Raw genomic sequence first — 144,179 nt, 5'->3', positions numbered from 1 at the left:
AGACCCAACCTATGTGGCACCAACTTCCTTTCGAGTGCTGACTGCCATTTGGGGTACGGACTTAGCTGGAACTAGCCAAGAGAACTCTACGGCTGATAAGGTTCTCACTGAGGAGGAGCTACATGTTGCCAGTAGACTCGGACAAGGTGCCATGCTACTCGATGTTGCAAAATATCTATCGTTATTGAGTAAGCTGCCACGAGTATTGGATGTGTGTGCCACACTCCAGTACAATCCGGAGTTCTACAATTGGCTTTTATCCTCGTGAAGTGACATGGATTCTCAAATATGTATATAACTAAACAATGACTTTTGTGACCCTGTATAGACAATATCAACACACACAAGCAATGATAGTCAAGCACAGGGAGAAGAGTTGGGTTTGATAGGCTAGGCTCCTCAGGTCCTCCTCTCACCACACATTTAGAATTCGTGTGACCATTCCTGCCTCCAGGAGGAGGGCATGCAACCCTCATTACCGCCATAGGAAGCCATGAGCAACATCTCTGATGGTGTAGATGGGGTACCATCCCTTTATACACCATTCCCCCTTTCCGATCTATCCTTCCGAGGATGAGCCTTGCCCCACTCCATGACAACCAGTCCATACAACTTAGCATAAGCCAAGATCTACTAATGGCTGGAGGCAAAATGAACATCATCATGGGGGCCATCCCTCTACAACAAACACTGCATGCCTCATCTCTCCCCTCCTCATCGTATAAGCTTGATAACCCATTGTATAATCCCTTCATGTGTTGGCATGCAAGGAAGATCTCCGCCGTCGGAAAGAGCATAAGGCACTAGCATCCCCACTAGAATGCTATGTGCCTACTCTAAAGAGGTACACGCCAAAAAGAGGCCCCAAATGACACCACCCAGGACGCAGGCCGAAAACCCCCCAAGCCAAGAGGACGAGAACTCAAGGGAGGGGAGCACATGGGGTGTGGCAACACCAACCGTGTAGGCTCCCACTAGACGCTTGGGCACCAGGTGCTCAAAAGAGGAGAGGGCAGCTTGAGACAAGCAGGAATTTGATGCACTGTTTAAAAGCTTCTGGAAATAATTGTGGCCAGGGACTACACCATTCAGGTCTTGGCCGACATTTTCCCCGCCCAGCCTCACAGGAGCCCCTTACCAGCACAGTCTCAGTCGCCCGACCACCCAGACTCGCTCGCCCCATACAAATAGAGTAGCCCCATGTTGTATAAAAGACTTATCAAATGCTACGTGGCCATGACTTTTTGTCTCTAAATGGTTAAGTGTTGACATGTTCCCCAATTGTACAAACTTTTCATATTTGCATTTAATATATTCCACGTCTTTAGCAAAAGAAAAAGCTAATCAAGCGCAGGTGATAAGTATCTAAGCCAACACCATGGAATTTAGATAAGTGATGTCTCCTTGCATTGCACTGGTTTATTATAGTTGCGGCATATGCCGTGCATGTACTCTCATGAAGTGACAAGTGGATGCAGGATGACACAGGTCTTTGTGTGAAAGTATTCAATGCCTAAGTCACCGCAAGACCACCGACCCCACAAAGAGCCGTGACAAGCTACGTTGCCGAAAGAAAAAATCACCCGTGTGAGTGCCCACGTCGCATGGCCCAAAGCATGATCTTAACCACTTCCTCTTTCTGGGTTACACTCTGCGCCGGGCATTCACGGCAGCTGTTACCCCAATTGTACCAACATTGCACATTCCAAAGAGGGTTGTAGTATCTCAAGTGTATCTCCCCATCTCAACGACTACTTCTCTAACAACGAGGCTAGGGCACAATCATCACTGTAATATCCATTTCCTGAGCCTTCAAAGCTTGACATTTCCCAACCCATTGAAAGGCTGATAGCCTCAACATATTGCAATGGTTGTACGCAGGCAAGTCCAAAAAAAAAAAGAACAAGAAAAGGAAACGAAAAAGAAAACTGAAAAGGAAAAAAGAAAAGAAAAGAAAAGAAAAAACGAAAAGATACGAAGCATCCACGATCATAACACAGCACCTAGGGGTCCTCAAATTAGGTACGTCCAGTGACCTTGGTCGGCTGGCTCCGTCCTTAGTCCCCTAGCCCTTTAGCATCACCCACAATTATTCAGGGCACATCAAGGGCAGGACATACCTAGGGAGCTTGTCTCGCCTATGGTTAGACATGTCATCCTGACCCATTCGCACGATTCCCTCTTGCACTCTGCCTTAATACCATTGCAATCAATTGTGGTAAGCACCACACAAATGGCCATGAAAAGTATACCGTCCTCATCAAGCAAATCACGTAGCTCCCAGCTACCGAAAGTGCGGTGTCCATGTGTTCAATTATGCTACATCGTGCAGTCACAATGCAAAGGATGTCTCATACACCTTCACGTGTACTTCTTCTCAACATGGACAACTTTGCTTCATCCACACATTGTTACGAGAAACCAGCCCGTGGTCTTCTAACTATGCAATATCTAAGTATGCACGAGCACTCACATAATATCTACACCAAAATATATACATAGTTTGGGTCCTCAAGTGCAAGATAATACTCTTAGCTTGCTTAGAGTTCGACCTGTCTCCCAAACTAATTGAACCATGTCTTGTGCACAATAGAGAAGACTAGCACTACCCCTAGGGAGAGACCACCTATTAGAGGTTTTCAATTGCAGGTATTGAAGACTCCAACGAAAGTGTCATTCGCTCTTCATCGACACCCAACTTTGAATTCTTATCCTTTATCATCTTACAAGCCCGCCAAGAATCGTCATGTGCAGAATCCCCAACAAATCAACACTTGTTTGCTGGCCATCAGTGCAATCCCCAACAAAGAACAGTTCTACCACCAACTCCAACAACCCTACCACCAGCCACCTACGCCACCAACATGCCCCCAACGACCTTCCTCCACACCACAACCAACACTCCTCCACGGCAACCATCGATGTCCCTTCCAGCCATGTCTTCAGTGCATGCCAAAGCCTACTATCTACGACGGTGAGTGCCATGGGACTGGCACTCGTCTAGGAGGGGGTAATGTTAACCGTCAAACGAACAAGGTGGAAAATCTGGAAAAGCTAAAGCAGAAGACAAAGCCCAAGGCAAAGTGAAATGGAAGACGAAGGCATGCCAAGAAAAATCTAGAAACATAAGAAGCGCAGAAAAGTCCTAAATAAGGGAAAAAAGGTGCACAAGGAAAAGCACAAGTCAATACTTTTGTAAAAGAGTGCGAGCGCATCATGATTTAATTTAAAGAGCGCCGAGCTCTCACCCGTGCAATTTGTAAATGTAGACGGGCGGTGGAAAGGAAGCTAGGAAGATAAAAGGACAATGGGAAAAAGGACCTAGGCCACGGCCGTCCATGTAAAAAAGGGGATAAGGGGATGACCACCCAAAAGGGATTTAGGGTTTTGTATATAAAGTTGAAAAGTGAATGAGAATCTCATTCTTGTGTGTGGCCAAAAGTGGCTCTCCTCCTCCTCTTCTTCTTCTTCTTCTTCTTCTTGCTTGCTTGCTTGAGCTTATGCTTGAGAGGAGGGAGTGTAAGTGTGTGAGGGTGAGGGACCGGGGAGGAGAAGCTCTCCATCTTCTCCTATCTTTTTCTCTTCTCTTCTCTTCTCTTCTCTTCTCTTCTCTTGCTCATGGCTATGGAGCTTGGAGCGTGGAGCTTGAGGATGGAGTGAAGCTTACACTTGGATCGTGGAGCTACCGGAGTGCGCGGGAGAGGAGGTAACTCGACCGGCATGGAGGTAAGCTCACTACACCTGTAGACATGGATGGAATGTTGGCTATGTGAGAGGTAGCCATTAGTGCTCGGCTTGGAACGCTTGAAACAATAAGCGGTCCGTGGGTCTTGGCGGTTGAGCGTGAGCTCCCACAACATCTAACTTGCTGGACTTTTCCTGTCATAGAGATTCTTGATTTTATCCCAAAGCTACCAAGCACTTTGTGCTTCCTTAACCACATTGTAATACACTTGTTCAATAAGAGACAAGATGAGGGTGGACTTGCATAACTCATCAAGCTCATCCCATTCGTTATCAGTCATAGTTTCAGGCTGCTCGGCATGCATCCTTAGTGGCTTTATCTGCGATTTATGCACCAATACCTGCCAAACTTGGCTCTTCCAATAAGCATAATTCATACCATCAAGCTTAGTGATGTTGAAGATAGCACTGTCAGTGGAAGAAAATGCCATACTGCAAGCTGAAACAATGCAAACAGTTCAAAACTGCTTGCTGTAAATTGTAGAAAATGATAAAAAAACCACCAAAACCAAGGTAAAATGGCGAGAAATGAGTATTTAATGATGCTTTCCATTAAGTACCATCAAAAGTACATAAAACTAGGATGATTGAGCATGAAAAATACATCACAATCCGGGGATATATGCTTGTAATTTATGACAACAGTGTACAATGAGAGCTAACAGTAGGCCCAAGATAATTGTGAAATAGTTCACCCATGAAACATTTCACCCCTAAAACCTTGTGTTTCACCTTGAAACATTTCACAAAGTGAAATGCCAAGTGAAACAGTTAAATAATACATATGTGATGGTTTTCTATATAAACCATGAGCTGCAACTTACACATTTATACCATGTGAATTCTTTCATATCAACAAATGATGTGTATCCTACATACAAAGTGTCCAAAAACCTCAAAAAAGTAAGAAATTTTTATTTTCGTCAATTTAAAAATCATGTTTCAATTAGCCATTTCACTTAGGTAGTTTCACGTTTCAATGAAATGTTTCAGGCATTTTAGGTGTTTTGCATTTCAGTGTGCCAGTGAAATGTATTTCCCAGCTATCATGCAATGAACTATAAAAAGCTCCCCATTTGGAAGGCCATGTACTAGTTCCAAGATTTACACAAGCAAAGCCCCCCAGACTAGACTAGTGACGCAACAAATGATTAAGAGAATATTGTTTGGTCTTTCATGTTTAAGGCTTCCTATCTAACAATAATGAGACCTTCCTTTAAGCATTAGCATATAATACTTGTAGAACATTTGTGCATATTTCAAGACCCTCCCTTTCTTATGCAACTATGACTTCATCCTTTTGTACAAGGGTGACACATACTTGTAGGGAAATTGCATTTTTAATTGAATTGGACTCACTCCTTCCTACATGAACTATCTATAAAATTGTAAAGCCATGTCTTTTTGGCCCTACTCCACATATCTCAAGAGCATTGAGCTCCGTATAATACCATCATGGTGAGATAATACATGAAATTTGCTCTTATATTTCTCCATGCATCCAAACTTTCCATAGAAATTGATGAGAGTGCTCTCAAAAAAAACATTGGAGCTAAAGTTGTTTGTTAAACCATCAACGCATGTAATGCCTAACCAATTTCGAAAGACATCAATTGTTGAATAAGCTCATCTTCTGTCCCAAACATCTCTTCGATCTTCACCTTCATATGGTAGCCACCAAAATGCATTGGTTAAGATTAACACCTTCCTCATGCATTTGCATGTAAAGCTGCAAAGCATCATAGAATTGGAACACTATGCAACAAGGACAGCCCTATCAAGAATGGAAAGGAAAAAAGTGCCATGTCACGATATCCTTGTTGCATAGTGTCCCAATTTCTTATGCAAGGTGTGAGATTGGAGCTCGCATCAAATGCAAACATGAGGTGACATGATGTTGTAGAGGTAACTTTCCTATGTGATTATGGATGATGTTGTTGCTATGGCTACGGTTGTTGAAATAGCATCAGAGAGGGAAGCAGGCCTTGAACGAGAATGGGACGGAACTCGTATTAGTGAGGATCATCAAGGCAATCTACTTGCATTGCTAATTGCATAAACACTGCATAAAAATAACATAAGGGTGAACTATTGCAAGCAAGAGCATTATGAGAGAGAAAGAGAGAGAGCACCCTTTTTCTTTACTTTCTAAATTGAAATATTTTTTCTTGAAACACAATATATCCACACATTCCAAGGCTAAGTGGATCAGTTAATTGAAGTTAATAGTGGATAATTTTTTTTGGGACTCGCACCACTTGTCACCACACCATTGTATAAGCATACACCCTAAAGAGCAATGCTAATAAAGGGCATTTTACAAATAGGGAAGCATAGTTGAAGTCATGTACTTGCCTTCATCCAAATTTTCTTCATCAGCACACTAGTAGAATCACTTTCAAAGATAACATGTCTAGAATTACTTGATCTTGATGCATTTTTGGGAAAATATGCAAAACAATGGCCAACATCGCATTATGCCCACATGGGACATCTTCCTTTCAATCATCTAGCATGGCGTGTTACACAAAATCCAAACATGAGAAATATCCTCCTCTAACAATTCTTGACAATGTCTTTTAGCTTTGCATATATATGTATCTCTTATCCTTCAATCAAAGAATAAAAAAGGCATGTGCCTCAAAGGGAGAAAGGTCAAGTTGGGGACCATGAATTGGGAGCACCATGTATTAATAAGATCACGTGCAATGGCCAACCTCTCATTATGCCCAATAGAGCATCTTCCTTTCCATAATCTAACATAGTATTCATTGTTGGCTAGAGGCATTGCCATATGTGACCTACACCAAATTTTCCCCACTTCCCTTGATGCATGTGCAAAGAAGTTACATCCTTGGCTAAGGCTCTGTGTCAATGCTCTTGAAACTATGGTGACTTCTATGCCTCAACCCAAACCATAATGAGGACACAACCATGGAACTTGGATCTATAGAGTTTGACCATCATGTGTCGTTTTAGCGACTATATTTTCTTGAAATTGACTCTAGCGAAATTCCAACCAACTCAACTCCATTAATTTGATGTTTAAATGGTAATGTTGAAATAATGAAACAAAACCTTAAATTTTTTTACTATGCAATGGAGCATCACCATTTCTTTGCTTGTTGCCAAGTTTTGCATCTATATACTACAAAGATAGAGCATAGTACAAATCATTTTCAACTACATACAATTGGCCAATGAGCCAATGATTCTAAAGAGAAAACTCTTATTACCACAAATAAAAGATCCATAAGGTTGAGATGGAGCTTCTACATAAGCTATTTGACAAGCCTTATTTTTATTTTTCCTATATCAATCTCTATTTCTTCTTCATGGATAGAATACCTTCAAATGAGGAATTCTCAAAGTGGTTTGTGGGCACTCATCAAGCCTACTATAGTTTCGTCTGTTATAGATTTGTTGATAGAGGGTTTTATCAAGTATTTGTTGAATCACAAGCTAAAAGAAATGGGCTTTTATCCTACTCTAGAGGCTTCAAGGATAATATTGTTCATAGTATGCCTTGGGAGTCAACCATGTTCTCTTACTTTAAGACAAGATTTCACATTAAAGGCAAGATCTACAAAGGTTACATTTTTTCCATCTAATCACATAGACCTCATCTAACATACAAGTAAGGACCTAATCAATTTTCATGCTCACACATGGCTTCTCCTCCTAATGGGGTCCTTATAGCTTAGAGCACCATGGATCATTTGTAGTACCTTATGAGGCTGGGGCATTGAGCACATCCAACACCCCCCCTCAATGTCTACCTGCAAGTGAACTACATCCACGGCCCAATGTCGAGTCTTTGAAAATGAATTCAAAGGATATCCTTTGTAAGAGCTTTGGTGAAGATATCTACTCCATTCTCCTCCATTGGACAATAGACTAGCTCTACTATCCCATCCTCGATCAAGTCACGCACATAGTGATACTAAATCTCAATATGTTTGGTGCGTGTATGAAAAACTAGCTTTTTGGTAATAGCAATGCAACTTTGATTGTCACATCTCAGCAATATTTGGATCTTCATCCTATACTCCTATATGCCATAGGATTCTCCTTAATCATATTGCTTCACATGTAGCATTTGCTCATCACTATAATCCAAGAAGATACATTTTGTGTTTTTTGGATTTAACTTGTTTTTCTTATCATGTGTATAACATTTACATCCAAAAGTTCTAAAATGTGAGATAATTTGTTTCTTACCAAAATAAGCCTCGTAAGGAGTTTTGCCTATAACTTTAATTGAGAAGGTAGATTACAATATTAATAGCTTTTGCCCAAAGCTAGTTAGGAAATTCCTTGTCCTTAATAAGCATGCACCTTGCCATTTCACAATGGTGCAATTTCGGCATTCAATACCATTCTACTAAGGTGTATGAGTCATTATCAATTGATGCTTAATCCCTTTGTGCTTGCAAAAGCCTTCAAAGTTCTTTGAGTTGAGGTTTCCACCCCATTTTCTCTAAACTTCTTCACACTTTTCTATATTTCACTCTCAAAAAGTTTTAGCCATTCTTTAAACTTACCAAAAGCTTGAGCCTTATCACGTAAGAAATACACCCACATCTTCCTGCTATAGTTATTGACAATCAACATAAAATAAGAAGATCCTCTCATGGCTTCTTGCATAGGCATTTTACTGCACAAGTCATCATAAGCCAACTCTAGAGGAGCCTTTGCTCTATTCTTGCTTTCTTGTGGAAATGCCTTTCTCTATTGCTTATCCATCATACAAGCTTCACATGGTTCCTTCATTTCACTTATTGCAGGTAGTGAGCAACCATACCTTGCTTATACATCTTCTTTAATATTGCAAAATCAATGTGACCGAATCTTTCATGCCAAAGTTTACTTGTGCCTACCCTAGCACTGGTTGTAAGAGCATTTAGCTCATACATGTTGTTTCTTCTTTCTCCTTTGCTAACAACTTTGCCATCACTAGTTATAGAAGCAATTCATAGTAGATTTGTCTTAATCTCTAGAATATACAACACTTTTGAAATATTTTCAAGTTCACCATTTGTGGCAACAAAGAAAATAGTACCCTATGGCCTCAACATGGCATTTTACATCATTCCCAACTATCATACTGATGGATTCTTATAGAGGCTTCATAGAACTATATAGACCTTTCTTGTTGGTCATGTGATGGAAGGTACCACTAGCCAACACCCATGAGTCAATGGTAGATATTTATTGCACTGAGGAACACTTCCTCAATGGTCACCATGAATAGCTCCAATAAGCCTATGGGTTGTCTCCTTCCCTTTAGTCTTCCTGATGCCATTCTTTTCATCAACCTTCTTGACATGACAATCTGTAATTGCATATCCTTTCTTCTTGCAGTAGAAGCACTCTCCTTGAAACTTGTTCTTACCATCCTTCTTCTTTTTGTCACCTTTAGTAAAGGAACCACCTTTGCCTTTCACATTAGCAGAGAATGCATCACTTCCATCATTGCTACCTTCTTGGGCATTAAGACGCAACTCCTTCTTCATTAGTAGTGTGCAAAATTTCTCAAATGTTAAATCTTGGGTTCTCATCTAAGAATTTAGGGCAGTTACCAATCCATCAAACTTTGGTGGAAAAATATAAAGATACCTATGAGTTAGCTCCTCACTAGTCTTTTGTATCCTAGCGTCAACCATATTGTCGCATAGATTCTTGATCTGAGTGATGAATGGTTTAACTATCTCTTCTTCAGCAAACTTCTTTGTTGCTAGTTGATTCTCTAAATTCTAAATACTTATTTGATTTTGTGTTTCATATGGACTCTTCAATATGTTCCAAGCCTCTGATGTCTTGGTTGTATGCTAAATCAAGGTCAAAACACTGTCACAACAACTTGTAACTAAGGCACACAATGCATCAGTGTTCCTTCATTTCCAAGCTTGTAGAAGATCTGCATTTGGAAAATTTGTAACACCCAAATTTGATGTGGATCAGGGATAGGTTGTGGTTTTGGGTTAGTCTCCAACACTGTCTCTAAAAACTCATAAGAATCAAGGATAGTTGTGCTTCCACGAAGTGTAGTTTATATAATCTAACTTGCCTTGCTCGAAGGTTGGTGGACAAATCCTCAGTGTTTGAATTGTTTATATGGTAGCACCACCACTTGATGCACCAACACTGCTACTTGACGCAACAGATGACATTTCTCCTCTTCATTGTTGAAGCCCTTGCCTCTTGCATACTCTTCACTCCTCAAATCCCCCTCAGCTCTAATATCATGTAGAAATTACATAGCATAACAGATAGGATCTGAGCGAGTAGAGAACTCACAACAAATATGAGAAGAATAAAAACTTCTTTAATTTCAAAAAATTTGATACAAAGATGGCTCTGTCCACCCGTGCACTTCCACTATGAAGCTTAGATGATGATCTAGATAGATGATAGGCGAAGAGCTTAAGGGTAGCTAAAAGAACTCTGATTGGGTGAAAGATAGATTGACGATAGCTTTGGAGGGGTCTTCCTTTTATAGCTTGGGAAGGCAATCTAGTTTGCATGTCCAACCATATTATGAACCTTCCCTAGTTGGCTAAGGAATATTCCCTTTATTATAATAGGGTCCCTGATAACTCCCACACCCACAACTCAATGCATTGTTCCTTGAGTTGCTACCAGCATAACTACTCTATCTAACCCAAATGCAAGATCCACAAATGTCACCTTTTTTCCATCTGGTTTCTTCAAATAAATAGATGTCTCTATAGCACACAACAATTTACAAGCTAGTTGCTTGCCTTTTGGTTTACCATGATCTTGCTACCCTCTTTGATGTCCTTGGATTCTCATTATCCTACTTTCTCTTTTCCTCTATAAGAAGGTCAATATTTTGGGCTTTGGTGGCAATACAAGCATACATAGAGAAAGAATTAACTAGAGTATTCCACTCAGTCATCTCCTAAATACAATTCCCTACCTTGTTCAACTTATCTCCAAAAAGCTTCCCTTTTTCTGCATTATGCATTACATGTGATCAAGTTTTTGTTTTCTTGCTAAACATAGTCACACGTCTCTAATCCTTCTAGAAATATTCTAAATTTGCAAGTCAAAGGTTTTAGCCTCTACTATAGTATATGTATTGTTAACAACTATTTCATCTACCAATTTTTGCATACCACTCCTTCCAAATTTTAGATTGAGTGGCAATCTAGTTTCATGTAGATGAATCTTTTTATTTTTGAAGAAAATTTGATTTTTGTCCAAAGCATCTTACATGTTTCACAATCTCTACATTTATGCTCCCCATTATTGCATCAAATACATCTATGCACAAAGCCTTCATGAGTCCAAAGCTCTGATCTTGTAGACCACCTTTTTTCTTCCAATTTTATAACTTTCAATTGCAATTTGCACATGTCTTTCATCAACTCATCCATTATGTCATCCTTCATCATGGTAGAGACTAACTATTTATCTATTTGCTTAGTTGCTTTATTTTTTAGTGGAGGAATACCACCTACATGCATCTTTCCCCTTCTCCTTTGTTGCTTCAGAATAATGGACACAACATGTTTATATATTTCCAATCTGACTTCAATGATTGCTTTGTGGTTTTATCTCCAAAAGTAGCCCAAGACTCAACTACATTGCAAAGTCTACCGATTGAATAATTAACTCAATCTTTTCAAATTCAATACATTGCTATTTTTTCATCCAACTGAACATATCTTTGCTTAAATTCATAAAGCAACTCTTATAGCCAATCCTTTGTTAGGCTTTGCAACCCACTCCAAGAAAGCTCTCTTTGTGATGATGACCAACCATGTATCTTCAATAAAGTACTTTCTTGAAATCACCCCATGTGATTTTGTGAATTGCATAAATTTCATGTATGCATGACTTGAGTTCATGAACTACACCAACACAAAATACCAACCCATCTAGTGCATAAGAATCCTAAAAAACCTCATTCTTTTTACACATACCTTCAAATACTTTGATACATTCTTGGCATCAAACAATTTTGCTTTAATTTTTGCAACTTGCAATGTTTTTGTCACAATCAATTCAAGCTTAGCAGAGAAACCTACTATTATTGTTGTAAGCATAACTATTTTTGCTACCATTGTTGTTATTGCTGCATGTATATGTTGAAGGTTTGAAGCAATTACCTTATGTCATCTGATTGCACTATTCGTCTTACAGAAGTCTTCCTTTGGCTTTTCACATCACCTTAACCAAAGATGTTAGAAAATTTTATACGTGTGGCCAAAAGTTGTAGGGACTTAGGTAAGAAGAGCTTAAGACAAGGAGAAACAATTTTCAAATTTGTAATAGAAAATAGAAGAAATGATAGATATGAAATATGGGCTCAAGATGTAGGGCTCAAATTCAATCACATTTTATAGAAGCATCCAATATTCAGAAATCTGAGTCTACAAAAGTTGTAAACTTACAAGCACTCAAAGGAGTAGGCATTGAATTGAACAATGGCCTAGAGAAGCATTCCCATGGCAACCGAAATGGTACTATCCTATTCTAAACAATAAGAGGATTGCTTGGGTTGCATACTGCTATACACATGAGGCACAATGAGCTAATCAAACATACTATCCATCCCCTCATATAGGTACAACTCTATTGTAAGAAAGAGCATGGCATGTACAATTTCCCTAAGATTCCTAACATTCGGGCCCATGAGTATGAAAACATGTATCTTTTCCATAGTAGGGACTTGATTCCCTCATTCAGCGAGCTCATTAGAAGATTCAGTAATTGTCTCGATGCATCATTCATCACTACTTGTACTTACCTTCAACTATTGGTCACACTGCTGCAACAACCATAGGTCCCCTATGACAATGGACTTCCACCTCTCCTCTTTGATGTCAATGCAAGGATTGACAAAGTGTCCATGGTATGTATGCACCTTCATATGCTACTCATACCTTCTTACTACATAAGTAGTTTGGAAAATATGGTGGATAGCCAGTTTTCCAAATGCACTCGTTCATTCTACGTGGAGTCTTTACTCAGCTTGAGACTCTTAATAAAGACCTACCTACTCAACAAGTGTTTCTTAATGAGAGAAAGCTAGCCACTTCCTAAGGAATGAAAATTAGCCCCTCCACCAAGAAGATCACCACAAAAAAAAGAAAAAAAAAGAGAGAAGAAGAGTTTAATTTGTGTAGGCATACTTTACTATCACTACATCTAGGGGTCCTCAAGTTGGATCACTTGACAAGCTCAAACCCCTAGCCCTATCCCCATAACACACACTTAGGGCTCCTCAAGGGAAGGACATCTTAGGTCACTCGATAGACCTATCTCCCTAAGTATTACACTCCACATTCGTTTGTACCAACTAGGTCCTCAAGTGTCAGACAACATTCTGGGTTGAACGAACTCCTAGTTGCACAAGCATGAGCACTGGCCACAACACTCATGAGGTAGACACACCTCTTACGAGAAAGCACTCATTAGGCGAGATTTGGGCTTTCACCTTAGCATAGAGATGTAATTCAAAAATCCTTGAAAATAGCACACATTTTAATTTTATTAAAGTTTTCTCTTTTCTTCAAACTACATAAATTAGCATGAAGCTTTTAAGTTGTCAATAATAATTGATTAAGAGTCTAAAGATCAATAGACGCAAAATAGACTAGTCAGTGCTCAGAATTTGATGGTTTGTATCTAGATTGATTTGAAATAATGGCACAAATTCTTCTCATCAAAACTTGAGCAAAAATACTGTGGCAAGACTCGAGCTATCTTTTGACATATTACATTTGGCACATTCTTATTTGAGGTATTCTCATTTCTTCAAAGCAAATCCAAATAATATTGAGAAGCTTGTGAGGATGGCTTTGTCTGAATCAACGTTGCAGAGAGAGATGGACGGCCCCTAATCATCATCAAAGAGGTACAAGAGAGATTTATATCACCTTCACAACAAGGCTGATATAGACAAATGTTCGAGGAGATAGTTGAATGTATATTAGAGAGGCACAAGTGAGATGTACATTATGTTCATAATGATCTTGATCATGAGTATGCATCCTTAAGGAAAATAGATATTATCTTTTGTCTTCTACTTCTAAAGAAATATTAGGATTCTATAATGTAAAAAAATTCTTTGAGATATGCAAAATATGAAGCTGCAATAGGGCAGCATAAAGAGAAGAATACATGTAACGAAGTAATATATTTTCTAAACATCTTTTGATGTTTATTATTTCTACATCTCAATTTTTCTTTGCTTCACTGAAATTGACCATGGATTTTGAGATCAAGTCTATCTGTTCAATCAAAAAACATCCATGTGCATATATCAAAGTGTTATTGAGTCTATCAAAGTAACAAATCCTTTGAGACAAAAGTCTTATCTATTGGAGTTTTTCTTGTACAAAAGATTTAGTTGTATTAAACAAAGTGTGTCATATACTTAACTAGTTTAACCTTGGGTTTCAAAGTGATTTACTAATTTAAAATGTATTGAATTCTTTGACAACACAATAGATACAATCATATCCATCGACTTTCAAAAGAATATGATAGTATATCAATTCAGCCAACTCAAGGGATGGATAAACCATGGTATTAAGCTCATTTATATTCCTCAACCATAGGAGATGCAATGAAGTGTAGAAAGCTAATGTTTTAGATGAAGTATATTAATAAACATATAGAAAGATTGATCCAAAAAGCCAATCCAAAATAAAGTAATGTACCACTTAAAGAGACAAGTAATGAGGAAATCATGGCACAAATCCAATGTGGTAATAAAACATTATTAATATTAGTAATTCTTAATATATTGTGAGAACGGAATATTTGTACTTAAACCTCTTTTCTATTTGGAAATTCTATATCCAATAAAGGTATCATCATATACCATAAGATGCAAAATCTCTCGATACAATTAATTGTACCATAAACTCTTCTAAAGTTCTCATAAGCTTCATGGATACTAAAATGTTTACAAATAATTATATAATGGATGCCAAAATCACAATACAATTCATCATATCAAAACATTTTAATTCTTCTCAAGTACAAACAAAATATCACTCCATATTGGAATACTTTGTTCCTTAACCTTAATGGATAAAGAGCTCAAAGGATCTTGTGATCTCTTGACTCTCTTCCCATATGAGAAATATTCAATTTACACTAGATCATTTCAAACTTTATTTTAGTGTGAAAAGGTTGATCTCATAATAGGATACACTATAACAGTTCTATGAGAAATATTCAATTTACACTAGATAATTTCAAACTCTATTTCAGTGTGAAAAGGTTGATCTCATAATAGGATACACCAAAATATTTCTATGTTAAGGCCCACATAGTTTTCTCTATCTCAATAAGATTCATCTACAAATACACATGGACAATCATATATTAATCATCCCCCCTCATTTTTTGATACTTGTTAAAAGAAATAAGGGACATATCCATGATACAAAGAAACACGCAAAGATATGAAGAAATAAGGAAGGTATCAACGAGGAACAACACAATGTGAGGGCAAACTTGGGCTCGCATAATGTAAGAAGGGGTCCTCAAGACTAATGGGGGGGAGGGGCTAGGACCATACAATACGAGGGTGGGACCTTGATATTTTCAAGTCACCTTCTTGCATTGGAACCTCACATTGTGCGAGTTCAACATGGGTTTGTGGTGGGTGGGTGGGTGGGGGGGGGAGGGGGTGTTGAGATTTTCAAGTCACCTCTTCTTGCATTTTATGAGTCCAATTGTTGCGAGCATGGACCCACATAATGCAAGAGGGGCCCCTAGGACCACACAACTTTGGGGGAGTGAGGGGAGGGGGGTGTTCAGATTTTTTGTCTTCTAGTGTTTATTTTGACCAATTTTGAATGGTCCATGGGGGTTTTGGAACATTCTGGATATACCTAAATTTGGGATTTAAAAATGCTCAAAATAAATAAATTTGGAATAATACAACATGGGAGGGGAGGGGAGGCCCACCAAAACCCCTCGCATTGTGCTAGTCCTCCTAGGCTGACATTTTGGGTGGAGATTTTGGCAAAATGGATGGTGCCCTTGTGTCTCGTATTGCCCAAAACCCCCATATTAAGTCCAAAAATACTCAAAATGGACACATAGAGACTAAGATAAGAAAATATAGAAGTGTAACTGAGAGAACCCACACAACGCGAGGGGTTCCTAAACCAAAATTGGTGGGAAGACCCCCTCACCTTGTGCTAGTCCTCCTAAGTTGACATTTTAGGTGAAGTTTCTAGCAAAACTGATGGTGTCATTACGTCTGAAACTGCTCAAAACCCTCGTCTAGGACACTCAAAACCGACAATAGGAAGCCAAAATATGAAGAAGAAAAAAATGTCACTCAGAAAAAGCCCAGAAAACGTGAGGGTTTGAAATGATAAAATTTCATTTTCTTTTCTGTATTGTAGTGGGGAGAGCAATTCGCAACCTACGTATGAAACTCCTCCCACATGATAGGGTCAACTTAAGTCCTACATATAGGACTTTCACCATCGCTTTGAATTTGGATGGGCCCTCCTCACACCGTGCAAGTCCTCCTTGAGTGAAATTTATTTTCCTTTCATATATTGGCCTCTCGATGTCAGTTTTGAGTGTTTTTCGACCTAAACATGGAGTTTTTGGGCAGTTCAGAAAACAATGGCACCATCAGTATTGCCAAATTTTCCACCCAAAATGTCAACTCTTGGCCCAATGCAAGGGGTCTTCAATCAATTTTGGTTGGAGTCCCCCTCGTGTTGTGTGAACCCTCTCGAGTGACACTTTATTTCTTCATATCTTGGCCTCCCCATGTCCATTTTGAGCATTTTTGGACCCGAAACAAGGATTTTGGGCCGTTTTAGATGCAATAGCAGCATTCATTTTATCAATTTCTTTACTCAAAATGTTAACACAGAAGAACCACCATAATGCAAGGGGGAGATCCATCTATTATTTATGGGGATTCCCCTAGCATCGTGTCGATTCTCTCTGGTATCTTTTTCATTTCCTCATATCTTAGCCTCATACTATCCATTTTGAGCATTTTTAAATCCCAAATGTGTGTTTTGAGCCAATACGAATGCAATAATGTTATTGATTTTTCTTAATTTTACATCTAAAATGATAAATTTGTACCATCAATCGATTTGTGCATCTAGTATGACAAAATGTGATAAGACCTTTTCAAACAAGTTGTGATAAGACATTTTCAAACAAGCAAATGAAAATATTAAATGAAAAGTAGGAGTGAGAAGATCGAATCACATGTAACATTTTGGGACGAGTCATAGTTCATGTAATATTCAAGAGTTTCAAGAAAAAGATAGGAGTACTAGAATGAAAGAGAGAGCATCTTGATGTAATATTCGAGAATTACAAGAAAAAAAATAGGAAGAATGAAAGGGTGTACAAGATTGACAAAAAATGTCACTATGTAGTCTCTTAAATTGTTTGGGAGCCTCTTTGTTATTGTGACTCAACGAATTTGTCCCCAAAAATGTTTTATATTTAAAAAATTTAAGAATGAGATAAGGCATTTAAAAAATAAACATTTCCATTTGTAGCGTAACAAAATTGAAAGGCTTTCTCTCTCTTAAAGTAAAAGTCCCAAACATGAGTCCAAATCTCCTCTAATGGCCATTTTTGCAAATACATAAAAAATCCTAAAGGATCAAGGATGGTGTAGAAGACATCAAACTAGGAAGATGGCAGCTAAGTCAAAAGAACCATGGTCATATCCTTTGAAGAAATCGTCCTACTAAGGGATGCAAGCTCATCCCTCATATCCTCCAACCTATTAGTATGATCCTTCAGGAAGGAGAGTCATCAATAGCAAGCATCCTAATTTCTTCTCGAGAGTAATCCGATGGGAAAATGTATTTTGATGGTACAAGGAAGCAAGTTTTGCCCACATCTCCACTGCTTTTTGCAACTTGCACACATGTACTAGGGTAGAATCCTATAAGCTCATAAAGAGGAAAGATAGAGCTCTAGAATTGACTTGATCCCAGAGGGTTGCATGATTCATCGATGATTCAACAATGGGATCCTCTACTGGATGGGGAATGAGGTGGGTAACAAACTCTGTTGTACTGTCTTTTTCTTTTTTCTTTCACTCCTCACTAGGGTAGATTCACCTTTAAGTGGGAGGTTGTTGGGGGTAAAGGTATCAAGGATACACTCCACCTTACACAACCAAAGCAAGTAGTTTGAACCATCAAGCCAATCTTCTTTGCCCAAAGAAGGGAGGACATGCATTTGTATAGAGGGTGCTATAGAAAACATTTTGAGGCCAGTAGAAAGAGCCTTCTGTGAAACATGGAGAGAGCGGGGTAGAGAGGGATCTCATGCAAACGAGCTAGGTGACCTCCATTCATCTCAATATGGGCACTAATGTTCAGGATAATCTCATCGTTGTTGGAGGAGTGATGAGAATACTCATGTGGCCATGAAAGTGGTTTAAGACATTTCGATATCCTACAAGACACCCACAAGAAACCTACTTTTTGGCTGAAGACTGCTCCAAAACAAGAGGAAATGGCTATAGGATCACAATGGAGTCAACATAGAAGGTCCATATGGGGAAGAGAGATTGTCTCTTGCACAAGGACTGTTGTATTTGCTCAAGAGAATTGTCACCTGGCCAAGATACATTGTGTTTGCAACAAACAAAGGATCGTTGCCTATCTGAGGAAGCCTATCACCTCTAGCAAAGAGACTGAGTTCATAGCAAGACAATAAGGGAAATAGGTACCTAGCACAAGAAAAACTATCAACTCCAAGCAAAAGGTTGTGTTTGTAGCAAAACACTGATCTGGAAGGGCTGCCTAGTAATCTAGGGTGGTCTCCTCTATGGTGGTAGATCAACTTTGTGTCTCACTTATGCGTGATACCAAGTGAGACAGCACAGTGAAAAAGAAATACAAACACAAAGACAAAGGAACAAAGAGATACTGCAAGAAAAGAAGAAGGAAATCGATATTAAATAAGGAACAAATGCTAAATACGGAAGAAGGATTGATCAATCCCTACATGCAACCCATAGCATCAACGAGGGCACTAGATCATGTTGATGATGATAGCAGTACTAGAGATAGAGGATGGGGACTATATATAGCCAAACACCTAAAAGACTAGCCAACCTGCATCTAAGGGCCCAAAATACGGGCCGACTGTATTAAATGTAGTCACAATGATGACATGGTAGGAAAATTCGCAATAGGGATGGATAAATTTTGGTAGGTGATGGCGAACCGATAAATGCAAAAACTACCTGGAAAATGCACACAAAAAACCCAACTGGTGGAGAAAATGCATAGATAGGAAATGAAATGGCTACTCTAGAATGAGCTATCTCCTCTGTCAAAACAAGTGGCAAACATATCAGAGCTCCTAAAGTCCTCGTCTAACTCAAACTAAGGCTCAGTGGTAAGAGATAACAAGGTATGACAATCATGACTGCTAACAAGACTTTGATAACTACGCTTCTACTTTACACTTACATGTCTCCAAACACTAAAGTTTCTTAATTATTCCTTTACATGATTTTCCATGTATCATCCAATCAAACCTTGTTTTCTTCATATTGGCCTTAGTTTGGTTTCTAGCATGTAGAACTCTAAACATGCTTGGTATTTGTCATTGCTCCACTTTTATTTCTCCATGCCATAAAATTTATGAAAGCTCCTTAAACATGCATGTAATGAAATCTTGTTTCGCAATGCAACTTCATTGTTTCGATTTGTTTTTATACCTCCTCTTGCACTTTGGTTGCCATTTCATTCACTTCATCTTCAATCTCTAAATAGTAGTAGCCACCTCAGCTGCTAGCTTTCCTCAATTTGCACAAGTAGTAAAAACTTTGGCAAGTGAATCCTTCAAAACTACACTCTGTACTTCCAAGTTGCAGGCTCACTAATGTAAGAAGTCATATATGCCTAGCAATATTGTGAAGACCAGTGGGAAAATGTCTAGACACATCTTGATATCAAGATAGAACTTTATGTAAGGGAAGGGGAGGAATATGCTATAAAAAGATAGAGAGATAAAATCGAGGTGTAAACACAAGGATAGGGCTTGCCACTAGAAACCTTCCACTAGAAATGTTTGTGTAAATGTTAGAAATTCAAACCTTGTTAGTGGGGACTATGCTAGATTGTAAGGGGCTATAATGGAGAGAGAGAGAGAGAGAGAGAGAGAGAGAGAGAGAGAGAGAGAGAGAGAGAGAGAGAGAGAGAGAGAGAGAGAGAGAGAGAGAGAGAGAGAGAGAGAGAGAGAGAGAGAGAGAGAGAGAGAGAGAGAGAGAGAGAGAGAGAGAGAGTTATATTAACATCTACAAAAGGCCAAATCGGCCTATGAGACCAAAATGTTACATTTGAGAAATCTAGGTATTTTCCATGTCCCAAAAAAGTTGTCATCTAATACTATGACTAACTAAATGGAGAATAAACATTAAACAATACATAGAGAGAGTGTGTATATTAATGTCTTTGAAAGGCCAATGTGACCCATGAAACCAGACCAATACATACAATGGGATGCATCTCTCATCTAAAAAGGTGAAAGATTGGCCTATGAAACTAGATATTATGAAATATTAAGAAAATGTCCATGGTACAAATGTAAATAGTACTACTAAAAAAGAGAATAAAAGAAAAATGGTAAAATGCTCTTTTCCTCGATGAAGTATCTTTCTCAAGTGGAAATATAGCTTTGTGTGGTTAAGCCTCATTATGGTGCTCAATCTATCTATAGTGGTGTTTGTGTCTCCCCCCAAACAAATGTGGATCTCTTGCTCAAACGAGTGCCACTACTCTTTCCAACAAGATACTGCCTAAAGATGAAGCTCCTCTATGATGTAGCCTTGGTGGTTGTTTGCCAGTAATGATTGAGATCCTGTACTTGATAGTGGAAAAGTCAATGGACTTGGCTATGGAGGGATCCTATGTTATCCAAAAGGACGGTAACCATTTCTTCACATTTCATCTCTCAAGCCACCCTGAGAGCTATCACGATTTCATGGAATTCTGCTTCTTTCATCAAGCTATTAAGAAGTACAACATTTTCATCGTCATCATCTAGACAACTATTGAGAGTGGTCAATTGTTGGTAAAGGAGACTTAAATGATCGAGATACTGCTTAAGAATCTCTAAAAGATTGTAAGAGATACTAAACAATTGCATCTCCAAAATTTTTTGAAATTATTAATATCTCCCTTAAACGTGACTTAAGGGCAATCCCATAGCTCTTTTACTATTCTTATGAGATCAAGGTGATGAAGAAGGTTATCACAAAGATCAAGCCTAATGATGGCGAGTGCACTCTCATTCTTCTCGAGCCATTCCCAATGAAGTTGTGGATTGCCCCGAACGTGCTTTTTCTTCTTCTATAGCAGCTAAAGTATCACCCACATTAAATGGATAGGTAAGGGATCTTGATGTTCTGATACCATTGTTAGGTATGAAGCTTGTGTGTGTGGCCAACAAGTTATGGAGGGTGAAGCTCCATGATGGAGAGAGAGAGAGAGAGAGAGAGAGAGAGAGAGAGAGAGAGAGAGAGAGAGAGAGAGAGAGAGAGAGAGAGAGAGAACTCTTGCAAGTACACAAGTTGAATAGATCGATGCAATAGATGTTGATGAAAGTAAAAGTGATGGCGCTTGAATATATAGGCTAAGCTATGTATTTAACCATTAGACACTTATTTAATGCTACATAATGTAAAAGATACACACCTACAATCACTTTGACACATAATAATGTGTCTTCACACATGAGGATAAAAAAATCTAACAACCTTTACCCCGACAACCAATCAGTTCAAGTTATTAGAAAAAGCATGCATACTAATCCTAAGGATATCCCTAGGATTTGTAGTTTTCTCATGTTGAGATCAAGGGTTTAAATCTCTTGCAAAGTTGCAATCTAATAGCCTTCACCCCAACAATTAATCATGCAAGCTATTAGAAAGAGCACGCATATTAATCCTAAGGATATGCCTAGGATTAGTAGCTTGCTTAAATAAGGTGATGTTCATTTTCACATTGAAGAAATCAAGGGTTTAAATCTCTTGCACTATTGTAGGAATCTCCAAGCCTATTGTTAGGAATCTCCAAATTCCATGTTTTCTTAATTCTAACTCCCATGGAACTCCCACTCCCAAACAACTTGAAGTGCTGAGGCCATCTATGATTTTTCGATTTCCTCGTATGAGAGGAGGGTTCCTCTTACCATTCACCCAACAATCACCCCCTACACATTCCTCATTTCTTTGGCCACATATTCCCATTTCAAGATGGACCTAGCAAGCCCATGAGTGGAAAATTCGTTGAGAACATTCTTGGCACTACCATTAACATCTAATCAAATCCTGCCTTTAAAGATCTCCCTTCTAACTAAAGCTAAAGCTTTTTTTTCCCCAAGCAATGTGCAAGGGGGGTCTTAAAGGCCCATGACCAAAAGACATTGTCTTCCAAAGATAACCTCACGCATGCTTAGTTGATGTCTTTTCTAAAGACCCTTCTTCATGAGGATAGTAGGTCTAAAACAAGGCCTTCTGCACGTACCTCAAAATAGCTTGAGATACAAGAACTTCCTAACTACTAAGACCCCATTTATAACAAAAAATTGTCGTGTTAAGTGAATAAAATTTCCTGGAGTCTCCAACCAGGGAGTATTTCGTCTCCCATCATCTTTTGAGCAATCTCGCTACCATTGCACTGCTTCTACCTCCACATTGATCAACATTAATTATCCCTCTTCTAGACTGCACTTTAGGTGCTCCATACCAATAGGTGTTAAAAACTTTGGCATGCCAAACTTGCCCCATAAGAATTTACCGATGAGAGAATCCCAACCCTTTTACAACTTCTAATTCAAATGCATATGAGGATTTTTTCAAGGCATAACTTTCCTTCAACTTTTTTCCAACGCCTAGAGACAGTTTTACTTGAATTAGCAGTTTGTGCAAATAATGGGAAATCCTAGATACGTGAAGACAAAACCTCTCTTTACCACTTTCCTAGTCCAACCAGATCAAGCAAAGAATCCTCAGTGGGACTGATAAGTCAAGATTTTTGAATGTTGATGCTAAAGCCCACTACCTTATCATAAATTTTGAGGATCTGCATGGCATTTTCTAACTTATTCTTTCGAGCCAAAGCAAGGAGGTTATCAACAAACCCTTCCACAAGCATCTGGTTCCCCCCTATAATGGATACCATCTAATGTGCCTTCTTGCATTATCTCCTCAATCAAGCAAAAGAAAGGATGGGTGGCTAAAACAAACAACAAGGAGCTCAAGGAGCATCCCTATCGAGCTCCTCTCAACATGTCCAAAGGCTCAAAAAGAGATCCATTGATCAAGACAAAGGCTTGGATATTCTTGAAAAGGAGCCATGGAAAGTTGACAATTTGATCAACCAACCCCATCTTGCTCATCATCATTCTTAGATACTCCCAGCTCACCTTGTCAAAGGCCGCCTCTACTTCTATCTACAGCAAGATGGACTTCTATCTAGACATGGAGGCCTAATCTGACACTATATTCACATTAAGAACATTGTCCAAAATGTCCCTTCCCTAAATAAAACGATATCAATGATGTTTGATGTATTTCTACATTAGTGGTGCCAATCTCCTAGCTAAAGATTTGGTAAAATCTTGTATAACACCCCCATTAGAGAAATCGACCTTCATTTTTTAAAGCTAAGTGCAATGGCCCTACTTCGGGATGAGGGAGATTATGCTTCTAGTCCAAAAGCTTGGGAGTATGTCTTTGATCCAGTAATCATTGGTCATGGCCAAGACACAATAGTTGAGCTTGGGCCAAAAATGTGCCATCATTTCCAATGAAAAACCATCAAATTTAGGAGACTTATCACCCATAAGACTTTCCAAAACCTCCTCCAACTCTTCCAAGGTGAACTTCATCAAGGATAAATTTCATGCATCCTTGAATTCATTTTAAACTTGTTTGAGGAATTCCACCGTAGCTAAAGCCTCATAAGTACCTTCTTATTGAAAACAAGGAAGAGAAGTATTGTCTGCAGGGAAAAGCAAATAGTTCTTATCCTCGTATCTACTCAACTCATCAAACCATCTACTCCCTATCTCAATCTCCCAAGCCACATGTGATTTCTAGTTCAGTCAAGCTTGGTTCAAAGCTCGTATTGGAGGTGCTAAGCAAAGGGTGTACTTTTGTTTTTGTTAAACAAAGATAAAAGAGAAAAAAAGAGAGTTTGAGCAACTTGTGTAGCCTCCACAAATCCATCGTCTACTACCAAGAGGACATTCTTACATAAATCAAGTACAATGAATTCATACCGAGATGCAAAAACTTGTACCACCAAGTTCATGCATTTCAGGTCACAAAAAGATTTAAAAGCTTTTCTTTATCTAAGAATTCACATTCTTGTGAAAAGCTACTGTGTGTGGAATGCTCCATTGGTTAAACCTTTATAAACTCTCAATTTTGTTGTAAAAGAATACACTACCCGAGTATACCATAAATTTGCGATAAGACCTCATTATCTAAAAATGACAGATCTTGAGCAAATAGACAAATTTAATGGTGGAGGTTTCCATCCATGGAAAAAGAAAACCATGTATCATCTCATGCACAAAGATCTATGGAATCTATTTGAAGATAATGCAAGAGATGGAGATGGCAGAGATCAAATGATATGTCATTATTGTGGTAAGACTCGCCACATAGCCAATGAATGTTTCCACTACTAACGAGCACAAGAGGTGTAAAATAACATCCATCAAAATTAATTCATGAATGAAGAAGATGAAGAAGATACTTCTGCTACCAACAATAACTTAGACAAGTTGTTTTGAAGAATTTTCCATTGTATCTCCCATAGTGCATATTTGTTTCCCATAGTGGATTTTGCTTTGGCAAAACCCTTGCCAAAGATGTCAAGTTTCAAGCTTTAACTTAACTAAGCTGCTTATGAGCTAGTTTCCGAGCCATTTATTCATGTAGAAGAAAGGGGAACAAGGGCACGAAAAAGCCAACAAGTGTAGGAACTCATCATTTAAGGGGGGTTGTTGAAAGATAGAATAAATGATGTATGCTCTAGAACAAAGGCTCAAAATCTCATAAGTACAATGAGAAAAGTGGAATTACCCAAAGGTTATAAAAACATATACTTGGCTCTCATTTCAATGCAATACATGGTAGTTCTTTTTTGTGTCAACTCAAGACTGTGTTTAAGACTGTGTTTATGAGTCCAAGCTAATCAACTTGGATCCTAATTCACTTGAGTTACAATCTCTCATTCCAATCATGTATTGTGTTTATAACTTGCGTCCTCTCCACCATCTTGGAACCTAATTCACTTGAGTTAGAATCTCTCACTCCAATCATGTATTGTGTTTATGACTTACGTTCACCATACCCAATCTAGCTCTAGATTCATGTTTCTTAACACCTAGGAATAACCACCTTACTCTAGAAGTTTTTAATCTTTGAGGATCAAGCCCATGTACTTTTTGGGATTTCCACCTTTTGGTTACCACATGTGCCTTTGGATTTTGCTCTTACAAACCACTTGCTAGCCTCCTCAATCTCTTTCCCTTTATCCACCTACCTATTGCCATGGCATAGCATCAACAAGATCCAAACCCCGGATAAATTCCGTGTCCTAGGACATGAGAGGCCTCTTTCTTATCAAATACCACTTCAAAGAACCCTCTACCACAACAGTAAATCTGATCCACCACCACCTCCCCTGTCCAATGTGACCTTCCTTGATGAGCCTGCCTTCCTTTCCTCCATCTTGTGCTCCACAAGACGTGAACCAAGATTTCTAAAATAGTTCACAGGTTGGCCTTGATGCAAAAGGAGCACCTTTTCAGAGTTCCATGATTGTTGGGAGCCCTAACCTAAATTGGGACTCGTGCTATAGTGGCTCGATTGATCCAGTGCTGCTTTCATCCAACCCATTAGCAGCGCAGCTCCTAGCCTCATCTGTGATCCAAACGAGCATCACATTTTCATCCATACTCTCCGTGGAGATGTCCTCCACTCCATTCTTCACTTCCTTTTGCTCTCTCTACCTTTGCTCTGCTCTATGCAGGGCCTTGCATGCAAGGTCCCATGCAGAGTTTGCATCGACAAGGCTGCCACATGGACGATGAATGCACATGTTTGATGTGAAAGCCACATTCCCGCGCTATGCCCCTGACAAGCACCAGTTCCTTTACTTTGATTCATACAAAAGTAAACTTTAGAACACGTCAAAAAACTATTAACTTAAAATGCCAGAATGATGGGGATAGATTCCTTAATGACACGCGTTTCACAACACATTTCTCACAACCACAAGAAGAGCGACTATCATGAGCAGTAATCTCAAAATAACAATTTATCAGCAGTTTTTTGCTTTTGTTATCTTTTGTTTTAGACTGTGATGTGCAACTAGTATTCATAACATACATGCTGCTGAGTATACCCTACAAAGTTCTTCTCATGCTGAGTTCTTAGTACGAAATGTGAAGCAACAAATGATCCAAAATACTAATGTATTTTAGGTACTATTTGTGACTGCATAGGCCACACACAGTTGGCTCTATCTGAATAAAAATTAATGTTGTAAGTTCTTACGAACATAATATTTCATAAGCCGAAATGACCAGCAGCATACATTTTACTATGTACAATGTAAAACAGTAGGCATGCTTGGCATATGCATGTTACATAACCTCATTGTTGAAGCACAAATTGTAGAAGATGGGACACCACTTTTTCTAAATCGGATGAATTGCTGTTGACATTCCCTCTCTGTATTCCCAGAGTTTGGAGAGACTAATAAGATCAATTCAAAAATAGTTCTTTTCTGGGGGTCTACCGAGATTGCTTTCATGTTTCTTGGAGCTTCACCCTTAGTTCTCTGCTATACTAATCCATATACACTTAGCCATTTGCACACAAAATAAAAGAATATGAATGCTAGAGACTTAGCTCACTGTACAAAGTAGCCCCTTCAGTTTAGCATTTGTTGGATGAATTCAAACCCCAAATACGAATTGTGTGGTCATCACTTGAAGATGCAAACATGGTGGGGTGGACAGGGCTCCAATTAACACAATTAACTGTACCAGAATGACCAGATAATGCTTCCAACAACTGACCGCTGCTTCGGTGCCATATATACACCTGTAAAGATTGCATGAAAGGCAAGAGATTGGAGTCAACTCACAAATCACAATCCAAAGAAAATCCAAGGTTGCAAAAACCTCTTTCCACAACCTGATGCCCCATCACGCCCCCTTTCTTTTCAACCCCTCTTCCTCACTTTCCCCAAAAACCAGAAAAAGATAGCTCATAGATTTGACTTAGCATCCAACAGGGTAAGCAGAGAAGCAGTTTTGTTCATCATACAGCATTTGATTTAAAATATCATCTGATTTGGCATGGATTGCATGTCAAAACTTGTGGCATAATCCAAACTGAAAGTCACTTCTAATAGTATTTAGTATCACTGGTTTAAATATCAAATATTCTTCTTAGAAAACAGAAACAAAGCACACAAGACAACCTTGGCACTTCACTTCAATCACATCATTCTTTAAAGAAATGCATGGGCTGGAGTACTCCAAGGATTGTGCTGGCAAATGAACCATTATAACTCCGAGCAAGGACACAAGCATCTCAAGGATAGCTGAAGTACCCTTCATACTAACACGACCAATGATTGGATCACAAAAATTCAGTGCTCTGAGGCATGCAAGTTGAGCTAAACCACTCAGCATCAATAACTGGACATGATTTATATCATCAGAACACACCCCCATAAAGAATGTATATAGCATCTTATTTCAGAAAAAGTAAAAAGCATGTTTATGCTTCTATTCCCATTCATCAAAAGAACTTTAAAGAAAGCTAATACAATCAAGTTTACAGATTGACCAAAAATCTGTATGGCATTCATACAGATTGCCAAAGTAAGAGAGAGAAGGAAAGTGAATACCTGTGAATCTTCACTGCCACTTGCAATGAATACTTGATTGAATCCCCCAAAACAGGCTCTGATCGCAAACCGCGATTGCTTATGTCCCCAATACTTAAATGAGAGCATACAACTATCAAAAACTTTCCAAAGGTGGATTTCATCATTCACCAGGTTCACTAGTAAATATTTTCCATCTTTTGATACAGAGAGTGATGTGACATCTGCTTCCTCATTAATGAATCGCTCAACTTTTGTGTGCATACTGAAAACCCTAATGATTTTCCTACAAACACTGATCATATGATTACCATCAGGGGTAATAGTAAGATCACTGATTCCTGATAATTGGGTCTCCTCCCAGCATTCAAGCTCCATCCCATCAACACTCCACAAATAGACACCTTTATCTTCACCACCAGAAACAAAACTCCTGCTGTATGGAAACCAAGCGCACACAGAAAAAAAGATGCCAGGCTTCATAAAAGTGTATATGCACACTCCTGATTTAGCATTCCAGAGTTTCACAACTTCCTCAATGCCACAAGTTAGAATCATCTGATCATCTGGGCTCCAAGTCAACATTGAAACAGGTGCTTGATGCCCTGTCAATCTATGTCTTAATTTAACACAACCATTGTCCAGAACCTGTCCAAAACCACATCATGGGTGCCTTAGTTTTTCCAAAAGATTTAAGGCCCGCAGGACATGACAGCATACAAAAATATTTGCCTTGCACTAATCTACACAAACAAACAGGACCAATAACATGCTAGAAACAAGCATGGTTAAGCAAAAGATAACTGCTAGTAAAGTGTACAGAGGACGAATGAATAATAGTGATGCTTCCATGAATTAGCCTAGCTGTCACTATCTTGGATTACAATCATTAATTCATGGAGCATATGATTAAAATTTCTAAAATTGTAATCTCTTGCAGCACAGTTGCAGGACTTCGTTTAATCGTTGGATTACATATATAGAATCTGAATACCCAAGCAACACTCTCTTTGTTTGTTTTTTGTTTTTTGAGCCGGGTGCCTAAACGGACTCAAAGGCGGAACCCTGTGCCACTAGCTTATGATTTCACTACTTCCTTCAGAACCGAGGTCCTTGGAAGAATCCTCCCAATGAGTGGAGCATGGGTAGGCAACACTCTCACTTTGTTAAGAAAAAGAACATTAAGGCCTGAATCAATGACAATTTTCTGACCTAATTTAAAACCCCAAATTTTTTTTCAAAAGAAAACATTGTTTGATTCCTTTGATACAAAAACTGGCTCAAAACGTTCTATAGAAAGGTCATTATCGCCTAGTTCCTCTTTATCCCTCTATTCCAAATTATCAATCTTCCATCACCCAGCTTTCTCAGCTTATCCACCCTCATGAGTTGCATTCTTCTCCAGCCAACCTGTCCATATCAGTGACATCATCCAGCCCCTGGTGACTGCTTTCTTGCCGGTCTTCATCAACATGCTCCTGATCCAACCTGCCAGCTGCTGTTGGAGACCCTGCATAGCCCTGTTTTGCTGTCGTCAGCCTGCTGCTGCTGTTCAGAGGTGATGCATTGCTGTTTGCTGCAGTTTGCAGGCCCTGGAACCCTCATGTTGCTGAGTTTTCATCCTGGGAGAACTAGTTGATCTTAAAGCCTAACCTTGTGCTTGTTTAAGATGCGTAGTTCACACAAAGGGAACTATCCCACTGGGCCTGCAACCTGGTTGATCTACGTGAGCTTGTAGGGGTAGCAGGAAAATGGGAAACACTTGAGTCCAGCATAACATGTCGATACCACCATCGAATGGTGATAGGCTCATCTTGCTACGAAGGAGAGCAAGTAGTCTCCGGTACCTGTAAAGCACATGTTTGGGATAAAGGCTCCCCCTCACTAGATGAAGCCAAATCCCCCTCATCCACAGAGGAAGGCTCCCCTTCTGATGGCTCAATACCCCCAAAAGAAACCTAGGGGATGGAGATGGAGTAGTTATATTTGAAAATGAAGTAGTAGAAGAAGAAGGAGCTGTCAAAGGAGAAAGGAAAGTAGGTAGAGAGGGAGGAGGGAGGAGGGGGAGGGGGAGGGGGAGGGGGAGGAGTCATTGACAAAGAAGTTCTTGAATAGGTAACCTAGGAGGAAGGGGGGCTGATGGTGGGGGAGGGGATCAATCGAAGATGAAGAACCACCTACCAAAGAACCATCAACAAGATCATCAAAGGCGAAAGCCTCATCAAAGATCACGTCCTAGCTCACCTTGATCTTTTGTTTTGTCACGTCGTGGAGTCGTTAGCCCTTCATGGTCATGCTGTAGCCCATGAAGGTAAGATTTTTCAACTTAGGAGTTGAGTTTGCTCTCTCTTTTCTTCTTGTCCACATGGACAAACGCATTGCACCCAACGATGCAAAAGTGAAAAACGGAAGGCTTCTTTCTAAAGAAAGCCTCATAGGGAGTCATATCTTGTAATGCAAATGTAGGAGACCAATTGCGATGCCTTGTACTACAAAAACAAGGCTACATATAACGGCTGAAGTTGTCACCGATCAGCATCAACTACTTGGACTTCCCAAGGGAGGCCATGCCCATAGGACCACATGTTGAGCTAAAAATGAATTAGCCTAACTTAAAAAGCCCCAAAACACGCCTAATTAATGAAGAAACTATCTTATTTTAAAAAGAAACGCCATCCTAGAGAGTTATTGTGCCCCACATACAAAACCCTAATTTGGGTTTCCCAAACTTTCTATAAATAGGCATGCAACCCAACACTTTCCCTTAATCTCATTTTTCCACGTTTCAAAAGCCGTATCTCTGCTGCCCACAACCTGTTCATGGAGGACATCGTAGTCAAAGCTTTCCCCAACCATCTACTACCATCTAGCACTTGATTCCAACCTTCGCCCACATGCTGAAACTATCGCCTAATACCTTGGAGCTGTCGGCTACTATCAGATTGTTGCATTTGTTGTGCTGACATCATCATCTGGTGTTGTTGCCATCAGCCAGACACTGTCGCCATCTTCAAAATCTGTGTATACTAAGTTTCTCTCTCCTCCAGTTGTCGCCTGCATCTTCTACACAGTCGCCTAATGATTTCAGCTGTCACCTAGTTTTTCTCTCTCCTCATGTACTTGCGTTTTTAGTCTTTCTCTCTCTTAAATTGTTATCTGCATCAGATCTAGCTTTCCTTGCATGCATTTGCTGGTGTTCAACACTCAGAGACTGCCTTGCTAAGTTTCGGGATCCATTCAAAATATGACACTCTCTAGCTCATAACCTCTGCCTTGATCCCAGAGATACGAGAGTTCGAGGTTCAATATTCACTGTGTGGTGTGCGTTTGTTGCGTGAGCATTGTACATTCAGTATTCATTCACTTCATTATTCATTGTGTTCATTGTCATTGAGTTATCCTAACCCTAATTGTGTTCTGTATTTATCAGTCTATGCTTTGTTGTACCATTCATTTTGTGTTTTCTGCGTTTAGAGCATTTCTTCACATGGTATCAAAGCTAGGTTCTCTCTAAGAAACCTTGGCCCTTGATCGAAAAGCTCATCCACAAAAGCCGGAACAACAAAAGGGTCAAATAACTTCGAACATATTAACAACACCGCTCCAATCTCCACAGACAAACATGGACACAAATGATCAATAGTGGGCCTCCAAGCTTGCCTCTCCCGATCTGACATGGACAAGGAGAACTATCCGACTACCATAAAGTCCACAAACCATATCAGATTTCTGCCACTAAGTATAATCTCATCCTTATGCATAGGACTAAGTATAATCTCATCCTTATGTATAGGTACATAGAACTAATGATCTTGCGAGACCTTTGGAATATCCACTATGGACTGGCCATTTGCAAGTGGAACCGACTCCAATTACACATCACTTCCACAATACATCGTTTCTTCAATGCCAAGTACAAGAGATACTATTTCAAATTCTATGCCAACTGACTTTGTATTTTCTATTGGATCAAGAGATGCTTGTTAAGAAGGCAACTCTTTAGAACAACCTTTGATTTCTAAGTAATGAGGAAGACATGTATTTCTTTATGAACTCAAAACTAGGTAAAAACTAAAAGAAAAACTTGTAAGTATTCCATCTCTTTCTTTTTCTTCAAATGATTTTATCTCTCATGGTCAATTTGGAGTAGGTGCAACTTCATCTAATGCATTTAATGGACAAAAGGAACCAACAATGTTTCCCACAACAACATCTATCACAAATCCATTTGGACTACCACCCATCCCTCCCTCATCTTCTGCTACACCTTTCTTTCCACTTCCATTAAGTGCACCACGTTATCCACCACACACCACACCACGGGATTCTACACATTTAGGCACAACCTTTAGGACCTCTGTATACCTATTTTCGAGTGGTGTACCATTGACGAAGGCTCAACCTCCCACACACACACTTTCAAGTTATTCCTCTAGGAGTGCATTCCAAATATACTCAAGTAAGGATCATTTGATATTGAAGTTTCCCTCTATGGCATTACCTAGTGGACCATCTACTCATTATGTTATGCCCCAGCTGACATTTGGACAAGGCTATCGTGTCCCAGTGTCTCCACCTTCACCTATAGTATCGTATGGATCTATGTCCGTTTCGATATCTCCACAACAATCAACACTCATTGGGCATCAATAGCCTATTTCTGCCTATCCACCATTACCCCATCCTCCTTATCCACCACCACCACCATCTTATCAACCACCTTATCCCCCTTATCCACCTTTACAAACACCTCATGGTTCTAGCTCCTCATTCACCAAGCATGGTTTTAATGATAAGACTCATTTCAACAAGTCAAACTACACCACTTGGTCAAATTTGATAAGGCATGTCTTAGACTCTCAATACCTATGGGATTTAGTACACGGGTTGAAACCCCAATCTGATCTCGTACTTCTTCCATATGAGGTCGTCCGTTCATGGAAGGCTCGTAACGGCTCCACTGTTGTCGAGCTTATGCAGGGCTTATTGCCTGAGTTTCACTCTCAACTTCAGCATTTTGACTCAGCATCCAAGCATTAGACACACTTGACTTACCGCTATGCGGCTCGAGATAGGACCCATCGCATCGGTTTGAATCATGAGCTTCAAAACTTTAAAATCCAAGACAAGGATGACTTGAAAGTCAAGTTGGCTAAGTATCAGCATTTTCTCACTAATTTCTCAACCATTAGGCTCCTAAGTTCTCTAACGATCAAGTTACCTTATTCCTTAACAAGCTACTAAGAAAATATTCCCATTTTGTGCATTAAGTGCTTTCATGCTCTCAGATACTCACTTTTATGAGTTTAAGTGTCAATTGTTGCATTACACACAGTTATTCAATTAATTTCATAACATGTATTCGATAGAGGGGGCTTTAGTTGCATCTTCTCAAAGGAGGCAAGAGGCCAAGAGCAAGCAAAACTCAACTCCAAATTAAAATCAAAATCAAAACAAGGAGAGTGAATCCCAAGAAACCACTCGATCTACTCTCAAACCTAGAAGGTAGAATGTAACTAAGGAAAATAGGTATCGTTAACATTGTCAAGAGACTGGCCATTATGATGACAAATCTTAATCTAAGGCAAGAGGCACACAACTAAAATCCAAGAATCAGACCCTTGCACCCAATCAAGTAACCCCCTATGAAGAAATGTTCTAAACACAAAAAGCACAAAATGCACAAACTGATAAACTCAAAACACAGTTAGGATTAGGATTAGGATAACATAGAGACAGTAAACAAAATGAATAATAAAGTGAATGAATAATGAATATACAATGCTCATGCACTAAACACACTATACAGTGAATACTGAATCTCCAACTCTGTATCTCTGGGATTAAGGCAAAGGTTATGAGCTATAGTGTATGTTGTACTCCAACAAATCACACCAAAGGTAGCCTTGGAGTATTCAACACCAGTAAACATAACCAAGGAAGGCTAAATCTAATGCAGATGGCATTGCAAAAGAGAGAGAGAGACTAAAAACACAAGTATTTAAGGAGAGAGAAAAACCGAATAATTGTTAGGTGCAAATGTAGCAAACAATGGTGAGAGAATATCAAGGCGCCAGCCACAAGCTTCAAACGCAGCATTCAAATGAAGAGAAGATCAAGGCTAAACCTACCAACTGATGGTGACAACAACCAATTGTAGGCGACAACATCTAACTATAGGCGACAGCTCCCGGAACCTGGCAACAGCTGCAAACAGGCATGGAAGGCTGAAATTAGACATCGGATAGTAGCAGGTGTCTAGTGGAAACTTTGAGACTGCAATGTTCTCTACGAACCGAGTGTGGGTAGTAGAGATACTACTCCTGAAACCTACAAAAACAAGACTAAGCAAGAGTCGTGAGCTACATGCATATTTATAGAAAGTTTAAGGCACCCAAATTAGAGTTTTGCATGTGAAACACAATAACTCTCTAGGATTGCATTTCTTTTTAAAACAAGAGGTTTTCTTCATTAATTAAGCATGTTTTGGGGTTGTTTTATGCTAATCCATTTTTAACTCAACACCCCCTCTCAAGCCCAAAAGTGAGTCATGAGAAATAAACCCTTGATATGGATTTTTCTTTTACTCCAAGGCGTCCCACCCCAAAGCAACCAAGGCATCGAGCAAAGGGTGCACATAGGTTGCCCAATGACCTACCAAGACTACGGATGCGATGATTATCTTACACAGGAAGCCCAAACGATCACCCCAAAGAAACCAGGGCATCGGACCAAGGGGTGCACATCAACTGCTCAATGATCTACCAAGACTACAAAGGCGATGGTTATCTTGCCAAGGGAGCCCAAGTGATCATCCCAGAGAGGCCAGGGCATCGGGCCAAGGGGTGCAACTTTATGGGATCAACTCAACTCTAGAACTCAATCTTTCCTCTTTATGAGCTTATAGGATTCTATCCTAGTGCATGTACGCAGGTTGTGGAAAGCAGCAGAAGTATGGACAAAGCTTGCTTCTTTGTACCATCAAAAGACATTTGCCCATTGGATTACTCTTGAGAAAAAATTATGGATGCTCGTTGTTGATGATTCTCCTTCCATGAAGGATCGTAACAAGTTGAAGGACATGAGGGATGAGCTTACATCCCTTGGCAAGATGATATCTTTAGAGGATATAGCTATGATTCTTTTGACTCAACTGCTATCTCCCCGATTTTATGTCTTCTGCATTAGCCTTCTTACATCGAGGACATGTGAGAATCTATAGGAGCTTGCCCCGCTTGTTTTGAAGCATAATGAGCATGCCAAAGAGGTAGCCGATGGATCCACCTCCACCAAAGCTTTTGTTACACGTTCGGGAGGAGGGGAAAGAAGAAAGGGAATTCAAAGGCTAAAAGACAGAAGAGTTCTTCAGGCTCTGCCTCCCACTCAGAGAAGCCTAAATGCCTATCCTATGGGAGGGGACATATTCAAAGGAGAAATGTTAAAAAAAATACCCTCACCTTCGTCCAAGAGCAAATGATGGAGCTAAAATGTTCGAGCCTTCTACCTCCACTCCAAAGCTTACCCATGAGTCAGTGTTCCTTCATATTGTTGACTTAAAGGAGCCTTCTTCAATGGTTGCCTCATCTTTTAAGAGGGCTCAGTTGGTTGATAGTGGAGCTTCTATATGACTCCATGAGGTGATTTGTTGCACGATCTATGCCCTTCTGAGGATTCAATCACTATTGGTGACATTGTATCGATACCTATTTGTGGTGTTGGCACTTTGCCTTTGTTTCCTAACCACACATCAAGCTCCCTATCACAGACCCTTTATGTTCCAAACTTGGGCTTTCCACTCCTCTCAGTTTATGGCCTTACTAGGCTTGGTACTCGAGTTGTCTTCACTAAGCAGGCCGTTTGTATTGAGGATTCTACTACATGGGTTGTTATCACAACAAGTTGATAGGAGAGTGGGCTTTACAAGCTCCATTTCCCTTCTCTTGTACAAGGTTCTCCAAGGCCATTGTCTATTGCTACAATCATTCCCACTTGTGCAGCATCTTTTCCACAAGTTCCTTCCCATCCCCCACCCTCTCCTCCGATGGTTCCCTCGTACCCCCCATCCCTTTTAGAGAGGGACAATCTTGGTGATGCTGGCTATGGATTCCCTGGCCCCTAGTGTTTCAGAGGAGCTTTCCCAGGATCGTGAGGAACTTCTTTATCAGTAGTCTTCATCAACGGACTTCATTGTGTTAGTAGATCAGAGACTGGCCGTACAGTCACAGTCGGACTGTACAGTCGGACTGCCACATGGCAGTCCGACCTGTACCAATACAATCAGCTGCATTTTTTATGCGCCCTGATTCTGGCTATTTATAGCCGAGTTTTCAGCCTTCTGCACACATTCTTCTGCTCGCAGGCTGGTGGCTCGCGCAGATTCCGTCTCTGTTCACAGATTTCAGATAGGAGATCGTGCAGACTGCAGCGGACTTGGAGGTGAACAGCAGGTTGCATCGTTGAGGTGGAGACACGCAGTCCAGCGCACTGCGCCTGTGTATATATCTGCATATCTTTGTATACAGCACACTTTATACAGCAGATCTTCATCTTCCATTGTCTCTTTCTCTCTTCTCTCTCTCTCAGTCCTACGCTTCCGCACTGTTGCACTCTGACATGGTATCAGAGCAGTGTTGTAGGGCTGACTGAGTGCAGAACCAACCTAAAGAGGAGTTTCCATCGCGACACAAGGCTGCGTTTTCAGCTTTTGAGGGCAGGCAAGAGGGCTGTGCCTCGGAACAAGATTGAAGCGAGCACGGGCGCGCGGGAAAGGAGTCCAGGTGGTGGATTTGCTACTGTTTACTGTTGTTTGACGAGGAGGAAGTTTGAGTTTTCAACTTTCAAGTGCAGGTTTTGCTTTTTCATCGCCTCCGGCAGGTGAAGAAGTTTCGGGACGTGGAAGAGCCCTAGCAGGCTGGGCTTTCACAGTCAGAGGGGGCTGCTTTTGCGTTTGTGAAAGCATTACAGGTGAAGATGTCTACAGAGATTGACTTGGAGTTCCAGACGATTATGGACGGGAAGGTGCCTGTCTTACCGGCTCTTCCCGCAGATCAGAAGCTCGATGGCGACAATTACCGCATTTGGCGCGTGATGATGTTGGCCATCCTAGAGTCATACGATTTGGTGGAGCTTGTACAGGAGGAGATCGACCGGCCCTCGGTAAGAGATGAGTCCAAACTCTCTTCCGATGCTCGTGCGGAGTTGGCCAAGGCATAGTCTCACTGGGACAAACTGAATGCCAGGATTCGTTCCTTTCTTTTTCTGTCTTATACTATAGCCGTGATAGCCCACATCGAGCACTTGACGATGGCTCGGGAGATATGGCTGGAGCTTGATCAGATGTATAACCGGATGACCCTTATGAAGCGGGTTTCTTTGGAGGTGCAGATGCGAAACCTTGTCCGTGAACGAGTCTTCTTCGTTGCGGGAGCACATCAACAAGCTTAGACAGCTTCAGATGCAGGTTCAGAATGCGGGGAAGCTGATTTCCTCCGAAGACACTCACACTCTTGTCCCAGTTGCCGCCACGATTCGGTGCTTTCTACTCCGCCCTCATTGCTTCGGGGCGTGAGTCCACTCTTCGGTGGGAAGAGTTGGTTCCTATGGTCTTGGACCAAGAGGAACAACTGAAGGGACAAAATGCTTCCAAGACGGAGGCACTAACAGGTCAAGCCTCTCAGAAGAAGGGGAAGGACCAAAAGAAGAAGAAGGGGGATAACAAGTCAAAGAAGGACAAGGACAAGGACAAAGAATCCACATGCCATATTTGTGGCAAGACCGGCCATTGGAAGAAGGATTGCCCTGACAAAGACAAGGACACCAACAAGAAGGACACGAAGGATTCTAGAGCGGTGGCTGCACCCTCATCAGCTGCGTTTCTTCATCTAGCGGTCATTGAGGACTCTTCACCAAATGCTTCTGATGCTGCGATGACAGCTCCCCAGGCTCGAGAGTGGATCATAGACAGTGGTGCCTCCCGGCACATGACTCCTTCATCAGATGGTGTTGCCCAGTTGCGACCTTCACGTGGGCAGATTCTCATTGGAGATAGCTCTTCAGTGTCTATTGCAAGACGGGGTGAGATACAGCTTATTCCAGATGGACGTGGTGGTACCCATACCTCAGAGGTCTTGCATGTACCAGGTTTAGGGTATCATCTTCTGTCAGTTCATAAGATTTGTTCCCTTGGACTTTTGGTGGAGTTTGACAGTGATTCGGTGCGAGTCCTTGATCGTGGGTCAAGGAAGGTTCTCTTATCAAGATATGAGGAGAACGGCATCTACAAATTGAAGTCTTCTACCGCCCTCTCTACTCTTCTTCTTACCTCTCAGACACAGTCAGAGCTATGTCATGCTCGGTTTGGTCACCTCAACTATGATTATCTTCGGAGGTCGTCACGTGGACAGCTTGTTCGAGGGTTGCCGGACATAGTGGTAAGCCAGCAGCCATGCGTCTCCTGCATTCGTGGAAAACAGCATAGGGATGCGATTCCCAACAAAGATTCGCGGCGGTCTACTTCACCGATGGAGCTTGTATCTACGGATCTTTGTGGCCCTATGAGGAACGAGTCCTTGAGAGGAAGCTCGTACTTCATGTTGATCGTAGATGACTACAGCAGGATGACATGGGCCTATTTCTTAGCATTGAAGTCAGAAGCTTTCTCCCACTTCAAGGATTGGCTTCTCTTTGAGAAGAACCGATCAGGCCGGAGATTGAAGACCTTGCGATCCGACAAGGGTGGTGAATTTGTTTCTAATGAGTTTGCTCGTTTTTGTGTAGATAAAGGTATTCACCAGGAGTTTGCTAATACCAACACTCCTCAAGAAAATGGCATTCTTGAACGGAAGAACCGAAGTGTGATCGAGATGGCGCGTACCATGATGGAGCACCGACAGGCACCTCAGTTTCTGTGGGCCGAGGCTGTGGCTACTGCAGTCCACATCCTTAACCGATCCCCCACTTCAGCCGTTGATGGGATGACACCTTTTGAGGCTTACTTTGGGACTAAGCCCGATATTTCTTACTTTAGGGTTTTTGGGTGTGATGCCTATGTTCACATTCCCAAGGCTCATCGTGATAAATTTGAAGTAGCTTCCCGAAGACAGGTGTTTGTTGGCTATAGCTCCCAGTCCCAAGGCTATCGTTTGTATGATCCCGTCAAGCGGGATGTGTACACCAGTCGAGATGTACGGTTCGTGGAGGTTCCGGGCATAGCAGCGGATGAGGAGCATTCCGTTCTTGGAGATCCAGGGGAGAGTTGGGCTCCCGCGACAGTTCCTTTGGAGCCTGCTCCTTTTGATTCCCATTCTGTTTCTGATACAGAGTCTACTGTTCCACCGCTCACCCCCGAGGAGTTACCACCGGTGGATATCCCAGAGTCTTCAGTTGATGGAGAGAGACGAGGAGAGGTCTGGCCTCCTCCTCGTTGGGCCCGTGACACACTCTGTGATTCATGGATCGAGGGGGTCCCTGAGGAATGGGGACCGCAGGATGGTCCGCGGCGGTCACGGCGGCACCAGGCACATTCTTCGGAGCTTGTTTGCTCTAACTATTATTTGATGACCCGTGTTATGCAGGATCGAGAGCCCACCTCCGTGAAGGAGGCTTTACAGTCCGCACCATGGAAGAAAGCTATGGAAGCCGAGTTGGAGGCTATTGAGAGGAATGGCACTTGGTCACTCGTGCCTCGCCCCCCGAATAAGAAGGTGATTGGCGTCAAATGGGTCTTCAAGACCAAGTACCTTAGCGATGGTTCTTTGGACAAGCACAAGGCTCGCCTTGTTGCTAAAGGTTTTGCACAGCGCCCAGGGATTGATTGTCATGATACTTTTGCCCCCACTGCTCGTATGGCGACTATTCGAGTTGTTCTTGCCTTGGCTGGCCATAGGAGATGGCCTGTTTACCAATCGCAGATTTCAGACAGGAGATCGTGCAGACTGCAGCGGACTTTGAGGTGAACAGCAGGTTGCATCGTCGAGGTGGAGACACGCAGTCCAGTGCACTGCGCCGGTGTATATATCTGCATATCTTTGTATACAGCACACTTTATACAGCAGATCTTCATCTTCCACTGTCTCTTTCTCTCCTTTCTCTCTGCGTTCTCTCTCTCTCAGTCCTACGCTTCCGCACCGCCGCACTCTGACACATCGACATTGGTATTCCTCTTGCCTCCCAAAGATCTGTTTCTTCCTTGGTCTTCCACCACATCTCGTGTCATGCCTTGTCATCTGCTACTTGTAAGCCTCAATCTGAGGCTGACAAGGACTTTTGGAGCACTGACAAGTTTGTCCTGTGTGTTTTGATGGGAAAGGATACTCATTCTAGAGTGACCATTTGTATGCAATTTTTGCATTTCCCAAGTTGTCCTTGCCTGTCAGACATTGTCCATGCCTTCCAAGATTATTTCTGCGCTACCTGCATTTTTTTGGCATTTTTGCAGCAAAACCAACATTAAATGCTGATCGACCAGCTTTTCGGCATCCTTTTGGGGCAAGTTGACCAAATTTAGGGATAATTGGCTATTTATAATCTGCCCCTCTCCACATTTCATTATCATCAGGTCATCTTTCTTCTTCTGGCAAGTGCACACTCCGACTCCATCATCTTCCTCCGTCTTCGATGCTGCCATCATCATCAGCTTGATTTAGTGCCCTCACTGACGTTGTGGGGTACGTGCAGGGATTGATCAGTCCTTTCTATATTCAGCATTTGTTCCTTGTTTAGTGCAGGTTTCTTTTCTTCTTCTCTTGCAAATTGTCTCTCTCTTTTCCTTTGTGTTCGAGTTCCTTCTTCCATTGCGCACTCTCATAAGATCCTGACATCCGGCGTTTCCATGGTGGCTACCTTTACACCTTGGGCACGGCACCTATCTCTTGGACTAGCTGTAAGCAGGAAATGGTAGCAACTTCTATAGCCAAGACAAAGTATCAGGCTCTCTTCGATGGTACTACGAAGGCCATCTATCTGAGGAACTTATTGACTACATTACAGTTTCCTTGTGAGTCACCTACAGTTGTCTATTACAACAATCAGAATGCCATACCATTGCCCTTGCGGGATCACCCAATCAGAGACAACACATGGCAGTTCACTTCCACTCATCAGAGAGCAAGTTGAGCTAGGCATTATTCACCTAGAGTTTGTGCCATCTAGTGACAATTTTTTAGATATCTTTACCAAGCTAGTCAACCGGCCAATTCTAAAATATCTTCTACCACAGATCGGCTTGGCTACACCCTCCTCTACTTCATCCAATTGACAGGGAGAGGGTGCTTCCCTCTTATTTCTCCTTCAAGTTTAAGAGGGGCAAATTTTTTCTCTTAATAGTAAGAATGGTGATGCTTACAGTTTTCACTTTCAGATACTTATTTATTTTGTATTGTATAATATGGGCATTTGTAACTTCATTTGCATTGTCAAGATGACATGATTGTAAAAGGGCAATTAGGCAAGTGAACAATTGTCTTGCAAGGGCACTGTCCAAGTGGCATGATTGTATCACATTTTGCATGAGCATGAATACTTGCATCTTCTTTTGCATTATCCCCATACATTGGCATTCCATTCATCTAAATATGCATCTGTGCACATTTATTCCTTTTTCCTCGAAGTGGTCGACTTCGAATCCACTATACTCGTGGCATTGCACATGATAGTCTCCAAAGGCAATATTTTCCCATGCTTGTATGCTAGCTTTGCTTGTCTGGCTTGCTTACCCGTGGTGATACTTTTCTCTCCATATATTCTCCATAAGATTGGCACACATGCATCCCCTTAGGAATCCCTAGGCACTGATGCCAGGAGGCATATTTCACGGTGGATTCCATGAGGTTTTTATTCCACGATGAATTCCGTTAGGTTTTTCGGTGGATTTCATAAAACTATATTTATTTGCTGGAGCTCGTACACTAGGTGGATTCCTTGTGCAAAAAGTTGACAGGGACGCCTGTTCTTTTCGGGTGTCAGGTTAATTTAATGTGCACGTGGGTGATTCTGCAAAATACATATTAAATTAATGGACGTTTATGAGTTTAGAGTGCACTCGAATTAAATTAAGGTTAGGACAAAGTTCCAACCTATTTAATTATTTTGTAGCTAAAGACTGCTAGGTATTCATTTTGTGGGTTTTATCTTATTATTTTCTAACAATTGTAAATGCTTCAATTGATGTGTAGAGCACACAGTGGTGGCGTTGAGAAGCACCGAGTGATGGCATGAATTCAAAATATCTAGAAGAATTATTATTTTTGATCGGCTCGTGCCTAATCACTAAAGGCATGGCATCAATAATTATTTAGGTGCGCTTATCTATTAAAGCACTTGACAAACATTTATTATTTTGTATGCACGTAGATGCTCGGTTTAATATTTCATTATTTGACATCATATTTGGACACAACCCGACTTTTGGGATGCCCAAACGCTTTATTCTTTATTTGGGCAAAAGCAAACACAAAAGCCAAAAGCATGCTAATTGTAAAGTGGGCTATTTTTTAGCTTAGAGATTAATAAATCTATAAATACATGCCTTGTGAAGCACTCACACAAGGCATTTTAATGAAGCTTTTGTAGAGTTTTTTGTTTTTGGGGACCTTCCACCGTTCACTACGCGCATATACAACATCCGATTTGCGCACCAGGCACTTCTCCTAGCAGTGTATGGAACTATTTTGCTTGTTTTATCAAGGTAGTGGAACTATCCATCCTTATTTTCTTGTACTTCAAGACATGGTGACTCGATGGCACGAACAGTGATTTGAAACTCTCATTTAATGCTAGACTTGTGAACACATTAGCCCAACCCTAAAAAAAAACAAACAAACAAACAAACAAAAAAAACAAAAGTCCATTGTTGATTCCATCTGTCTTTGCAAGACTTAGTAGGTCTCTGGATAGCCGACGCGCACCCTTGGTTTAATGCCTTGGCCTCTATAGTCTTGGTAGACCACTGGGCAGCCGATATATATCCTTTGCCTGATGCCCTAGCCACTTTGGGATAGGACATCTTGGGATAAAACAAAAATCAATATGAATGGCTTATTTCTTATGGCTCAATTTTGGGCCTAAGAGAGAGTGTTGAGCTAAAAATGCATTAGTCTAACTTAAATAGCCCCAAAACACAATTAATGAAGAAACTATCTTATTCTAAAAAGAAATGTGATCCTAGAGAGTTACTGTGTCCCACATGCAAAACCTAATTTGGGTGCCTCAATCTTTCTATAAATAGGCATGCAACCCACCACTCTCCTTAATCTCATTTTTACAGGTTTCAAGAGCCGTATCTCTACTGCCCACAACCCATTTGCAGAGAACATTACAGTCACAGGTTCCCCCCACCATCTACTATCATCTAGTGCCTCATTCCAACCTTCGCCCACATCCTACAGCTATCACCTAGTATCCTAGAGCTATCGCCTACTATTAGATTGCTGCGTTTGTTGCTGAGATCATCATTTGATGTTGTTGCCATGATTCAGACACTATCAACATCTTAAAAATCTGTGTTTACTGAGTTTCTCTCTCCTCCAACTATCACCTGCATGTTTTGCATAATCGCCTACTGATTTCAGCTATCGCCCAGATTTTCTCTCTCCTCAAGTACCTACGTTTTTAGTCTTTCTCTCTCTTAAACTCTCATCTGTATCACATCCAATCTTCCCTGGCTACATTTGCTGGTGTTCAGCACTCGGAGGCTACCTTGCTGCATTTCAAAATCTATTCAAAATAAGACACACTCTCTAGCCCATAACCTCTACCTTGATCCTAGGGATACGAGAGTTCAAGGTTCAGTATTCACTACATAGTATGTTTGTTGTGTGAGCATTGTACATTCAGTATTCATTCACTTCATTATTCATTGTGTTCACTGTCTCTGAGTTACCCTAACCCTAATTGTGTTCTGTGTTTATCAATCTGTGCTTTGTCGTACAATTTTTTTTATTTTCTGCGTTTAGAGCATTTCTTCATATTGCATAGGTCAATATGAACTAAGTCTAGTAATGTAGAAGACCTACGAGAGGCAACTTGTAGATAGGGCTGCCTATGTTGCTTGCCCCTCAAGCAACTAGGGCAAAGAGTGAATGGGAGGGAAATCGGAAAGTCCCTCAACTACTATCTTCTTTCGAGAAGCCCGCCTAATAGCATCAAAGTTGAGGTGCCCATAGCAAGTATACTAAAGTAATCCTAGCTGTGGAAAGTCCTCGCCACAACGACTATGATTGTATAAAGCCGACCCTCATGTGTATCTATCCAAAGAATTGCTCCTCTAGAAGCATCCTCCACAATCACTGCATCTTGTGTGAACTCAACACGAGTACCTAGCTATTTAAGACCATGAACGGACAATAGGTTTTAAAGCCCAACTCTAGTACATAAAGAACTTTGATTGAAGAATGTTATCAATCCAACAATAGGGGAATGATCCCCACTTCACGAACAGGTACGGAAAAATTGTCACCAATGGTGACAAATCCCCTCTCGAACTCATATCTTGAAGCCAATCCTATCGATAGGTCATGTCAGAAGAAGCTTGATTGTCCACAAGCAAAGGCTTCTCCGTAGAGGAAGCAAGAGCAGTATCCTCCTCCTTGAACACGTGTATAAAGACGAACTCAATTGAGACATCCCCTTAGGATTCAACTTGTATACAAGATATGACACAAGTCAAAGATGAACTCACTTGAGACATCCCCCTAGGATTCAACTTGTACATGAAACACGACACAAGTCAAACTCACTATGGAAGAGACTAGACATCAAACTCACCAGAGTTGGGGGTAAAGGTGCCTCCGCCTAGCTGCCCGTGTATTACTACACTAACAGTCACCGCCACTGCACACTACAGGTGGCGAGCGCCCGTCACCGTCACTTTATTCTTTATTCTTTTAGTGACAGTTTGAATAAAGGAAGGCCCGGTCACACATTGTGACTGTTGGAGTTCCCATTTCTTGTTTCTCTCTTTCTTGCTCTTGCTCTCTCGCCATAGCTCTCGAGTGCAAGCTTCGATCCTTCTCTTCTTTCAACAGGTATCAGAGCGCGGCTTCCTGACTCTTGAGCTTGGCTCGTGGCATTCTCAGCTTCCCATTGACTCCCTACTTGCATTGGATCTCCTTCCCGGTAGCCATAGCGCATTCTCTTGAGCTCCCGTCACTCCTCGGCTTCCCAAGCTCCTTCCCAGTCTATTGAAGCACCATTAGGGTATTGACATTGAGGTATTGCTTCATTATTTCAGAGCTTTTACTTCAGTCCACAGGTCTAGGCAAATAGGAAAGCCACCATTGAATCTTCCAACCTTCATATCTCTTTGCTACCGGTTGTGGGCTGCTAGAGGCTTGTTCCCAGGCCCCCTTGGCTCATGTTTGAGCCCTCCAACCACTCTAGAGTTGCCACGTGGACCAGCATGACCAGCAACAACTCCATGCAGATTTGCGCATGTTTTGTGGACAGCAACACATCAGTCACTCCAGCCCCAGCTCCAGCTTGGCATTAAGCACTTGTTTGGGGCTCCATTTCAAGCCTTTTGCACATGTATTGATGCTTGGCATTGATCCTTTAGGATTAGGTATTGGTTGGTGGCTGAAAACAGTGTTTCAGGACTATTATAAACAGTCCACAGACATTTGATGCTAGTGCTACATTCATAGTTTATGCCTATGCTTGTTTGGGCATGACTACATAACCGGTTTGATGCCTATTGTATCCCGATTGACTGGGGGATTGAAGCTACATGTAATGCTATGATTTTGGCCTGATTGTAGGGCTGGAAATACTCAGTTTATGATAGTAAATGCATGCTGAATACTCTTGGGCTGAAGCTATCTTTCATGCTTTGACATATGCCTATTGGTTCCGGGTATATGTCTTGGATTATGCTATGATGTATTGATCATTGAGGGATGACTTCGAGCTCGTCATTGGATCCGGATGCTTTTGGAAGCTTGAGCTTATTTCAGCCTGCACTTATTGACATTGGTCTATGCTTGAGAGTGGTCAGTGCTTTGACAGTTATATGCTCCTTGGGTACATGCTTACCCAACACTTACGGCTTGATGCATTTGTCTTGGCACAGTGTATCATGTACTTGTTGAGCTTTAGTGCTCTCTGAAGACTTGGCTTGGATTCTCATTTGCTATTCCGAAATTTTGTATTGGATGTCATTTTGGTTATCAGAGATTTTTTATTGGGATGTATGTCTTGCTCATGGATGCTACCTACAGTTGCTTTGTAGCCGTCATGCTCTTGGGATGCTATTGAGGCATTGTCTTGGTTACCTGTCTTTGGTACTTTGACTTGGTTTGATTGAGCTATTGAGCTCGTTTATCCGCCTTTTGTGCCAGTGGGAGCATCTTGTATGCTTGACCGACATTGAGCGGGAGGTTTAAGCATCTTGTATGCTTGACCGACATTGAGCGGGAGGTTTATGCTATTTGAGCATTTTGCAAATACTTGAGACTTTGGGATCTCTTACACTTAAATGTTGCATGGTTCGTGCACTAATATCTTGGAGTTGCTTTTGACCTGAGCTTGGGCTTTGCACTCTTGTGAGCATACACCTACTGGTGTCAGGTCTTGCCAGTGTTATGTATACTTTGCCCTACTGTCCAGGGGGTATGCCTACTCTCACTGACGGATGCTTTGGTGACATGTTTGGGTGTTTGCTCAGGGTCTTGATGACTGTTTGGTGCTAATTTATGCCCGTTTATGGTTGGTCATGTCTTGACTGTCATTTATTGACTTGGTGCAGTGATTTGGTCAGCAATTGACTCTCACAGTACCTTGCTGTCATTTATTACAGCAAGTATATAACTCCAGACTGACATGGATTTTTCATGCTGAAATATTCTGAAATGATGTACTTTCACTAGTACTTGGTGGGCAGCAACTTGAGTTACACTTTTCTCGCCATTTTCTCTCGATTTTGGTCATTTTTTTGTCATTTTCTGCAGTAAACAACAAGCAGTTTTGAATTGTCTGCAATCTTCCAGCTTGCATTATGGCGAGTTCGTCCACTGATCATGCTATTTTCAACATCACTAAGCTTGATGATACGAATTACTCTTATTGGAAGAGCCAGATTTGGCAGGTGTTGGTGCAGAAATCGCAGATCAAACCATTGAGGTTCAGCAAGCAGCCGCCTGCAACTATGCCAGATAAGGAATGGTTTGAGCTTGATTAGTTATGCAAGTCCACTATTGTATTCTCTCTCACAGAACAGGTTCATTACAATGTATTTGAGGAAGAACAAAGTGCATGGCAGTTGTGGGATAAAATCAAGAATCTCTATTACAAGAAAAGTCCAGCGAGTCAGATGTATTGGCTGAAGCAGCTTATGGATCTGCCCATGAAGGAGAATGTGACCATGTTTGCTCACTTGAGCCAGTTCCATGCTATACTCAAGAACTTGACTTCGCAAGACATCACTTTTGCAGAGGATGCCGCTCCTCTTTTCTTGCTTGGTACTCTTAATGAGTCATGGGATGTATTTCGCACTGCATTATATGCCTCTGCTGCTACCTTGAAATTATTTGATGTTGAGAGTGCTCTTCTGTAGGAAGAGGTTAACCGTAAGAATTTGGATGTCTCTCGTGTGTCGCATGCTATGACAGTTAGAGGCAGGAATGATAGATATGGAAAGCATGGCAGTGGTAGTGGCCGTGGACGAGATTCTCAAAAATCTCGGTCCAAGTCTCGTGGAAAGTCACGCAGCAAATCCCGTGGTAGGAATGCAGATGTTACTTGTCACCATTGTGGGAAAAAGGGCCATATTAGGCCACAATGCCACGAACTGTGCAATGAAAGGCGCAAAGATAAGGGGAAAGACAAAGTGCAGGATAGGTCTTCTGATCGCAGCATAGTGCCTGCAAAGTCCAGTGTTAAAATTAAAGAGATCAATGTTATGCAGCCTGAGGATGTTGATGATTATGATTATATCCTTGCAGCTTATTCTAGTGCTTTGCAGATAACGGAGATACACTCTATGTATGCACAGTGTTGGCTCTTGGACTCAGGTGCATCCTTTCATGTGACACCTTGCCGAGAGTGGTTTCATTCATACCGTACTGTTTCGGGTTCTTTGCGCTTGGGTAATGACAGCTCTCTTGACATTGTGGGCATTGGTGATGTTAAGCTACAGTTTCCTTCTGGCAGCAGTTTTGTTATGTAGGATGTACGTCATGTACCTGCTTTGACACGCAGTCTCATGTCAGCTGGACAGCTTGATGACGCAGGTTATCATGTATCTTTTGGAGACTCTGCATGGAAGATCACTCGTGGCAGACTTATGATTGCGAGAGGTGCCAAGGCTGGCAGCCTCTATCCCTTGATTGTATCCGCTTCTTCCCTTGATCATGTTTTGTTTGTGGGTTCTATCCCACATGTATCTCTTTGGCATGCCCTTTTGGGCCATATGTCTTTGAAGGGAATGAAAATGCTTTCTGATTTGCAGTACTTACCGCCCCTTGCTTATGCATGTTTTGATTCATGTGAGCATTGTCTTTATGGCAGGCAGACTAGGTCTACGCATAAGAAGTCTAGTAAGCCACGCATGAGTGAGCCCTTGGCATTGGTACATTCGGATGTCGGTGGGCCCATGCCTTGTCAGTCTATGGGTGGTGCAAAGTATTTTGTTACTTTCATAGATGATTTTTCACAAAAAGTTTGGGCTTATCCCATTAAGCTGAAATCCGATGTCTTGGCTTTGTTTCAAAGATGGCTTACATTGGTTGAGAACCAGTGTAGGTATAGGCTAAAATGCCTAAGGACAGATAATGGGGGTGAGTATGTCTCACATGCTTTTGAGCAGTTATGTGATGAGAGGGGTATTAAGCGTCAGTTGACCGTCCCCTACACCCCCCCCCCCAAAATGGTTTGGCTGAGCGAATGAATAGATCCAAGAGCGTGTGCGCAGTATGCTTAGCCATGTAGGCCTACCACAGAGCTTTTGGGTTGAGGCAGTTAGTACAGCTGTGCATGTCATAAGCAGATCACCTTCTAGTGGTTTGGATTTCCAGGTTGCAAAGGAGGTATGAACTGGAAAACCTCCCTCTTATGCACATCTCTGTGTCTTTGGATGTGAGGCATTTTGCCATGTACCCAAGGACAAGAGAAGTAAGCTGAATCCTAAGAGTGTCAAATGCATTTTCCTTGGTTATGGGGATGCAGGCGAGATGGGTTACCGTCTCTGGGATCCGCAGGCGCGGAAAGTCATCCGCAGTAATAATGTAGTCTTCCATGAAGACAAGATGCATAGGCAGCCTGAGAGAGTTGTTGAGATCCGCAGGGTCATATTTCAGGAGGAGCTAAGGGCTCCCGCACAGCCAGTTGGACAGCCTATAGCTGCAGCAAATGCTCATGGTCAGAGTGTTGGACTAGCAGCTGGACAAGCCGCAAAGCCTGCCGTGAGATGGTCTACTAGAGACAAACGTCCACCCGATAGATTTTAGCCCTCAATGCATTACGTCTTGGTTACAGATAATGAAAGCCTCTCACATATGATGAGGCTATGCGCAGGGGTGACAATCAATCATGGGAGAGGGCTATGCAGATTGAGATAGACTCCTTGCATAAGAATGAGACATGGCATTTGGTTTCCTTGCCTGAGGGCAAGAAGGCTTTGCCATGCAAGTGGGTGTACAAGCTGAAAAGTACCCTTGGACACCCCAAGCCGGCATACAAGGCTAGACTGGTAGCAAAGGGTTTTAAGCAGGAGCATGCTGTGGACTTTGATGAGGTCTTTTCTCCTGTGGCTAAGATGACCACCCTGCGCTTAGTCTTGGCTTTGGTTGCTTAGCTTGACTTGGTAGCTTGACTTGGATTTATGCTAGATGGATGTCAAGATGGCTTTCTTACATGGGGACTTGCATGATGAGATTTATATGGAGCAGCCTAAGTGTGACATTAATGTGACTGTGACACTAAGGGTTTTGCAGAACCTGGCAGGGAGCACCTAGTGTGCAAATTGAAAAAAAGCCTTTATGGCTTGAAGCAGACACCTAGGAAGTGATATCATAAGTTTGATGCCTTTATGCAGTCACAGGGCTACAACAAGAGTGCTATGGATCCGTGTCTTTACAGAAGAAAGCCCGTGATGGTTCTTTATTGATTTTGGCACTCTATGTGGATGATATGCTGATAGCAGGGAAAGCTCATGATGAGCTAGATGCTCTTAAGGCTCAGCTCAAGAAGAGCTTTGAGATGAAAGATCTGGGACAGGCCTCTCACATACTTGGTATGCGTATTAGATGAGACAGGCATTAAGGACTCCTCTACTTGTCACAGAGGGTGTACATTCATAAAGTCCTTGAGCGCTTCCGCATGCAGGATGTAAAGCCTATTGGCTGTCCATTGCCTTCTTATGTGAAGGTATCACAGACTGATTATCCACAGATAGATGAGTAGAGGGCCGAGATGACTAAGATTCCCTATGCATCCGCAGTGGGCAGTCTTATGTATGCCATGATAACCACTCGTCCAGATATCGACTTTGCAGTTGGTGTTGTAGCACGCTATACGGCTACACCTGGCAAGAAGCATTGGGATGCCGTGAAGGGTATCATGAGGTACCTGAAGGGCACTGTAGATATATGCATATGCTATGGCAACTAGGATACAGGAGTCGTGGGATACACTGACTTTGATTATGCAGGACATGCAGATAGTAGGAAGTCCACTTCTAGCTATGTCTTCACCTATGCTGGAGGTGTTGTTTCTTGGATGTCCAGGGTGCAGAAATGCACGGCCCTTTCTACTACAGAGGCCGAGTATGTTGCAGCCACTGAGGCTTGCAAGGAGGCCATTTGGTTGGGTCGTTTGTTTGCTGACCTTGGTATTGATGCTATCCCTACACTGCATTCAGATTCTATGAGTGCTATTCAATTAGCCAAGAATCCGGTCTTCCATGCGAAGATGAAACACATTGAGGTGAGGTATCACTTCATACGTGAAGTCGTTGAGGACAAGTCTGTTGACCTTGTCAAGATCTCGACTGACCAAAATCCTGCAGATCTGCTCACGAAAAGCCTCTCTACAGAGCGATTTGCCTTCCTCAAGAGGTTGATGGACGTGGGATGAGATGACGTCTTTCCTCATCCTGTTGTACATGTGTACATGTTGTACTGTCTTTTTCTTTTTTCTTTTCACTCCTCACTAGGGCAGATTCGCCTTTAAGTGGGAGGTTGTTGGGGATAAAGGCGCCTTCGCCTAGCCGCCCGTGTATTACTACACTGACAGTCACCGCCACTGCATACTACAGGTGGCAGGCGCCCATCACCGTCAGTTTATTCTTTATTCTTTTAGTGACAGTTTGAATAAAAGAAGGCCCGGTCACACATTGTGACTATTGGAGTTCCCATTTCTTGTCTCTCTCTTTCTTGCTCTTGCTCTCCCGCCATAGCTCTGGAGTGCAAGCTTTAATCCTTTTCTCCTTTCAACCACCCAACCATAGAGCCAAACAGGCTCACCCTCAAGTCTAGGAGCTAGCAACGCTCTGGGTCACGACAGCATCCAATGGGTTGGCGTCCCATACCACCAACCCACAACACCCCGATGTACGGATGTGACAGCCAACAACCCAAGAGTCCAAGAGTGGTGATCACAAAATAAATGTACTCAGTAGGGCCTTGAGTTGTATAAATAAGACTCAACTATCCTAACCCCAAAGCGCCCTTAGTACATTTGCACTAAGCGACTTTATAACAACTATGACCAATGCTATTAGCACCCATCCAAATGTCCAAGGATATAGCACTTCCCCTGTTATGAATGATTGCTATCCTTAGTAATATCCTCAAGGACAAAGTGAGGAAAACGACTCTTCAATGAATGTACCAACTCCCATGTAGCCTCCACCTCAAGGCAGTTTTTCCACTCAACCAAATACTCGGGATAAACAATCCAACAAGGTCATTTAGTCCTAAGGTTAAGAACCAATTTGGGTTCGAGTGGAACATAACAAGCAATATCTTCACGTTGTAGGACTTCCTCAATCAGAACAATCTGCACACCTAGTCCCAATCGTTCTTTCAAACGACTCACCAAGAACACAAGCTGAACTCAATTTCCGAAGGTAAGTCTAGCTCATAGGACGTGCTACTTATGTTCTTGGTAATCTAGAAAGGACCACAATACCTTAAAATTAATTTGTAGCACTTGCTGGTATTCATTGGATCGCGGTCCTTTGGGATATCCCTGGTATACTAACTAATATCGCACTAATATTAGTCAACATAAAACGTGTCACGACCTTGGGCCGTCTTAATACTTTCCCTAGAAATTTTCAAAATCTCTCGCATATCGTGCAAGTAGTTAACTACAGATCGCATTTCACCTTCCTAAGCTCTGTAACAATTAGTGGTTTGGGTCCATAACTATACGTAAGTATAAACAGGCTATAAACAATAGCATAATGCTTAGCAATGTTATAAGAAACTCAATTTGAGGAAGATAGCGCTCTCAATTAGGGAAATAGCCAATCTAAGATGGCAACTGCTCCAATATGCTCCGAATGGGCAATAGCAGCTCCTTTGTGATTGCATCGACCAGGCACTTTTGCAGGATGAAGGGGGCAGCACTCCAAGAAGAGGGAAAGTGACTAAGAGAATAAGAAGTGAAACTAAGAGTGGTTGAGAGTCACTATGGTGTATGCCTATAGCATTCCCTTTCATAGGGCATTTTTAGGCATTTGTCCTACTAAGCAAATGGAAGTTTTTAATCAAAATTAGAGCTTTTGGTCTTTCATAGGGGATTTTTGGGCATTTTTCCTACTGAGCAAATAGAAGTCTTTTAATCACAAAGAAGTCTTTTAGTCTTTCAAGGAGCAAATCTTAATTGATTGATAATCCTAGCCTTTAGATTTTGGTGGCTCAACATCCCCTCTCAAGCCCAACAAGGTGCCCAAGATGGAGAGAGTCATACTATCCAATGATTACTTTAAAAATGCAAGGCAATAAGTAAACAATAGAATCCCCCATCAAGGACAAGTATGTAGTGAGGAAGTGGATGAAGAAGATCATACTAGCTAAGATGGGAGTGAAATACAATCCACCCCAACCGTTTGAGAGAGGAAAATTGGAAGAAACACATAAGCATTGTAGAAAACCTAAAGAAACACAAGAGACACAATGATAGCTGAAGATGCTAGAAACACATAAGCATTGTAGAAAACCTAAAGAAGCACAATAAACACGGTGATAGCTGAAGATGCCAAAAACTCAACCTTGGGAGAGAAGCCACTAGCTCAATCTCCATGTTGGTAATAATAGAAAGGCATGCCTAATCTTCGGCCTGAGAGAAAAAGAAAAACAAAGAAAGAAGAAGTTATATTATCTACAAAAGGCCAAATCGAGACCAAAATGTTGCATCTAAAAGTCAAGGAATTTTTTCAATTCCCAAAATAGTTATCTAGTGCTACGATTAACTAAATGGAGAATAAACAATACATAGTCGACGAATACCAAATCGTGTTAAAAACAAATACAATGTGTAACCGCTCTGGGGGTACTCTCACACCAAGGTATATCTCATGGATCTATCTGACATGGAGAGACTGAAGCGACAAGGTAGGGTTTCGAAATGACAATATAGTATCCTCTATACCTACAGATGATACCTCCAACAAGGGTGTAGACCGCAGCTGCGTATGGATGACAAGCTCTACATCTCTTGATGGCTATGTCTAGGTGACTCCCTAGAGTAAGGTGTCAAGAAATGACTGAGCAACCAGAGAAACTGTAGGGTTTGCAAGGAGAAACATAGTGTGTATGGCAAACACTGAGAAGAGAAGAGAAGAGAAACTCAAATGAATGAAATGAAATAATGAAGTGAATCTAATACAAGGGTGCCATAGCATGAAGGATGCCCTGGAGCAAGGAGACTATCAAAGAAGCATCTGAGTCTCCAAACACAAGGATGATGAGGTGTCACCTCGAGCAAGGAGACTACCGTAGAGAAGCCTCTGAATTCGCAATCCAAGGATGATGGCCGATGATGCTTCGCGCAAGGAGATTGCCATCGGAGAGTGAGAAGCCTCTGAGTCTACAAATGCAAGCCTAAAGACTCACGCCAGCTCCTAGAGAGAGACACCGCAAAAATGGAGCCAAAAACTGAAAATGCAAATGTAGCAACCTCCGATGATGGAAGCACTAGCTAGAAGAGTGATACCTAATGACTAGGGAGTAGTGGCCAAGATCCAAAACACAAAGGTATGGAGCCAGAACTGTTGACGCCAACTGATGATGCATATGACAGGTGAGTGGAGGACCTCCAGGGCAGCCAAATAGAGGGATGAACTATTGCCTGAAGGAGAAGGGCTAACGCCAAGTAGGTGGATGCTGACACCAATAGAGGTGAGCACTAAACACAACAGAGGAAGGGCTTTGGAAGTTGTCACCTATGTGTGGATGATGACAACAGCAAGATGGACTCCAAACACAAGCATGATGCAACGATGCAAGGCATTTGAAAAAAATGAAGGAAAGAGAAAGGAGAGAGAAGAAACGAAAGTCTCAGAAGAAGTGAGCATGGTAGTGGTGCTAACAATGGAGAGTGTGCCATATATATAGCCACGAACTGTCTCGAGTCTTGCCCACTAAAGTCTCTTGTATGGCACTCTAACTCTCTCGAAAGACCCTAGAAAGCCTTTTTGGGGTTGCAAACTAAAACCAAAAATGGGAATGAAGAACGGAAACTGTGCAAAATGATGTGGTTTCTCAATACCCCCTCTTAGACCCAAAAAGAAGCACAAAAGAGAAGTGAGGTGAAGAGAAGAAGATCCACCCTATAATCTGAGAAGGCCACCTAAAAGGAGACCTGTGAAGATAGTAAGAAGATAGGTTGTTCAATAGAACCTAAAACACAACCTTGGGTGAGAAGCCATTGGCTCTATTACATCATGCTCGAAGGAATACTAAGGCCTAGTCATAAAGTCCCTACTAAAAATCCAAGGGTCCCAATTGAAGATAAATCCTTTACACATTCGATAGAAGTAGAGGAAAGAACTACTCGAAAGAAAGCCACTCCTCGAAAGTAAATGATGGTGGGGGAGGAACTTTGAGAGTAGGAGGGTCCCCCTCTGAAAGTGGAGTAGGAGTCCCCCTTTGAAACCAAAGAAGAGCAAAGGAAAAACATCTCCCTCTGTATTCCCCTCTGATAGAGATAGGGACTCCAACTCATGAAACATGGACTTCAAAGTGTCTGAGGACGAAGGAAGTAGCATCAGTCGTGCTGAAGAAGGAATCTCGAACTTGAAAGGAGCGGAAGTTGAAGAGCACCTAGAGGTGTCTTCTTGAACCTAAGGAGAAGAGGGTAAGGTAGGAAGCTCAGGGTGAGCCAAGGATGGGAAACAGCCACGGGCTCTCAATGGAGTGGACTATGAAGGAGATGTGGACTGAGGTAGCCACTAGACCCGAAAATGGGCGGGAGGAACTTCCACGTTGTGTGGTGGTCTCCAAGAGGACTTATTGCCTCATGAGGTCGTAAAGCCTCTATCTACTCATGAGGACTTAGTGTGCGTCAAATGCATCTTATTGCCTTGAGCATAGTAAGCAAAGAGTCGATGCAAAACAATCTTTGTAGCCCAAAAAGGAGAGGTAGCACAAGGAGTGTCTAGTAGAAAATGCATATACTCTAGTGGGGTAGGGAGCAAAGGTCAACGTCGGCAATCCTTATGGATGTGACTATTCTTTTTGCAGTAGCAGCACCCAGTAGACAAGCAATCTGACAGTGGAGACGCCATAATACCAAAATGCCAACTTGTAAAAGGGAGGGTACGAGGGAGAAGAAGGATATCTCCCAGTGATGCAACGAAAATGGTAAGGAAATTAGATGTTAATGCTGAACTTGCAACCTCTCTTTGCCTTCATTGATGTAGAGGCTCTTTGCAACTCACTAAGCACCTCTAGCTTCGATACCATGTCAAGAGTTGACTGAGCAACCAAAGAGATAGTAGAGTTTGCGAGAAGAAGCACAGAGTGTGTATGGCAAATATTGAGAAGAGAAGAGAAGAGAAACTCGAATGAATGAAATGAAATAATGAAGTAAATCTAATACAAGGGTGTCATAGCACGAAGGATGCCCTAGAGTAGGGAGATTGCCGAAGAAGCCTCTGAGTCTACAAATGCAAGGATGATGAGGTGTCACCTGGAGCATGGAGACTATCGTAGAAGAGAAGCCTCAAAATCCACAACGCAAGGATGATGACCGGTGATACCTAGAGTAAGCAGACTGTCGTTGGAGGATAAGGAGCCTCTAAGTTTGCAAACGCAAGCCTGAAGATTGATGCCAAATGTGCTCGAGAGTGACGCCAAAGAATACAAAAGAGCTAGAAACTGAAAAAGTAAATATAGCAACCTCTAATGATGAAAGCGCTAATTGGAAGAGTGACGCCCGATGACTGGGGAGTGGCCAAGCACCAAAACACAAAGACATGGAACTAGAAAACTAACGCCAACTAATGATGCAGATGCCATGTGAGTGGAGGATCTCCAGGGCAGCTAAACATAAGGATAAATTGTCGCCTAAAGAAAAAGAGCTGACGCCAAGTAGGTGGATACTGACGCCAACAAGGGTGAGCACCAAACACAAAAGAGGAAGAACTCTAGAAGCTGTCGCCTATATATGGATGATAACAACAGTAAGATGGACTCCCAGTGCAAGCCTAATGTAAGGATACATGGCATCTAAAAAAGATGATGGAGAAAGAAGAGAGAAAAGATGAAAGTCTCAGAAGAAGTGAGTGTGGTAGTGGTGTTGAGAATGGGGGATATACCATATATGTAGGCACAAACTATCTCAAGTCTCACCCCACTGAAGTCTGTCATATGGCGCTCCGACACTCTTGGAAGACCCTAGAAAGGCTTTTTGGAGCTGAAAGCTGAAACCAAAAAATGGAAATGAAGAAGGGAGACTGTATAGAATGATGTGGTTTCTCAACATAGGGCTACCAATCAATCCGATGGGGGCTATCATGGGGATGTGAAATTGTGAAATACTTTGATTCTACTAGTAACATTTGATTAATCTAATAATCAAATGTGCAAGGTTGTAAGGCATGTGCAAGGTTGTAAGGCACATGTGATGCACATGGCAATTATTTCATGGTAACAAGCCGAGGACCCCAAGGAAGCAATGGATGCCAAAGGCAAAAGTTGTGACAAGTTATGCCAACTTGGCTTTGATTATTAATCAATGTCAATTTTGACCCTAAGACAATTAATTGGTCATTAAGTGTCAATGGTGGTGACACTAGGGACTAGACATTAATTAATGAGAATCTAAGGGTCAATTGACGTTGGGAAACACTCCAAGTTGCAAATGGCCCAATCAATTTAATTATAGATGGGCATTTTTAATTTTGGGCAAAGTCAAAAGAGCTGAAATTAAGTTTCAGAATTGATTAATTCTGAAAATTAATTTAATGGCTGGAAATTGCTGAAAAATAGGATTAGAAGGCTGCCCCTTGGCAAAGATACCCATGCAAGTGAGAAGAACATTTTTGGGGTTGGTGGAAAGGCATTCAGTGCTGGCAGGCTGAGAGAGAGAGAGAGAGAGAGAGAGAGAGAGAAGGCCGGTGGTCGTTTTCCCTATACAGAAATCTGCATTTGCTGCAGGCAACAGCCATCTAGGGCCTTTAGGAAGCAAGCAACGGCAAGGAAACACCTTCCAAGGGCTGGCTACAGCATTTATGAGCGCTCAGGACAGCATGCAACTGCATTAATTGCAGAACTGACAGACCAGCAATCAGTTCTAGGCATTTCATCACGAAGAATCTTGAATTCTCTCTCTGCATTTTGTCACCTCCAGTGTGTGCTTGGCCAATCTCAATAATTCTCAGCGATTGGGAGCAGATCTCAGCCAAAGTTGGTGGACAGCAGCGAGAATTCTGTATAAAATTTAGGGTTTGGCAATCACCTTGGGAACCATGCCATCAGCCAAGGCATTGTACACTGAACTCAGCACCTTGACAATTCATATGTTAGCTCATCCATTGTAAATTGGGGTAACATTTGGCCAATTGGTGATTCCATTTATGTAAGTCCTAGAAACCTATTTCATAAGGTTAGGAAACTTGTTTTGTATCTAGGCGTCTCATAAACGTATGAAACACCTATTTTGAACTTTCGCAAATGACATACCCTAAATGGATTGGGACTTTTGTAATCATCATGTATCATGGATTTACTTAACATGTTGACATGGATATTGGCATTGATTACTGGAGTTTTGTTTTGAGTTGTTATCCATGATGATTGCATATATTAATGGCTCCTTTTACAACTAAATTTGATGTTGGGCACGGATAGTGCACCATAATGCATGCAAATATTGATGTTGTCATGAAGACATGTATTTTTGTAACCTCACTTAACATGTGGATTAATTTTAATCACATGATTAAGTAAATGTTACACATGTGAGGTGCAACTGGGATTAAAGTAAATTTACGAGCCTAGGAATCAAAGAAATCACGGGATGTCAAAGGCAAAAGTTGCTATAAGTTATGCCACACCGGTACTTGGTAGTATCTGGTGCCAGTTGTTGGCCTAGGTCATCCATTTGGCCATAAGTGTCAGTTGATGACACTAGAGAAGTAACATTTAATGCTACCTAATGCCAATTTAATGGCCAAAGATGGCGCAGAGACACTCGGAAATGGAAGTTGCCTAGCCAATTTAATTATTGGTGGGTCAGATTATTTTTCACGGCATCGAAATAATTATTAGATTAATTTTCAGTATTTTAAGGCTGAAAATTAATATTTAATTATGAAAAATGCTGGAAAAACCATTTGGGAAGGTTGCCACTTGTGAAAAATACCCATGCAAGACTTAAAACGTCTTTAGAGGCTGGAGAGAGCCATTTCTATAAATTCATCATGCAAGAGAGAGAGAGAGGAGGCTGCTGGTCTGATTTGCAGCCATTCGAGGACCTTCCGAGGCAGCCAGGGGTAAAAGAAAACCAATCAACAGCAGGAGACAGCATCTACAAGCTGTCGAGGCAAGGCAACAGCAGTAAATGACTGATTTTCTTCACTCCTTTGCATCTACATGCTGTTGTGGCAAGGCAGCAACTGCACTTAATTGATTTTCAGTCATTCTTCACGACAAAACTCTGAATTTTCTCTCTACAACTTTCCCTCTCATCTCCCAGCCATTTCACACCCTTGCTCTGAAGATCTCAACATTTGGACCCTTGGAAGCTGAGAAATTGCAAATTTCTCTGTTGTAAACCCTAATTTACAATAGAAATTAGGGTTTAGCAGCAGCCTTGGGAAGCGTGCCAGAAATTGAAAGCTCCAAGAGTTGGATTGAATAGGGCTGAAGGTGAATTTCAACTAAATTCAGATGGAGGACTAGCCAGCCATTGAATTTGGGGCATTTCCATCGTCTATGAAGTGGGTGAAGGCCAATTGAGTGCCTGAATCAAGGGGCAAAATAGATTGAAGACTTGCTGGTCACTTTGGACAGCAAGGGGAGTTGAAATACCGAAAGGGATTGGGAGAATCCCATTGTAAGTCAACTTTTTCTTCAATAAAGCTAAAGAAATACCAAAAGGGACACCAATTTTGGGACCAATCGGGTATGCATTGTCCAAGATCAGTAGGTAAATTTGTATTTCAGATTTGCATTTATTGTTTGCTGCTATAATTAAGTTATAATCAAGGATTTACCACCCATCCATAGAAGGAAGCCTGGTTTCAGATGCTATGTTAAATGTCCATTTGCATTGTATAAATTTAATGAGTAATGTCAATCAATGTTTTCTGCGTCACATGAGTCATACAATATATGTATACAAAACTTTCATACTTTTTAATATCTTGAATGAAACTTGTTTCTAACATTTTACAAAACTCATATGAAACCTATGAGACCCATTTCATACCTCCGTTTCAGAAACCCTTGGCAACTATGGTCTTGGGTGAAAATAAAGAGGCAATTGGCCCATATTGCGAATTGATTGTTTGTACAGCAAGGGGCTTTTGGATCAACAAAGGAGATTGAGAAATCTCAGCTTACACACAAACCATTGGCAATTCAAGTTAAAGAAATACCACAAGGGGCGCCAATTTTGGGGCCAGTAGGGCATCCACTGTCCAAGATTGTTAGGGTAAAGTGTGCATTTTAATTTATGCTCTTTTATTAATTGTTGTAATTAATTGCTTGATTAGGTTTTACCACCCTCTCCGAGAAGGAAGGTTGGTTTCAAGGGCTTTATGGAAGAGGGAGTAGTCGATGCTCTATAGAACTCTGTGAGCATACGTTGATGTGTCTCCATGTACTTGCTCCTAAGTCTATAAGAGGTATTAGCAATCCAAACAGCTCATGGTGAGTCTAACCTATGTAGAGCATTGCTAGGTTATTGAATCATTTTATTATGGTTATTATGATTCTCATTTGGGGCATTTTATGTTGGCCGACCTGCCCCTATTTTGGCATTATTTTCTTCTTTATATACCCGGATCCCTCCTCATTCAGTCACATTAATCACCTACAAGTTCTGTGGAGGAGAGGAGTCATTCCTAGTGACTCGCTCTTATATGCGTCATTCTCATGTTTGGTATATGGATTCCATTTCCCGAGCATATCTCTAAGTTCTTTTCTTTTGCAGTGTTCTTCTGTATTCTTTCTTTTATGTCTTGTATTCAGCAATTTATTTCAGCACTTGCCTATGCTTCCATTGTTGCACTACTCTGACAAGACGTGCTCTTTATGTCGGCGTATCTCCAATAAGAAGAGTCACAAGACATCTCTAATCCAGAAAATCCATCACCCTGGATAATGGCCTGAATCCCTCTCTAAATAGGCAATGGAAGCGTCCTCTGATCTCAGAATACATTGGGCATCTGCATATGTAGTGCTTCCCCATCTCTAGCTCAAGCTGATAGAGTTGGCAAGTCCTGTCTTGTGAGGGGGATTCTATGCCATATCTGCCTGTCTCAATCTGCAACTGATGTGAGGATGTACGGAGCTATCAAATGGCACATCCAGCTTACATTTATAACTAGATGGCTTGTTAGGGCAAAGAGTCAAATCTGTGGTCTTCTCATGAATTGACAATGTACTCAATAACTTGAGTTTGTTGAGCCCTATTGTTGACTTCTTTGCAGAACAGGAGGTCTAGTAGCCTATATTAGGGAGTTTCCACCATGGATTTTGTTGTTACAAATCTATTGTCTCATCAAAGCAACCTAAGGTTGATCATGGTCAAGCCTCTTTCAAAACTGATAAGAGTGCCATATTGAATTTTGTAGCGTGGCTCTAGCTCTAGCCCTCTCATCAAAAGTTTCCTTGCAGGATTGTAAAATGTGAGGGACACCTAACAAGTGAACAGGCAACCTAGTGGAATGTGTCAAGAATTTTACATGATCCTTCCACATTTTCAGTTAGCTTCACCTGGAAAAACAAACTATGTTTGGCATCCAAATTACTTAAAATTGTGCATTGGAATGCTCAGCTTCACCTAAACAAACAAGTTATGCTTGGCATGCAAATTACTTAAATTCATGCATTGGGATGCTTTCACTTCATATAGAAGATAAAAAAGGCACAATAGATCGTACAATTCATTCAAGGATGGGAAATATCACAAGGCACTCAGAGATATAACCCCAAAACACAAAAACATTTTGATTGGCACAGTATGTTTTTGAGTAGTCAATATATGTCCCCTATTCCATAATTTTCTCTTTTCAAACATTCCTCTATACCTGCCAAACTATTGATGTGCAGTCCTTTGAGGCAGATGCTAAATGTTTCCCATTATTTGAAAATTGTAAACACCAAACCTCGTCCTGATGGGCAGTCAACACCTGAACAGTAGTAACATGTAAGAAACATGCCTGACATAGGAATACTAAAATCATAAATAGCCACAGTTAATGACATCGCATGTTCCAGAAGTTATGCAATCTAGTTGCCAATATATGTTCTGCTTGCACCATCATTTTAGCCAACACCAAACATTCACATTCATTACAAGCCTTTCAAAGTTACAACTATTCTTATCTGGTTCTTGCCTCCTCTTGCTTGCATTTGTAAGTTGGAAGCAATATATTGCTCAAGTTAAAAAATTAAGAAATTACAACACACCTGCATGGTAGAAGTAATAGAAACATGGTAATCACATGAGTGCCTAAATAACTACTGCTTGCTAAATTAGGGTGTCTTCACCCACTACTTATACAAAAAAGGAGAGCCAGTCCATGATCAGCAAACTCAACATCTGAGCTGCACATAAAATTAAAATGGCTGAATACATAACATAGTTGAAAACAAGCAATATATGCAATCAATAATTCTTTCCTTTTGGTTGAGTGGTGTCAAACCAATTATTTTGTCCAAATTTGTGCATCCTTGCACATCCAGTCACATTTAAGTGCTGGCACATTTTTGCTTGAACATGGTGTTCTATGTGCGAAGCAGTGACATTAGCACTCTGCCATAGACAGCACTCGATAGAGGGAGGTTTCAATCACTTAGTATTATTCAATTAGAAAATAGCTTGCCAAACCATAACGGTTTACGTAACAATGTCCTTGTTATTTTCTTTTTCTTAAGTGGTGAATTGAGCAAAGCTCCAAACGACTTTCAATGATGATAACATATAGAAAACTGATGCACAACTGGTCTGACTAGTTACCGGTCTGACCATGAATTAGGTTGGACTGACTGGAGTGGATCAGTTGCTGGTCTCACCATAACTCAAGTTGGACACTATATTTTGGACATTGTTCAAGCACCTATAGATGTTCTTAATGACAAATCCCGCTGTAGTACAAGGCTACTTGAGGAGTTTACAAGTTTATATCCGAAGCATTACGGCTAGGCAATACAAGGCTAAAAAAGTCTATCTGAATAGAAGGACTGATGAGGTTTGTCCTTCTCCCGGTGGTCTTCTTCTTCTTCCTTTGCTCCGTTTTCTTTTTCTTCTTTGACTGCAACTAGATAGGCCTTTTGGGACCTCTTTCTGGCGTGGCAAAACTTCTCGATGTATCCGGTCCTTTTGCAAAAATCACAAAAGAGTTGATTTCTCTTGCCTTTATACATGTTGCCAACATATAATGCATGTTCATCTCTAGAGGTGCTTGGTTCTTCATTAGTTTTTAGCTTCTTTTCCTCCTCTAACAGTGATGCCTGGATATCAACAAATTCAAGGTTTGGCATATTGATTAGAGTTGTTGATACATTAATATTCAGGAGGCAGACTTTTAAGTAGAACACCGATGCAAACATCTTCTTCAATTTTAATGTTGACTCTTGCAAGTTGGATTAGAAGTCCTTCCATGTAATTTAGATGTGTGACAAGTGATGTGTTGGACTTCATTTCAAGCCTGAAAAATTCAATCAAGCATGATGTAACCATGTCTATGTCATTGAAATTTTGATTTTACTGACATACCTTCGTAGGAGTATACAAAAGGAACCCCATACTTTGATGATTTAGACTGTGCACCGAACAAAGTGTCAAGTCTCTTCCATGTATCCTGTGAAGTATCACAGTTATCCACATGGTGGATATAGCTGTCGTCTAGCTCTAGTTTGATAATGGCCTGAGCCTTAACATCGTTCTTTTGCCAAGCGACTGCAAGGTCCACATCACGAGGCTTCTTTTCTTTTTCAGTGGTAATGGCCCAAAGGCCCTTCTTCATCAAGATGAGTTTGATACGGGTTTGCCAGGTGTGAAACCGAACTCCTTTGAAGCGAGCAGTTGGAGAGTCTTTGCCCATGTTAGACTTGTGGGAAGAGCAACAAATCAACTTTAGAATTATCAAATTTGAGCAACAAAAGTGTTGGTTGAGATGTGTCAAAAGACACAAGTGCTAAGAGCACTAAAAGAGTGTCAATGGACACTATATTTCTTCCTTGAGTCTTTCAAATCTGCAAAATCCTTCAAGTTCTTTCAAATCTAAATCTTTTCCCTCTTGATTTGATGTTAGGACCTTCAAATCTGAGTGACAGGACCTTCAGTGTGTCAGAATCAGTGAGTAGATGAAGTAAAAAAGAGCTTCAATGAAAGTGAGCTATTGCATATTAGGGTTTTCAGGAACAGGCGACTGGTATTTTGCTTATTGCTGCTCACAAAGATAGCCATTTGAGAAACCCTCTGAGGAGGAGAGAGTTTAGATGTATAGCTTCAAAAGCCCTATGATAATGATCAACGTTGTTGCGTGTACAAACTAAACGAACTGTACGATCAGACACAAGCGCGGACAGGACAGCGAGCTGGAATTCACACAATGTTGAGCTAGATGATCATCAATGTCTTGGTTTGAAGTGATAGAAAGAAGCATCCTAAGCAGAGGAAGATATGTCCAAAAGAAATCTCAATGAGATATGGCTTGGTTTGAGAGAGATGAAGGCTCCAAGCGAGGTAGGTACAGACTGGCTATGGCTGCCAAGAAAGGTCAAGTGGAGATAGAGGAGGAAGATGAGACCTTCAGCTGAACTTGAGCTGAGCAATGATGAATAGAAGCTAGAAGAGCAGAGAAGGAAGCTGAGATGAGCTAGGCCATGCCCAAGTGCGCTCTGATACCATGTTAAAATATGCAAGATCTAGAGCATGGCAAATGCAGAAGCTATGGAGGTTGAAAGAGGAAGAAGAAACTCATGAAGACATTGACCTTGACAAAGACAAATTGTCACACAAGTGAATTAGGTTCCAAGATTGAGACTTGGACTCATAAACACAATCTTGTGTGTGGATAGTGACATAGACACTTTACTAGAAAGAAAAGAGTACTATCATTGCATTAGAAAAAGAGTGCAAGTACAATGCTTTTTAGGAATTGAGTGGTGGCACTTTCTCCTACTATGCATATGGGATTCTGATCCTGAGCCCGCACTGCTCCTTACAAAGGGACTGAAGTAGATGTGATTGTAAATATCTCAATAGGCCTGAAGGTTGACACCAGTTGAACCAAACCGCAAAGATATGGAGCCAAAAAAGGGTGATGCCAATTGTTGATGCATACATCAAAGAGTGGTGGACCTCCACAGCAACCAAATGTAGGGAGAACTATTGCTTGAAGAAGAAGAACTAATGCCAAGCAGGTGGATGCTGACGCTAGTAGAGGTGAGTACCAAACACGAGGAAGGGCTCTAGAAGTTGTCGTCTATGTGGGGATGATGACAACAACAAGATGGATTCCAAACGCAAGCATGATACAAGGATGCAAGGCTTCTGAAGAAGGTGAAGGAAGGAGAAAGGAGAGAGAAGAGACAAAAGTCTCAAAAGAAGTGAGTGGGGTAGTGGTGAAGAATGAATAGGAGGTGTCGTATATATAGGCACTAACAATCTCAAGTCTGGCCCAGAGAAGATCCACCCTTGAGTCTGACAATACCACCTTAAAAAAGACTTGTGAAGATTGGGAGACCAAATGAGCAGTAGAACCTAAAACACAACCTCAAGTTAGAAGCCACTAGCTCCGTTACACCATGCTAGAAGGAATATGAAGGCCTAGTCATAAAGTCACAACTGAAAATCCAAGGCCCCCAATCAAAGATAGATCCTTTTTAGAAGTAGAGAAAAGGACTACTCAAAAGAAAGCCAGTTCTCAAAAGTCAATGATGGTGGGTGAGGAACTTCAAGAGTAGTAGGGTCCCCTCTGAAATGGGAGCAGCTGCCAAATGCTGTAAACGCAACTCCAGCAGCCAAGAAAGATGACACCTTATGACTAGGGAGTGGCCAAGAATCAAAACGCAAAGGTATAGAGCTAGAAAAGGGTGACACCAGCTGCTGATGCATATGCTAGAGAGTGGTGGATCTCCAAGGCAACCAAACACAAGGAGAATTGTTGCCTAAAGGAGAAGAGCTGACACCAAGCAACTGGATGCCAACGCTAGAGCACCAAACGCAAAGGAGGAAGGCTCTGGAAGCTATCACCTATGTGTGGATGATGATACCAACACGATGGACTCCAAAACGCAAGCCTAATGTAAGAGCATAGGGCGCCTGAAGAAGAGGAAGGAAGGAGAGAGGAGAGAGAAGAGACGAAAGTCTCAAAAGAAGTGTGGCGGGTAGTAGTGAAAAATGGATGAGAGGTGTCGTATATATAGGCACTAACAGTCTGGAATCTCACCCACTGAAGTCTCTCATACAATGCTCAAACACTCTTGGAAGGCACTAGAAAGCCTTTTTGGGGCCATAAACTAAAACCAAAAATGGGAATGAAGAAGGGAAATTGTACGAAATGATCTTTGCCAACATGCAATGAAGCCAAACAGCCTCCATAGTTGTAGAACACAATGCACAATACTCTACCTCTACAGAAGAAAAGGCCAATAGTAGGCTGCTTCTTACTGCTCCACAACAACATAGCTCTTGATCCAAGGGAAAAGGCATAACTTGTACTGAACCGTCTCGAATCCACATCACCTACCTAGTCAAAATCACTCCAACCAGAGAGAGTGACCCCCTCTCCATACATGATCCCGTAGGATCGAGTCCCCTATAAATACCCAAGAATGAGCAAGGCCGGTCTCCAATGCTCCTGAGTGGGAGTCTTCATGAAAGAAGACAACAAAGCAACAAAAGAACTATCAGGTCGAGTGTGAATAAGCCAGACGAGGGAGCCAACAAGACACCTATAACACCAGCAATACTTCAACTCTAAAAGAAGCTCGGAAATATACCTGTGTTGGGAAATAAAGATGCCATGTGCCATCTGATAGATGTCCAATCCAAGAAAGAAGTGTAGAATCCCAAGATCCATCATGTCAAACTCCTATCACAAAATCTCCCAAGTCCAATCAACCTCCTGAGTATAGCTCCCTATGATGATAAGATCAACCACATACAATATGAGCAAAACACACCTATCACCCACAACCTTGTAGTATAGGTTTGGGGCATGAGCTGATCGACGGAAGCCACTCTGTAGAAAGAATCAATCAATCCTCTGGTACCAAGCTCTAGGAGCCTACTCCAAGCCATAGAGAGCCTTCCGCAATAATACACATGGTCCTCCTTCCCCTGCACGAGAAAACTAGGAGGCTGGGAAACATAAATCTCCTCCTCAAGGACGCCATTCAAGAAGGCATGCTTTACATCCATCTGATAAACAGGACAACAATGGTGGAGCCAAGATAGCTCGAATAGTAGATATTATATTAAGTTTAAGAACAGATTGTGATCCACATGTGATTATGCTTATATATAGCTTCTTTGTATCTTTTGTCATCCTTGTCTTAGCTCTTGCAACTACTTTGGCTATTTGGCTATTAGGAGTTAGTTGAGAGAATGACTTAAAATTGTATGTGAGGGAATCAACATTAACCTTACATACATCTCCCCTCCCAAACCCTATGGTATGTGGGGGGCTCTTTCCATAACCCGAAATGCCATCTCCACATGTTGTAGGTCCGAGTGGGGAGCCACATATGAGGGTGATGTTTACTTCCTCACCTAACATTGTGGCGTCATGCTCGTAGCATGTATCACTCAATCCTCACTTGCAAAGAAAGTCCTTCTCATGACCTACCCTCTGAGCAAAACCCTTGGCAACAAGCCTAGCTCTATGCTTATCCAAGGAACGATCTACAAGGTACTTGGTCTTGTAGACCCACTTCACACCTATCACCTTGCACTTTAGTAGACATGGGAAACTCCCAAGTTTGATTTTGCTCAATAGAATCAAGCTCCTTCTGTATGGCCTGATGCCAAATATCCTATGCAAGAGCCTCCTCAACTATAGTAGGCTCAATATCATGAAGAATCTCCAACATAAGAGCATAGTTCACACAGAGTGAGCCATTCCGCTGGACTTGACAGCGAGCTAATTTGTGTGGACCTATAGGAGAAACAAGAAAGTGAAAAACACCCGGATCTTGTATAAGCTATCAGTACCAAAGAGGAATCCGAATAGACTCATCCTGCTACAAGGGAGAATGTGTAGCCTCCATTACCTGCAACGCACCTATTTGTGTAAGGGACGATCCCTTACTAAGGGAATATAAATCCTCCTCATTTGAAGAAGGCTTTCTCTTTGATGTCGGAGCATCCCTAGAAGACTACGGAGGGGACACTAAAGGGGTGGAAGTACTCGGCGAAGAAGAAGTGGTTGCATCCGTTAAAGGTGGTAGGGAAGCTAGGGTAGAGGGTGAAGGAGAAGGAGAGGGAGGAGCCAAAGACGAAGAAGGGGTGCTAGAGGCAATTTGGAAGGGAGAAGTGGAATTGAGGGCAGCGAAGGGTCAGTCGAGAAAGAAGAATCACCTATAATAGAACCATCAAAAGGATCCTCATAGGCCGCAACCTCATCAAAGAACATATCATTGCTCACCTCAAGCTTTCATGTGATTGGGTCATGGAGCGAGTAGCCCTTCGTGGTAGTGTTGTAGCCAACGAAGATGAGCTTCTTGGTCTTCAAGTCAAGCTTCATCTTCCTCTTCTTCTTGTCCACATGGACAAATGCATCACACCCAAAGATGTGAAAGTGAGACATGGAAGGCTTCCTGCCAAAGAAAGCCTCATGTGGAGCCATGTCCTATCAAGCAAAAGTCAGGGAGTGGTTGCGGATGTGAACCACAGTACCACCACCTCACCCCAAAGGGAATAAGAAAGACCCCAATGCTCCAACATTGATCGGCCCTGGGACATCTCTAGAATGGTCCGATTCTAACGCTCGACCACACCATTCTCCAAAGGTGTGTTTGGATAGAAATACTTTGCCCGAATACCACAATCCTTGCAAAACTATGAAAAGAAATTAGAAGTAAACTCTCTATCATGATTTGCTCAGATGCCATGAACTTTGGAAGTAGTTTGCATCTCCACAAAAACCTTCCACTTGCTAAATCGCAAGTACGCCTCACTCTTGTACTCCAAAAATTAAGGCTGCACATAACAACCGAAGTCGTCTAAAGTTAGCATCAAATACTTGGCCTTCCCAAGGGAGGCCATGCCCATAGAGACACAAAGGTCGGTGTGTACCAACTCAAGCGATGTAAAAGCCCTCCTACAAGCAACCTATGGATGGGGTTGCCTATGCTACTTGCCCCTTAAACAGCTAGGGCATGAAGTGTGAATAGGAGGGAAATGTAGAAGTTCCTCCACCATCTTCTTCCCAAAAGCCCATCCGGTAGCATCGATGTTCAAATGACCATGAGGAGTATGCCAAAGCAGCCCAAGCTCGTGGCAAGACCTCACGGCTAAGGCTGCAAGCGTGAAAAGCCCACCCTCCTAGAAACTTGTCCAAAGAACAGTACCTATAGAAGCATTATCCATTGTCACCGCATCCTATGTAAAGACCACACAAATACCAAGCTATGTAAGACTATGAACAAACGAGAGGTTAAAATCTAAATCCAGTACATAGAGAACTCTGGCCGAAGAAGACTGCTTGTAGAAATAGTCCCCACTCCTCGAACGAGAACAGTAGAGTTGCCACCACATTGGCCTCCAAGCTGCTCTCCTCTACCTCCAATGACTAGAATCCCGACTAAAACTTGATCAACAGCTACTTCTTCCTCTCTCCCACAAGCTAAATGCATCAAATGCCTCTACACCAGTCCCAAAAACCTTTTTTTGACTTGCATAGGTATTTTTCCAAGTGGCAACCTTCTAATCCCATTTTCCAGCCATTAAACTAATTTTCAAAATTAATTGATTCTAAAAATTAATTTCAGCCCTTCTAACCCTACCAAAAATTAAATGTACCCATCCATAATTATATTGGCTGGCCATTTGCAACTTTTTAGTAGTCCCCAACCTCAATTGACCCAGAGTCTTAGACTTGCATTAATTATTGAATTTATGTCCCCCTAACACTCACCAATATTGTATGTAGGACATGTGAGAGGAGGCCCAACTATCCACAAGCCAAGGCTTCTCCCAAGTAGAAGAAGCAAGAGTCATATCCTTCTTGGCAAAGATATATACAAGGATGGACTTTGTCATAGTGGGGGCAGCCTTTGTATCCTTCAATCCTTCTCCTTTGGCTTCAAATTGGGATACTTTTGCCAATACTTCTCCTCGAGATGAGTGTCCTTCCCACAATGTGAGCACTTGGGCTTGTTCTTTTTCTCATCCTTCTTGTCCTCCTGCTTCTTGTCCTTGGCCCACACCTTCTTCTTCTTCGCACCCCCTATTCTTGCAATAAATGCCTTGATGGAGCCAGAACCATTGGCCTCAACCTCTCTGAGTAGCTCCCTATGCTCTAAGACAAGCGGTAAAAGCTTCTCCTATAAAAGTCTCACCGGTCCTTGATGTGATAAGGCTGGTGTACAAGGCATCAAACAGAGAAGATGGTAGCTGATTCAAAAGGATCATAGCCATATCTTTAGAGGATAGAATCTGACCAAGAGAGGCAAGCTCACCCCTCGTGCCCTCGATCTTAGTGATGTACTCCTTCATAGAAGAGTCAAACTGAGCATCCACAACTTCTTCTCAAGGGAAATCTTGTGAGAAAATGTCTTGTGCTAATACAAAGACGCAAGCTTTTTTCACACTTCCGTCGTGGTCTTCACTTACATGCACAAGGACAAAATCTTGCAAACTCATAAAGAGAAAGGATCTAGCTCGAGAGTTGATTTGATCCCACGAGGCTACAAAGGTCCATAGAAGTTCCATCTATTGGATCCTCCTTAGGATGGGGGATAGAGTCAAAAACAAGTTTCCAAAGATCGAAGATGTTGAGTATGCACTCCACCTTACATGACTACAACGAATAGTTCGAACCATCAAGTTTGTCTTCTTTGGGTAATGAAGGTAAGATAGGCACTTGCAATCAGGGTATCAAGGGCGACAACTTCACTTTAGATGGAACCTTTTGTAATAGATGAATAGAAGGGGGACGGGTGCGAATGGAAGACTCCTCCCATTGACAATAATCACGATAATCACATCTCTACTCAAATGAGTGTCTGGAGAGAAGCTCTTCCTCTACGTCATCAAAGCCTATAAACTGAAAAGACATCTTCAATCCTACAGTCACCCAAAAATCTGCATTTTGATGGAAACGGTGCGATAAACAAAAAGCAATCAGCTACAATGTGTTTAGATGTGCCATTTACACTTAGAAAGTTGTCGCCTACCACCAAAAGGTTGTCCCTTGCACCAGGAAACAATCACCATTGCCTGAAAATTTCCATTTCAATAAAATGCTAAGCAAGATGGGCTGCCTGATGCCAGAAATTTGTCGCCTACACTTGTATGCTGTCACCTCACCTCCAGCTGATGTCGCCTAGTTGCCAGGATGGTCAACTGGGCACAAAACCTCCTGCAAGGGCTGCATTTGCAACAAATGCAGGCTGAAAATCTGAGTTTTGATATTTGGGTTGCTCCTCCACAAAGATCACTTGCTCCTTTGCGAGAAATCTCTAAACTATGTCCTCACTTAGGTGATGATACCACTTGAGAGTGCGCAACAAAAAAGAAGGACAAACACAGAGAGAGAGAGGGAGGAAGCAGAAGATGAAGGAAGAATACTACACTAACCGAACAAGAATGTTGATACGATGGGGATGGACCGATCAGTCCCTGCATGCAACCCACAACATCAATAAGGGCAATAGATCACGCTGATGACAATGACAGTAGAAGATGAAGGAAGAATATTGCACTCACTGAAGAAGAATGCTGATACAATGGGGATGGACTAATCAGTCCCTATATGCAGCCCACAGCATCAGTAAGGGCACTAGATCACACTGTTGACAATGGAAACATTGAGCATGAAGTGTCGAAATTTCGAAGTGTGCATGTGCAAATGAAGGACTTAAGACTAAAGAGTGTGTGTCTATCAAGTGGGAAAGGCAAGCTATAAATAGTCAACAAGACCAAAATTTGGCCGTCATGCACCAGTAAGTGCCCTAAAAGCTGGCTGACCAGTGTATAATGTGGTTCACTCTAAAGAAAATGTCAAAAAAATAGGGGAAGGCCACATAAAAATCTTAGATGGCAAGGCCAATGTTCGATAAGTGGAGGCAGGTGGAGACAAAGACTGTGGAAAGTAAAAACTGACCTAGGAATGCACACAGGAAGCCAACAACTAAAGGAAATGCATCTAAAACTGCCAGAGTTCGTATGTCTTCGTCAAACTCTGACAAGAGCTCGCAACCAAGAGATGAGATACTTACATGATTAACAGAGGCAGGCTAACACTCGAAGTGTGGAAAAGGCCGTGTTTTGAGCCTTTCGGAGGAGGTTTGAAATTTTATCGCCTCCCACATAAAGTTTCCTCATTCTTGTAGCAAAGAAAGTCCTAGCCGGCTACATATTTGGAGCCACAGGTGGACTACCCATCACGTTAAGCCGTCATGAATTGCAAGGTCCTTGTCCTACAGCTCTTTCCAAGGATCAAACTTGATGGTGAGAAGAATCTGTAAAGTGACTTCCAAGAAACAGATAACCTGAGTAGCTTCTCCTATTTATAGATGTGGATCCTATCAAAACCCAAATTTAGGGTTTTGGCTTATGGGACACAGAAATTTCAGTAATTTTTTGAGGCTTGGGGGTATTTTAATGAGTTAATGAAGATTTAATATGTAATGCATCTTTTTAGCTTAACAATCGTGACTTGGAGTTGTCTTCCTGCTGCATTTACAGCCTGCCTGCTGACATTACTATCTGCACCATCATTACAACCTGTCTTACCTGTGTTTTCTGCTTCTACAGCTACGTGACAGGCTGCTGCACTCTCTGCATGCTCTGAATAGACACGATGACAGTTTCAGCATCTGATCTACTCTTTCTAGCTGCTGCACTGATCAGTCTTAGTGTTGACACAGCTGCATTTTGATTCAGATTTGTTCCTATTGCTGCCGTCCTCTCCCAAAGGTCTCCATCAACTCCTCGCACACTTCGAATGGTGGTTACAACACTCTAGATCCGTCTCCGCTGGATGTCAAACTCCTACAGCCCACTCCCACAAGAGTCATCAGCTATTGGGTACCTCTACCTTTGAGCATCTTGTACACTCATTCATTCATATACTTCAAAGTTATCTTTCTTCTCTATTTGTGTGTTTGCATTTTTGTCAAACTTATTGTGTTCTAGTCATGTTCATACATTCTATGTTTTCTCATTGCAAACCCTAGCATATGTTCACATCCTATCACATCAGTCCACATAAGTCTGTGAAAAAAAGCTCCAAGGGGAACTTGGCCCGTCAAGAAGCCTTATTTGAGGTTGCATCATGTTATCATTTGCCTTTGATGCAAGACATACAAGGAGTATGGCTCACCCCGCTAAGCCACTTACGATTCATGTACAACTAGCCTTCCAAAGGTAAGTGTGGTTGAGGTGACCAAATCAAGCATGCCATAGCTCAATTTGAGACTTTCCTTCTTATCCTTTTTTGGTCTTTCCTTCCCGTCCTTTTCTATGCAATCCTCTTTCCAATGACTTGCCTTGCTACATTTGTGACAAGTGGTGTCATTCTCCTTCTTGGACTTGTCATTTTTCTTCTTCTCTTTACGTTTCTTTTTGTTTTTTGAGTTTTGATTAGTAAGATCCTCCACATTCCTTTTAGAGAATTCAAGAACTTAAATGTGTCTTCTTGGTCCAAAACTATGGGAACCAACTCTTAACAATTGGTGTCAACATGGCCCAAAGTGATCAAAGAAGTGTAGAAACCACATTAGCGGGGTGGGAGACCTGACAAAAGAAACTGCAATGTGACATCCCTCACTCCACCATCCCAGCAACAGCATGACGTCCCCTACTTGCCATGGCATGGCACCCTCCCACTTGCCACACCACGCAAAGTCACAAGAGACACAAAGGATGCAAGCCCGAGACCCAAGGAACCCATCCCGAAACGTAAGACCGTCCCCAATGCATCACGGAAAGGGTGTGTTTCCATCAAGGTTGCACTCGTACGTCGAACGGACAGGTTCGTACCATACGAACCATACGGTAAATATCCGTATTGTTTTGTACGAGATTTTAAACATGTTTTGGCCACGTATCCTACGGGACAAGGCGAGCTATCCAGGGAGTTTCCCCGCGAAACGGGCTGGGGAAAAAGGCGCAAACTGGGCACGATTGATCATTTGCGACACACACACGTGACACACTCTTGCAAGTCTCGACTCTCTCCTCAGCCCTCCCTCTTGTCTCCAAGACTCCAAGGCTGCATCAAGCTCCCATCCCCTCCAAGCTCCCTCTTCCCCTCTTCTCTTGAGTCTTCCTCCCATCCTCTCCCTTTTCAAAGTTCGTTCTTCTTCCAACTGTCCAAGTTTTCCCAATCCCCTCCCTCTTCAAGGCTCAAGCATCATCTCACTCTCTCCTCTTCCCCCCATCCCCTCCCTCTTTAAGCATCACTGCCGATCGGAGTGACAAGTCTCGACTCTCTCCTCTTCATCGGGCCTACGGCCTCGCCTCGGCACCATGACACGCGAGAAGCATGAGGCCTTCAACTTGCACGCCATCCATGTGGAAAGGGACACAAAGAAGTCCAACTCCCACAATTGGATATGCAAGTATTGCAGGAAAAGCTACACAAGTGGTGCAACCCGGCTTCTCCAACATCTTTCCAAGACGGGGGGGCAAGTCGCTCCATGCAAGTCGATTCCTCAACACATTGCCAGACGAGATTCTCGCCAAGATGAGAGGGGGATCCACTAGAGGAGGAGGTGGCGGATCGACAGCGGCGGCATCTACACCTATGCCTACTCATGAGAAAGCCTCAAATGTAGGCCTATCTTCAACCAATGCGGGTGAGGCCTCACTGGTGGTGCCGACTCCACATCTACTTCGGGCTCCGGCATTGGCAAAAGGCAAAGGTTAGAGGCTCATGCAGTACCAGAGAGGCAATCCTCTCTCTCTCAAGCTCCCGGTCATGCACGTGGATCGGTTGCCTTTCTTAGAGAAAGGCAACGACAAGCCGATGTTCAGATTGCACGCACGGTGATCGAGTGCAATCTTGCATTCAACATCCTAAAGCATGAGCAATGGAAGAAGATGGTGAGAACCATCGCCAATGTGGGCCCATGTGAAGGATGGAGCGGCGTCTCATACAATGATATGAGGACAAAGAAGATTGATGAAGAGAAGGAGAGGATTGATAAAGCCCTTGATCCTATTCGGGCCGCATGGACAAAATACGGTTGCTCCATTCTCACCGATGGATGGAGTGACCGTAAGAAATAGGGTATCATCAACATACTCGTTTCATGTCCACTTGGCACATATTTTTTGTGGGCCGTAGACACAGGCAAGATGGGAAGAAAAACGACCGGCCCATTCATCTACCACCACATTCGGCAAGCTATCATTGAGGCACACATTGTCTTTTTAAAGTTGCTTTCATTATTTATGAATCATAATAAGAATTCTCAAGTCATGATTCATGATTCATCTCTCCCCGAAGCTTTTATAATCTGTGCCATGTATGATGTGCTGGTAGGTGGGCCCGTTGAATGTGGTGCAAGTTGTGACCGACAATGCATCCAATTGTCGGCGCATGGGCCGTTTGCTTGAGGCCGAGTTTTCTTCGATCGTATGAACTCCATGTGCAAGTCATTGTTTGGACTTGCTCATGGAGGACATCGGGAAGCTAAAATGGGTGAAGAGGGTGGTACACAAGGCTACATATGTTGTCACCTTATTCACAGTGAAGGTGAAGGTGCTTGCGATGTATCGCGAGCATAGCAAACTTGAGTAGAAGAAGCCTTCTTCAACTCGGTTTGCTTATATGTGGTTATTGTTGGAGCGGCTTTATGAGGTGCGGTCCGCCCTACACCAAACAATGGTGTCCACTCTATGGAATAAGTGGGATGAGCATGAGACAAAGGAGGCGAAAGCCATGCAGCGGCTGTACCTTGATGAGCAGTTTTGGCAGAAAGTTCGTGCCATTGTGATTGCCGTGACTCCCTTTTATAGAGTGTTGCGCATAACTGATTGCGAGGGGTCCACCATGGGCCTTCTCGTTCACTTCTTCAGAGCGGCATTGATGGAGGTATGGGCTTGCACGATGATCACAAATTCTCAGTGTGCATACATCATAGAGATAGCGCAGAGGAGATGCGCATGGATGCATAGGCCCATCCATGGTTTTGCAGCATTGGTGTATCCGACCTACAAGTCGCCGGCGATCATGGATGACAGAGAGCTCCGGTCAAATCAGCTTGCATATTTGACTCGTGTAGTCCCCATAGATGACCACAACATAGTCCTAAAGGAGCTTGGATGCTATGCAGATCAGAGAGGACATGTGGCATTTTCTTCTCCCACTTGCTGGAGAAGGGAGTCACTTGTAAAGCCTCTATTTTGGTGGCAAAATTTTGGATATGCGTTGGAGACTCTTCAGCCCTTGGCCATGAGAGTCCTTACGCAGAATTGCTCTTCGGGTGCATGTGAGAGAAACTAGAGTACCTATTCTCTCATTCACACAAAGATTCACAATCGTCTTAGCACACAGTAGTTAGAGCAGCTAGTCTATTGCCACACTAACTTGCGCATGATGAAGGCCATGATGAGTATGGGTAGTCCAAAGCAGGTAAACACCTAACCATAAAATGATAAGTCAAGTTTAATTTTTAAATTTGTTGGTTTCAACTTGTTACTTTATAGTATTATACTCAACAATTTAGTATTTATAATCTATTATCTTATGTGCATTGTGTAGGTGAATGTTGATACATTCAAGTTGACGCAGGCGACACTCTTGCGAGTGTACATCAGGAGGTCGATGAGGAGGAGCAGCAGATCTTTGCAGAGCTCTATAGAGAGCTCATAGCAGCAGACACCCGTGACACTCGTAGTCAGCGTGCTCGTGGGCGAGGAGTTCGAGTTGCCAACAAGGGCATGGTCATTTGACGCCCTCTGAGGTCGAGGAGGGGTGGTTCAAGTGGTTTGCAAACATATATGAGGCGGGGCTCTAGTAGCTCTCATCCAGTTCCTGATGATGACATTCCCCCCTTGCCTACAGTTAGACCGTCATTGCCTAGGGAGCCATCATTTGATGATGATGGTAACCTTATCAGTGAGGATGAGTATGAGAGTGCCTCATCATTCGATGACGAGGAGTCATCTTCAAACTCTCTTGATGAGCACTCAGATGATGATGATAATGATGATGCTGATGATAGTGATGCCTCATGAGTCATCCTAGCCTCTAGGCCTCAGCTCTCTCGAGTCTCACCTTTATGTATCTACTTAGTACTATCACTAATGATTGTATCCAGTTTCACTCATTAATAATGGTATGATGTATCCAGTACACTGTACCGTTGCCCGCATGTTTGCTGCTCGCATGTGATTGCGAGGGCTTTTTACCTCATGTATTCAGCATATTTTGTAATGGCACTGCTAGTTTCACTTTAAACATGTGTTCTATTATTTATAGTTTTTAAAAAAATGAAGTTAAATTTTTTTTCATACTAATATCGTACCGTACCTTATAAAATCTTAAGGTACCATTTAGTATTTTATCGTATCGTACCATATCGTACTTTTCATACCTAACAACTATGGTTTCCATGCACTGTTCCATTACAAGGGGACGCGTCTCATGACAAGGGAACCAAGGAGGGACGTATTGAATGGGACAAAGGGACACCACGTGTCATAGGGTTTGTACTATTTGTATTGTTTCTTGCAATCTTCAACACACTAGTTTTATTGTCTTCAATCCAAGGACTCATTATTTAGTAGTTACTATTGGACTTTAGTCTTCAACTCATATGAAATTTATGATTCCTTAGTTTTAACTTTTACTATATTTCTAAATTTGGAATCTCCTCCTCTATGATGTCACCACACGCACATACCTTGAGGACAGCAAGGCTTGATCACGATCTGATCTCCATGAACTGCTAAGAGTGCCTGTGAATGAATGAGTGTGCACCAAAAGACTAGCTATATATAGCCTAGAAAAGCACAATGTCCAGCATCAGGTTGGCTGCATCAAATGCAGCCGATTGCATTAAAAAAATGCTCAAAACTATCCAATTGCTCAGCCTCTGCCGCGTGGCATCAATGACAGCATCTCCCATCACACGTGTAACTGTTGACTTGGCATAAATGATGATGTGGCACCCTGCTGCTGACGTGGAACTCAAACTAACCCTAACCTGCTCTGCACACTGCCTGAAAGAGAAAAAATGCCTATGTCCAAGGGATGAACTCTACACCCCCTCTCAGATCCTGGGTGAGGCATAAGGATGAGGGATCTAGCATGTCTCCGAAGAAGAGCCTGGGGAAGCGCCTTCGTAAACAAATCTGCAGGATTATCCTCCGTCTTGCAATACTCCACATCAATGGTCGCATCCAGAAGCTTCTCCCTAATGAAGTGGTGCTGGATCTCTATATGCTTCGTCCAAGCATGGAATACAGGATTCCGGACCAAGGTAATGCAACTCTCGTTGTCGCACCGCAGAAGAGTAGGACGAGTCTGGGGGCAGCCAAGCTCCTCCAACAATCTCCGAAGCCACACAACCTCACATGTGGTGGAAGACGCGGCCTAATACTCTGCCTCAATAGAAGAGAGGGCTACCGTGGGCTACTTCTTGCTACTCCATGAGATAACGCTTGCACCCAAGGTAAAACAATAGCCTGTAGTAGACGGTCGGTGGTCCACATCACCAGTCCAATCCGAGTCGCTCCAACCTACAAGAACAAGATCTGAAGCACCTGTACCTGCTGGATAAGAAATCCCTAAGTCAAAGGTCCCCCTCAAATACCGAAGAAACCTCAAGGCAGCCTACCAATGCACCTATTTTGGTTCACTCATGAACCCCGCCAAGAGACCTACAGCAAAACAAAGATCAACACGAGTGTTTAGACGCCAAATCAATGACCCAATCAGCTGATGGTAGCGGGAAGCATCCATCAAGGGAGAATCGGAGTGTGAACTGGCCTTCCAATTCGGATCCATAGGAGTAGAAATGGTCTGACAAGTCTCCATCTTAAAAGCCACCAAGAGCTCCTGAAAGTATCTCTACTGAGAGATGAAAATCCCCCTCTAAGACTGATAAATCTCATGACCCAAGAAGAAATGAAGAAACGCCAAGTCCGTCATCTCAAATGTCTGATGTAAAGCTGTCTTTTGTCTCTGTGACCTTCTGTGCATGGTCACCTGTAAGAATCAAATCATCAACATACAACACAAACAACACACGACCAACCTCGAAAGTGTGTACATAAAGCTGCAAATCTGCCTTGGAGCATTGATATCCCAACTTTGACTGAAGGAACGAGTTAATCTTCTTGTTCCATGCATGCGGAGGCTACTTTAGGCCATACAAGGCCTTCTTCAACCTGTATACTTTCCCGTCCGAGGATCCAAAGCCAGGAAATTGTTCCACATAGATCTCCTCCTTCAAGTCACCATTGAGGAAGGCCAACTTCACATCCAACTAGTGGATAGGCCATCTCCTATGGCCAGCCAAGGCAAGAACAACTAGAATAGTCGCCATACAAGCCATGGGGGCAAAAGTATCATAGAAGTCAATGCCTAGGCACTAAGCAAAACCTTTAGCAACAAGGCGGCCTTGTGCTTTGTCCAAAGAACCATCGCTAAGGTACTTGGTCTTGAAGACCCACTTAACACCAATCACCTTCTTATGAGAGGGACGAGGCACAAGACACAAGTGCCATTCCTCTCAATAGCCTCCAACTCAGCTTCCATAGCTTTCCGCCAATGGTCAAACTACAAAGCCTCCTTCATGTAGGTGGGCTCTCGATCCTATGTAACACAGGTCATCAAACGATAGTTAGAGCAAACAATCTCCATAGAATGTGCCTAGTGCCTCCGTGACCTCCGCGGTCCATCCTATGATACCCACTCCTCACACACCCCCTTGATCCCTAAATCTCGTAGTGTGTCACGAGCCCAATGAGGAGGAGGCCAGATCTCTCCTTGTTGCTCTCCATCTGCTGAAGACTCGGGTACATCCACTGGCGAAAGCTCCACTGGGGTGGCTGGTGGAAGAGAAGACTCTGTATCCGAGAAGAATCTTCATCAAGAGGCTCTGGCTCCAAAGGAACTGTCTCCAAAGCTCAATTCTCCCCTGGATCTCCAAGTACGAGGTGCTCCTCACACCTTGCTGTGGCTGGACCTTCCACAAATAGCACATCTCGGTTCATGTAGACATCCCACTTTACGGGATCGTACAGGCGATATCCTTCGAACTAGGAGTTGTAGCCAATGAATACCTATCTTTGAGAAGCCGCTTCGAATTTGTCTTACCGAGGCTTGGGGATGTGCACATATATGTCACACCCAAAAACTCTAAAATAAGAAACATCACGCTTAGTCCCAAAGTAAGCCTCAAAAGGTATCATCCCGTCAATGGCTGGCCCACAAAAACTGAGGTGTATGTCGATGCTCCATCATGGTACGTGCCATCTCGAATTTGTCTTACCGAGGCTTGGGGATGTGCACATATGTGTCACACCCAAAAACTCTAAAATAAGAAACATCACGCTTAGTCCCAAAGTAAGCCTCAAAAGGTATCATCCCATCAACGGCTGGCCCACAAAAACTGAGGTGTATGTCGATGCTCCATCATGGTGCGTGCCATCTCGATCACACGGCGGTTCTTTCGTTCAAGGATGCCATTTTCTTGAGGAGTGTTGGTGTTAGCAAACTCCTGGTGAATGCCTCTATCTACACAAAAATGAGCAAACTCATTAGAAAAAAATTCACCTCCCTTGTCTGATCGCAAGGTCTTTAATTGCCAACCCGATCGGTTCTCCTCAAAGAGAAGCCAATTCTTGAAGTGGGAGAAAGCCTCCGACTTCAACGTCAAGAAGTAGGCCCATGTCATCCTGATGTAGTCGTCTATGATCAACATGAAGTACAAGCTCCCCTTCAGGGACTCATTCCTCACCGGGACACAAAGATTCGTAGATACAAGCTCCATAGGTGAAGTAGACCACCACGAAGCTTTGTGGGAAATCGCATCCCTATGCTGCTTCCCACAAATGCAAGAGACGCAAGGCTGCTGGCTCACCACTATGTCCAGCAACCCTCGAACAAGTTGTCCTCGTGACGCCCTCCGAAGATAATCGTAGTTCAGGTGGCCAAACCGAGCATACCACAGCTCGGACTATGTCTGAGAGGTAAGAAGAAGAGAAGTAAGAGCTGTATAAGACTTCAATTTGTAAATGCCGTTCTCCTCATACCCAGAAGAGAGAACCTTTCTCAATCCACGATCAAGGACTCGAACACCACCACTGTCAAACTCCACCAAAAGGCCAAGAGAACAAATCTTATGTACCGAAAGTAAATGATACCCTAAACCTGGTACATGCAACACCTTGGAAGTATGGGTACCGCCACATCCATCTGGAATCAACTGCATCTCACCCCGCAAAGCAATGGACACTGAAGAACTATCTCCTATGAGAATCTGCCCACGCGAAGGTCGCAAATGGGCAACACCAACGGTAGAAGAAGTCATGTGCCATGAGGCACCACTGTCAACGATCCACTCTCAAGCCTAGGGGGCTGTCATCGCAGCATCAAGTCTTCGGTGTAGAGTCCTCAACGACCGCTAGGTGAAGAAAAGCAACTGATGAGGGTGCAGCCACCGCTCCAAAATCCTTCAAGTCCTTCTTCTTGGTGTCCTTCTTGTCCTTGTCAAGGCAATCCTTCTTCCAATGGCCGGTCTTACCACAAATATGGCATGTCGATTCCTTCTCCTTTTCCTTCTTTGGTTTGTTGTCCTACTTCTTTTGGTCCTTCCCCTTCTTTTGAGAGGCTTGACCTATCAATGCCTCCGATCTGAAAACATTCTATCCCTTCAACTGTTCCTCTTGGTCCAAGACCATAGAAACTAACTCTTCCCAACGAAGAGTCAACCCCTACCTTGAAGCAATAAGAGCGGAATAAAAGGCACCGAATCGTGGCAGCAACTAGGATAGTAAAGTGATCGCCATGTCTTCGGAATAAATCAGCTTCCCCACATTCTGAATCTGCATCTGAAGCTACCTCAGCTTGTTGATGTGCTCCTACAGCGAAGAAGACTTATTCACAGACAAGGTCCGCATCTGCACCTCCAAAGGAACCCTCTTCATCAAGGTCATCTGGTTATACATCTGATCGAGCTCCAACCATATCTCTCGAGCCACCGTCAAGTGCTCAATGTGAGCTATCAAGGCTGTAGTACAAGATAGAAAAAGAAAAGAACAAATCCTGGCATTCAATTTGTCCTAGTGAGACTGGGCCTTGGTCACTCCGCACGAGCATTTGAAGAAAGTTTGGACTCATCTCTCACCAAGGGCCGTTCGATTTCCTCCATCACGAGCTCCGCCAAATCATAAGACTCCAGAATGGCCAACACCATCACGTGCCAAATGCGGTAATTGTCACCATCGAGCTTTTGATCTAATGGAAGAGCCGGTAACATAGGCACCTTCTAGTCCATGATTGCCTCGAACTCCAAGTCAGTCTCTGTAGACATTGTCACCTGCAGTGCCTGTACAAACACAAAAGCAGCCCCCTCTGACTGTGAAGATGCAGCCTGCTAGGGCTCTTGCCTCTACTTCCCAAACCTTCTTCAGCCGCCACAGGCGATGAAAAGGTAAAATCTACAATTGAAGGCCGAAAACACAGCCTTCCTCCTCTTCAAACAGCAACAAATTCACCAGCTGGACTCCTTTCCCGCGCGCCCACGCTTGCTTCAGCCTTGTTTTGATGTGCAGCCTCTCGCTTGCCCTCGAATGCTGGAAACGCAGCCTTGCGTCGCGCTGAAATCTCCTCCTCAGGTAGGTTCTTCACTCAGTCAGTTCGTCTTCACCACTCTGATACCATGTCAGAGTGCAGCGATACGGAAGCGTGGGACCAAGATTGAGAGAGAGAGTGAACACAGAGAGAAAAGAGAGAGAGAGAGAGAGAGTAGAACAAGAAGATCTACTATAGGAAGTATTCTGAAAACAAAGGAATGCAGATCTATACACGAGCAATGCGTATGTCTGTGTATCTCCTCCTCTATGATGTCACCACGCACGCACACCTCGAGGACAGCAAGGCCTGACCACGATCTGATCTCCACGAATTAATAAGTGCCTGTGAATGAATGAGTGTGTGCCAAAAGACTGGCTATATATAGCCTAGAAAAGAACAATGTCCAGCATCAGGTCGGCTGCATTAAAAAAATGCCTAGAACTGTCCAACTGCTCAGCCTCTGCCATATGGCCTTGCGACAGCATCTCCCATCACAAGTGTGACTGCTGACCTGGCAGAAATGATGACGTGGCACCCTGCTGCTAGCATGGCACTCAAACTGACCCTGACCTGCTCCGCACACTGACTGAAAGAGAAAAAATGCCTATGTCCAGGGGATGAACTCTAACACAACCTACCCAAAAGATCATCTTTGTTTATGGCTGATGTGAGCATGACCTCATAGAAAACCCTAGGGCCCACAAAAACCTCGTCAACACAATCACACCTGAGAATGGAAGGCAACCACCGCTGAATCCAAGGGATCACTGGGATCCTGCCTGCGAAGAAAAGTATGACGCCCATGAAATGCAAAGAAAGATCAAATCACTTTTTGCATATCAACATGTGCATCCACAATGTCTTGCTCATCACAATTTGGAAAATTACTATGATTGTGTTGAACATATTCTCCGAGTAAAGAGTTAGCAAACTCTAGAAGATGTTCCCAATCCAGTTCTAGGGATTCATCAGAAGCATTGGCAGCCTGTGCATACGAATGCAGCGGGGATTCCAAAGGTGCCAAGCTATCAACAGTCATCATATGAGCATCCCCATTTTTCATACTGCATTTCACTGCAGGATGTGCGTCAGAGCTTGGAGCCACTTCCTCAACCATCTCCTCCATGCACAAAACCATCTCATCCTCGCCCTCTGAATTGAGCCCCAAAGCATCAACTACCTGGTCTATTTATGCCATATTGAGCTCAGACATGCTTAGTCTGTGACAATTCACTCCTTGCTGAGCACCTGTTGACCTGACTCTCTGCTGACTGTGACAGGTCTATCTGGGAACCTTTACAGGTCAGCCACCAAGGGCTGACATGCTTCTAGATCCAAAAATCTTCTCTGCCCTTACCTGATGCGCACTGCAAGAGTGCAGGAAGGTGCAGGGCAAACAGCTTGGGCTGCAGGTGCCCTATTGGGCTGCATGGTGGCACTTGACAGGAAGGCGCAGGATGAACTGCACGTGACACTGCAGACACCCTACAGTACTGCAGGGCCAACACCCCGAGAAGAAGGTGGGTGGTAGGATAGGAGCCCTGAGGAGCAGGCGGGCAGCATAGTAGGCCTGCAGGCCCCCACAATCACAGCAATCTGATGCACAGTTCAGATTTGCAACACCAAGGGCAAGCGCTCAATCCGGCGAGGGTTCCATCTCTCTCTCTCTCTCTCTCTCTCTCTCTCACATTGATTCAAGGAAAAAAAACGACTCCCTACAACCAAAATTCTCCTTCCTTTCTCCTTCCACGACTGTTGCACAATCGTTCTCTCTACAATGAGAATCTTCTTCTCACTCCGCAATCCAAAATCTTCCTTCTCTCTCCCTAATGGCCATCATTCAAAATGAATGTTAAGATAACATTTAATATTAATGCTTAAGTTAAATGGAATGATAGCATTACATGTTAATGTAACAATAACACTTAATGCTAGATTAGCATAAAAATTAAAATTCGCATCAACATTAAATATTGAGTCAACGTCAATCGACTTATCTAGGCTACAAGATTCCCGCCTCCGGTGACAATTTGCCATAGCCCTAGAGTGGCAACTCCCCGGACTCCAATCATCAAAAATCACCAAAAAAAATCTTGCGCACAAGCATCAATTCAACACAAAACCTGAGCACGAGTACGAAACAAAAAACATACCTTGCTTCCATGCCCACCACCTACAACACATGCCTCCCATGCATGGCTCTCTCGCCAGCAATGTCCCATATCATTGAATCTCACGTCCGATTGCAAGTTGATGCTATGATACCAAGATAACATCCCCCTAGGATCCAACCTACATGCGAGACGCGACACAAGCCAAACTCCACATAAAAGGGACTAGACGTCACACTCACCTCCTAGCCATAGAGCCAAATAGGCTCACCCTCGAGCCTGGGAGATAGTAGCAGTCCGGTTCAGGACCACAACCCAACCCGTCCCATACCACCAACCCACAACATCCCGTTGTATGGATGCATCGGCCAATAGGCAAAGAGTCTAAGAGTGGTGATCACACAATGAATGTGCTCAATAAGGCCTTGAGTCCTATTTATAGGACTCACATGCCTTAACCCCTAAGTGTCCTTAGTGCATTCACACTAAGTCACTTCATAACCACCATGACCAATGCTACTCACGCCCATCCAAATGTCCACAGACATAACACACACACACACACACACACACACACACACACACACACACGCGCGCGCGCGCGCGCGCAGGGTCATTCCAACCTTGTGTGTGTGTGTGTGTGTGTGAGAGAGAGAGAGAGCTACCATTGCTGCTATGTAGTTGAGAGGCCATTTCAAACTAGTAGGAGACCCTTCAAGAGGTGGTGACATGCCCAAAAGCCAGTATAGCAATAGCTAACAGCAATTTCAAGGCTATTTCAGCCAAACAACATCATATTTAGGATGTTCCATCAATGGAAACAACTCTCACAACTATCTAGACAAGGCAGCAATTGACTTCTTCGATTTTCTCGTGATGAAAAGTCTAAATTTTCTCTCCTCAGCATTCTCTCTTATCATCCAGCCTATTTTCATCCTTCCTCAACAATTTCCAGCAAAATCAGCCATTGAAGGTGGAGATTTTGATTGATTTTTGCTGTAAACCCTAATTTACAATAGAAACTAGGGCTTGATGACCATCTCGAGAAGCGTGCTCAAAAATTAAAGGCCTAGAGACTTAAATCAGCCACTAAAATTGGGGCAATTTCAAGAGACTTAAGTGGCCATATAGCCAGCAAACATTTGGGGCTGAATTTGTTACCCAAGGAACACAATTGAAGGCCAATTCCCAAACAGACCAAGGGGCAAATTGGTTTGAAGGCTTCCTGGTTATTTATCACAAAAAAAGGTACTTGGATTAGCATAGGAGATTAGAGAATCTCAATCGTACTCCATCCATTTGCAATGCAAGTTTAAAAATACCATCAATCTCCTGCCCAAAGGACCAACCAAACCCTCCGTGATCAAAGCATTGAAGGTATTCACAAAGAGAGGGAGTTGTAGAATGGGTGAGGCATTCTCCTCGTAATTAAATGTATACGTGAAAGTTTCTACACACTAATTACAGATAGATAACCCCTAGCATAGTGGATAGGGAACGTGCATCAATTGGAGAAGTATTGAAGTATGAACATTGGCAAAAGGCCATGGAACAAGAGTTGGAAGCTATAGAGCCAAATGGCACTTGGATGTTAGTACCTAGGCCTATAGGTTGTTCATAACAAGTGATAGAAGTAAAGTGGGCCTTCAAGTCCAAATATCAAAGTTACCATAACTTGGACAAACACAAGGCCCAATTGGTAGCCAAGGATTTGCACAAAAGCCCGATATAGACTTTGATGATATGTTTGCTCCTACCGCACAAATGGTCATCATTCATATAGTACTTACCATACCAAATGTCACATATGACCAAATTGTCAAAATTCTTGAATGGGGATGTGGGGCAGCCTCTTAGGTTGTCTATCCCAAATGATAAGATATACATGTTGAAGAAGGCTCTATATGGCCTTAGGCGGGCTCCTTGGGCCTAAAATGAAAAGATAGATAACTTTCTTTGAGAGAGGTTGAAGTATCTGAGATTGGACTCCAAGATCAGACTCTAATCCGAATTTGTATACCACACCTCAACCAGTATACATGCCATGTTTGTACTATATGTGGACGACCTCATTCTTACAAGTAACCACATACAAATGGTCAACAAGAAAACAACCGATGCCTTAAATGAGAAGTTTGAGATAACGCATATGGGTCTTCTACATTTCTTCTCAAATGATGAGATGTGGAAAACGAAGAGGGGAACCTCTCTCAACAACAATATGTGCTAGATCTCTTACCACCTTTCAAGATAACCACATGCCATCTCATCTCTACTCTGATGTATTACTCATCAGCTATTGATGCTCTAGCTACTGATGGCTTATTGGATCCTTAATTTGGCTACACAATACTTGAATTGATCTGTGTTTTATAATCGGTTTGCTTGCAAGGTTTCTAAATGAGACCAAGAAATCTAGCATTGTATATCTTGTAGGTATAGAAGAAACCACCATGGTGTTGCATGGATGCAAAGATTCCAATCACACTAGTGATGTTGATCTTCAAAGATCAACAATCGGCTTCTGCTTTCTTCTTTATGCAAGTGCTATATCTTGGAGTAGCAAGAAGCAACCAAAGGTGGCCCTATCTTCTACAGAGACTAAGTACTGAGCCACATCATCTACCACATGTGAGACCACATGGCTTTGGAGGTTGTTGAGAAAGCTTGGTTGTACTCAGAGCCAAGCAACACTCTTCTATGTGACAATGAGAGTTGCATAGCTATTGCATAGAACCCGACATTCCATGCATAGATGAAGCATATAGAGATCCCATACCATTTCATCTTAAGTAAAGATCCTCGATGGCATTGTCACTATGGAGTATTGCAAGACAAAAAAAAACTTGGTAGATCTCTTCACAAAAGCTCTTCCTCGATCTATTGTCATGTGGTTACAGGGCTCAATGAAGGAAAACCATAGGAAAAACCATTTAGACAAAGACATCAATCAAGGAGTCTTTACAAGGTTTTCCAGGAACAAAACTCATCTTTGAGATAGTCTAAGTATCCAATATTAAGTTTTAATGCTCTTAATGAGATCCTTGGGTGAATATAAATACATGCAATGAGTTATTTTGAGCAGTATAAGTCTTCCAAGCCAAAAAAATCAATAAGTGACGTGTTTACAAAAAAGTGGTTTTTTTGGCTATTTTAAGAGACCTACATTGGCTTGTCAACCACATCTATTCGCTTTGATTTGAGTACCTAGATGACCCTATTCTAAGTTGGTATGACAAAATTATGGTCAAAACAGGTTACAACAACGCACAAAAGAAAACAAATTCAAGAAAAGCACAGAAATAAATAGGGAGAAGACTGACAAATGCTTGTGGATGCATGTGTACTACAAAGCAAGGTAGATTTAGCACTGTTATACTCTTGTTATACAAGGATTTGGAGAGTGTAAGTGGTTCCAAATATGTTTCATACGTATATCGGGCTGTTTTGGCAAAAAAGATCATTCTATTGCTATAGCATAGTATTTTGGGCTGAACAAAGTTCAAGTTATCATCTTAGAAAGAGTTTTGTTTGAGATATCGCCTTGGATGGAGAGTTCTCAACCTAAGAGAAATTATATAGTTATTCAAAGTCTTCCAGAGTAATACAAGTTTGCATTGTTTGTTTCTTAAGTTCTACAGGATATTATATGTTCTAATTTCCAAAGTTTTTTTCTTCCATCTGTCTTGTCGATTTTCTTGAATCACAGTGGTTTTAGATCTAACACTTTTACCTCCCCCCTCCCCCGAACCCGACATGAAAGGCCTACCTCAAGTCTACAAGATGACAAAAATATTTCCAAGTTTCTTCTCTTCCAACTAGAGCTAGCCAGTGCACCAATTGATGATATGCCAAGTTATTTTGCCAAGGTTATTTCTTACTAAATCCACAGCCGCATAGAGTCCATCTACATAGATTATGTAGATACATGGGCAAATTTCAAGACAACCCTAAAAGAGAAGCATTTCATAGAGTGGGTTCATAAACCTAGAAAGGGCCTTTCTACTTAAGTGCAACAAAGAGAGTTTGAGATGAAGTTTGATCAATTGAGCAAGGTACAACAATTATCTTTACTTATAGAGAAAGTTCTTTTGTTTTTACAAACAATGGATCTTGGATCCTCCATTGTAGCTAGAGCTAGAGAAGTTATTAGAGAATAATACTACAAAGTAAGGCATAAAGACTAAATGGAAAGACGTGAAAGATATTGTATCTAAACTAGTGAAGAGACAAAGAAAAAGAGAGTTGTTGACCATGCCTAGGGCTATGCCCGGTCAGTCATAGGTGTCAAAGCCAGAGATTAGGCAGCCACCTCCCATGCCTTCTACAAATTCTTCAAAAGACAATGCCATGGATAAACATATCGAACATATACGAGATTGACAAATCAAACTTGCTATGCTTGAAGAGTCAAAGCAAGCTTCTACTTTGAAGGCCACACCTAGGGAAGTTTTTATCCGCCATTGCATATGCCGTGACATACAAAGCTTGACCACAAAAATTGCAAGTCATATAGAGATGCTTTAAGAAATAATTTGATTTTTCAGAAGGATGCGAAGATTCATGCAAATGAAATTGGTATGCCCCTTTCTACAAACTTCAGGAAGGGAGGAATGCATAAGATTTTTAAAGATCTTGCAATACATAATATAAATGCAACCATAGATGCTACTACCTATGGACTGAAAATCAAGAGTTCTCTAGTTTCCAGTGCAAGTAAAAAATCAGAGTTATGGACCCACGCCATGCACATTGCAAGTAATGGTAAAGTGCCAAAGATGGAGCTAAATGATGAAGATTGAGATATTAGAGAGAAGACTAGAAGGAATTCACCTGTGGACGTTTATACATATTTGGCAAAGATACAGAACACAAGTATCATTGTTGAAGACGAGAAAAAAGGAAGATGACATACTAAAGATGCAATTGACTTTCATGATCTAGATGTGGTTTGAATAGATGTTTGGGGCTAAGTTTGCTAATGATACATAGATGCAAAGTGCTTTTCAAAATGATAATGATATAGAAGAGTTATCCAATGATACAGACAAATTGTTTGAGGGTTGACAAAGAACACAAATGATGTTTCAAATGAGGATGTACAAGATGCAGATGCAAAGATTAGGGATGTTGTTGCAAGCCAAAGAAGATGCTCTTTAAGGCGTTATCTTATCAATAAACGAAGAGATCTATGCTATGCAATTGGCCTATCCATGGATGCATAATGATGGTTACAAAGCTAGAGAAGGTGAAACCACTTCACTTTGCATTTCTACATATATTGCAAGGGATACAAACATGGACAATAGACCAAGGAAAGTATACTTTTATGTCCATGCTAATGGAACAAATATGAATATATTATATGGGTTGCAAGAGTTTGAGCAAAGTGTAAAAAGGAGGTTGGAATACTCAAAGTCACCTTATGATCCAGGGGAATCTATAGGCTATGATATGTTTGATGGTTTACCTCTACCATTTGATCCAAGAGGATGTATGGATTGAATGAAGTAAAACTATAGGAAGGATCATTTATACAAAGACACATGGCACAAAGTTTACCAAGTTTTCTAGGGACAGAATTGGTCTTTGAGATAGTTCGAGTATCCAATATTAAGTTTTAACGACTTAATGAGATTTTTGGGTAAATGTAAATATATACAAGGACCTATTTTGGGCAGTACAAGTCTTTGAAGCCGAAAAATATCAAAAAGTGGCGTGTTTATAAAAAAGCAACGTTTTTAGCTATTTTGAGAGGATTTTCATAATGCTAACCAAGTTGCCTTGTCAACCACGTCTGTTTGCTTCGATTTGATTCTATTCTAAGTTAGTATGACAAAGTTATGGTCGAAACAAGTTGCAACCAAGCATAGGAGAAAACAAATTCAGGAAAAGCATTTAAGCAAACAAGGAGAAGACTAATAGATGCTTGTGGATGCGTGTATGCTACAGATCTGGGGCAAATTTAGGACAATTATACTAGTGTTATACAGGGATTTGGAAAGCTGAAGTGGTGCGGGGTGTGTTTCACACAAACATCGAGCTATTTTGGCAGAGAAGAGTACATTGTTTGTACACAAAGATCATTGTATTGCTATAGAGAGTCTTTGGGACTGAATAGAGTCCAAGCTATCGTCTTTGAAAGAGTTGTCTAAGCTATCCCCTTAGACACAAAGTTCTCAACCTAAGAGAAATTATATAGTTGTTCAGAGTCTTCCAGAGTAATACAACTTACAAGATGTTTATTTCTTGAGTTCTACAAGATATTCTGTGTTCTTATTTCCAAAGTTTCTTTCTTCCATCTATCTTGTCTATTTTCTTGAACCCCAATGGTTTTAGGCCTGACACTTTTACTCCCCCCCAATATCGTTCTACATCGTCCCTCCAGATCCCTAAGCCTCAAACACGTCCAGGATCTGAGAGAGGGTGTTAGCAACCTCTTCCTGAACTAGCAAAGCAGGCTGGATGGGCAGGTGAGGCAGCAGCAGGTTCCAACCAGATCCAGATAGCATAGGAGCACAGGCATGCAGGCAAGTGCCTAGGGCAGTCAGGCAGCAGTTGGGCAGGTTGGACTGCCAAGCAGGCCAATCTGCCACAGTCAGAGAGACCAACCTACATTTTCCCACTCCTCCATTTCAGCAAATAAATAGGAGGCCCCCTTTGTGGTTAGAGTCACTCAGAATTTGAGAAAGAGAGTGTAAGACCTCAAGCTGAATACATACCCACATAGCCCATAGCCTCTTGTACCTTTCTGCCCCAAGTTTGTTCACTGTTCAGTATACTCTCTCTCTCTCTCTCTCTCTCTCTCTCTCTCTCTCTCTCTCTCTCTCTATATATATATATATATATATATATATATATGCTCAGTTCTCACCATCAATCTGTGCATATGTTTCTGCAATGCTGCAGTACAACACATTCTTCATCAGTCTAGTGCTGGCACCGACATCTTCCATTGTTCTGCACCATTATCAATCGATATCTCAGTTATGGTGCATTGCCCATGTTGGGCCAACTGTTCACCAGCCGTGCAGCCTGTCCAGATACCTCTACAGTCTGTGTTTGCTGATCCTAAACAGCTGCCATCATCTCCAAAGTATTCTGCAGCTGTCACCTCAGCCAAAGGCTGCATTTTCAGTATCTACTAGCTACACAGCAGCTGAGATCTCATCTCCAGCAGTAAACTATCAGATTGCAGCCTGCATTTTGCTGTTAGCACTTCTCCAACACTGCTTTACACTATGTCTTCAGACCAGGCAGGCCACCCTGCTGCCCCAGCTGATGTCATCATTGGACGAGAGACACTTGTGCCTTCAGCAGTCTAGGCTGACACTCTGCTGCCTTCGCCAGCATTATCAAAGTCGCTTTTCGGAATCCATTCAAGGTATGACACACTCTTGGAGCTGTTAATAGAGTCTCCAACTCCTCTTCCAGCTCAGCTCATTTTCCCAGTCCACCCAAGACACGAAGGTCTAAGGTCATTGTATCATAAAAACATTGTCTGATTAATTTGTTCATTATCTTTTCATTCTAAGTTCTCTTCACCTTGAGTTCTACCATATTCGTTGTGTTCTTGTCATCCACCGTTCTCATTCTCTATTCAGCATTCCTTTACAAGCACCTACACATGTACAATAACTATAAAACTTCATCTCTAGTGCTTTGCTTGTGGCAAATAAATCATTGTTGGCTCACTAGTTAGCTCTTGTAATCCCATATCCTAGGAAAATTGTCTATTTTCTTCTACATTCACTTTGCACAATCATGTGTCAGTTAACTAAAATGTTCTTGAGATGTTCCCAACAATGAGCCCACCAAAATCTAGTAGTCTTCAAGGAATCTCCGAAAATCAATATTCTATGAAAAGAGCACCTTGGTGAAAGTTGCAATGTGAGATACCTTAAGCCATTACATCTTTGGTATACCATAGTTTTTAAAACACACTGATCTACTTTGTCACAAGTTGCAAGCGCATAAAGTACTACCACACTTCTTGAACACTAAAGATGAAGAAAACAAATTAAGAGAATGTTATTTCCAACAAAAAAAAAGGCCGGGGGGAGATGATGCCCTGAGATGGAGAGGAACCTGTAATGTTTGAGTTGGAATTTGATCGCTTCCACATACATGATCAGAGTATAATGAGAATGGCTCATCCTTAGAATTATGAAAAATGCATGCCTTTTTTTGCACACTTAGTGCTTGCTCCAAAAGATGCTCTAGACGACTCTCTGGAATCCATGTGCAAGCTGGAAAGAAACCCTGAATCTCCTTTAGTAGTTGGACCCGATGCTTGCGACGATCTTTCACCCTACAATACTGCTTCACTTTGGAAGGACAAATAATACAAGAGGTTAACTCGTGCAAGTGGTCCTTATCTATTTTGAGAGGAGTAATCTGGAGTTGTAAGATTTCCAAAGCACCAGGAGTGTCCCCTTTATTCAAACGCTCAAAAAACTTTTGAGACAGGATTCGAGCTATAATGAACTTTTGACTAGAGGAGTCTATATCCGTTATGTTCCATAAAATTTGAATACTTGCATCCCAATGTCCTTTAAGAATCTCCTTCCTTAATTCGGTGATCATAGCAGCCTCCATACAAATGCCAGATTCTCTTTCGAGAACGGCTGCTGCTCTTTTGTAACCCAGTGAATGCAGTGATTGTGTTATTATTCTAACAAGGTCATACCTTCTAATTATCTTACTTGGACCAACAAATGCACCTGATCCCATGCTGCCTGTCACCCCAGACTCAGGCATTAAATCATTTGAAGGCGCAACTGTGGCTAACTCTTGAGGCTGCATCAGTCCTGCTCCAGGCAATTCAGTGACTGGTACAGACAACTTGATGCGCTTCCGAGGAAGCGCATCATTATCATCCACCTGTCCCATGAAAGCGCATGTAAGCTAGCAATGACTAGAACTTCTCTTGAGGTCCCCTGACAAAAAACCTGCAAGGATACAACACTGTATCAATGGGGTGACTTGTACTAGTATCATTCAGATTAAATTCGATGATGTAAGAGCCCTTTTGAAGGAATCAAGCCTCCAAATCCTTGTGTCACATACTAAATAAGACACAGACATGTGCCTCTTAGAAGAAATCATGCCTCCAAAGCCATGTAAGAATTGTTTAACAGACTTTCTGGCCAAACAAACTGGCTTGCCTGAGAGGGAGGTACTCTTTTTGACTCTCTCAGACCTTTCTTTCTATCTGAGATTTTGTAATCCACAAAGTAACCTGACTTTTCTTTCTATCTGAGTCGGTGTAATCCACAAAGTAACCTTTGCCTTTCTGGTTTTGGCAAGATATACAAAGGAAGCATGCTTTAATGGTGCATACATGTATGTTCGAGTACTTGGATGGTTACCTTTCCTTATGGAAACTGGATGCGCAGAGATTGATAGCCTGATTTGCCTTCTGCAAGAGCTCCCTTCGACTCCTAAGCCAGATGGTATGGGAAAAGACGAGATGTACAAAGGGGAGTAGACCGGGAGCTCACCCTAGGGGATGTGTATCGAATGGTCTTGCACAAAACTCTCTCGCCCCTCTTCCTTCTTTACCTCTATCTATAATCGGCGCACAGTCAAACACAGGTGCATGGATGGTTCCTTTTCCATCCATCGATGCATACATCGTTGCACCATGCCAAATCATGTCCATTCCCATTCTCTCGCAACAGCAAGACGAAAGGACCCCCAAAGCACCAATAGTTTAGGCTCTCTGGTGTCAACACGGTTGTCTAGTTCAAGGGAGGGTTGCCATGCTACTACCACAAATGCTATGTAGTCATTAGTGTCAACTCGTTGTCAAGTTCAAGGGAGGGTTGCCATACTTCAATAAGAATTGCCATTTATTCCCAAGAGATATTCTCGTGAAGAAGTTATGCTAATACCAGTTTTCACTAAAACCTACAAACTATTGCAGAATACATGTGTGCGTTTTCAGTTTTTGGTGAGATAAGGGTTTCCAATTTGAAACACGCTCCATTCAATCTTCTAAACTGGTAACCTCTCTCTCTCTCTCTCTCTCTCTCTCTCTCTCTCTCTCTCTCTCTCTCTCTCTCTCTCTCTCTCTCTCTCTCTCTCTCTCTCTCTCTCTCTCTCTCTCTCTCTCTCTCTCTCTCTCTCTCTCTCTCTCAAAATAAAGGAACAAAATTCAATGGATAAAAAGTAACAGGTATACAAAGCATCATAATAACAAGGGACAATGAAGAAAACAACATAATATTTATATCAAAATTAATATGTGAAAACTTCCCAACATGACCTCCTTTCCAAAATGAAAGCCCCCTACTTGCGTGAAAGTTGCTTTCTGCAAGAAACCTTCATGGGAAGAACTCCTAAAGCTCTATGTATGATAATACCACATGTTCATGTTCCTGCTTGCATGACAAAGGGCTTCTAAAGGATTAATAAGGCTCTTTCAAAGTAAGGTGATAATCAAGATCACTAAAGAAATCCCTCTTTTTGTAGATAAGTTTTAAAGTGTTTGCCCAACTTAGATAGTTGTCCAAATAACTTAATAGTAGAAGCAAAGGTGAGGAGCTGGAGGTTCGCACTTCAAGTCCCTTCCCTCTTGCATTTTCACGAAATGTTTACTAATTAAAGTCCCTTCTCTTGCATTTTTAGATAAACTTTAGCTTTTCATTAGTTGATGATGCTAATACTCAGTTTGGGTGAGGGGTCTTTACCCCGAACTATGGCAAGGCTAGATTCTATACTATAGTACATGTTGGCTTTCTTATGGGAGTTTGGCCAAATGAATGTGAATGCAAAAAGTTACCTTCCTAAAATATGATTGCCTTCTTTTGGCTTCAAAGATTTTAATCAAACTATTGTGTAACCATCATAAGCCCTTATGTAAACTAGTCTAAACATGTGAGGAGTATCCTAAAAACATAAGATCTCCTCTTTTTGCATTTACTAGACAATCACTTTTTTGAAATGTAAATTCATAGAAGCATCATGGTGTCTAATGGGTTGAGTGGCACCACATGTAAGAAAGCTTCTGGATTCAAAATTTTCTAAGCACATATGCCTAGTTATGGAAAACTTGTGTGCCATGGTCATGCCAGATGAGTTTTACCTTGATGGAACCAACCCCCACAGCCCTATGGCCATAATCAACAATAACACACTAAAGATACTCTCTAATACTCTAAAACATCAATGTTTGTATAGTCTACTTCTTTAATTGTCTAGTCTTGAAACTCCAACCAAGGGAGCATCCCACACAAAAAAGGGTGTATACATCATACATTACATAGATGTAGGCACCCCCCCAATTGAATGTGATGGCCTTTTACTCGCATGTCCTTCCCAAATAGGATTGGTTCCTATTGTGTCCCATTCTTTATACAATTTTACAACACATAACTACCCTCTTACTTACCCAAGCCCACACTAGGAACCCTCGTATCTATCTTATATCTTGGAGCACCTTACATACACTTGGCCTATCATAACACAAGTGCTATGCAATTGTGTATGTAGGATGTAAAACACAATATATTTGTGGGTACTTAACTAATTTTGAAAGAACTAGCATGAATTTGAAAAACCATTATTTCATTCTTTTGAATGAATACAAGTACACAGAGCACTAATTTCAGGCACTAAGACGTCCTATCTCGTACTACCATTACTTATATAAAATCACAAGCACACACCTAACTATGATAAATGAACAAGAAACACCTAACCATTATATAACATCACAAGCACACGCCTAACCATGATAAATGAATAGCAAAAGAATCATATTCATTCCATTTTGATATATCTTCGTTTATGTGGTTCCTTATTCCGCACAATAGGAGGCACTAATACAATCCTCATGCTAACTAACTGCATTACACACATTTAATTGCTTATAAATTGATGTTTTCTTATCAAATGAATGTATTTTCTAATAAACAATTATTTGAGAAGCTATTATACTATTTTTTGGTGTCCATATATTTTTTGAATGATTTTTATGTATTTTTTATTTTAACAAATATTTTACGAGAAAAATCTATACGTTCTAGCATACAAATAGAGACAAACATGAAAACTATCAAAATGAACATAATTTAGCCTATTAGGACACTTAATATTCATATTTTTCCAAACTATGTTTTAAAAAATAACCACCCACATGTCTATTTAACAACTTTTTATGTGTTTTGTAATATGCAAGAATGTGACAAGCCTTTGGGAAACCACTGATGCACTAATGTAGTAGGGCTTAAATTGATTAAAGTTCACTTTATTTTTAAATTCTACCCCATGCAAAACTGGTAGAAGGGCTATATACCATTGTTCCTTAAGTGCACTATTTTATATGGCCCATCCCACTCAAGCCTCCGATTTTCAAGGGGATAGTTCACGTTGTGCATCATTATACAATACCAACTATCCCTTCTTGAAAGTGTACTTATTGTCATGCAAATCATGAAGCATTTTCATTCACTTTCTTCCCTGCCTCTTGATGCAAAAATGCTTGCAATCATATCTCATTTAATCTCACATAGGTGTGTTAGAGAACTAAATAATTATTGTAGCACATCCTCTTCATCTAAATAGTGATTCAATGCAAACCTTATAGTAAGTAGCTTAATCTCTAAATGCAAGATACACTTCTCTCCATACAATAATTTGAATGGGATGCGGCTTGTCACTCTCTTGAAGGTTGTATTATATGCCCAAACAACCACATACAAATTCTTGTCCCATTTGTGTTTAACCTTCTGAAAAAATTTGACAAAATCCCTACAAGTCGCTTACTAGTGCTCTCAACTTGACCATTGTTCATAGCAAAAGTAGAGGGAAATCCCTTTAGCTCATCATAGCTCCATGCAAATACATCCTTGAACTTGAGCAAAAGTGACATAGTCATTGCACTCTACCTTCGATAACATGGTGCCAAGTTTTCTTGAACGGCAATCATGTAGAGTCCCAAGGTCCAACTCCACCACATTGGCATCATGAATCCAATCTTGGGCCCCAATGTTGAGAATATCAAATGATGCTTGCATGTACACCCATAGAGGCTGGATGTATGCCTAAAAGAGGCTGCCCATAAGAGGCTTTGTATGAGAGATAGACAAAGATGTATGCTCTAGAAAGAGAGGTCCTAAATCCCATAACCACAAAGAGGAAAAGTGGTACTATCCAAAAAGCTATAAAGGCATGTACTTGACACTCATTTCAATAGAATGGTACTCTCAGTTTGAGTCACTCAAGATTGTGTTTATGAATCCAAGCTAATCTATCTTGGAACTTAATTCACTTGAACTACAATTCCTCATTCTGACAATGTATCATGTGTTTGACTTCTTGCGTCCACCATAGCCGATTTAGCTCTAAATCCGTGTTTCTCAACATGGTATCAGAGCCATGGCTGAGCTAGGTAGCTAGTGGGCATACTTCCCAAACTTTACCTCTCTCACTCTCATCTTTACTCAAGCCATCAAATCATCTACTTCCTGGATGCAATCTACAGCACTTCCTGGATGCAATCTGGAAGCTACCTGAGAAGATCTGTTGTGTGGGCTAAGTGTTGCAAGGAAAAGAAAAGACGACATCGCTACCTGCGTGTTACAGAGGAACTCCAAGGCAAGCAACACTGAAACAGGACAAGGGGGAGGGCCTATGTTGGTAGGGCAGGTCCTCTTCTCTCTTCTACAAAGAGAAAGAACCAGTGCCTTTGGGATGCAACAACAGCTCAATTTTTGTAGAAAAGTGGCCTTCGTGGAGACCCTAGCCAAGGCAAGGAGGGCTTATATGTGAGGTTGTCTTTGCTGTTCTTCGGAGACAAGAATCAGTGCCTTTGAGGACGCAGCCACAGTAGCATAATTTCTATCAGAAGAGGCAATCTCATGAAAACCCTAGCCATAGCAATGGCCTTTGCAGGTCTCCTCCCCGAGCTCAAGGACTTTGGCAAGGGCATGCTCAAACCTGTTGCTGCCCTCACCATCGTTGCCATTGCCATTGGTGTCTCCCTCTGGCAATGGCTTGGCATATGCAAAGATATGGCTGTTGTCATCGCCCGCTCTTTCATGCAACTCTCAATCATTGGATTCGTCTTGCAATTCATCTTCTTGCAGAAGAATGCCGCATGGATCATCTTGGCTTACCTCTTCATGGTTGCAATTGTAGGATACACTACTAGCCAAAGAGCTAAACATGTTCCTAATGGGAAGTTAATATCAAGAGCCTCAATGCTTGTGGAAACATCCATAACCATGGCCTTATTGGTAGGCCTGCAGGTGTTTGCTTTCACTCCTCGCTACATTATCCCAGTGTCTGGAACGGTTGTTGGAAATGCAATGACAATAACTGGAGTTACATTGAAACGCTTGCAAGATGATATCAAAATTCAACACAGCTCCCAGATTGGATATAGTCAATCATCAGCGAGATCAATGGGAATAATTTTTTTTTCTCAAATGCTTATCTCTCTTTTAAGCTATAAAGCCTTTCATAAACCTCATTCACACTCGTATTCTTAGACTGGTTCTATCCAATCCCTATTCACACTATCTTCTACTCCAAACTCATTTATGCACTCATTTTAAAAGGCGGTTCATACTTGAAGCTTGAGCACTTCTCAAATTTTTTTTGTTAAAGGCTATCAAGTCATGTATTCCAACAAGCCCAAGAGCTATCCAAAAAGAAAAAAGAAAAAGTGTCCACCTTGTATGCCTAAAGCACTGCAATGCCTATAAAATCCTAAATCCTATGTACTAGTTCAACTCATGTATGCTAAGAAACGTCTAACAAGCCAAGGGAATGTACCCATTTGTATCCATCTCAAATTCGCAAAGAAGATTGGAGCACAAGAAAAATTATCAATCATCAACAAAAAGAGAAGTACCACGCACCAACAAAAGGGATAAGAAGCACAACAAAGAAAAAGAGCATGAAGACATGGAAGAAATTCAAAGAGTGCCAAAGAAGCACAAAGAAGATACTTTTCGCTGCTAACAACAAATAATTTCCCATATTGGATGTAAAAACCCTTGCCAAACATGTAAAGTCTCAAGCTTTAACTTGACTAGACTGCCTATGAGCTAGTCTTTCGGGCCATGTTATCATGTAGGGGGGGCAAAGGCCATCAAGTGTAGGAACTCATCATTTGAGGGGGGGGTGTTGAGAATAGCAAATGATGCTTACATGTACGCCCGTAGAGGTTGGATGTATGCCTAAAAGAGGCTGCCTATAAGAGGCTTTGTATGAGAGATAGACAAATATGTATGCTCTAGAAAGAGAGGTCCTAAATCCCATAAGCACAGAGAGAAAAAGTGGTACTATCCAAAAAGCTATAAAGGCATGTACTTGACACTCATTTCAATAGAATGGTACTCTCAGTTTGAGTCACTCAAGATTGTGTTTATGAGTCCAAGCTAATCTATCTTGTAACCTAATTCACTTGAGTTACAATTTCTCATTCTGACAATGTATCATGTGTTTGACTTGTGTCCACCGTAGTCGATCTAGCTCTAGATCTGTGTTTCTCAACACCCAATAGACTTATTTGGACAAACTTGAGACAATTCTTCCATAGCAAAACCCTCATCAAATTTGCTTGAACAAGAGGTTTTCTTAATCAAAGTTCCTCCAAAGCTCCTCCAGCTCCATAGTAGGAGATAGAGCACTTTCTTTCAACGGTCACTCATGGTAAGTGTCAAGGGTCATGCTAAAGAAAATATTGTGATGTGAGTATTCGTTTAGTTGATTTGAACATTGATTTTGGAAGTATTTCAACAAATAAAAGTTGGCAACATATATCCTAAAGTAAATAGAGCAGTTGTCCCTATTGGGTTTTGAATAGCTTGGGCAAGAATTAATAGAGACGGTCATGCCATTATTAGGGAAATGGATTGGGTAAGATGTAAAGGACTTCTAGGTGGAGTTAATCCACTGTTATGACTAGGATTGGGAATGGTAATACACCCAACTATTAGTGAGAGGAGTAGGTTGCCACTCATTCAAGCATGAGGGATTGTTACACCCCTAACTTTAAGTGAGATTAGACTACTACGATCTAAGGAGTACTTATGAAATATTTTAGCACATGCTTAGTTGTTTCTCTCACTAGATATGAGAGATCTCTAACTTGGGTTCTTGTTCTTATCAAAGTAATTCCCTCTCCCCTTCTAACCAAAGAGGCATGCATAGAAGATTTGAGTCTAGACCCAAATGAGAATCCTAATGGACTCTTGGCAAAGGCACCACATATCAAAACCTAAAATGGGCCTCGACAACAACTCTTTCACACACTCAAGTGCACTGGCAGGCCTCATCAAACTAACTCCCATGGCCTCGTGGCCATGAGAGACCGGCTAACACACTAGATATGCTCTCTAATACTCTAAAACACTCAACATTTGTATAGTCCACTTCTCTAATTACTTGGTCTCAAAACTCCAAGCAAGGGTGAGCATCCCACACAAAAAGGGTGTATACATGACACACATTACATAATATAGGCACCTCCCCAATTGAATGTCATGGCCTCTTACTTGGATGTCCTTTTTTATTAGGGTTGGTTCCTACCACATCCAGTTCTTTATGCAATTTTATGACACATAACTACCCAAGCCCACACTAGGAACCCATGTATCTATCATATAGCTAAGAGCACATCACATACACTCGGCTTGTCATAAAACAAGGGTTGTGCAATAGCGTGCACAAGACATAACACATAATGCATTCATGGATGAAAAGTGTTCAACTAATTTTAAAGAAATCAACATGAATGTGCGAAATCATTCTTTTGTTCTTTTCAATGACATCAACAATGCACTATAGAAAAGTGTGGCATTGGAGTACTAAATCAAGACATAAATACCTCCAAGCCCATGCTACCATGACTTATATAGAATCAAAACAATGGACATAACAATGACAACAAAAGAACCATATTCATTCCATTCTGATAGATCTTTGTTTGTGTGGTTCCTATTTCTACATGATGGAAGGCATCGAGGCAATCCTCCTACTACCTACCCATCTTACACACACTTAATTGCTTGTAAACTAGTCTTTTCTAATCAAATGAATTTATTCTAATGAATAATAGTTTGAGGAGCATTGTACTATTTTTCTAACTTTTTATATTTTTAAAAAGTGTGTATTTTTCATTATATATATATATATATATGTATGTATGTATGTATGTATGTATGTATATAATGAAAAAAATAGTATTTTCTAGCATACAAATAGAGATAAACTTGAAACCCAACAAAAGGAGCATAATTTATCCCACGAGAATACTTAAGATCTATCTTTTTCCAAACTATGTAAGAAACAACCATACTTATGTGTTTCTTTGATTATTTTTTGTATGTTTATAATATATGAGTATGTGACAAAGCCTTTGGAATGCCACTAACATGCAACAATACTAGAAGACACAATCCCTTTAGACTCCACTATGCTCCAACAAGCATCTCTTTTGATTATATGCACTTCTTTCACCTTAGTCTTCCACCCCCTCTCTCACATATGAACATGAACTAGTAGTGGCTTTGGAGGGAGAGTGAAAGACTATAGGAAGGAGAGAGAAATACTACAAATTAGATTTTGATACACTTCATATCAAGTAACAATTTGATATAATCTCATAAAGCATAGAGAGTAGGCTTCATTTATGCACTTATATGCTACATTCAGTGCATATTGTGGGAGAGATGAATAAGAATGCATAAGCATGTTGGTGCCCGAAAACTACACATTTTTTCTCTTCATATGCTACCCATGATTTTTTACGATAAAAATGATGGCTTTGGCCACATGCCTTCAACACTTGACCAATTTTGGTGTATTTGGATGTTCCCCATCCCTTTCCACCTAAACTCATGTCATTTGACATGAACTTTGTTTCTAAATGCATAGTTTTGACATAAATTTAATGCTTGGACACTCAACCACTAATTGCACTATGAGTTGCACCTTTTTTGCCTTGTGAAGAGAGTCAACTCTGAGTCTTTTCTCTTCATTTTAATCTCCAATAGAGTTGTGGAGTTTTTAAAAATACTCAAAAATGTCCTAAGGATGCTTCAGATTTGCTCCCCACTCACACGTATTCCTAGTTATTTAATTTGAGGAATTCTTAACTTCTTCTAATAAGTGATGTGGTTCAAACTAGCAAATCATAGTAGCCCATGTACCTCAACAAAATAGCATAAAGTGACACAACAACATTGTCATGGAGATGGAGTCATGTGGTTGCCAAATTCTTTTAGGATTTAAGTTATTAACACCATCATATATGTCCTCAATTAGAGCTACATTTGGTACTAAAAGAAAAAACCACCTTCTAAGACTTACTCGAGTAAGAATCCCTCTATTGCACATTTCAGAGCAGTGGATGTGAATGTAATGGTTGCATCCCACATATGAAAGGGAGAAAGTTACAAGCCAATAACAAGAAGTGGATCTTTATTGGATATGATTGCAAGTCTAAGTCGTACAATCTAGAGGACTATGAGGCTAAGAAGCTTATTGCCAATTGTGATGCCATATTTATCGGCACAACCACATGTCATGCTCAAGGAAAATGCATCCCCACATTATCTTAGTCAAAGAAGTGACACACTCGATATGATTGACATTATTGTAAAATGTGAGGACAAGAAGCTCTCAAATGATAAAGTTCCTCAACCACAACAAGTTTCTTTGGTCCTACAAGGGAGGCCACCTTCCTGTGAATGGGCAAATTATCTATTTAATTAGAAGAACCTTGATTTGACATAAAAAAACCCTTGGATGAGTAATTTTGAAGATTAAAGAGGATAGTGAAGCAAAGAAAAGGGCTTCTTATATATAATTAATATGGCCTCGATAGCTAAGATAATACAAGTAAAGGAACTTGTAAGTTTGGATGAAATCCAAATCTAAACTTGTTATGTAGTTAATGTATAATAGCATCATTGAAAATCAAACATGGGACTTAGTTAATCAGAAAAAACCAATAAGTTATTGGCTTGAAAATGGGTTTGGAAAACCAAAGAAATACAAATGGTTTATTGGAGAAATACAAGGGCTCAATTATTCTAGAAAGGTTCTTTACAAGAAGAAGGTTTCAATTTCTAAGAGAGCTTTGCACTTATTTCAAGGATTACACTTTTAAGAATATTATGGAATTATGTTTTATCATAATATTTTATTGAAATTTATTGTGGATTTTGTTTATTTGTTGCATGATCTATGACTTATTGCACAAGGCACGTTTTTCTTTGAGTTATCAACTGTTGGGGATAGTTGCTTTCTAACCCATAGAAAATATTATGAAATTATGTTTATGACAGCATTTTATTGGAATTCATTGTAGATTTTGTTTATTTATTGCATGATTTGTGACATATCATACGAGGCGCATGTGTGATATTGGTCCGATTATGCTTAGCAAATAAATGAAAAGATACTAATGTGCCTTGTGTTGTAATGAGCAGATAATTAGGAAAATTTAAGTGAAATTATTATTTTTTGGAGCGTGCAATTTAATGCGTGGAATTTATGCACTCTACAATATGAAAAAATATTACTGAAAGCATTATATTTTGTATGCTTTTATTACTGCAAGGATTTTGTGTACACACATATGCAATAGATTTATTTTGATGTAGTTATTAGAGGAGACAAAATATTATTTTTGTAAAGCTAATAGAATAGAGTGTGTTTTGTTTTATTTGCACAAAAGCAAGTAGTTCAAGGTGAGAAAAAGCAAGAAACATTAAAAAAGATGCTTTCAATGTATTTTGGGTACAAAAGCTTATTCTAATATTATAAATATGTGCATGGGGGAGGTGCTCACCCATCCATGGGGGGAGATTGTACCCAATCTTATGTCATGCATGCTTTCTCTATTTCTCTTCTCTTGTTTGATTTGTGTTTCGTTTGACTTTGTCTAATTATTGGCTAGTCTATGGTGAAGGCAAGCAACAAAGAAGGCATTGTATATGTTCAAATAGGCCCTGATGACATAGAATGAAACAATATATGGATTTCTCTAAAAGTACTATGCTTATTGTGAAAGTGATTTTGATGCTAACTTGTATATGTTTAGAAAGGATGGCAAATATATTATAGTGACTTTCTATAAGAATAAGTTGATTATCAAAGGAGATCATGAGCATATGCTATGGAGGACAAGGGAGATGACGAGTCATGAGTTTGAGATGATAGATTACTTCTTAATTATATTTGACTAAGTATCAAGGTGTCTTAAGTGTTGGAGGGAGTAAAGGCCAATGTGACCGACCACCCATCTTACTTAGTGACCCTAATTACACACACACACACACACACACACACACACACACATTCATTATTCTTGTAGTGATAAGATAACAAGGTACTGCTCATAAAAGAGTGATTGGAGGCAACACAAACACATCTCTGTCTCTCTGTCTCTCTCTCTCTCTCTCTCTCTCTCTCTCTCTCTCTCTCTCTCTCTCTCTCTCTCTCTCTCTCTCTCTCTCTCTCTCTCTCTCTCTCTCTCTCTCTCTCTCTCTCTCTCTCTCTATGCCACGTGTGTGTGTGCTTGATCTCCATTCAGAGCAAGAGGAAGTCTCTAGCCAACACTGCAAATAGAATTCTTCATGGTCTCTGTTTTGGATGAGATTCGATGTGCATGAAGAGTTCAATTCTATATAGAGCCTTTAAGAATTGGATTACTCTACTCTATTTTTTTAAATCTAAGATTATTTTGGGCTCCATTTTTTACTTGTAACTGTTGCACATGCTATTTTATCTTTTTCTATAATATTGCACACATTGTTCAAAAACTAAAAAATAGCTTAATGATTATCATATCCATTGCAGAGGTGCTTTACATAGGTTATTGGGCATTAGTAACTAATAATGACTACCAAAAACAAGTGATTCTAGGTTGTAGATAGTTTGATATATGTTACAAATTACATATTTCACGGGTTTGGAGGTTACTATCGGATGTTATTGTATGCAACAAGTATTAGTGGAGTAGATACTTCAATGTATATGTTGTAGAAATTCTTAAGCTATATATATTGTCATATTATCCATGCATATTTGCTAGTGAATGAGCAAGAATGTTGTTCCTTGATATTACAATGGGTTTGGGGAGATCAGTTTTTTGATGTACTTTTGAATATTTGGATGTTGTTATTTTGATGTACTTCTAAATATTTGGATGTTGCTATGTTGTTAGTTGTGAGGAAGCACTGATGGTGTAGCACTATGTTTTAACTATATGTAATGATTTTCATTAGGTTTGGATAGTGATATATGCATTATTACTGAGCAATGGTTCATTTTGTAGCTTTTCTTAGTTTTGGCTATATAGAGCAAGTGTTATAGAAAGTTTGTTAGTTTTGTGGTGTAGTTTGTTGATTTTTTGGCTTACTGTCATTTGACAATTGGTTTTGTTTTACACAAATGGCTTCATTATCTACAATGGACAAATAATTGTATAACTTGAAGAAGTTTGATGATACTAACTTCAATTTGTGGAAGGAGAAAATCCAAGCTGTCCTTATTTAAAAGAAGTAGTTAAGGACCACTAGAAGCATAGATGAAAAACTAACAAACATGTTTGAAGATGATTGGTTAGAGCTCGATCATTGGCCAAATCTACTATTAGTTGTACTTGGTAAAATCTATGTATTTATAATTGTGAATGAGATCACTACACGTGACTTATGGAAGAAGCTATGTGGCACTTACGAGAAAGTAATTACATTTAACAAGGTATATCTCATGAAAAAGTTGTTTAAGTTGCATATGAAGAGAGCTCTACTATCACCTCTCACCTCTCACCTTAATGAATTCAATATCACATTCGGTCAAATGTCAACTTAAAACTTGAAGTTTGAAGATGAGGTTAAGGCAATCTTTTTGTTGTGCACCTTGCCTATATCATGGGACACCTTTAGAACAACCATAAATAAATTAGGTTGAAATGGTGAGTTGAAGTTTAATGATGTTGTGGCTAGTTTATTGGCTAAAGAGATACATAAGAAATCCATGGACCAAGGCAAAAATGGTCAAGCATTGGCAACTCATGATGAAGAAAGGGGCAAAAAATAGTATAAAGGTAAAAACTAGGATTGTGGTCATGCAACAAAATCCAAGTCCAAGAAAGACGTTGAATACTTCCACTTTGGTAAAATAGGTCATATGTAAAAAGGATTGTTATAAATGGAAGTGAGAGAAAAAGGATTAGAAGGAGGAGGATAAGGATACTAATAGGAAAGAAGGTAAATGAAAGGTAAAGATTGAAGAGACCAATGCAATCACTATGCATGATGATGCTAGTGAGGTGCTATTTACTTCCACTCTTCTTGCACATAAGCTAGTTGTAGTAGATAGACAACTAGCTCAAAATTGGATTCTTAATTCTAGCATGTCTTTTCATGTGACTCCTCATAAGGAGTGGTTCTATTCATATGACTAGTAGGTATGGATCAATCCATCTTGGTAATGACTATGTATGTACTATAGTTGGTGTAGGTGATGTGTAGTTTGCTTTCTAAATGGATCTACATTTACTATTAGGAATTTACGCCATGTACCTAAGCTTATTAAGAGCTTGATATCTATTGGTCACTTGGATGACTTGGAATACTCTACTACTTTTGGGAGCTAGTTATGGAAAGTCCACAAGGGATCATTTGTTGTTATAGGGATCCAAATGTGGCACTTTGTATCCTTTTCATGTCTCTTCTGTCAAAAATCATATAATTACAGTAATCAGTTGGCCAAATGTATCTTTGTGGCATGATTGGTGGTCTAGAAAAAGAATGGAAATGCTATGTCGTTTGGGTTACTTGCCTTCTTGAGCATTGTATATATAGAAAGCATACCAACTATTAACCCTTAGACGAACAAGGTGGAGAATCTAAAAAATCTAAAGCAGAAGACAAGGCCAAGGCAAAAGTGAAACGGAAGACGAAGGCATGCCAGGAAGAATCTAAAAACACAAAAAGTGCAAAAAAGTCCTAAATCAAGGAGAAAGGCGCACAAGAAAAAGCGCAAGTCAATATTTTTGTAAAAGAGCGCAAGGCGCACCATGATTTATTTTAAGAGCGCCATGCAATTTGTAAAGGTAGATGGGCGGTAGGAAGGAAGCTAGGAAGATAGGAGGACAATGGAAAAAAGGGCCTACATGGCCGGCCATGCAAAAAAAGCGGATAAGGGGATGATTGCCCAAAAGGGAATTAGGGTTTTGTATATAAAGTTGAAAAGTGAATGAGAAGCTCATTCTTGTGTGGCGCCAAAAGTAGCTCTCTTCTTCTTCTTCTTCTTCTTCTTCTTCTTCTGGTTCTTGCTTGCTTGAGCTTGTGCTTAAAAGAGGGAGTATGAGAGTGTGAGAGAGTGTGTGTGAGGGACCGTGGTGGAGAAGCTCTCCATCTTCTCCTCTCTTCTTCTCTTCTCTTGTCTTGCTCGCGGCAATGGAGCTTGGAGCATGGAGATTGAGGATGGAGCTTGCTTGAAGCTTGCACTTGGATCGTGGAGCTACCGGAGTGCTCGGGAGAGGAGGCAACTCAATGGGCATGTAGATAAGCTCACTACACTCATAGAAATGGATAGGGCATCGGCTATATGAGAGGTAGCCATTAGTGCTCGGTTTGGAACACTTGAAACAATAAGTGGTCTATGGGTCTTGGCGGTTGAGCTTAAGCTCACATCTACATTTTGGTTCCGTTGCCGGGACTAACAGATTCAAGCCTTGAGTACTTGCACGCTCTGAATCGAGCATTGAAGAATGACTTTTTCCAAACCGGTGCTTGAGGTAGATAGGTAGGAAGTGAGGGAGTTTGAAGAGGTATTCGATATCCTTAGCAAGTAGGTTTTTGGTTTTTTGGATTTGGAAAGGTAAGTTGGAGTAGTGTAGGTGTTTGCTTTGTGATTTGGATGCATTAGGGTAGAAAAAAACAAAAAAAAGAAAAATAGTCATTAGGGTTTTTGTTGTCATAACAGGGTAAGAGGGTTTGATTTGCTTGCCGATTTGTATTTTGGAGTTTATTTGCTATTCCAGGTATACACAATCTTTCATTAGGGTCTATTCTTACATTCTGGAAGTTTGTGCGACCCCTCATGGACCAAAATCGTTAGAATCGAGTGATTTTCATCATCCCTAGAATTCCCAGAATCGAACACGGATGGCCGGATTCCCAACAATCTAATTTTCAGACTCAGACCAACCCATCCTGTCCGATCGGACATACCCTGTCCGATTTTGAAAATCAGACACCCCATAATCGGATGTCCGATTCTAGAAATCGGATGCACAAGAATCAAAAACCCCATAATCGAATGTCCGATTCCCAGAATCGGACTCCTAGAATCAGATGCACGAGAATCAGACACTCCAAAATTAGACACTTGTCAATCGGACGTCCAAATCCTAGAATCAGATGCACGAAAATTGGACACACAACACAAAAATCGAACCAACCCATAATCGGACCATCTGAATCGGACCATTGGGATTCGGATTATTCGATCGATCGAATGGACCAACCCAGAATCAGACATTTGATTCTGATAATCGAACTCTTGAGAATCGGACCTCTGAGAATCAGACAGAAACTATCAAAATCGGAAAGGTGAATAGAATACAGATTTGACACATCTAAGCCTTGAAATCGACCCATAGACCGTATAGAGCCGAAAGCACGTCCTAGATCTATCACCATGTTGGAATATAGAGCAAGTAGCTCAAAACTTGGCTATGAACGGTCCTTCACATTGCACATGGTGTTTAGTGTAATGGCCTTGCAGGCCAAGGGGACCACCCCCCTCCCCCCCGCCGCGCGACCCATGCAGAGGGGGATTAGATCCTAGTGTAGTAATGGCTCTACACAAGCATAGACTCTCACTTGCAAAACAACAACCGAAAGCCCATACCCAAATAAGGACAAACAGAGACCCTAAAACCTCAATGGGCCAATCTAGCCAACAAGGGCAAAAAGGCCACACCGCAAAAACATGTATAGGTTGCATTTAGACTGCATCTAATCAAAGCGGAATGCAACAACATCAAGCTACAACTGTGAGGATGACTAGACATGATAACCTTGACGATAGATGCACCTTGAACAACACTGCACAAACAACCCAAGATATCAGTAGAGAATCCACATCTAGTTGTGCAGTGGGGGGACTCAACGGCATGTATTAGAAGGATTGAATTTATAAGCCAAGACCCTGAAGATGAAGACATAGTACTGCCTGCTTATCTTAGGGTTAAACTCACTATAAAAAGAGAGCATAGTGTTGATGGTCACTGAAGATGAAGACATAGTACTGCCTGCTTATCTTAGGGTTAAACTCACTGCAAAAAGAGAGCATATTGTTGATGCTCTCATCGATGAAGGAGCATATTTTAATATCTTGACCTATGAAGCATGGGCCCTACTAGGCCAACCAGAGCTCACACTGACTAATGCAACTCTTAGTCCTTACGAGGGATACCCAAAAGCACTTATAGGGAAGTGCAAAATCCTTGTAACTATTGAAACTGAAAGCTTGCCTATCCTATTCCATGTTTCTCTAAATAGTTCTCATTGTGGAAAGGAAACCCTCCTAGGAAGACCCTTCAAAAGGGCGACAAAGTGTGAGGCCAACTATGTAGCATAGAGGATACACTTGCCACTACTGGGTGTGAGGATAATGACAACCTTTGGTAAGGGTAACCTCATGAAACCTCGAGGGAAAGACAAGGAACATTTTGACATGCCACGCAAGCCTAATGATGAGAGCAAGGACTTGTTGAAAGAGTTAATACAAGCATATGTTGAATAGAGAGAACCAGTGAGTGAGGCCATGCTTGAAACAAGAAGGTCAGGAGACAATGCCAAGGACAGGCTTTGGACTTACAAATATTGTAGAAGACCACAAAAGAAGCCCAAGCCTTATAGACGAAGGTATCGATGGAGAGCCAACACAACATTGCGATGGATATCCAAAGCGTTGCTACGTGTTCAAGTATACCAACAGCAGATCGGTTAAAAAGTGAGCATTTAGTGCTCATACTAGCCCAAGAACAATTTCATAATGATTTAATACTATCCAATCATGCAAAAGCATCAACACTAGCTTCAGTAAATTTGAAAAAATCAAGGTGCAAGCTATCCCAAATTTATTACAACACCCTATCTATAACACATACTTTCAGTTCACTTCTAGTGATCTAGATACATGAGTATAATGCCAAGTTCATTATTAAGCATCCCTTAATGTCCAAGCATGTCATTGTCAAGCATTAGATGGATGAAATTTTTGTCCACAATTGACTCTGGTTTGTACATGTAGACTTGGGCAACTCAATGGATACTGAAACTAAGACAAATATGTCTAGTGTGAATGCCCAAAGGTACCTTCCAATTTGTGAATGTTACAAGGTCTCAAATGATCTACTTTTTGTTACTTTTAGCATTTCGTGCTATCTACGCTCAATAGAAGAACATGAGTTTATTGATGTTTGGTGCTACTATAACGACACTTAATGATGCCCAAGATGCAATAGAAAGTAGTTACATAGGTAACCGATGGATTTGGGTACCAAAACCCCCTGCTAAACCACCTCTGTTAGTTGAAGACCGAGACGTATCAAGAGTGAAGAAGTGCAGGAGGAAATCTAAACGAAAAAACAAGTCTCGAGTCAAAAACATTGGAGTGACTGAGCCCCTCACGATTGAAATCAAGAAACCAAACGGGACTATTTGAAGGGTAGATCCTTAGCCTAGCATGCTTAACAAGTGGATATCAGATGTAACCATCAAGTGTGCACAAAAGCCACTAGTGCCCAAGGAGCCTTTGACTTCCCAAGAGGATAATGAGTACCATAGGCGCAATGTTGCTCATGATAAGGCTAATTTCTCAATAAAGCAAATGGTAGAGTCGTCTAATAGCCATGAGCAAATCTTTTAGCCAGTGCCAAGTCCACCTAGGAGTCCAAAGTCTCCTACACCCTCTTTCTCTGAACGGACACAGGAAGCACAACAGAAATTGTCAAGTGCAATTGCTCAATCCCAATCTCTATCTCCATCTGATCTTCCAAATGTCCAAGATGCGGGACATGACATCACCCCTAATTCTCAACCTAGGGATATGCCTGTGCAATCCATCATGGCTAGCTCAATTGATGCTTGATCTGCACAAGTGAATGCTCAAAGGGCAACAATAGACATGACCACTTCCAATCTGCCTACAGTCACAACCTTTTGGCCGTGACGATACCCCTTGCGGAATTTGTCCTTAGCAATTCACATGCGGAAGAGTTGTCACAACCAACATCCTCAACACCTCCAACACTTCTTCCAAAGCATCTAAAACCTAGGCTTGAGTACAAAATCTCTCGAAGATTTGGCCAAGGATATGGCACATTTGACCAATGAACCAAAGATGAAGTGCATGATAAAGGTTGATCACAAGCTGACAGCCATCACACGTGTGTACATCCATGTGGACATGGGAAGGCCAACACTAGAGTACACGAAGCTCATAACCGAACCCCTGACTTGGGATGAGCAACAACATGTTTGCTCCCGCTATGAAGCTATTGTTGAGAAAGTCATAAAGGACATCCCAAAGGCCACAACTAGAGAATTGCACTTGATACCCTCACTCTATACTGGCCACAATGTGAGATAAGCAAGGAAAAGCTCGAAGTAATCAAACGAAAAGGGAAAGGACAAGGCAACTTTGTGTAGAAATGGTAATCCAACCAGAGTTTGGTAGCCAAAATTAGCCACCGACTAATGACACTCGCTAAGTAAGGAAAGCCCTTTAGACATCAATACATGATCCCATATACGTTGCCTCGACCTCATTAAGAGTGTTGGCAATGGTCCATGAGGTTCAGCTTTCTTCCATTGTCCAAAAACATCCCTTGTATGATAAATTGCTTCTAGAAGAAGATCTACATGTGGCTAGTAGTCTAGGAGTAGGGAGCATTGTACTTGATGTTAGTGCATATGTCTTGTGCCCCACTCACGACCCTACAATCTTAGATCTGTATGCTTCCCATCAATACAACCCTGACTTCGTCGGCTGGTTTCATCCAAGATTACTTGACAAGAATCCTAATTTGTCTCTTGGTTCTACATTAGAGTCACCCAAACCTCCTCGGCAAGAGAAGAACAGCTCTAAATACAACACCTGCATTGATAAGAAGCAATGGAGGTATGTTCCAACAATGGGTAAAGATAAGAGCCTAGAGCAAACACCCCCCGACAAGGAGCAACTGCCAATGCAATCGGATGAGGGGCTAAATGAAAGAGAATTGGTTAAAGATCTAGACTCTCCACAAAGAGAGGCAGTTGTACCCTCACAACCTAGTGAGGCTGTTCAGTAGGCCACAGCTATGTCCCATGAGGACACACTAGAGAAAGAGAATGCTAAGACACAACTAAGCATATCAACGGCTGACCTAGTTCAAGGTCCTAAGCCTTTAAAGGATACACCTCAATTCCCCAAGAAAAAGAGGAGAAAACAACAAAAACAATGGCAATTGCAAGTGGCGGTAAACACCAAGAAGATTGAGACCAAGAGTGCTGAAGAGCTTGGGAATAAAGCATCGAGTCCACCCACGAATGAACCCATCGCCATCTCTCCTAACAGCAGTGAGACCTCAGACACATCCATGTGTTCTGATAAGTCAAAGAAACCATTACCATCAACGGTTACTTGCAACGCTCTTCAATCCACTAAAAACAGAACTTACATTGACTGATCAAGAGTGGATACAACACTGGCACGACAGGTTGACAAAACTATACTAGTCACATCCGAGGGAAACCATGACACAATAGTAGCAAAGCCTCAGGAGGAGAAACATAAAACCTTGAGGACATAAGCAATCTTAGCATTGACCAATCTTGCTCATCTAGGGCCTGAACCCCCAACTATGCTAAAGTCTAGGGAGACTCCTGGAACCTTGCATGAGATAGCAACCGAGCAAGCCCTCATTGAACACAAAAGTGTCACAGAGTGCTTGACTGAGTTGGATACTAAACTCAAATTATTCGCACGTGTCTATGTCCTTGTAGACATAGGCACATTCCCCAGGGAGCTGCTTGAGGAATACTTGCCATATTCGGTATCCTGGGAAGAGCAAGAATATCTTAATGAGCACTATGACAAGCTCCTACATGAACGCATGCAACTCATCTTTGACGAGGAGGCCGACGAACTACGCTATGATGCGCTTTGCCAACCAAATCTCCTAGAGATCAGAGGGTCAAAGTCAATTTGAAAAACGTTGGTTTGAAAACCGCGCTACAATGGCCGAACTTGGAGCCCATGATAGTCTCAGAGGAGCGATTGGCCAAATGGCGGTCTTAAAGAGACCCAACCTATGTGGCACCAACTTCCTTTCAAGTACTGACTACCATTCAGGGTATGGACTTAGCCGGAACTAGACAAGAGAACTCTTTGGTTGATAAAATTCTCATTGAGGAGGAGCTACATGTTGCAAGTAGACTTGGACAAGGTACCATGCTACTCAATGTTGCAAAATATTTATTGTTATTGAGTAGGCTACCATGAGTACGAGATGTGTGTGCCACACTCCAATACAATCTTGAGTTCTACAATTGGTTTTTATCCTCACAAAGTGACATGGATTTATAAACGTGTATATAAATAAATAATGTGTTTTGTGACTACCTATAGATAACACATAAAAAACAAAGCCAACACACACACACACAAGCAATGATAATTAAGCACAGGTGATATGCATCAAAGTCAACACCATGGGATTCAGATAAGTGATGTCTCTTTGAGCTACACCCGTTCATTATGGTTGAAGCATATGACTTGCATGTATTCTCACAAGTTTCCAAGTGAATGTAGGATGACACATGTCTCTGTACAAGAGCGTTCAATGTCCAAGTCACCACAAGATCACCAACCCCACAAAGAACCATTACAGAGAAAGTGACATAAGAACAAAGAGCTATGACGGAAGTCCTACTACTGGAAGAGAAAGTCACCCCTATAGAAAGCACACATTGCATTTGAGCATGGCCCAAAGCATAGTCATTGGCTACTCTCTCTTTCTTGGCTAGCAGACTCTACATCAGGGGCAAGATTAAGGTGGCAAGCTCCCGTGGAAAAGCAAGCAAAGTACAGCCTAATGGTGGAAATGAGGGGTTTCAACTAGTTTACATTCAAGCTTACCCTAAACCTAAAAGATGCCATCATGGAGGAGCCAGTCGTAAAACAACTCCTGGACCAGTGTAGTCTACAGAAATATGTAGAGAAGATTAGGCATGTTATCGATTACAACAAGTGCACAAAATTTTCGAGGATCTCTGATGCCGAAAGAAATTGTGGCAAGGTAATGGTAAGAAGAGGAGGAGAAGCTCATCAAGTAGAGGTGGAGTGGAGCCTTGCACGGCGGTGGAGAAGGCCCTAGGTTTAGCCATAACAATAGGACTGAGAAACGCCCAAGGAGGGATGTGTATAATATGCTGGGGGTGAGCCATTACCAATCCAAGAACAAGAGGGAGACAAGTCCATATGAAACAATAGGACAACATGGAGAGAGTTACTAATGAAAAGGAGAATGACCAACCATCTCAATAGCAAGAGAGCAAGAGGACAATTCATGAGTAGGAAGGCTAAAAAATTGTCAAGTCAAGTGAAAAGGAAAGATCACACTCTCAAAATCCCCATAAGAAGAACTGGATCCACCTCAAAAGAAAACAGAGAGCTACAAAGGGTGGAGGAGGAATTGAGGAGATTAAGAGAAGAGTGCAAGCAAAATCCAGAAGAGGAGAAGAACAACTAAGGCAAAAGGGAGGAAGAGATTACTCTAATGAAGATGGAATCAAAGATTAAGCTTACAAGCTAGCACATCGCTGCAACGTGGACTCCATGCTATGACACCTAGGCCTAACATTGGCTTAGGAGTGGAGGAGCAATATGCTCCCCTAATCCCAACTGATTGAACCTCACAAGAAATCTTCTTGCTAGGGGTTTGGGGAGCCAAAATAGCAAATGTAACCACCTCAACAAGAGCCATTGGAGCTGGTCCACGAATAAGGGCGTAACTCTACATCAGATCAATCAAAGAAAGAACGAGTATAGAAACCAAGCTCCCTTTGTGGCCACAACAAGTACAGTTAAAAGAGAAAAGGGCTCCATGCCAAGCCATGCATTCCCTGGGTAAATCTCTTAGGCCCCCTTCGAATGTAACTACTGTAGAGCATCAGGATGATGCCTAGCGTGCCCCCTCCCAATGCATCTCCAAAAAAAGAAAATAGAAAAAGAAAAAGAAAGAAAAAAATGAAAAAAAAAAACAAACAAAGAGTCACACAAAGAAAAAAGGAAAGAAACAATGAGCTTTTCCATGTATATTAGAGTGCTACAAACAGTGCACCTAGGGGTCCTCAGGTTTAGGCATGTCCAGTGGCCTTGGTCAGCCGGCTCCATGCTAACCCCCTAGCCCTTCCTGTCCCCCCACTTCACACTTAGGGCACATCAAGGGTAGGACACACCTAGGGAGTTTGTGCTTGCTTATGGTTAGATCTGTCTCCCTAAGTGACACCCACAACACCTCCCCTATACACAAGCTGTGTCCTTAAGTATGGGACAACACCACAGGCTTCCTTGAGGTTCGATCCAACTCCCAGCTTTACTAGCATGGACACCATGGAACACTACACAGTGAGGTAGATGCACCCCTAGGTAGTGCACTTCCTTTTTCTTTTTTCAAGCATACTCAACAATGGTGATCAACCACCACCGACTTTGAAGGCCCCCACTACCCGATCAAATCTAATCTTGGCCCCCGCAATCTAATCTCGATGTCAATGAGCTCAACTATGCGACATCACGTTGTCAAAAACACAATTAATGTCTCAAGAAGCCTTCGAGTGTACTTCTCCTTAACATCGACAATTTTTTCCACCCCATTGAACCCTTGCTTCATCCACACATTGCTACGAGAAACCTGACCACCAATAATCTTCTAATTACGTACTATCTAAGTATGCACTACACTCACATGCTATCTGCACTACAATCTATACAGTTTGGGTCCTCAAGTGAAGACAATACTCTCAGCTTGCTTAGAGTTCTTGCTTAGAGTTCGACTTGTCTCCCAAACTAATCAAACCACATCTTGTGTTGCACGATAAGAAGACTAGCACGAACCCCTAGGGAGAGACCATATGAGGCTTTCAATTGCATGTATTGAAGACTCCAAAGAAAGTACCATTAGCTCTTCATCAATACTCAACTCTAAACTCTTGTCCTTTCTCATCATGCAAGCCCACAAAAGAGTCATCACGGACAAAACCCAAAAAAAAAAAACCAACCCTTGTTCCAGCTATGAGTGCAACGCCCACAACAAAGAACAACCCTATCACCAACTACAACAACCCTATCACCAACTACAACACCTATTATCCACCAATCTGTTGGGGATAAAGGCGCCTCCGCCTAGCCACCCGTGTATTACTACACTGACAGTCATTGCCATTGCACACTGCAGGTGGCGGGCGCCCGTCACCGTCACTTTATTCTTTATTATTTTAGTGACAATTTGAATAAAGGAAGGCCCGGTCACACATTGTGACTATTGGAGTTCCCATTTCTTGTCTCTCTCTTTCTTGCTCTTGCTCTCCTGCCATAGCTCTCGAGTGCAAGCTTCGATCCTTCCCACTTTTCAACTGGTATTAGAGCATGGCTTTCCGACTCTTGAGCTTGGCTTGTGGCATTCTCAGCTTCCCATTGACTCCCCACTCGCATTGGGTCTCCTTCTCGGCAGCCATAGCTCATTCTCTTGAGCTCCCGTCACTCCCTGGCTTCCCGAGCTTCTTCCCGGCCTATTGAGGCACCAGCATGGCATTGACATTGAGGTATTGCTTCATTATTTCAGAGTTTTACTTCAATCCACAGGTCTAGGTAAACAGGGTTTTCACAGGTTGTGGGCAGCCATAGCTCACACCTCTTGGAGCTTCCTTCACTTAGATCTTGCTTCCAGCCTATCAAGGCTTGTTGAGGCTTGGTGTAGGCCTTCTTTGGCCCCCATTTGTGCCCCCTTTGGGCCCCATTGTTGGCACGTGGGACAGTAGACCCCCCCCCCCCCCCCCAGCTAGCTCACGTTTTTTTTGCGATTGTTTCAATATCTGGCCCAAAAATCACTCTTTTTGTCATATCTCGGGCATTCGGAACCCGATTCAGGCAAGGCTAAAGTCTAAGTTGGGGTTTTGGCATGCTCCGAATGCGATGGTGATGTTGGATTTGCCAAATTATGATGATAAAATATTTTGCAATAGATTTCAGGTCTGAGAGAGCATGCATTTGTATGCCTATGGCTTATGTGATGCTTCTACTGATGTCTATTGATACCGGATCACTTATGGATGTTATGCCTCTTATGTGAGACATATTTGGAGCTGATTTAGCTCAGCCATTGACTGTTTTGAACAATCCCAGATCTGTCCAAAACAGGGCAGCCACCTGTTACTTTAATTTTATGCCTACAGGTCTTGGCATTTGATGCCCGATTATGCCCCGTTGGTGCCTATACATACGGGAATGTATGCCTATGGTTTGCCTATGGATTTGAGCTTGGATTGAGCACTGATTTGCTCAGTTTACAGAGATTATATGCAGCTGGAAACTTCAGGGCTGAAGCTATTTATGCTATAGTTGGGTTATGCCTATTGGTCACGGGATGCTCCCAGCTACTCGGTATGATGTCATGATGTATTTGGACTATGCCACATGTCTTGTTTATGATCCAGAATGCTTTTGAGCTGAGATTAGAGCTCGATTTGGCTTTGACTATTACTTCTTTGCAACTGGCATTTCATCTATGACATGGTTTATGCCTAGGCTATCTAGTATGGGTTATGATGTCTTGGTGAATGCTTTATGCTTTTTATAGCCTTAAGACCACTCGAATGTGAAGTGACTTAAGAGAGGGGATGCTCAAGCACCAAGCTCTCAAGTGTGAAATGGTCTTGGGTAACTTGAATTATCTAGTCTAGGACTTGATTATGTCACTCAAGTCTTTCCATCTTGCTTGAGTGGACTCATGAGATGGTGCACATAGCTAGCCCCTTTTATACCCAAAGTCTGAATGGATTTATGGTAGGTTAGTCAACCCTTAATACAATAGTTATCCCCTAAAGTACATAATTTTAAATTCATTCTCCTATCGTGCATATCTTGGGCACATTCAATGATCTCTTCTTTCCATGTTCCTTTGGATGACTTTTCTTTATTCCTCTCTTAACACTCACTTGAGTACCGCTCAAGAATTGGCACTTAAGTTTGCTTGAGTCATGTTCCTCTCTTCTTAACTCTCACTTGAGTACCATTCGAGTCTCCTTATCCTTCCTTCCACTCAAGTTTGCTCAAGTCATGGTAGCACTCAAGTGCAACCATAGAGGTGTTATGTAGAGAATGCAAATCTCCTCCCTCTTTCCCATAGAATTGGTTTTAATCCTTACAAGATCCTTACCAAGACACAAATTGAGAAACCCCAACACAATGTACTACTATTCTATAGATTATTTTGATTCTCTCCTACTTGTTATATTCTACAATCCAATCAAATGCAATCAACAAATTCTTCAAATAGTCCTTCAATAAGTAATCATTGAAAGGTAAACCTCTTCTCTAATTGATCATGCATGTTTCGAGAGCAAATAGCCAGCAAGAAGTTTGATTCCTCACCAATCTACAAGCTTCCTATTCCTATGCATGGAAATAAGTGAGCACCTTGATTGGTTGATTCTGCTTGTGTATAGGAAACATAACCAAAAATGTCAAGGCTTTCATATACTCAACATTAGAATATGAGCCAAAAGCTCAACCACCTTGACATAGTAGCTCTTACCTAGTTGCTCCCCTCTCCTCTTCAAACCACCAAGCTCACTCTCACAAGCATGTAAAAGTAAATTGATGATCCTAAGATTGTAGTCGATACACCTTAGGCCCCCCTTTCTTTATTAGTCTCAATCCAAATTAGGAGATGGCCTCACAATCCTAGTGCCACCTCCTTGCCTAGGCATTCATACCGCACTCTCGAATATCCTCCAAGATTGAGCCACCAAGCAAGGCAATGTAGAAGAAATAGGAGAAGAAGAGAAGGAAGAAGAAGATGGAGATGGTGAATCTAACACTCCCTTAGGCTTACACTCACTCACCCCCCCCCCCTCTCTCTCTCTCTCTCTCTCTCTCTCTCTCAAAGGATACAAGTAGGCAAGAGGTAAGAATAAGAGGTTAGTCACGAGTTGGCATACACTAGAATGAGCTTCTATTCATTTTTTGTAGCTTTTATATATAGGCACTCTTTTATAGTTTCCCTTTAAGTTAGGAACCTTATCCTTCCTCGAGGCTCTTTGCTTTGGCTCTTTTCCATAAAATATTAGATTTTAGGAATCCTTTTTAAATTATCCAAGACTTGAGACACCTAGATTTCCACCAAGAGATCTTATAGCTTGCATTGAAATGGGCCCACGAATTATATTGCAAGTACATAGACTACTTTCTCACATTAGGAAAACTATGAAAGTTTTATAGAATTTAAATATAAGTAAGGATTTTGGAGCCTTTTCCACTACCGATGGTGTTATCCTCAGTGGTGTGATCCACTCTCATATTTTATTGTTGCAAGTTGACCCTTCTTAGATGCGTGTTAGACTATTATTTGGAAGAACTTAGGAGTTCAGGGATCCATGGGTCAATACTTTAGGTTGAGGTCTTGATGTTTCACTATGATATGGGGTCTAAATGATATTGCATGCAGAGAGGGGCTTGAGTCTCCCAACAAATGTCATCTCCTTTAGCCTAGCTAGGGGTAGGTACATTACACATGGTATTAGTGATTCTATTATTAGAGCATAATATTTTAATAATATGAGGGTGTGCTAGTTGTAGAGTGATACTCAAGAAACTACTAAACATCACATCCTCTAGCCTAACTAGGGCCAAGTATGTAGTAACATGTGGTATTAGGGTTTTAGAGCATAAGCTTTTAAGAAGATGAGGGCATAGTTATTTTATTCTAGTTTAAATAATTAAATTAATTTAAAATTTAAAAATTCATTCAAAATACTATAGGAAACTTAGTCCATATCATTTCCAAGAGCATGTTATTGAGAAGTACAATTGAGTAGAATTCTTGTGTGAGGAAGGGAATTCCTGGATTAAGGGAAAGAAAAGATGGACTAGTTGGAAAGGAGTTGGTAAAGCGAATCTAGGGGTTTGGATTGAGAATATAATTGATAGCTCAATAAAGTGTAGAGTTCAATAGAGCATTGTTTTATGAATCTAAGATAACGGTTTTTTATATTGGAAACATCAAAACATTAGTATAATTGAGCTCCAAGAGAACAAGCTTCTTCTTACGTAGATTAAATCACCGAATTTTACTGGTGAGGGTACTCAAGTTGGTATGGATGTGCAAGTTTGGGTTGATAGTATGGATCATTATTTCTCTATTATTAAGAACGCCGTAGCTCTAATAGATCCATGATAGTCTGTTTACGACTCATTGATGATGCCAAATCCTAGTTGAAGTAGTGGTGCTATTGTAATGTGGTGTTAGATTGTGATGTTAGGAGCCAAACTTGAGCAAGTTGCCAATGAACCTTTTGAGGGACCGATTTAAGGTAAAGAGATAAATCTAGTAGTTAAATACTAATAAACCTATTGAGGGACCAGACTAAGTTAAAGAGGTAAACTTAGTATATGAGGAAGAACCATCGAAACTAGTCTACTTAATAAATCACCTCATTAAGGATGGAGAGGCTACTATTCATCAAAGTTTTCTCACATGTGTGAATAGAAGTATGTGTATCTAAAAGGAATACCTCTTATTCTCATTACTCATACAATCCTTGGGCCCTAAATCTTAGTCTCATAACCTACAATTGTCGTGGCTCTCTAGATGGCAAGTAAAACAAAGGTCATTCCCCTAGGAACCCAATATGCACGTAGATCATGCAAGAGGAGGAACATAATCTCTAGAAAGGAGGATTATCCATTTAGTAGAGAACATAGTCTATAGTACCACCCATAGTGGTGTTGCTACATAAGAATCATAATATTCTAGCATGTGTGTAGTATAAAAATGTTAATGTGGCCACCAAATGAGACAACTACCCACTTCCATAAATAGATCACATGCTAGAGTGGGTGGTAAGGAAAGATTCTAGAGTGTCTTGGATGGACTGTTATGTTAAAACCAAGTTCAATTCCATCTACATGATAGACACAATATAAATTTGGGGGTTTATGTAGATATAAACATGCCATTTGGACTGTCAAATGTATTGGTTGTTGAAAGATATGTCATAGGCTAAGTCTATATCCTATGCTTGTATGAAATAAAGTGAAGCTATGTGTAAAGTGACCTAAAAGTCAATGTATTATCCACTTTGGAAGATACTTAGTTTGTGCGCAAGAGAGAATGAAAGAGAGAGAAGAATGAAGAAGAAGAAGATGGATTGAGCCTCCATATCTTGTGATGTTTCCCTTCCATTGTGCGCCTCAAAATCAATTCCTTTTAGTTGGAGTGAAGAATCAAATTGAGGAGCATGTTGAAGGAGGTCCACATCAAATTCAAGCTTGTTATTAGACACAATTAGGTAAAAAACTTAAACTAATCCACTCAAAACCAGTGCATGGATTGGCATAGACATCGTAGCTCAAATTTTGGGGCATTATTGCAAGATTTGGACGCATTTTGGAAGCCATCGAAGGTTGTAAGCAATGTATTATAACATTGATTTTTTGATAGAGAACATGGATTTTTTAGTATGTATTATTGTATTATAATACATACTAAAACCTATCCATAGATGGTGGGCATTATATTTTTGGCCTATCAAAATGGCCCAATGGCCTTGCGTATTAGAATGATAACATCAATGGGTGACAGTTGTTCACAATATGTTTTTTCTCTAAGGCATAGCCTTAATTAAAGGCTAAGATACCCCTTAAATTAAACTCTTTTCAAAGGGAAAAGTGGTTCTCTTGCCATTGTTCACATTGGAGTAATAATTGAACTAGATAATTGGGAAGGCACTTTCACATTTTCTTGGGTTGAACTAGTTAACTCTAGTTCATAGACATTGTGTTCACATTGCAGAGAGGTGAACTAGTTGATTTGAAGGCTAGAAGGCCAGTTTCTATGCAACTTTTGGGTGCCATTTTGGAGGGAAAAAATTATCAAAGAATTTCTAAAAAATTAATGTGGTTTGAGCTTGGCCTAGTCTTCATTTTTGGGTCATAAGGGCACTATTTGAGCTTTTATGTAGTGATTCTTGATGCACAACGAAATGTATGACATGTGGGCATGATGTATTGATGTATTTGGTAGCAATTCTATGCATGTATGATAGCCATATGATTGGAATCTGTTGAGATATTTGCAATCACACCTACTTCAGTCTCTTTAGATGGAGCAGTGAGGGCTTAGGACAAGGATCCCATAAGCACAATAGGAGGATGTGCTGCCTAGACTTTCCTATAAAGCATTGTAATTGCCTTTCATTTTCATGCAATATATGATGGTACTTTTGTCCTTTCAATTAAGTGGCTGTCCAACCACACAAGATTGCGTTTATGAGTCCAAGTCTCAATCTTGGAACCTAATTCACTTGTGTGACATTCTATCTTCAACTCTATGTCTTCATGAGTTCACTCCATATCTTCAAGCTGCCATAGCCATGCTCAGATCCATGCATTTCAACAGAATCGAGTTAGCATATATGTTTTAGGGCATCTTTAATGTTTTTTGGTCTTGGAAATTGACTAGTTGCCGCTCAAGTTTGGTTTATGCTCTTGAACATTGATTTGGCACACTACATATTGTCGTTCATCTAAAATTATAGTAGTCATAATGTCAAAAACTACACAAATCACTAAAATTATTGGTGACAAGCTGACAAAAAGACAGCTATAGTATGTGGTCAAATGGCATGGAAAATTTTCTTGTGGAAAGAGGTCCATGGGACCTTATACCAAGTGAAGGTAGGTAATTAGATAACTAAGCAAACCGAGGAAAGTGTGGTGGACGTGACTTGGATCCGTCCTACGAAAGGGTGGTCCTGGTTAGCTGGGAACTTTTCTCAAAAGACGTGAAAATGATATTGTAAAGACCCTAGAGTCAGTAGAGTTAGAATCCCGATTTACGCTATTTTAGGGGAGTAGAATGGGACTATGCCTTATGGGTAGAGAGGTTGAGCTTCGCATCCCTCTTGTTTCCCATTCTCCATGAACCAAGTGCAGCATAAATCCGCTTCGATTCTATTGTTCCTACGCAAAGGGGGTCATCTGGAGCTCGACACTAGCTACTTCCTAGAGACTTTGCTGATAGGAAAGAGACCCTGACTTCAGGTCGGTCCTAAGTGGGAATGACCGGATACTTCCACTCGGGGCAAACTCGGGAAGACCTAGATCGCAAACCCTGTGACATTCCTTGCGAGTGCCAGGCGGCACTTTCTAGACTCTCTTCCTGATGGGCTGCTAAGATGTGTCCCACAAGTGACGAGCGGACACGTTACAGTTAGTATCAGAGCAAACCAACGAAATCTAAAGATTACAAGGGAACTTAATGGGGGAAAATAAAGGGAATAAGGGGATAGATAGGGGAAGGTGGGTGGAATAGAGCTGTGTTTTCTGTTGAAAACATTTCTTTACTCACTTATGGATGCTGGGTTGCAGAGTCACGAAGCATGGAGCAAGTTCTTGGCGTTCCAGGTCATATTCATGACTGCAATGCATGCTTCGTCGAATTATCGCTAGAGGCTTGGCATGATGGATATTTTGGACCGCATCTATAATCCTTCGCCCCTATATGCGGAGTGGAGATGGACGGGAGACTCAGGAATATACTACATAGCAGCCCATCGACTCGCGTACCTTCAGAGCAACTTGAAGAGAATCAAGTGGATGGAGGATTTAAAGATCGTGAAGCTGTTCATCTTTGTCGAAGCTTGCGTAAATGCAACTTTGCACGTTAGCGGTCGGCAAGTCAAGCAGAATAAGTATGTTCATGAAGAAGTGACCTAGGTGATCTCTGCTAACAGAATTAAAGTGTTAGGGCGCTATGAGAAGAACGGGTATCAAAGGAAAGGATACCCCAAGCTTCCTATGACTTACCGTTTCCTGAAAATCCATGACCCCACTCCATATTATTATTCTGTCCCTATAGCTGATTCTAACACAATCTTATTTTCCCCAAACTGATGTATCAATCAGCTTGTCTTACCTATCCAAAATAAATGTACTCAAAGGTTTATGCCTTCATGAATAAATAAGACTTTTTATCTTGACCATAAATGTTAGCTAAGGTGTTAAGTGATTAAATCACTTGGCTAAAAGCTGTGCTAGTCATATTAACGTAATATGGGAGCATATGATAAGATATTAACATAAAGAATCTTATTGTTCAGACGCAACCCCAAGCGCAGGTTCCAAATCCAACTCCTGCACTAAGTCCAACTGTGGTTCAAGAGAAGAAATTCCTTCTCAAACAAATTAAGCCACTCGAGTTTGATTGGCAAGGGAAGGACTGTTCAAGCCGACGTCGAGATTTGGATTGAGTCCACGAAGTACTATTTTGAGATAGCAAGAACTGCACCTATTAACCAAGCCATGCTCACCAAACTTAAGCTTACAAGCGAAGAAAGACTTTGGTGGAAACAGTGGTGCAGAGACCAAGCGATCTGGGAGGGGACAGTCATTTGGGATAAGCTTAAGGAAGCTATGCGAGGGAGGTATCTGCCACTTGCCTACCGCACACAAAATATGAATGAATTCTATGACTTGAAGTAGCTAGGATTATCCCTTGAAGCATATTATTCAAAGTTCGTTTCACTCCTAAAGTATGCACCCCCAATGGATATGACACAACAGGTGTTAAAATTCTGTGTTGGGTTGAATCCACCCATAAACACTCAATTGGAATCGATGCACCCAACGGACCTACAAGACGCACTCATTCGAGCTACTCCAATAATATAGGAGGTGCAGACCAAACCAAGGAACAACAGGATTTGGCCTTACAAAGATCAGAATAAGGGTATACTTAAGGCTCAGACTAAGAGAGCACAGGGTCAGAATCAGGGCCAGAGAAAGAAAGCTAGGGCCAATGCTATCAACAACTTTGTTCCAACACAAAGCAATGATCACAACCCACGTTGTTTCCATTGCAACGAGCCCAAACACTTCAAGAGGGAGTGTCCCAAGCTTAGCAGAGGGCATCACCAAGGGCAATTCCAAGGTCAAAATAAAGCCGCTCATGGCCAAGGAACCACCATTATGGCCAAAGGGAGAACCTCCAGTGTTTCCAATAAGAAGCTGGACAATGATGAAGATCCATCCATGGATATTGACATTGAGAGGGCAACGATTCACGCCACTCTTCACAAGAAGGGTCCAAATCACCAATTCTCGGTGATTCAAACTCCATCAGAATATCAAGGTAAAAGCTTCAAAACCTTGATTGACTATGGCAGTACACACTCCTTCATTTCACCAATCTGTGCAAAAAGATTAGGGATAGCCACAATAGATGCACCTACTTTACTTTGGAATTAGCAAATGGTCGTGAGGTTACTTGTACTAGGAAAACTGCTAAGGTGAAATTTCTACTGGGTGGAAAGCCAACTTCTGTGAGATTCAGGATAATGAACCTAGGTGTCCACTAATGTTTACTTAGAATGGATTGGCTAATACCCAATGATGCCCACATCCACTGTGGGAAGGGCCAAGTCTCATTCCGCAATTCTGAAGGGGAACTAGTCATGACTCAAGATGAGGCTGATAAGCCAAAAATACAGTTGGCAAACGCAACACGGATAATAAAAGGTGTTCAAAAGGGTCTACTTGTCTACCTGATTAAACTGAATAAGCTAGATCAGAATCATGAATCTGGAGAAGAACCTTCATGGTTAAACGCAGACGTATTTCCTGAAGATCTGACAGAACTTTCTCCTCAAAGAGAAGTTGACCACGAAATCAAACTTGTGCTAGGAGCTACATTGGTCGCAAAGAGGCCATATAAGATGTCCATCCCAAAAGCTATCGAACTGAAAGAGCAACTCAAGCAATTGTTAGATCAAGGCTACATCCGTCCTAGCAGTTCACCATGGGGAGCTCCAGTGCTGTTCCAAAAGAAGAAAGATGGAACGCTTCGCCTATGCATTGACTACAGAGGGTTGAATCAAGCAACCATAAAAAATAAATACCCCATTCTAAGAATAGATGAATTACTTGACTGTCTTCAAGGAGTGAAGATCTTCTCAAAGATAGATCTCAGATCTGGATATTATCAGACAAGGATCAAGGAAGAAGATATCTCGAAGACTGCATTCAGTACAAGGTATGGACACTTCGAATTCCTAGTTATGTCATTCGAGCTAACGAATGCTCCTGCTACCTTCAACAGATTAATGCAGGATATCTTTAGGCCCTATCTTAATGACTTCGTACTCGTGTTTTTTGACGATACCCTAGTCTACTCGAAACAGGGAAAGGATCATGAACCCCAGCTTCAGATTATTCTTGAAACAATGAGAGCACACAAGCTTTATGCCAAGAAGAAGAAGTGTGCATTTTTCAAGCGACAGATTGAATATCTGGGATTCATTGTATCAACAGAAGGAATTTCGGTAGATCCAGCAGAGACATTCTGGAATGGCCAACACCAACTTCTGAAATAAGTAGTTTTCTTGGGTTGACAGGGTGGTACAGTATTTTTTATCAAAGATTATGCTTTGATTGCAGCACCTCTGACTAATCTACTAAAGAAGCAAGTAGCAATTGTATGATCACCTGTGCTGAACATACAAGCTTTGACAAACTAAAGCAAAGCTTAGTATCAACACCCATCCTAAAACTTCCTGATCTTAGTAAGGAGTTCGAAGTGGTAACTGATGCTAGTGCCCTTGCTTTAGGATGTGTACTTATGCAAGAAGGTCACCCCGTAGCATATTCTTCAAGAAAATTGAAGAGCCATGAAAGGAATTATGCTACTCACGACCTGGAGTTGTTGGCTGTCATCCATGCTCTCAAACTTTGGAGACATTACTTGCTAGGTAACAAATTTTCCTTAGTAACGGACCACAAGAGTCTTAAATGGATTTTCACTCAGAGTGAGCTCAATATGAGGCAACGTTGATGGATCGAAGTGCTGGAAGAATATGATTTTGAAATCAAATATAGGCATGGAAAAGAGAATGTAGTTGTCGATACACTCATTCGCAAGGCATTTCTAAATTCTCTTATTTTGCAAGATCCATCAACAGCAAGGTCTCTAGCCACAAGGTATCAATGCCAAACAACACGATTCTTGAGCTAGCAAAAGAAGAGGCATATCATGACCCAGCCTATTAGAAAATGCTAAGGCAGATCCCCATCAAGGATCAAGACCCGAAGCTAAAGACGAAGTATCAAGAATTCTCCATCAATAGTGGGCTTGTCTACTTTAGGGCAAGATTATGTATCCCTGCAAGCCAAACTCTCAAGCAGAAGATATTGTGGGAAGCCCATGACTCCCCTTTCTCAGGACATCCTAGTTATGCCAAGACCCTTAATGTGGTCAGAAAGAGCTATTATTGGGAAAGGCTCAAGGGAGACGTACTCAAATATGTCACGGAATGTTTGTCTTGTCAACGCATTAAGGCAGAACATGTCAAAATGCCTGGGAAATTGCAACCACTTGACATTCCACAAATGAAATGGGAGTTCATTAGTATGGACTTTATTGTTGGCTTACCCCAAGTTCAGGGAGGATATAACTCTATTATGGTCATAGTAGATATGCTTACCAAGTTCGCACATCTCATCCCTGTCAAGACGAACTACAAAGCTTCAGACATCACAAGATTATTCATTAAGGAAATATTGAAACTTCATGGTTTACCCAGAAGAATCATTAGTGATCATGACTCTCTCTTCACATCACACTTTTGGAGGGCTATCTTTGAGGCTATTGGAACTCAACTCTGTTTCAGTACAGCTTACCATCCCCAAACTGATGGTCTAACAGAACGAGTCAATCAAGTCATTGAAGATATGCTTAGGGCATACTACTGTCGCGAACCCAAAAAGTGGATTCAGTACTTACCACTGGTTGAGTTTGCCTACAACGGTTCTTACCAATAGAGTATTCAGATGACCCCTTTCCAAGCATTGTATGGGGATGATTGTTGTACCCCTTTGAACTTCTCAGATCCAACTTTGAGGGTAGAAGCTTCTAGACAGATGCTAGAAGACATGGATGATCAAATCAAATCAATAAGACAAGACATTCAAGCTGCCAAGGATAGACAGAAGGCTTACGCTGACTTGAAACGACAACATAGATCCTTCGTCGAAGGTGATATGGTCTTCATCCGTATATGCCCTAAAAAGAGTTCACTGTCCTTGGGAGAGTACAAGAAGCTAAGTCCGAGGTATTGTGGACCTTATAAGATCACCAAGTTCTTAGGGCCTGATGCTTACAAACTACAGCTGCCTGCAACTCTAAGGGTTCATAATGTTTTCCACGTTAGCCTATTGAAAAAGTATCTACCTAATCTGAATCATGTACTTGATGATCAGCAAATTGTAATGCCTAGCCAAGGAGTCCTAGAGCTACGGCCTGATAGAATCCTAGATGTTAGGGAGAGGCATTTGAGATCAAGGACCTTGAGAGGATACCTCATCCAGTGGAAAGATTACCCAGAAGAGGATGCCACCTGGATGGACGAAAGTACTCTCAACCAACAATACCCCCAGGTCTTCTCGAGATGAGGACATCTCGATTCCTCTAAGGGGGAGAGGATGTAATATTTCCCCTGTGCCTCCCCCCCATGAGAACCCCCCCTTAAAATTTTTTCTCAATAGAAGAAAAAAGAAAGGCTTCCAAATATTGGACTGGTAGAAATAGGAAAGCATTACATTGGATCTCTATTTGTATTTTAGAGACCTTGATCCTACACATCAAGAAATCTAGCTCATGTATTGGATTGGTATAAATAGGAAAGCATTACATTTGATCTCCATTTGTATTTTAGAGACCTTGATCCTACACATCAAGAAATCTAACTCATGTAAAGATGCAAACTTGATTATTAGTCATGCACACCCTGATTGTGGATAAAGCTTAATAAAAGGCTTAGTATAATGAGCATATGCAACAAAGAAAATTTGATAAGGGTGCCTTGGCACTCTTGTACTCAGTTAAGGGACATGAGAAGAAAATGAAGTTTCAAGGATTGGAAACTTTTAGAGTGTCTAAATAAGCACATTAGAAAATAAAGAGCTAGAGATGTTTGTGTTGGAGATTTCCATGGAAGCCAAATCAAGAGGTACTATGTGAGATTCCACTATATGATAAGGTAAAAGTAATCAAGGTGAGAGAAATCAAAGTGACTAAGCTAGACCGAGAGGACAAACTACGTGTGCCCCACCTACACCTCATAGGTTGGTGCAAGGGGGCTTGCATTAAATGCTCATCAAATCAATAAGGCTTCAATCAAAAACCTCTAACATATAAGGCTTTGGCCAAGATTAGACAACCTAAATTAGTGCCATCAAATGTAGGAAGACCATACTTATTACTAGCAAAAAGAAAAGTAATGATTACTATGAAAGTTGAAGCAACTCCCATGTTGTTTTGTATCTTACCTAAACATGAGGATGTGGAAAAGGAAAGTATTCTTTGAAAGAAATTGAACTACAAAACCAACTACACTATGGACCAAAAGGGCAAAGAGAATACACATAGAACTACCCTATACAAAAGTAATTGCAAATTTTAGTCCAAAAGACTAAGTAGAGGAATAAGAGAAAGAGAAGACACCATTGCTTCCCAATCCTTCCACTAGCAATGGGGTAAGAATTTGGTATAATAAATAAAATAAGAAATTATAAAAGGTCACAATCTTGTTAGCTATCTTGCTTCAACAATGTAGGTAGGTGTGAAAAAAAAGAGGTGCTCGAACCATCCAAGAGTCTCCAAGGTGTCCATGGCCAAAAAGCAAACAAAAAAGGATCCATCATAAGATAAAAGTACAAGAAAAAGAAATCACAAAGCCAAGATTGTTACCCAAGATGTTGTTTCATGCACAAGGTTATAATGAAGATAATTGCACCCTATGGCTAATAAATTAGACCAATGGATACCTCTTGTAGTTATCACCTTGTCTCTAATATAAGAACCTGTAATCAAGAGTGTGCCCATCAAATTGAAGGGCATTGGGTAATTAGAAACTTAAATGGAAGCCTCTTATCCAACTACTATAAGTAAGACTACCCCAAAGATGATGCTTGAAGAGTAACTAGTGGTTCACAAGGAAAAATAATTACAATGTATAGTTCAGAATGGGGGCCAAGGATACCCAACTAACCTCTATCCTATAGAGACTAAATAACAAAAAGAAATACTAAAACAAGAACTCATGTATAAGGAGAAGAAACTCCCAAAGAAATTAGTAATACTCTACAATAATCTCATAGATGATAGCCACCACACATGATAATAACCAAGCGAGAGACAAAGCCCTCCATCTTAATGGATCATTAAGAAGCAAAATCCTTGGTTTTAACAAAAGATGCCAAAATCTAGATGATCAATGTAGTGTGTTAATGAGAATCCCAATGATCGTAACTAGATAATTAAGATGTAGTTCTTTAAATTCAATCCTCATCTTGGTCTAAAAGGCCAATGTGTTTGGTTGCCCATCTTACTCACTAACCCTAACTATCTATGTACACACCCATTCTTTATTCTTTGAGTGATAAGATAATAAAGTTCTACTCATAAGAGAGCTATTGGGAGGCACCATAAACATAGCATCTTCTCTCTCTCTCTCTCTCTCTCTCTCTCTCTCTCTATGCAATTTTTGTTCCCCTTGTATATTCAAAAATTGGTATCAAAGTGGGAGGGAGTCTCCAGCCAACACCATCACAAAGAAAATCTTTATAGTCTCCAATTTGGACAAGATTCAACATGCATGAAGAAGTTGACAGATTATTAGGTAAGCCCATAAGGGGTTATGTGCTCCATTTTTCAATCTAAGGCTATTTTAGGCTTCATTTTAGATATATAAGTGGTACACAAGCTATTTCATCTTTTTCTGCAATATTGTTGCCCTAATCTATATAGAATACATAGTAGGACATACAATGCCTTGTAGGAAAAATACCTAATCTTATATCAGGCAACTCATAGAAACCCAAAGATAATCACATAGAGACATAAGAACACATACTTCAACATTAATAATCAGAGAATGAGAGGTAGAACATAGAGAACATGCTGATAATAGAACATAAACACAATGAATAATGGCACTAGCTGTCATATATGCTATATAATAATGAGAATCCATTATACAAAGGTCACGAACATTAGAGATAGCCCAAAAAACAAGAATGACACTTGTTTGCCTCATTAGGTCACATTTTTACAACTCCCTATAAACTGCACTTCATGAGACATACAACTTCATGAGGCATTTAAGGGCTGCCCCACACATAGAACCAATATGATTAGGGCAAAACCATGCTAAGGGCATAATACATGAAGTGTGAAACCGTGGCTAACATGAAATTGTACGCAACTTGTTCAAAAGCTACAAGGTAAGTCAAGGGTTATAGTGTCCATTATAGAGATGTTGTATATAGATTATTGGGCATTAGTGACCAATGATGATAAACTGCTAAATAAATTCCTCATTACCACAGTGATGAATGGTAACTATAGCATAGTAGGATATGCATCCAATCCTAAACCTTTGGAGTCATCATAAGCTTTGTAATAGTCTTGGTGGTGGGAGTAAGGATTTCTTGGCCTGCTAAAAATTTTGGTATTGCATTTAGCTTGATTGAGGAGACTTCCATATTTCCATGTCCGCTCTAAATATCTCCATTCTATTACCAAAAAGAGTAAATACTTGGTCCTCAATTAGCCATGCATTGCACATACAAAGTTTTGCTACATCAAGTAAACTAGTATCTTTTGTGACCGTAACCTTGAGTGAAGAACGTATGTAGCAATTGTCACATACCAATCCTCGAGTACACTCATTGGAAAACCAACTATATTAGATTAAAGTGAACATTCTTGTTTGGTAGGTTTCCCCATGCATATAGGACTTGGTTGTCGACATCAATTATTTTTAGCACCCAAAACTTGTTAGCACACTTTACTTTGTGTTTGAGTGTATGATCTCATCCTTTAGAGGCAAGAAGATATATATAGTATCCTCAGATGTGAAGGGCAGGGTCACATTATTGCATGCACCTTTCATGGAAGTTGTGATAATGCTATTCCATATGGAGGTAGTTGAGGTGAGAGAAACGGTCATTCTATTTTCATACTAAGGAAGTTGAGGAGAGTAAAAAGGAGATTCTTATTTTGTTCATTGTGATAGGAGATAATGAAGATGTGGTTCTCTCCCATGTTTCTCTTACTTTTTTAGGTGCTAAAAAGCAAGTGAAAACATAACACCATTAGAATGATTGAAAATGATAAAGGAAACCTAGTCAGAGGTGATGATAGCATTTCAAGTGTTTAATATATACCTATTGTCAACCGTATAAATATGAAGATTTCTTGGGCCTATGCAAGCTAGAGTTGATCCAAGGAGTACACTATTGCTTGATTTTCCTTCTCCAAAAAAAAGATGTAGTGTGCTATCAAATCACGATGGGCAAAGCCCCTAGCCTAGATGGATTTCTTATAGATTTTTAGTTGACCTTTGGGATGTTTATGATGCTGATGCGTGTAATTTTATTGACTTACTTAGGTAGAATGGTGCTATCTCTATGGAGGAGAATAAAGTTTTGATCAAGCTTTTCCTAAGAATGAAATTAGGATGAATCCTAATTACTTCAAACCATTGACAATGCTCAACCTATTGTATAAACACATGGATAAAGATCTTGCTCTTAGAATCAAATTCCTTTGGTCTAGAATCCTTTGATGAAGAAGGTTCCAAGTGGAAAATATAGCCATCTTTCTCTCGCTCTTGCTAGGAGAATAAAAATACACAATTTCCATGACTCCCATCATGATTTTCAATGCCATGCTATATAGCAATCTTTCTCTTGGTCTTGCTGGAGATAACAACACACAAATTTTCCACGATTCCCATCATGATTTTCAATGCTATGCTATTTTCCTTTTATAAAAGCCACATAAAATACCAGTCTCTACTCATTTCCTTTTGCCAGTCATTTGGAGGGAAGAAAGGTAACAATCTAATCTTATGGATGATGTAATAGCCTTTTTAGGAGTAGCAGGGAGAAAATCCATTTGATACAAGTTGGTTAAGAAATTGATTAAAGCTGACTTCTTCTATATAAGATCTACATGTAATATTCACATTTTTGCATTAAGAAAAAAATAGCCATCTTGCAAATTGAGATCCCTCAGCCTCCTTTATTAATAATGGACATCTTGATGTAAATACCCCTCCCCCCTTCCCTCCACACAATATCAACAAAGGTTGTCTAATATATAGAGAAACACAAATCCTTGAGCAAGGTTTAGCTATGGTGGTTGGAATTTATGGACAAGAGGCATGATGACTTAGAGTATTACTCAAGTGAATTAGGTTCCAAGATAGATTAGCTTGGACCCATAAACACAATCTTGAGTAGACAGGGACATGATTGAAAGTACAAAGTACAATAGCATTCTCATCCAAATGATTGTCAAGTATATTGCTTTATAGTTCCAGTATGGTTCCAATTTTACCTATTGTGCCTATGGGATATAGGACAAATCTTCTAGGCTATTGCATGTTCCTTGCCTTACTACTCCATACAAAAAGGCTATCATAGGAGAGTAATTGCATGTTTCTCAACACCCGTCCTCAATCACAACCATAAAAACATCGAGTATATAAAGACTGTAATGAGTAGAAACTTGTTAAGTGTAGACATGAAAAACCAACCATATAAAGCTAGAGGATATCATAAGACCGCACTACGTGTGTAGAGACTGTAGTGCACAAGTTACATAAGGATTACACAACTTATGATTGGAGCATTGATGTAAGTGTATACAAAGCTTAAAAAAATTGTCTAAATAGTGGGAATAGAAGGATTGATGAGGCTTGTCCTTCTGCTCTTCTTCGTGGTATTCTTCGTCTTTGACAATTGTTGTAGGGTAGGCCTTTTGTGATATTTTCCTAGTATGGTAAAAATTGATGAGGCTTGTCCTTTTGCTCTTGAGTATCTTCTTCTTCTTCTTTGTGGTATTCTTCGTCTTTGACAATTGTTGTAGGGTAGGCCTTTTGTGATATTTTCCTAGGATTGATGAGGCTTGTCCTTCTGCTCTTGAGTGTCTTCTTTGACAATTGTTGTCTTTGAGTGTCATCTTTGACAATTGTTGTAGGGTAGGCCTTTTGTGATATTTTCCTAGTATGGTAAAAATTGATGAGGCTTGTCCTTCTGCTCTTGAGTGTCTTCTTCTTCTTCTTCGTGGTATTCTTCGTCTTTGACAATTGTTGTAGGGTAGGCCTTTTGTGATATTTTCCTAGGATTGATGAGGCTTGTCCTTCTGCTCTTGAGTGTCTTCTTCTTCTTCTTCGTGGTATTCTTCGTCTTTGACAATTGTTGTCTAAATAGTGGGAATAGAAGGATTGATGAGGCTTGTCCTTCTGCTCTTGAGTGTCTTCTTCTTCTTCTTCGTGGTATTCTTCGTCTTTGACAATTGTTGTAGGGTAGGCCTTTTGTGATATTTTCCTAGTATGGTAAAAATTTTCAATGTGCCCAATTTTTTTGCAAAAGTCACAAAAAATATCTTTCTTCCCTTTGTACTTGTTCTTGACATAGAGCAGTAGTTCTTCCTTTGAAGTACTTGCTTCTTCTTTACCTTTGAGTTTCTTCTCTTCTTCATCAAAGAGTAATGCTTTGATGTCTACCAACTTTGGATTTGGTATATTAATTAGTCTGGTGGGGAGACATTACCAAATTCTGGAGGAATACTCTTGAGCAAGACTCTAATGCATATGCCTTCTTCCATTCTTAAGTTAATCCCTGTAAGTTGAGTTAGTAGACTTTCCATATAATTAAGGTGAGTTGCCAAGGATGTATTAGCCTTCATATCCAACCTGAAAAACTCAATAAAAAATCCATATTTTGAAGATTTAGAATATTAGCCTTCATATCCAACCTTAAAAACTCAATAAAAAATCCATATTTTGAAGATTTAGAATAGGCACCAAATAGTATGTCCAATTGTTCCCAAGTGGCATGAGATGTATCACATGTGTCTACATGGTAGATATAACAGTCATTAAGCTCAAGCTTGATGATTGCTTGGGCTTTGTCATCACTCTTTTGCCATACTACTGTAGGAGCAGTATCTCTGGGTTTCTTCTCCTATCCACTGGTTATTGACCATAGACCTTTCTTCATGAGGGTTAGCTTTATCCTTGTTTGCCATGTGTGAAAGCATGTTCCTTTGAAGTGGCATGATGGTGAATCTTTGCCCATACTGGATGGTAGGAGCAACAACAAATCAGCACCAAATATATTAGATTGGACCAACAAATGAGTTGACAAGGATCGTCTCAAGGGACACAAGGGTTACTATCACAGTTAGGGTTTTGATAGGGGCCTAGTTTTTTCCTTTTAGTAACTTGAGGAGTGCATGATTTGGGGCTGATTTTTAGTGAGGAGAGAGCTTAGATACCAAGCTCCAAATGTCCTATGGCCACTCGATAGATCATGGCTTGTTCATGTTGTTCGAGGTGTACGACTAGATGCAAGTGCAATTTGGGTAGCAAGCAATGATTTCTTCAATGCTAGAGTGGGATGTCACCAATGTGAATGATTGAGGTGCAAGCTTGAAGAAGCGTAGTGAGTCAAGGAACAACTCCTCAAAAGAAAGCTAGTTAAGATATGGTCCGATTGAAGAGATCCAAGAGCTCCAACAAAGTAGGGTGCTGATGGGCTATAGTAATAAAGAGAGGTAGAGTGTAAATAGAGTAAGAGATGAATTCATCTTGTGTAGTTGAGCTACCTAGAGGTTGTCGGGAGTTGGGTGTCAAAGCAACTACGAAACTACACCTCCTCTAGTCTATATCTAGGGTCGAGTATGTCACACAATTATGATGATTGTACATCTTGGTTTAACAATATCAATGTTGAAAATAGTTCAATAAATAACTTGGGCAATGTAAGTATAAGCCTACTTAATACGCATTGCAAGAGGCCACACAAATGATCAACAAGTCTATAAGATTATGCACATGCAAATTTTATTCCTCTTAATATATTAAGTTTTTAAAATAGGATAGACAAGCATTCTTAGTGAGTGAATTTTTAATAATTGACATATTTCATGAGTTGAATATCTTTAGTTTTTGCTTTGCAATCTGCATCATTGATGCATGAACCCTTTTATAATAGCCATCTTGGAAAATCACATCCTTAACACAGGAAGCATTAAGATTTTGTTTTCCACAAAGATGTCTTATCTTAATAATCTTAGCAAATTACACTTTAAGGTGACATATTGTGTTATCTTTAAAACTTGCTTTTTCGATTGTTAATGTTCTCTAGCCTATGATTAGATGGTGTAATAAAGCCATGAAATTGGCAATTTCACATCTCACAATATATCAAGAATAGCCGCGAAACAAATATTCACATGCCCAAAAATATTACAAGACAACAATTTCTATTCTAAATCTTCATAGTCAAGCCAATATTTTTAAAGGCTAAATAAAAATCATGAAATTGAAACACAATTTCCATATCCTAAAATCTAGTGAAAGCAATACTTTTCTCTTTGTATATATATGCCTTGTTAATATGTATTAACCAATGTAATGACGTTGGATTAGTTGTACTGATTGTGATATAACTTGGATAACTTCAACACACTTCCTTCAATAAAATTCCTCGCTTCTTGTAAAAATGAAAAGAATACAAAGAATTGCTAAAGTACAAATTATTCATGTACATATGTTTACTAATACAAGAATAGGCTAAGAATGTTCCATTCGTCCCTTGTATTGTGAGTGCTTTTTTGCGTGTGACAATGCAACTATTATAGAGGAGTTGTAGCGATATATGTGTGGCTCTAAAATTAGAGTGAGCTTGTACTAATTTTGGGCTTCTTATGCCCTTTTCACATAAACTCTTCAAGATGTTTGGTTTCATGTTTAAAACATGAGAGCACACCTTTAATTAGTATCAAAGTTACAAATTATTTCACAACTTACAATTATTCAACTTATAACACAATTTGACAACAAGATTATGAGTAACATTTAGATACTTGTTGACAAGTTCAACTAAAACTCACGTTCAAACAACTATAGAGATAAGACATCGATGTTCTTGCAATAAGATGAAGCATTCCATTTGGTGAACTTTGACTTAACTCTTAAAGTGTAGTGACCGACTTATATCTTACTACTAAATTATTTTAGTTATAGATTCGGAAAGCCTCGAACCTCCAGAGTGCTTTCCGAACCTACCCCCTTTTCCAAACCTCTTTTCTTTGATCAAAACCCCCTTCCCTTCTCTCTTTCTCACGTGTAATATCTCATTTTCTCTTCCTTTTCCCTTTTTTCCACTAAAGCCTCCTTTCCTCACCTCACTTTTTAAAATTAAAACCCCCTTCCCTTTTTAATTAAATTCCTTTCCCCTCCCCTCTCTCTCTCTCTCTCTCTCTCATGTGTAGGGCCTAGGTTCTCTCTCTCTCTCTCTCTCTCTCTCTCTTCCCTTTAATTAAATCAAACTTCTTTTTAAATCAAAAGTTTTTTTTTTCTCTCTCTCTCATAGTTAGATTAAACTTACAAAATATTTTTTAATTAAACATTTTAAAAGATTTTTTAAATTTAAAATTTTTCGAACATAGTTTTTCACACACTTTGAGAAGGAGATAGAATAAAAGAGAGAGAGAGAGAGAGAGAGAGAGAGAGAGAGAGAGAGAGAGAGAAAAAGAAGAAGGATAAAAAGAAAAAGACGGAGAGAGAAGCGGAAACCTAGGTTCTCTCTCTCTCTCTCTCTCTCTCTCTCAGATTAAACTTTTTAATGTAAACTTTTTGTTTAATTAAAATGAGGGATATATATATATGTATGTATGTATGTATGTATACAAAAAGCAAAAAAGAAAGAAGAGGAAAGGGAGGGAACAGATAAAGAGAATTATAGAGATAGAAAATATAAAACTTGAGAGAGAAAAAGAAAAATAAAAAAAGAGGAGAGAGATAACAAAGACAAAGAGAAAAAAATGAGAGAAAATAAGAAAAATAGAGAATTTGAACATAAAGAGAATTATAGAGAGAGGAAAGATAAAATTAAAAAAAATATATAAAAAAAGAGGAGAGAGAAGGAAAGGAGATAAGAGGGAGGAAAAGAGAGAGAAGAAGAATAAGAAGAAGAGAGATGGGAAAAAAGAAAAAAGAGAAAAGAGAAAAGTCTTTAAAATTTAAATATTTTTTGAGTGAGAGAAAGGGAGAGAGAAGGAGAGAGAGGGAAAGAGAGATAATATAAAATTTAAAAAAGAGAAAAGAAGAAAAATATAAAATTTAAGAGAGGGAGGAAAAAAAGGAAAATTAAAAGAAAGGAAAAAAAAAGAAAAGGGAATGGAGAGAGAGAGAGAGAGGAGAAGAGAGAGAATATAAACATAAAGAGAGAATTATATATAAGGAAAAGATAAAATTTACATACTTTAAGAGAGACTAAGGAGGGGGGAAAAAAGTGAAAGAAGAAGAAGAGAGAGAGAACATGTAGAGAGAATTATAGAGAGAGGATAAAATTTAAAAAGAGAATAAAAAATAAAGGAGAAAGAGAGAAAAGAGAGAGAGAGAGAGAGAACCATGAGAAAAAAAAAAAACTAAAATAGAAGGCAAAGAGAGAGAGAGAGAGAAAGAGAGAAGAAAAGTGGGGAGAGAAAAAAAGGAGAGAGAACCATGAGAGGAAAAAAAAACTAAAATAGAAGGCAAAGAAAGAAAGAGAGAAAGAGAGAAAATCAGACAGGGAATTTGGGGGGGGCGAGAGAGAAAAAAGAGGAGAGAGAAAGATGAGAAATGGATTGTTAAGCAAAGTTGTCGTGCAATAGCACAACTTCGCTTGTCGCTTCAAGACAGCGAAGTGGCCTAGCGTTTTGCACCCTTCGCGCGCGCAGAACGCTAGTACACATTATTGATGCCTATTTACTAAACCCTTCGTTATTTATCTATATTCCACTATATTAAGATTATACAGGTTTCGTCAAACATTGAACTTTGGACTTTGGATTTCATAAAAAAAGGTGCTTATGGAGTATAGACTTAAATTTCATAAAGGGAAAGTATTTCTTGTTATGGACTCTACTAATATACTTTGGATCCTTATACTGAGTATATTATGTTAGTTTGAAATGAGTAAATGAGCTCTAAGTTTACTTGAACTTTTGATTTTCCTTTATAGATTACGAAGGAATAATCATTTGATCATGAGAATGTCTTATGTTTTCAAAAGAGGAATGGGCCTTTTCTTAAGCAAACTATAATTATAACAATTAAAATATGACATTTAATGAATACATTTTCACAAGTAATGATTAACTTTTGTGGATCATCCAAACTTAAGAATAAATCAAGAGTAATTGGAGATTCTATAGTAATGACTTACACTATGTGAAGAACCTTCTTTGATAATCTAATATGCCTTCATAAAAGGAGAATGAGCTTATTGAGAATGCTCTAACAAGGGAACAAATACTTTTTTCTTTTTCAAAAAGGCTTGAAAGTTCGAAAGGTGCCTTGAGGGTGTACACAAGGTTTACTTTGAGTGTGTACGTGTATGCACACGTACACAATTAAACTACATTTCGAATGCTTTTAGTTTTGGCAACTATTTATTGAATTTTCAACTTATTTGAGCACAAGGTTATTGTAAAGCATGAAACCATTTAGTAAAATGAAGTAGCTAAAAAGAATAACTTTATTAAATACATATTAAGTTCTTACCTTGGATTTGCTTCATCCATTTATCAAGGAAATAACACACTTGTATAAAAACAAATAACACCCATTTATCTATTAAGAAAAATTACCCTCTATATTAAAACAAACGCTTACCATCATCCATTTGTCTATAAAGGAAATAACACCCTTTAGATAAAAACAAACACTTACCATTCTCCATTTTCCCACTCAACCAAAAAATGAAAAGCCTTTGCAAATTTACTAGGTATTATCTTCTTGCACGTGTGTAAATTGGATCAAGATTGCTCATTCATGACGTCATGGCATTGGCTTTGGGATTGCTCGTCTCATCTTGAAGGTCAAGTCCACCTGGGCAAAAAGAAAATAATAATCATAATTAATATGGCCAATTAGTTGACCTTGAGTTGAAATTGCACTTATTGCCACATTACTAGCATGAATAAGTATTGGATGCAAATAGATTTGCAATATGCCTCAAGGGATGCAAGATGCATGGATTGAACTCATGCACCCCACGAACTCAACCCAACTTGGTCCACTATGCCACTGCCTCGTAGGTAGCATAAGTATTGGAGCTCTTATAAGAGCCATCTTAAGCATCCAAAAAGTTTTGAAATTGCCCTAGCCTAGGTCATTTAGTACTTTTATCAACCTTAGCTACAAATTTAGATAATTGTGAGAATATAACTTGCATAGGTGTTTAATGGTCTAACAAGTAGAATCTACAACAACATTTATTTGTGATATCTTTGTTTGAGATGTTGAAAAGTAATGTAGGTTGTGCATAACCAAGAACTTACAATGAAAGGAAACATAAAAAGCAAGAGCCAAGAATTGCGCATAGTCTTCCCATATATATATAGAGAGAGAAAAATAAAGTATGGAGAATATCATGTGAACAAGCAATCTAAACCTTTCAAAACAGGAAGTGAAGCACAATATGAATAGAAGTAAAAGGTGAAAACATTAGTCAAGCATTCGTTAAAAAATGAGAAAAAGGAAGACAAATTATCACTCTTACAACCAACTATGCCATTTAAGTGTTTAAAGACAAGTCCCTGTTGGTGTTAAAGACTTTGGCTTCTTGGAGACATGCTATAAGAATTTACGAGAAATGTAAGCTGTGATGAGTCCACTTAAATGCAAAATGCAATATGTAGATTCACAACCTCAGATCCATTGCTCATGTATATCCATCACTTATACTGGCATGCTTATTGAGGAAACCAGACAATTCATGCACTCTTAGTTAATACACTTTTGAATTCCATTAGACCTGTTGCATTAACCACATGCACACATGCATAAGCATTACCTTGTTCTGATTGAAAAGCAGCAAGAAGTCCAACCCTTAAATCTGCCCAGATTTCCTCCACATCCTCCAACCCCACAGTGACCCTCAAAATCCCATCAGTAATGCCAAGCTTTTTGCGAAGGTTCGCACCCAACCACTTGTGCGATGATGTTGCTGAATGAGAAACTGCTGTTTCTGTTCCACCAAAGCTTGGTGATAGCCTGATCCAGGTGAAGGCTTTGATTGCCCTGTTTGCCCCCTCAAACCCTCCAAAAACTTCAATGCAAATTATTGCACACTTTGGTGCTGACATAGACTGCAACACTAAATGACTAGCTGCACATCGATCTGCAAGGATAGCAGCCGAGGTCCATGCACGCTCCATCCGCACCTGCACATACATATCGCTTGTTTGATCTACCAGGTGTCACAAAGGCATAATAAATTCAGGCCATGGCATTATCACCTGCAAAGTATGTAAACCCCTGACAGCAAGCCATGCATCAAATGGAGCAGCTGTTAGCCCCCACCGAGTTGCGATGCTAGTGGCTTCATTAACATGAGCAGAAGATCCAACCACAACTCCTGCCATGAGATCATCGTTACCACCCAAGAACTTGGTTGCAGAATGCACAACCATGCTAGCACCCTGCGCAAAGGCCATTGTGAAGTTTTAACATGAAGTTGTAAACAAAAATGGCATCAACCTAAATCTCATTTCATGGCACAACAATTAAATCACCTCAAGCAGGGGTTTCATTCTCAATGGTGTTGCCATTGTATTATCCACAATTAGAATTGCTCCATACTTGTTACAAATCTGGGCTATAGCCCTTATGTCTGCAACCTTCACCAAAGGGTTGGTTATAGACTCTAAAAAGACCACCACATTGCGACTAGCCATATTGTTGACATCGCTTGCACTAGAAACATGCACTGATTCTCTGATTGCCTTCTCAAGTGTATCTGGATCAAACACATCTAGTAGCATGACATCAATACCATACCGTCGCAAATCAACATTGAAGAATTCATATGTGGCACCGTATGCCTCTGAATACACAATAGCAACATCTCCAGTTCCACAATTTGACATCACTGCTGCAACAATTGCACCCATTCCAGTAGATGTTGCAAGTCCTGTGAATGACTCTGATTACTAGTAATCTTAAGTACATGCAAGATCGCACATAATGATCATATGTGGCATTTACTTGAGCCATGTTGAAAGAAAGTGGGAGTGTGATAATTCACCACATCAAATCAGCCTTTCCTGTCAGTCATGCTCCTTCAGACAATGGCAGGCCAGAAATCCAGAATAATATGCTTAACATTTGCAAGGAAATCAAGTTTAAGGAATCCAAACACAAGAATTTATCGATGCTTTCCCATGTGGGGAAAGGGGATCTGTTCCCTTGTTTTCCCTATAGTGTTAAACATCATGAGTCTCTGCTTGGGAGGCACCCGGACCGGCAGCCCCTCATCCCCAACCACACCTAGCTAGGTATGCGGTCCCTCCCTCGCAAAAGCTCATGATTTTGTCATAAATCACAACGTGTCTAAAACTTCTTGTGATGTTAGGGAAAATGGCAAAACCTGTGCAAGATTCCTGAGGTACATGAGCTTTTACACACGTAGGAAGTTTCAGGCACTCTGCATAATAGAAACATGGGGTGTGTGTGTGTGTGTGTGTGTGTGTGAAAAACAAGAATCTACCTGCTTCTGCTCCTTCTAATGCTGCGACTGCAGAGGCGAGCTCATCCGAGTTGGGGCATCCGTAACGCCTGTACACATGGGAAGCTATCTGGATGTCAGCGAGGGACTCGAACTCGTACACAGAGGCTTGCCAGATGGCTTTGCTTCCAGAGAATCCACCTGTGGGGTTCACCCTGATCTCCTTGCTCAGAGAACCAGCTCGGGCGCACAAGGTTGCGTCATGGAGGCGTTGCTGTTGCTCAGATGTATCCATCAGAAATCCCCAATGGAAATTCCTTAGTGCGACGCCATATCCACCACAGAAGACAATGGAATCAGCTCAATCGTATGCCATATCCATTACAGAAGCCAACGAACTTATCTCAAAGCAAAATTTAATGTGCTTGCATTGATCAGACAACATATTAAAATCTCCCCAACTGGTGTATCTCGAGATCCCTAACGATTCTGCAATGCCTACTTCCCTAAGGGAATAATTTTTTGAACAAAGGAATCATGGGGATTATTCCTATAATCCTCCATCTATCCTCCACCTATATGTGTGTGTGTGTGTGTATACATGTATTGTGTGTGTGTGTGTGTAGAGAGAGAGAGAGAGAGAGAGAGAGAGAGAGGGAATTATACACATACATAATTCCTCATCACATAATTTCTTTTCTCCATAAATATTTTTATAAGGAGTTGTTACTATGTGCCCTAAACTAGCAACTTGCTTTGGTTAGCTTTGGGGTCCACACTTTTCAATTCTCACTATGTGAGCTTGAATTATAAGAACTTATTCAAACAAGTTTTGAATTTAATACAAACAAGGGGTGGGAATTATTCCCATGTGAGCTCTAAAACCAACAACTAGATTCACACAAATTTGGG

The 144,179-nt window shown here is 40.9% G+C and overlaps 2 protein-coding genes and 1 pseudogene across 4 annotated transcripts; 1 reads left to right on the top strand and 2 right to left on the bottom strand.

Moving 5' to 3' along the window:
* Positions 1–26,220: 26,220 nt before the first annotated feature.
* Positions 26,221–94,147, bottom strand: LOC148016479 (WD repeat-containing protein 26 homolog). 2 transcript variants are annotated; one of them, XM_087664507.1, is made up of 6 exons: positions 93,758–94,147; positions 93,110–93,337; positions 92,475–92,635; positions 61,372–61,473; positions 27,696–28,322; positions 26,221–26,881 (listed from the first exon to the last, which is right to left on the bottom strand). In XM_087664507.1, the coding sequence occupies exons 2-6, from the start codon at positions 93,276–93,278 to the stop codon at positions 26,714–26,716; spliced, it is 1,227 nt and encodes a 408-aa protein (XP_087520633.1). In that variant the 5' UTR covers positions 93,279–93,337; positions 93,758–94,147; the 3' UTR covers positions 26,221–26,713. The 2 variants fall into 2 exon arrangements, with proteins under 2 accessions (XP_087520633.1, XP_087520632.1); XM_087664506.1 differs by having other exon boundaries at positions 92,475–93,337.
* Positions 74,642–76,864, top strand: LOC148016480 (uncharacterized; annotated as a pseudogene).
* A 46,237-nt stretch (positions 94,148–140,384) lies between the features above and the next one.
* LOC148016478 (uncharacterized) lies at positions 140,385–143,867 on the bottom strand. 2 transcript variants are annotated; one of them, XM_087664519.1, is made up of 5 exons: positions 143,310–143,867; positions 142,336–142,745; positions 142,060–142,242; positions 141,615–141,984; positions 140,385–140,647 (listed from the first exon to the last, which is right to left on the bottom strand). In XM_087664519.1, the coding sequence occupies exons 1-5, from the start codon at positions 143,560–143,562 to the stop codon at positions 140,589–140,591; spliced, it is 1,275 nt and encodes a 424-aa protein (XP_087520645.1). In that variant the 5' UTR covers positions 143,563–143,867; the 3' UTR covers positions 140,385–140,588. The 2 variants fall into 2 exon arrangements, with proteins under 2 accessions (XP_087520645.1, XP_087520646.1); XM_087664520.1 differs by having other exon boundaries at positions 142,336–142,733; positions 143,310–143,865.
* Between the last annotated feature and the right edge of the window lie 312 nt (positions 143,868–144,179).

This window comes from Lygodium microphyllum, chromosome 23, assembly GCF_053477565.2.
Source record: "Lygodium microphyllum isolate KBCC chromosome 23, Lygodium_microphyllum_v1.1.10, whole genome shotgun sequence".
Lineage (NCBI taxonomy): Eukaryota > Viridiplantae > Streptophyta > Polypodiopsida > Schizaeales > Lygodiaceae > Lygodium > Lygodium microphyllum.
This window is presented reverse-complemented; position numbering and strand designations above follow the sequence as displayed.

What these genes read in the sequence shown, in the direction of transcription:
- LOC148016479 (XM_087664506.1), bottom strand. Translation starts at nt 93,278, where the DNA reads ATGGGACAGGTGGATGATAATGATGCGCTTCCTCGGAAGCGCATCAAG. An exon ending in TTCCAACTCAAACATTACAG is followed by an intron (nt 61,474 to 92,474) that starts GTTCCTCTCCAT and finishes ACTACTGTTCAG; the next exon opens with GTGTTGACTGCCCATCAGGA. An exon ending in GTGGCAGTGAAGATTCACAG is followed by an intron (nt 26,882 to 27,695) that starts GTATTCACTTTC and finishes CAATCTTTACAG; the next exon opens with GTGTATATATGGCACCGAAG.
- LOC148016478 (XM_087664519.1), bottom strand. Translation starts at nt 143,562, where the DNA reads ATGGATACATCTGAGCAACAGCAACGCCTCCATGACGCAACCTTGTGC. An exon ending in GGGGTTTACATACTTTGCAG is followed by an intron (nt 141,985 to 142,059) that starts GTGATAATGCCA and finishes ATGTATGTGCAG; the next exon opens with GTGCGGATGGAGCGTGCATG. An exon ending in TGCTTTTCAATCAGAACAAG is followed by an intron (nt 140,648 to 141,614) that starts GTAATGCTTATG and finishes CTTTTTGCCCAG; the next exon opens with GTGGACTTGACCTTCAAGAT.